This window comes from Phoenix dactylifera, chromosome 5 (genome assembly GCF_051530095.1).
Source record: "Phoenix dactylifera cultivar Ajwa chromosome 5, Ajwa_hap1_PhDact_Kaust_v1.1, whole genome shotgun sequence".
Lineage (NCBI taxonomy): Eukaryota > Viridiplantae > Streptophyta > Magnoliopsida > Arecales > Arecaceae > Phoenix > Phoenix dactylifera.
Window position 1 is genome coordinate 18,286,346 of NC_143194.1, and position 144,179 is coordinate 18,430,524.

The following is a 144,179-nucleotide window of genomic DNA, read 5'->3' on the forward strand; positions in this document are numbered from 1 at the left end:
CATCGCAGGTAAACCCCCCTATAAAAAGGGGGGGGGGGGGGGGAAGAGAGAAAGGAGAAAAAAAAGACGACTGCTTCCATTTTCTTTAAACACTATTTTGCCCCCTCTAACTTAAGCATCGGAGGGCCGGCGCCGGAAGCCCCGGCCACCGGCTTTTCTGCAGGCACCCCGACAGAGGACGCCGCCCGCCGACGCATCATCACTCCCTCGCGTCCGCCGACAGCTCCCCCTCCTCGACGGACGATCGTCCCCGGGTCTAATTTCCAGCAACAGTTGGCGCTAGAGGAAGGGCCCGAGTTGCGATCATGAAGTTGAGAAGTAAGGGAGCCTCCAACATCTCCCGGCGTCCCCCACAGAGTCCTGAACATTCCGTCCAGAATTCACCTGCACCGGCTGACCCGGTTCCTCAGGTCCAGCCGGAGCAATTCAATGCCCTGGTGCAGCAAGTCCAGGCCTTGGCGGCCGCCGTTCAAGGCCTGCGACGTGAGGAGGCCTTACCAACGCTCCCCCCGCAGGCCCAGCTCTTGCCGGAGTCCCCTCCCAACGGTCCGGTCCCCCAGGGCCAGAATCTTCATGGCTCTTCAAGGGCCAACAATGAAGGGCGGACCTCCCCCCGGAGAGAGCTGCCTGGGGAAGGTCCCAACGGAAGACCCCAACCCTCCGAAGCCGAATCTGCCCCAGACCACCGTGAGCCGGAGCAAACCACGACGACGGTTCCTCGGGTTGGGGAGCTCGATAGGAAAGTCGAGCACTTGGAGCGCCAGATTGAAGCGCTCCACGGCAAGAAGGCAAGACAAGATGGGGATTTTGAGTTCACCACCAAGTCCCCCTTTTCCCGCCAGATCGAGGATGAGCCGGTCCCCTTGAGGTTCAAAATGCCTCAAGTGGAGCCCTACAATGGAGTCACCGACCCCCTCGATCACTTGGAGAGCTACCGAGCTCTTATGGCCCTACAAGGATCCTCGGAGGCTGTGCTTTGTAAGGCCTTCCCGGCGACTCTTCGAGGGACAGCTCGACTCTGGTTTTCTGGGCTAAAGCCGAGCACAGTATCTTCCTTCGAGCAACTTGGCAGACAATTTGCCACCAATTTTGCCGCCAGCCGACGCCAACGGCGGACGTCAGATTCCCTCCTGGATGTCAAGCAGAAGGAGGGAGAGTCCCTGAAGGAGTATCTGGACCGCTTTACCGCCGCTACATGGGAAGTTCGCGAGCTGGACCAGTCCATAGCCATGTCGGCTTTAAAAACTGGGGCCCGCTCTTATCGATTCCTTTTCTCCATCGAGAAGAGCTTCCCGGCCGACTTCACCGAGATGCTGGCCCGAGCTCGGAAGTACGCTAAGGCCGAAGAGGCAATCGCCTCTAGGCGAGGCGCAATCGAGCCCGCCTCAAGAAAGCAGAAGAAACGCCGCGAGGAGCGCGGCCGCCAAAGAAGCCGATCCTCTCGCCGAGAGAAGAATCTCCCCCGACTGAGAAGCCCGCCTCAGCAGCAGGGACAACCTCAACGGAGGACCTCACTACGACCAAGGTCCCCACCACGGCCTCGGACACACCCAGGGAGGTACGAAAATTACACCCCTGTCAACGCTCCCCGGGCCAAAATTTTGATGGAGATCAAAGGCCGGGATTTCTTCCGACCTCCACCTCCCATGCGGGATACGGGATTCCCGCGCAACCCCAGGAAGTACTGTCGCTTCCACCGAGACCGCAGACACGACACGGAGGACTGTATTCAGCTCCGAGACGAGATCGAGGCGCTTATTCGCCGTGGGGTGCTCAATCGGTTCGTTCGGAACCGACGCGAAGAAAGGAGGCCAGTGGAAAACGCAGCACCGTCCGAGAATCCGGATGACAACAGGCCCATCGCCGGCACCATCAATGTAATCGGAGAAGCCTCGGCGGGAGGACCAGCCCAAGGAATTTCCCCGAAGCGCCATCGTACTGCCGAAGTCATTTCGTTCTCGGACGAGGATTTGGAAGGAGTTGAGACCCCTCACGATGACGCTGTGGTCATCTCCATGATTGTCAATAAATTCGATGTAAAACGTGTCCTAGTTGACAATGGAAGTTCAGCCAACGTTTTGTACTATCATGCCTACCAAAAAATGGGGTCACCAGAAGGACAACTCCAAAAAATTAATGCCCCACTTATCGGGTTTACCGGAGACTCGGTCCCGGTCGAGGGCAAGGTCAGCTCTCTTGTTACGGTCGGCCTCGCTCCTCGAGAAAGCACTGTGAGGACGGACTTCCTTGTGGTCCGTCTACCCTCGGCCTACAACGCCATCCTGGGGCGACCAGGGCTAAATGCCCTCCGAGCTGTGGTCTCGACCCGACATCTACTCATGCGATTCCCCACCAACCGAGGAGTAGGCGAAGCCCGCGGGGATCAGCTGGTCGCCAAGCAGTGCTACATGGCGGCTCACAGAGTAAAGCAGCCAAACGAGGCGCCGGCCCAGGCAACGGGTCCCTCGTTACCCATAGAAACCCTGGACGCAAGGGATAATCCCTGGAAGAAGCAAGTAGAGCCTGGTGAGCTGCTTGTTCAAGTTCCCCTACGAAAAAATCTTTCCGAGCTAACTGTGCAGGTCGGCTCCGGCCTTTGCGTCCGCGAGAGGGGTCACCTCATCAGCTTCCTGCGGGACAATGCTGATGTCTTCACCTGGTCGCCCGCTGACGTACCGGGAATTGACCCTGAGGTCATAGTCCATCGACTCCAGGTGAAGCCAACCAGCCGACCTGTGAAGCAGAAAAAGAGGGGCTCCGCCCCGGAACGACAGCGGGCCGCAGCCGAGGAGGTAGACAAACTCCTCAAAGCCGGCTTTATCCGGGAGGTCTCTTACCCAGATTGGCTCGCCAACATAGTCCTTGTAAAGAAGGCCAATGGGAAATGGCGCATGTGCGTGGACTACACTGACCTGAACAAGGCCTGCCCGAAGGATAGCTTCCCCCTCCCAAGTATCGACCAGCTCGTGGATTCTACCTCAGGACATCAACTACTGATATTCATGGACGCCTTCTCCGGATACAATCAAATCCGGATGGCGCCGGAAGACGAGGAGAAGACGGCCTTCATCACCGACAAGGGCACCTATTGCTACAAGGTAATGCCTTTCGGTTTGAAGAATGCTGGAGCCACGTATCAGAGGCTGGTCAGCCAAATATTTGAGGACCAGATCGGCCGAAATATGGAGGTCTACGTGGACGACATGCTGGTGAAAAGCCAAGTGGCGGAGCACCATGTGGCCGATCTCAACGAAACATTCTCCAAGCTCAGGAGGTACCGAATGAAACTCAACCCAGCAAAATGCGCCTTCGGGGTCACCTCTGGCAAATTCCTGGGCTTCATAGTGACCCAGCGTGGAGTTGAAGCCAACCCCGAGAAAATTCGGGCGCTGCAGGAGATGACGCTCCCAAAGACAGTCAAAGAAGTGCAGCGACTCACTGGACGGGTCGCCGCCTTGGGGAGGTTCGTCTCCCGATCGGCCGAGCGCTGTCTCCCCTTCTTCAAGATCCTTAAGCGGCCAAAGGACTTTCTGTGGTCAGAAGAATGCCAGCGAGCCTTTGAAGAGCTCAGACGCCTTCTGGCCTCCCCCCCGCTGCTCACCAAGCCTCAGCGGGGCGAGGTCCTCTACTTATACTTGGCCGTTTCCCCGACCGCGGTAAGCTCAGTCCTGGTCCGGGAAGAGGACAAGCTCCAAAAGCCAGTCTACTACATCAGCCGGGTCCTCAGGGATTCTGAGACCCGATATTCTAAACTTGAGAAGACAATTTTCGCCCTTATCATCTCGGCTCGGAGACTCCGCCCTTATTTTCAAGCACATACAATAGTCATACTGACCGACCAACCTATGAAGCAAATATTGCAGAGGTCGGACCGTGCAGGGAGGATCGCCAAGTGGGCGGTAGAGCTCGGAGAATTCGACCTCGAATATCGGCCCAGGCCGGCCATCAAAGCTCAAGTTCTCGCCGACTTCCTCGTGGAATGTACCTTGCCGGACGACCCTGAGCCACCATCTGCGCCTATGGATGGAACCCCGAAGCAACCGTGGGTTCTATATTCGGACGGGTCTTCAGCTTCGGGGGGTAGCGGGGCTGGATTAATCCTCACCAGCCCAGACGGAGTGGTGGCCGAGCAGGCCTTCCGCCTCGAGTTTCCGGCCTCAAACAACGAGGCGGAGTACGAGGCGCTTATTGCTGGGCTTAAATTGGCGAAAGAACTGAAAGTGGAAGATTTGAAGGCCTTCAGCGATTCCCAGCTGATAGTGAGCCAAGTCCAGGGGGACTTTAAAGCGAAAAAGCCATCGATGCAAAAGTATCTTCAAAAAGTGCGGGAACTTACGTCCGCCCTAGGCTCTTTCAACATCCAGCACATCCCCAGAGCGGAGAATCTCAGGGCGGACCTATTATCCAAGCTAGCGACCTCCCGCATGAGCGAGCTTTCTAAGGAGACGACGCTCGAATATCTTCGGACACCCAGCACGGAGGAACCCGAACCCACCATGTGCATCGACTTCGAGCCGAGCTGGATCGACGGGCTCGTCCGTTATCTCCGGGACGGAACCCTCCCTCAAGATGAGATTGAGGCTCGCCGGATCAGGCATCAAGCTCCACGGTACGTCCTATACGAAAATAGGCTTTATCGTCGGTCATTCACTTCTCCCCTCCTCAGATGTCTCCGCCCTTCTGAGGCGGACTATGCCCTCCGAGAGGTCCATGAAGGAATTTGCGGAAACCACCTGGGAGGTCGGTCGTTAGCCCATAAGATCCTGCGACAAGGGTATTACTGGCCCACCCTCCAGAAGGATGCGACGGACTTCGTTCGGAGGTGCGACCGGTGCCAGCGGAACGCCAACATCCAACGCCGACCTTCGGCCCTGCTGACCTCAATCACCGCCCCCTGGCCGTTTGCCCAGTGGGAAATCGACATTCTGGGACCCTTCCCTCTGGCAACCGGACAAAGGAAATTTCTGGTCGTCTCCATCGACTACTTCACCAAGTGGGTCGAAGCTGAACCAGTGGCTCGGATCACCGAGCATAAGATGCGGGACTTCGTGTGGAAGTCCATTATCTGTAGATTCGGACTCCCCCGTATCCTTATATCCGACAATGGCTGGCAGTTCGACAACGTCCACTTCAGAGAATTTTGCTCTGAGCTCGGCATCGACCACCGCTTCACCTCGGTCGCCCATCTCCAGACGAACGGGGAAACTGAGGTAACGAATCGTACTATTTTGCAGGGACTCAAGGCCAGGCTTGACCGATCTAAAGGACAATGGGTTGAGGACCTGTACAACGTCCTCTGGGCTTATCGGACTACGTTCCGATTGCCCACCGGCGAGACCCCTTTCAACCTGGCATACGGCACGGAGGCTGTCATCCCACTGGAAATCGGCCTCCCTTCCCCAAAGTGGAGCATTACGATCCTGACTCCAACTCTTCTCGGCTCAGGAACAACCTGGATCTCGTCGAAGAGACACGAGAGGTCGCCCAGGTCCGTATGGCAAGATACTAACAAAAAACGGCTCAATACTACAACTCTCGGGTCAAGCCCAAGCTCTTCAAAATAGGGGACCTCGTCCTCAGGAGGGCCGAGGCCTCTCAGCCAACTGAGCAGGAAAAGCTCGCCCCGAATTGGGAAGGGCCGTATCAAATCGCCCGAGTACAACGACCCGGAGCATACAAGCTGAAATCTCTCGAAGGGACCCCCATTCTGCGAAGCTGGAATTCCGAGAATCTACGAATGTACTACCAATAAGACCCCTAGGGGTTCAAGACAACCAAAAACACGGATTCGGTCTCCTTTTTACATATGATCCGACCATTCCAATAATTACAGTTATCTCTTCTAACCTTGGGTCGTTTGTGATCCCCAGATTCCTCGGCCAAGGTCGGGATGCCTCGAGGCTCGACCGTAGAGTCCCAAACTCCCTCGACCTTGGGAAGCGTCGCAGGTCGGTAGCGCGTTCCCAGACCCACCGACCTGGCGCACGATCCCTCGACTAAGGTCGAGATGCCCCGAGGGTCGACCGTAGAGTCCCAAACTCCCTCGACCTCGGGAAGCGTCGCAGGTCGGTAGCGCGTTCCCAGACCCACCGACCTGGCGCACGATCCCTCGACTAAGGTCGAGATGCCCCGAGGGTCGACCGTAGAGTCCCAAACTCCCTCGACCTCGGGAAGTGTCGCAGGTCGGTAGCGCGTTCCCAGATCCACCGACCTGGCGCACGATCCCTCGACTAAGGTCGAGATGCCCCGAGGTCGACCGTAGAGTCCCAAACTCCCTCTACCTCGGGAAGCGTCGCAGGTCGGTAGCGCATTCCCAGACCCACCGACCTGGCGCACGATCCCTCGACTAAGATCGGATGCCCCGAGGCTCGACCGTAGAGTCCCAAACTCCCTCGACCTCGGGAAGAGTCGCAGATTGATGGAGCATCCCCAAACCCCCTCAACCTCGGCGGGCGCCATAGGGCTCATAAAAAGCCCGAGCTCCTCAAAAATCGAAGAATGACTTCGGAAGTTGGCGAGGAGATAAGGCCACCTACTCTGATACGAGGGGCGCAATTTTGGAGACACAAAAGGTACATCCTATTTGACGCTCGCCTTGTTATATTTATCTACGTATTGACAATGAAACCCCGATTGAAATCGGGACCTTAATCTGGCCAAGGTCGGATTGCTTCTACAAGTCGGTGTAAGATTAATCTCCCGCTGACCTTGTGCATGCTTCGTCTACCGACGATCTCCACCACAACTCATATAAACCCTTATGGGCAAGGGCCAAATTCGGCCCCCATGTCCAGACTCCGATGTCAACCTGTGAAGATAACCTCAAAGGCCGAGGTGTTCCTTACAGGCCCCAATCTCGCTCGCCTGAATCTCGGCAGAGTCCGAGGGCAACGACTGCGAAAAACCTGGCGACGATGTGACTATTGGCCTAAGCTCCCCTTTGGGGGACAACTTTCTTACGGGCCTGCGCCCCAAGAGCCAGGCTCAAAAGCTTGGCCGAGCACCTCGGTAGCGACCTATGCAGGTCTAGCGCGGCCCCACTTGGGGGCCCGAAGCTCGAACCCGGAGCCATGAGAACCTAAAAGCCAAACTTGGCAACCTCTGCGACCTACGAATCCGAGCTACAAGACTTGGTGAAATTTCCTGAAGTCTAAGCTCGGAGCCCCCCCTAGTTAGCGTAATCAGAGTTCGGACACTTATACACACCAGAAGAAAGGTAAGACATAGCCAAAGGACATGTCTTTATTAATATTATCCGAAGGCTCGGATACGAAGTCGAGAGTCGGCAGAAGTACCGACCTCATTTCCGAGTGGAAAAGACAGAGAAGAAGAATAAATGTAGAAGTGAAAGAAAAAGCTTCCATTGATGAAACGCCAAAAGGCTAAGTACAAAACTAGAAGCCGGCCTTTTACAAAGTTGTAGGCCGACCTCGTTTACAATGAACAGAGAAAAAACCGAAGTCCTAAGAGGCGGCGGCTTCATTAGCATCACCCTCGTCGTCTACAGGAATGACCTGCGGGCCTTCAGTAGGCGCGGGCTCAGGGTCTGCAGCGGGCGCGGGCTCAGGGTCTACGGCGGGGGCCTCGGCTGGCGCCGCGGGAACAACCTCGCTGGTTTCACGAGGTATGGCCTCCGCCCTCGCCGGTTCAACTGCCTCGGCTTCGACCTCAGCGAGGTCCTCCTCGGACACGAGGGCAGCGGGGATATCGTCGTCGTCGTCGTCGGGGCCGTACCCGAACCTCATCCTCGGACGGACCGTCGAGAGGTCGAACTGAGGGCACATCCGGGCCATCTACTTCCGGAAGTTGTCAAAGCCCCGAAGGAACCCGTCCACTGTCTCCTCCTCTAACATATCGCGGAACTCTTCTGACTCCTTGAAGAGTTCCACGGCGTTCTCGGCCCGCTCGAGCGCCCTCCTCTCCCGGGCCTCGAGCTGCTCGATCTTGAGGCGGAAGACCCCAGCCTCGTACTTCAGACCCGCGACCTCGGACTGGGCCTCCCCCAGGCGCGCTTCCGAGGCACGCAGGGCCGATTTCGTCAACGAATGGGCGGCCCTCTCCTCTTCGAGCACCTCGACCACGGCGAGTCGCCCGGCCTCGGTGGCTTCCCTTCGCGCTTCGGCTTCGGCCAGCGCGGCCTCCAGCTCAGCGACCCTCTTCTTGGCCGGCTCCAACTGCCGGCTGAGTCGTCGAGTCTCCGCCTGGCAACTTTGGGCAATAAACACCAGGGAGTCGACTTCATGGATACGCTGCAAAAGAGGAAAAAAGAAGAAGAAAGCAGCTATAAGTAAAAAGCAGGCAGTGTATGCATAAGTTAGTAGCCAATGAGAGGTTAAGGCAATAGCTCACCCGAACAGTATTACAGTAGGTACTGTCGACGATCTCTTCCAGCGACGCCCTCCGGAACTCGGCCCGGTCCGCTGGAAGCATGGCGTGCCGACATACCGCGCGCGCGGTATCGGCATTGTGGAAGGCCGAGCTTCCCTCAAGGATTGGGGACCCCGGCTCGGCTGACCTCCCCGCCTGATCCCTCGGGGAGCTCGGCTCGCCCGAGCTGGGGACCTCGGGGCCCCTGCTCGGCCCGGGCTCTGAAGGCCGCAGTCGGATCACCATCGGTCCTCCCCGCTGGGCGACGGGGGTAGGACGGAGTGGGGTTGCCGAGCCCGCATCGCCGGTATCTGGCGCCCGCCTTCGGGCATCCGCAGAGACCCCCGCCTCCGGGCCTCCCGTCCCGGCCGAGGTGGAAGCAGCGGCCGACTTCGACTTCTTCCGGGGCTGAGGGATGGCCCCGCCGGCCTCGGCCTCCCGCCTCTTCAGCCGAGAAAAGAGGGATGTGCTGCTAGTCGGCATGTGGGGGATGTCTGAAACCAAAAATTTTTTCGAGTGTCAGACCAGTGTTAGCGAAAAGAAGAAATAGGTAAAAATAGGACGAGACAACTATTCTTACCCTCGGGGCGCGCCGAGCTCAAACCCACGCTCGCCAAGGCGCCCTCCCGTAGGAGCTCGGTTAGGTTGAATCCTTTCCCGAGGGCCCGTAGGGAGTCCAAGACCCTCAGCTCCCTCCCCGAGGGATCGGAGAGCCTGTTGAGAGTCTTCAACCGAGGATGCCCCCACCTCGGGTTGAACCCCCACGGCGCCTCGGATGCAAGAAAGAAACATTTCCCCTTCCACTCATGAATAGAGGAAGGGGCACCCTGGAAGAGCGACATACCGCCCCGAAAGGCGAAGTATAGCCACTCTGCATCCGCCGGGTTTTTCTTTAATAAAAAACACCGGCGGAAAATGCTTACCGAGATCGGAATCCCGTGCGCGAGGCACAAGGACAAGAACCCGATAATAGTTCTCCACGAGTTCGGAGCAAGCTGTGCTGGGACGAGTTGATACTCCACCAGCAAGTTGTTCACGAACTCGTGAACAGGAAACCGCAGGCCGGCCCAGAGCGTCTCGCGGTAAATCGCGATCCGACCTGGGGGCGGCCGCGTCACCCTGTCTTCCGGCCCTGCAGTTTCGAGACGAAACCCGGGCTGGAAGAAGAACCGGGAGCGGATTAACTCCAGCTCCTCCCCCGATAAGCTTGACCCTACCTCCTCCGGACCAAGACCCATTTTTTCAGAAAATTGAAGTAAACTAAAAGATGAGAGGAGTAGGTAGGAGAAGAAGGAGGTAAACCCTAAATAGCACGGGGCAAGAACCTACGGAAAGAGTTGCCGGAAACCGCTCCGGGGACCGTCGGCAAAGTATCGTTGGGAGAGAGAATGGAGGTAGGGACGACAAAAGCAAAGGGCGACCAAATAGGACTATTAGGGCAAACTCGAGGGGCTTATATAGACCCCCCTGACGGCCCGGATTGGCGGGCTTAGTTTCCATCCCCCGTCCAGATCGCGCCAGGTGTCAACCTCGGAACCCGAAGCACCGCATTTACTCCGGTTCAATATCCCGGGTACGCAACCGAGGCGCCGTCCCATCAGATCTCACGGCCTCATCATAGGCCCACTAAACCGGATCACCTTAAAAGACGAGCGGACATCACCTCCGCTCCCTTCATTTAATAAACCTCAGGGACACGTGGAGCGCCGAGATAACCCCAGCCTCCCAGATCGTTATTCCGCCAATGCGAAATCGGAAACGTCCGACCTCAGATCATGCCACGTGCTCATTTCGAAGGGCGAAACGGCATGCCTATTTAAGGAGGCGGCGTCGATTATAAGGTCGAGGCGCCACCTCATCGGGCCCGGGGAGCCTCGTTATGAGCTCGCCGTTCAAAGTGATCTCGGAGATCTAAAGGGCGTAATCATCATCATGGCTGCTTCGAGATACGTAAGGGTGCAGACCCCGTCATAAGTCCGCTGTATAAAGCGATCTCGACGGGCCAAAGGGCGCAGCCCACGCCATAACTACCTCGAAATGCCTAAGGGCGCGGACCTCATCATAAATCCACCACATGAAGCGACCTCGAAGGTTCAAAAGGCGCGGACTTCGTTACAGAAGCTTTAGGGGTGCGGGCGTGGTCCCCTTCGACCTCGATAACCACGATAACAACTTCTACTTCCCACGTCCGAGCCTACAGCTCGAACTCGGAAGTCGGAGGGTAGTGTTGGGGAAATACGGTTTTCCCCCAGTAATACAATAACCCTGCCACCGGAAGATTACGCAGTCGACGACCCCGGACGACTGAGGTCGGCGCCCGACCCCAGAGCATCCGATCCCGGATCATCCGACCTAGAGGACTTCTGACCTCAAAGGCGGGTCTTTGTCGACCACCTGCCGCGGCCGTACCTCTCCGATGTCTGGCCAAGGGCCATATCCTGCCACTGCCCCAGCATTTATTACACATGATCCCGGCAAATCCTCAGTTCACGCAACAATTAATGTGAATCTCCGGCCTACGCAACAATTAATGTGAATCTCCGGCCTACGCAACAATTAATGCGCGTGGCTCCTTTCATCTACGGATCCTCAGTTCTCCACGGCAAATCAGCTCGGCAGAGTCCTGTCCGCCATGATAAGTCTGACCCCAGCCTCACCGCCGACATCAATGCAATGATTCACCCGATCGCGTGACGGCTCAGGTCGTACGACGGCCTTACCTCCGACATCAGTGTAATTATTTACTTGTCCGTGCACCGGATCAAGCAACATGCCGAGCTGTACGACGGCCTTGTCCGGTCACATCGCAGGTAAACCCCCCCTATAAAAAGGGGGGGAAGAGAGAAAGGAGAAAAAAAAGACGACTGCTCCCATTTTCTTTAAACACTATTTTGCCTCCTCTAACTTAAGCATCGGAGGGCCGGCGCCGGAAGCCCCGGCCACCGGCTTTTCTGCAGGCACCCCGACAGAGGACGCCGCCCGCCGACGCATCATGACTCCCTCGCGTCCGCCGACAGCTTCCCCTCCTCGACGGACGATCGCCCCCGGGTCCAATTTCCAGCAACACTTCCAATTTCAGATCATAGATTCTAGGGTACATATGTGTAAATTTCTTAAAAGAAGGGTACAAGAGATTTCAAGACTGCCTTGTGGAACTATGCTAAAGCAAGTATGACTTTGAAAAAACCATGAAGGAGATGGAGAATTTGGATGAGAGAGCTTGCCAGTGGCTGAGAAAACAACATGTGGAGCAATGGTAAGGACATGCATTTATCCCCAAACCCAGGTTAGCCATGCTAAATAATATTTGTGAATCCTTCAACAAGAATATTATTGATACAAAAGATAAGCAGAGTATCATCATGTTGAAGATAATAAGAAGATTGCTGGTGGATAGATTTCAAGCAAACAGAGGGCGTTAGCAAATTTGAAAGCTGCATTTGTCTAAAAATTCTAAAGAAGTTAGAGAAAGTCGAGATAGGAGCAATGCACTGCCATTGTCCTTTAGGAGGGAGAGGTTTGAAATTGACTATGAAAATGAAAGTTTTATGGTGAAATTGGGAGAAAGGGTCTATGGATGCAGAAAATAGTATATTTCTAACATCCCATGCCATCATCTATGGCAGCCAAAATGTTCATGAGAAAGGATGCTGAGGGTTATGTTAGTGAATGGTATTTTAGGAAAACATACATAAGGGCATAAGAGACCATTATTCAACCAGCCCTCGATATGCAATCATAGCTCTAAACTCCGTATGAACCTATTGCTATCCCTTTCCTAAGGGCACATCCTTGTAGGCCAAAACAGGTAATTTCACTCTTATGTTGTAATTCCTAAGAGTGGGGGCACAACTCAACGACTTGTAAGGGTCCAGGAAGGAACAGATGCAAAAGAACCAAGTTACAGAAGGTTAGGGAAGCAACAACCAAGGGCAAGACAGCACTTAAGGTCAGGAAGGAAAACAAAAAGGTAAGGAAAAGATTGTATCAAAAAAAGGTGGAAAGGACACAAACCATATGATATCATGTTAACTATTTTTAAAATAATGCATAGATTAGAAATATGGGATCTATCCATGTAGATGACCAAATCATCCTTCTCTAAAACCCTTTGGTCTCTGCGCCTTGATGGTTTTTGGGTGCACCACAGTGATATACTTTCTTGATCTAGGATTTGAAGTGCAAAAACTGGATCCTGCTCATATGATCTCCCTATTTCTGACTCCCTGCTCGGTGGCAGCATCAGTTTTCTGCGTGACATTATGGGGTGGTGCAATCAAGCGGAAGTGGTCAAATCAAATCAAAATGTGCCTTGTGAGTGCTATAACATAACAAACTCACTCCGAGTGAGATTGAGGATCTTTTTACCGCTGTACGGTAATTCTTTGCATAATGCTCACAAGCTTTGTACTGATTGGCTATGATTTTAAGATCCTCTTTAGCCCAGTAAAATGATGAGTCTTGAAAGAACTATTTACTTAGGCATCACACATTTTACTATGACCAGCTACCGTCCAAGGAGTCGATATCATTGCACGCTCAACACCTATATCAGTTGCAGGGTGAATGAACTCAAATCCACTTCGTTTTTAGCTAATAGCAAGGCTTAGCAGCAAACGGGAACTTGTAAGATTTTATCAGGCTAGCATAGATGCATTGCACGTCATTTAGTTAGCTCGATGTATAACTTTCCAATTTGTACATGAAACTGTTCAAGGACATCATGAATGTGAATCATCCATTTTAAAGTCCAAACATGCATTTTTATTACCTGTTATAACTTAATTGTCAGTGTGAATGTAGTAAATGCACAAAGATGGTATAGAACGGTTGAAGGCAGAAACACAGGAAATGAAAAAAAGAAATAAGGGTACAATCACCAGAAATGGCATTGAGAATTTCCAGAAAGAGACCCTCTGCAGTTGCATTTTCCTTGAGCTTATATGTGTAACCAAGGAAACGAATAAACATCTAACAAGTGCACTACCAGAAAAAAAACATCTAACAAGTGTAAAAATACAAAAAGAACAAAAAACAAAAGAAAAACAAAAGGCAAGAATTATGGTACAACTACATATATATCAGCTCGTGAGGTCAATGACAAAAATGTACATAGATAAAAAATAAATCAGCTTCTCGGTTTTCTTTGCTGCGATCTCATACTGGCTCTACGGGCTACATCCCAAGCCTTTTGTGGTGCAAAAACACCTTGCTGTGATGCGAAAAATGACTCATAACCTGGTGAATCAAAAGCAAAACCAGTGTGCTTGGATTTTTCCCGGGGAAGCTGGGAAATCGCATAGCTCCTAGCTTCATCTGGTGTTAGATGATTGGCAACCTCCAGCAACTCAATCCTGCTGCTATCTTCAGGGTCATTCTTGTGAATCTCCTGAACAATTTCATAATCATAGGGGTAAAACCATCTCTGAAACCTGGAACCAGGAGGTGCTTAATTAGTTCAGTATGACTGCAATACTCCATTGAATTTAGCTTATGAAGCAGAGAATTTGGTGTATGCCACAAAGAAATGGTGCGATGGAAATAGTTATAATGTAGTAATATAGGACATAAAACTGTAACTCTGATTTCAACAGCAACAATATCAACTGGTCAGTACAGTAGATGATGCTGGGTCCCACAGAACAAGGTCGATGATAACCAATATTATAAAGGAATCCTTCTTGAAGAGAAAAAAGCTAAAGTCAAGAGAAACAAGCTGATGAAAAGGAAAGAGAGTAAGAAATTACTATGAAGAACCACATCCTCTCTCTTTTTTCTTGAACTTCACCATCTATCCTAATTTCTCTTATGCCACAAGCAAGCAAAGTACTAAAGAATAGTTTCAGACTTTCAGTTATACGATTTCTAAGTTGTACACGTATTTCTCCTTAGCCATGTTCAAATAAATTCCTAGACAATATCCTGCTTCTTGAGCCCAAATATTTGAACTTTTGGGGAAACCAACCCAAAGCTAACCAGTGAAACCCAGTTTCACTCAAGAATGATATGGAAACCTAGGTTCAACAAAAACTGGTGGATTTCAGTCTAGTTTCAGAGATTTAACCCAATTTCATCTAATCTTAATTGAAAGTAGACCAACATGTTAAAAAGTGGAAGTGGTATGTGTGTAGTTAAATCATTGTATAGAAAAGATATGCCGTCTCGATACAGAGCCCCATACTGGTGCCATGTTATCACTGTATTGGTATGGTATAGTACGAGGCCGGTACGGTAATGCATCCTATACCATTTGGTTTGGTACGATACTGCATACCATCGTATAGTACATATGCAGTATGTAGCATGCATATGTGGCCACATAAGCAGTTCATATCTTTTGAACATCTAACAGAAATGTTGGTATGAACAATTTAGTAAATGATTAGCAATTGTCGTTTTCAATTTTTTAATGAAATGATAATAATATAAGAAAGAGTTTTGTTATTACTGTCTTGTCTCTGTAAATTTACCTTTACTCCTTTCTCAACCGACACATAACAGTGTACTTCCGAATGATCAATCTACTATTAGCTTCCTAGAGGCCTAATACTCAATCCAATCTTGCCAAGCTTATGTATAGGTATGTCTCTTCTGTTTACACCTCTCTATCTCCCTCTCTTTACATCCCAAGCAAGCCAATAACATCTAGCTTCACGACTGCAATTCATGAACAACTTTAGTAAAGTCACCTCAATGGCAACCCCTGGTTCACCAAAACAAGACTAAAGCTCAAAACCTTTTTTCAGCTAAGTGCAGATTTCTGAGTGCAGTGGGTTTGTGCGCTTGCGCATCAATGAGGAAGAATGATTTGCACATAAGCACTTCACCTTATATGGTGCAAACCATATTGGTCCATCTTCAGGAACTCCCTCATCTTTTACAACTTCATTCCGACCATCCACTCTTCGTAAATTCATTCCTTCTAAGCATCATGGGTTGATCCTGAACTATGGTAGTTTTCTCTTTCATCTAAATCTCTTCTATCTTGATGGATGCTTGCCCTCCTTTGAGTGGGATTGTTTTCTTCCACACCAGCGGACAATTGCATTGGAACTTGGAAAGCATCTGTGTTTATTAATCCTAGTCCTATCTGGAGCCTTGTCAAAATTCCAATTACAAATAAGGAAATTTGCCTCAACTTTTAACACTTACTCCATCAATCCCTCTCTCTCTCCCTTCCCAACACAACGACTCCCCTCCCTCTTTTGCTCCCCTCCCAACACTACTAGCACCACTGCCAGCCACCCATGAGCAATGCCCCCTTCTTCCTCTGTCAATCTTCTCTCCCTTTCTCTCCATCCCTTGCAACACCACCAGCCCACCACTGTTGGACACCACCATGAACCGCTTCCTGTCCCTTCTTCCCTCCCTCTTTTCCTCTCTCCACCCCGTTCCCAAGAACACCAGGACTGCTGGTTCCCACGGGAGTCTGACATGAGTTAATTGAGCTCGATCTTGGCTTGAACCAATTTTTGATCTTCAATGAGCTGAGCTTAAGCTCTAGTTTCTCAGCTCGTCTCTTGCTTGAGCTGAACATTTTTTTTTTTAATTTCGAGACAAGCTAAAATGGAGCTTAGCTCACTCGGTTTAGGCTCATTTACACCCCTAGTAGCAGGGAGCTTAAGAGGCACACAAAAATGGCAATAGAAGGGATTATAATGTTAAAATCTCTATATGTATCCAAGGCAAAAACATCCAGCTAACCAAGTTAAGGAGTTCAGTATACCCAATAAGAGATAATTATAGAAAAAGTTTACACCTAACAATGTGAAAAATACTAGTTGGAAAAGAGGATTAACACACAATCTAGCAAAAAAAGCATTAAGAATGTACAGTACACAAGTAGACTTGTTCAGGGGCCGGATGGCCTGCCCAGTTTGCCCAAGCTCGAAACCTTTTTGGTGGGCTCAAGCAAAGATTTTAGGGCAGAAAGGCCAAGATGGGCCTAGAAAATGGGCCCATTTAATAAATGGGCTGGGCTTGGGCTTGGGGACAAAAGCCTAGCCCAATCCTGGCCTAGCCCAAACTTTGTTTTTCTTGATTGTTTGTTTATGTTAATGTCTTTGTATACTTAATTGACAACTAGTGTTGATATATGAACTTAATGTGACAATAGACATGTTGTATATTGTTGGTGATATTTAATATATTCATATTCATCATTTTTTAAATATTTTTAAATATTTTTTAGCATTTTTTAAAAAATAAAAAAAATTGGTTAGGAAGCTCAAGGCCCAACCTAAAACCCAAGGATCAGACTTGGGCTTGGAAAGTAGGCCCGAAGGCCAGGCCAAGCCAGGCCTAAGCCTATGTAAATTGTGTTGGGAAAAGCCCAGCCAGAGCACCAAGTCATGAACAGTTAAAGCACAATAAATGAGGAAACAGTGAGCACAGTAAAGGAGGAAACAGTTAGAAAAACACATTCAAGGAGAAAAATTAGAAGATTCTAAAAGAATAGTCATAAATCTTATGTAGTAATGTGCTTATGAGCGCCATCATAAGATAAGAGAAGGCCCAAGTGGAAAATCATAACAAGCACTTAGCAAAGCACTATATTCAGGTTTCATTGGATGCAGTGTTCAACCAGGAGGATTTGAGGTCAATTGCAACTACGAATTCCAGTTTTTCTTCAAGGTCTAGATCTTAAGTTTATCATTTTAGACATCATTGCACTATCTCAAACAGATCTCTCAGTTTGAGACTTACAGAAGTATATTACCTGAGCAAATATATCAAGAATTAGCCAGTAATTTGAAGTCTTACCCTTGATATAAGAAGTCGCCAAGAAGTGCAGCAACAGGAACGAGCAGAAGTGTGAAGTAGAAATAAAAAGTGCTCATCAACACATAGATAACAAAGAATACATTTTCCTGAAAGAACAACACAAAAATTAGATGCACATATATCTGAGTAAACAAACAGAACAAATTCAAGGAACTTACTTGTCTGTCATATGGGGTCATTATTCCTGAGTATATGAATATAAACACAAACCACGCTAATATGCTCCCCCAAATACTTAGATGGTGCCACCGTGTAACTGAATTACATGCCATAAGAAGGCGCAAGTTGACAGTCACCACAACACAAGTAAAGGCCATTGTGCTGACATCCCAAAGACCAAATACCTTCCCGGATGAATTGTGACCAGCCTGACTTGCAGCAGTCGTAAAGTAATACAAAATCAATGACTGATAGACAGCAAAGAAAGCCCATACTGCCACGACTCTCCATTTGAAAAACATATTTCTAATTCCTTCTCTGTAAAGCTCCGGATACTTTTTCGACAAAGAAGCACTGACATCCTGGAAAAACAACCAGACATTACCAGTAAAGCAACAACATTCCAATAGCATTCCACAAATTGATGTCGAGATCTTGCATGGCATTAATTTAAAGAAAAGGTAACAGAACTTATTGCTATCTCAAAGAATACCTTGTCAAACAATCCAACAATGATAACTGGTAGTGCTGTAAAAATGACATTATACAATGACTGGAACCAATCATCGTAGAATCTCTGACCAGAAAAACCAGTTTGGAAAGTAAACCAAAACTGAGTCAATGTAAAGGTAAGATTTTTGTAGAAAAAATAGGTGATAACCTGCAATGGAGAAACTGAAGGTTACTTTCTTGACAACAACAAAAGACTTTCGGGGACAAGAAATTCGCAAAAAATTCCCACCTTGCACAATCTGAGGTATGACCATCGACCATGCACAAGGAGAAGATCAGTAAGGAAGCGAAACTGAGCAATTGCAAAATCACTGGCCATTACAGCTTGCATTCCTTCAAGTCCACTTATGCCCACACCAACATGAGCAGCTTGAATCATACTCACATCATTTGCACCATCACCTATACTCAGAGTGATCTTCCGAGCACCTTTTTTAACCAGACTAGTGACCTTCAAAGAAATGTATACATTAATTAAGAAAATAATATATTAATCATGACTACAAAATTATACATGCCCAGAAAATAAAACACCATGACAATGATCAATATTGGTTTAACTAGACGAAAGAGAAGCGCATATAAAAAGAGCTACAAGAGCCATTGGAACTGGTGGCAAAGTCATACACAGGAAAACATCAAACAAGTAGAAAAGAGAAGGCAAATCCAATAAATCATTTAAAAGATTGAAAAAAAGTCTGCAACGAAAGTAGAGTATTGAAATATATGATCTTTTTTCAGATTCATGTAGCTTCAAACCTAAAAATGTAAAATTGGAAAACAAAAAAGGAGAGAGACAAACTGATGTTCAAAAATTAACCATATGAAATATCCAAAAAGTGACCACCAACTCTGTTTCATAGTAGTGGATTACATGTTATGTCTATGAAATAGATATTAGCATCCTGGAAATCTTAGTATTTGCTAGACGATGACATTCCTTGTTTGCGTATGAGATAAATCATACCAACTATCTTAAGAAATAAGTCATCTTCAAAGCACATGCAAGTTCTTTCAAACATGGCTCAATATTATGCATGTTATCATGCTGATTATGTAAAATATGTATCATTCCTCAAAAATCTCAAGTTCTCAACTATCAACACGAAACTACCAAAAAGAAAACCTCAATTTTGTAAACCATTTGTGCATGCATAAGTGCATGTATACAAGGACCATAATCTGTGAAATTAATTACAGTCACTCAAGCATAGCAAGGACAAACTTTACCTGTGCCTTTTGTAGCGGAGAAACACGACAACAAACTACAGAACTACAATTCAAGCTCAAGTTGAGCAGATTCACACGTAAATTTGGGTCCAGTGCATACATCAAACATTTGCCATCAATTATAAGGGCCAACTTTGTTCCTGATATAGCATGCAAGTATTCCTGAGCTTCCTCGAGGCATCGTTTCAGAGCCTGTTTTACTGAGTCTCTAATAACACGTGCAATTTCTACAGGGTCCCCCTGAAAGTATGTTATACAGAATTCAACAACTGAAAATTTTTAAATGTTATTACATTGAACTTAATTAAGCATACATAAAGTTGTGCTACATATGGTCCAAGGAAAAAGAAAAATGAACAGAATGGAAATGAAAGCAAATGGTTAGCAGAAGAGAGAGTGAGAGAGAGAAGAGGATATGCAAGAGGGATGAAAGTAATGATGAACTCCAACAAATTAAGAATAACAGATTCATACTAGCTGGTTCAGGAATAGTCTGACCATAGGTTTAGAACTGTCTCGTAAATGTTTTTCATAAAAATAATGCACAAACTTCAAAATAGCATGGATGCGAACTTTACGCATAATATAGCAGTATGGGTTAATCTTACCCTATCTTCAGCCTCTCTAATTGCATCAGTTTCTGAACTGATGGTGAATTGCTTCATGTCATTATTGATCAAGTTGCATGCTGCAAAGAAGGAAAGATCTAGTAAACTCAAAGTTTCTTTAGAAAAAAAAAGACCAAGTGATGGGACAGAATTTCATTCCTCTACTAACAATTACAAACCATACCATATTGTTGGCACTTTCCAAATACTTTTTCTACAGAAGATCATAATGCAAAGATCACAACCTGTAAGATCTAAAACGTTTATCTTACCATAAGCTATATTTATTGCAGTTTCAATTTTATCCCCTGTTAGCACCCAAATCTTTATCCCAGCTCTAGATAGAGTTTCTATACAAGATGGCACCCCTTCTTGAAGTTTATCTTCAATAGCAGTGCAACCTATTAGCACCAGATCCTTTTCAATTAGCTCTGCCACCTGCAAGAAATAATGTCAAGAGATCATCTAATTAGTCTTATGACCTACAAACTAGCCTCATAAGAACATTCATGTGCAGACATTAGTGCTGGTAACTAGATCCAAAAACATGGTAAAACATCCAAAATACTTGTCCCAAACGACAAGTACTTGCACACATGAATCACAACTGCTTCCTGTAAGCTGCCAAATGATATTTGTGACAGTAATCTAGACACAAAAGGCATGGTTTGATCCAAATCCTTTGCACTAGAATACCTTTCATATCTTGTTGAAAAGATCATCCATCAGATCCTTCAAATTTAACTTTTTCCTACTTAATAGAAAGCAAGGTCCGCCGTACCGGTACCGGTCGGCGTACCGGTGGCCGGCCGGACCGGTACGGTACCGGTCCGGTCCGGTCCGTACCGGCCGGTACCGGTCCCGTACCGGCCGGTACTCGGTGGTTTCAAAAACCACAGCGCGCGGCGCTGTGGTTCTAAAAAAAAAAAAAAAATCATACCGGTGCGAACCGGCTGGTTCGCACCGGTACGAGGCCGGTACCGGCCGGTACGGGCGCCGAACCGGCCGATACGGGCGCCGAACCGGCCGGTACGCACCCGTACCGGCCGGTTCGGATAAAAAACCGGAAAATACCGGTTTTTTATCCGTTCCGGTACCGGTCCACGGCCGGACCGGTACGTACCGGCCCGTACCGGCCGGTACGGACCGGTACGGCATTCCATGATAGAAAGGGTTTCCTCCAGTGAAAATTTTCCATCTCAAGAAGAAAGGAAATATATAGTTGTCTTGTCTATAATAATTTCTGGAAAGAGCGATCTCATGATTATTTGAGAAGTGAGCTTATTTTTTGACAGCTCCGAAACAACTTAGTCTGTATATTAGCATGAACAGATTTATCATTGCATAAGGAAATGCCAATCTTAAAATATACAAACTAGCATCCCAACTGGTTCGATCCCTTAAAACATCTAAGAGCTGTTTGGTCGAAGTTTTTTCTTTTAATAAAAAATTCAAAATGAATGAGTTTTACAAAACCAGAAAAAATAAGTTTCATGAAAAACCGGTTCGCCCTATTTTTATTAAACATGTTTATAGAGGACCATATTCTATGATTATCTGCTTTAGAAAACTTATAGACAACTAAAAGCCCCTTAGGTTCCTCTTATCTCCAAAATCATGTCCCAGTAAACACCAGTACTGGATTTTTTCTAGAACCAACCATTGAATGATTGATTTCCTTAACGAAGCTGGAAGATCTAAACCTATGGAGACAAATTTTCATTTTTGGGTCTCCATTCATTCCACAATTTCTATTTCGAGGTCAAATTCATGCAAGCAAACAATTTTATTCATTCTTTATGGTTTGAAAAACCTACAGGATTAGCTATTGTATTGTTGAGGAAGGTAAGCACCAAGATATGCCATACTGTACTGTATCAGGACAGTACGAAACGTACCGTACCGGTCCAATACTGGTGTGTAGTATAGGGGGCGTGCCAATACTCGGAACACCGAACTGGCTCCCGTATCGAGCGTACCAACACAATAATAGAGTGGCACTGATATGGAGCCCGATACCGAGATAGCATTCGTTGATAGGAACCAAGTCTATAGTCTTCTGATGCCACTACATAAGCCAGTGCAGTCATATGGAACAGGGAACTAGCACTGAATGGGACTCTCAGGTCAGTTTAAAAAAAAAAAAGTTTTGGTTCCAAATTTGCTCTTCAAAACTATACCACTTCTATAGCTTTACCATATTCTATCTTATGTTTCTCAAACTGCTCCCTTCTCCCTCCTCTCTACATCCTACCTGTATTTCTGATCTTCCTCCTCTTCTTTCCCCTCCTTATCCCCTTAGCCCTTGTCTTTGCCTCTATTTCAGACCCGCAGGTAACAGCTAAACATGCAAATTCATATCACCCATTAAAGAAAAACAAGACCGGAAACAGAAAAAAGCAAATTTTCAAAGCAGCCAAAAGAAACCTAGTAAAACAGAAATTCAAACACTCCAATAATCAAATCCAAAAGACAAAGAAACAAAAAATTCCTACCCATCTAACAGAAGTTGAAGAACCCAAAACAAATGACAGCAAAGGGTCCTAAGGAATTCTCAACATCAGCGATATAATTTGCTACTAGATCTCATATTTTCATTTGGTATTGAAAATGATCTGCTCCTCCAAAAACCACCTCAGGCTACATATTCATTTTCAATCTCGATGTCACGACTCACAACTGACCATGATTTGTAGGAAAAAAGACATTTCTACAGGATATCAAAGGCATAAGAGGCACTTTCGGTGAAGTGTTGGACATTTTTAACTTCTGAACAAACTCAAGTCGTGTGAACGTAACACCGCAGATGAATGAACCTCTCCAGTAAGAGGTCCAGATAGAAGGCACATTATTGAGGAGACTGATGAGGGCACTCGGTCCCCAAGCCCCACACCATTGCCTTCCGTTGCCTCTTGGCTTCTTGCCGGGTGGCAATGCTGCCGTGGACTGATAGGAAAGTAAGCTCCAAGGTTTTGCCCGTAGAAATTGGAAGTGGCAGCAAATTTTTACGCCTAAATTGGTTAGAACACACACTTGGATGGGTGGAAATTGATTGCACAGAAGCTATTCATTTGAACTAAAACGAGGAATACAAAGTACAAGTGCAGACGAATAAATCTAGTGGGGCATTACAAGGTTCCGCACTAGCCCAATCTATCAAGAATTCAGAAGGAATCCCTAATAGCCCAATCTAGCAAAGGTAGACGAACTTGTGGTTCTCCCTAACCCAAAAGCCCTAAGGCCGAATCTTACAAGTAGACTCTCCAGAGATTTCTTCACAATCTGGATGCCCCACACTTCTGCCTTTCAAAATTATTTATAGATTGCAATGTTGGATACGGTTGCTGGGATGCAGTTTTCCTTGGCTGTGGTTGGCTGCAGTTGGTGAGGTTAGCTGCAGTTGGCTCGCAGGATCCGGCTGACCGGGCCGCGCATCCTGGAAAACTGGGAGCGCACCCAGGCGAGGTTCTTGCAATGCTTCTCGATCTTTTGGAATCCCCGAGGTGGGATTTGGGTGGATGCCCTGTTGGTATAGTAGGGGGCCGCTGCTGCGGCGCATCTTCCGTGCCAGCGCACGCACGCACGGCCAAGGCTACGGCTCGGCCAGATCCATTTGCAATACTCCTCAGACTTTGGAACCCCCGGAGTGGGCTTTGGGTGGATGCCCTGCTGGGTTAGTAGGAAGCCGCTGCTGCGGCGCGCCCATGTACGGCCACAGGCGCCCGCGCATGGCCAAGGCCACAAAGCAATCTGGCTCGGGCCAGATCTATTTGCAATGCTCCTCAGTACTTTAGAACCCTTGTGGTGAACTTTGGTCGGATGCCCCGCTGGGGGAGTAAGAAAGGAATGCCCTATTGGGGTCGGACAAGAGCGGCTGGTTGAGCGCGTAGAAGCTTTGTGGGTTGCATGCTCGGCCATTGCCTTGTTTGACTGGCGCATGCAGCTGGGCGGGCGCGCAGAAGCTTGTGGGTTACGCGCTCAGACAAGAGCGCACGGCTGGACAGATGTGCAGAAGCTTGTAAATTGTGCGCTCGGTCATTGCCTTGTTTGGCTGGTGCGCGCAGCTAGACGGGCGCGTAAACACTTGTGTATAGCGCGCTCGGCCTCTGTCTTGCTCGGTTGGCACCTGTTGTGTTGATGGGGCGAATTCTGACGCGCGGGTTGGTCCTGCGCGCTGCGGCTGGTTTTGTTGACGTGCATAGGCGCGTCTTGGTATTGAGGACCCCCGCAAGCCATGCCGCAAGAGCAACAACCATGTGCCAACCGAAGGCCAAAGTAGTCATGCCAACCAAGGAAGGCCATCGGGCCATGAGAAGGCCAACGGAGGGTCAATCTAAGGCCAACTACTTTGCTTGGAAAGCCTTGGCCAAGCCTCTTCATTCGGCCGAGCACGCCCAACCTCGGCCGAGCCAACCACGCGCCCATGCGTGACAAGAGCGGCTGGGGGAGTAAGAAAGGAATACCCTGTTGGGGTCGGACAAGAGCGGTTGGTCGAGCGCGTAGAAGCTTTGTGGGTTGCATGCTCGACCATTGCCTTGTTTGGCTGGCGCACGCGGCTGGGCGGGCGCGCAGAAGCTTGTGGGTTACGCGCTTAGACAAGAGCGCATGGCTGGACATGCGTGCCCAAGCACCCAACCTTGGCCGAGCCCACCGCGCGCACAGCCCCGCCAAAGCCATGCCGCAGCCAAGTCCTGCCGCAGCCAACCTCACCTGCTACAGAGCGGCCATGCCGCAACCAAGTCCTGTCGCAGCCAACCTCACCTGCTACAGTGCGGCGAGGTTCTTGGGCAAGAACCTCGCCAGCTACAGTGTCCGCGCATAGCCAGGCCGCCAGCCAGCTCGCGCACACCAGGCCGCTATAGTGTCTGCGTGCCCAGGCCAGCGCACAGCAGCGCGCGTGCGCCCAAACCCGCGCACCCGCCCGCACCAACCAGTTTGTCGCGCGCCCAGTCCAAGTCCCACCCGGACTGGGATACGTCCAGCCAAGACGCGCGACCCAGTCAACCGGGACACGCACCCATGCAAATCCAGCCCTCCATCCTCTTCCATTCAACGGCCAAAAACAAAGCCAATGTCCAACCGTGGGAGGACCCTTCTTGGGTGATTTCAGCCACTAATCTCATGCCAATCGACGGTGGAAAAGCCTTAAATTCATAGGAAAACAATTTGCCATGTTTATCTAAGGGGTGTTACTTAGTTTTGTTTAGGGCTTAGCCTATAAATAGATATGTAGAGAGCCATTGAGGGGCATCTACAGTTATTCCAGAGTTGTGTTATTTTGTCGGCCGTAAGGCTTGGGCGGCGCTTGTGCCAATTTCGCTCCTTAGATCTTGTGTTCTAGGACTTGGGCTAGTGTAGATTCATCAATCTCCACTAGATTGGGCTAGAAAGAGATCTCTTTAATCTCTTGCTAGATTTCTTTTGCTTTCTTTGTTCTTGTTCTTCGTTCTTCCATTTAGTGGAATATAAATCAAGTTTGCTTTCATTGTTGATCTTTTTCTTGAGTTATTCCACAGGCGTTGCCTACAATCGGTCCATCATCATCGTTTTTGAAGGCACACGCAAGAAGCGCAAAAAAAAGGGGCTTGGTGAGGGGCTTTGGACCGTGAGCCCCCATCACTTGGCCTGCGTGTGCGCCTATTTGCTTTTGCCCCTTTTGGCCGCCTAAGGCTTGGTCAGCCCCTAGGCTCATCAGTTACCCGATCTGGTCCCCGAGTGTTGCCTGAACCTCGCCTGGCTGAGTGCCATGGCTATATGGTTTTCGGCGATTTCCATCAGAGACCTGAGGGATCATGTCTCCATTGATCCACTTGAGCACCACTTTCAGAATAGTACTATGTTTCAGGTTCCAAAGAAGAGAGAGAGAGAGAGAGAGAGAGAGAGGCAGGAAGTCGGAAGGGCACCAGCTAGGTGCAAGGAAAAAGGCAGAGAGAGGCAGAAGGGAATTGGATCACTGTACGAGGACTATACATGAAAATGAAAAAAAATCAACTAGAAACTGAATATGCCCGTCACCATGGTGTGGGAAGTGGGGATGGGAAACCTAGGCACGACTTCCTAGCTTCCCGCAGCTAATGCTAGACAGGAAGCTGTAAAATAACCAAAGAATGAGGGGGGGAAAAATGGCTCATAGAATCACACACTACTGCCCATTCTAAAATTAGAAGGGAAACTGATATTAGAGAAAATAATTGAGTATTTCGGATGCTAGGTTCCTATTCTTAGTAAAAGATTTATTAGCCAACTGCAACCACAGTGTCGCTTGTATGTAGAGATTCTCTACAAAATTTAAGCATACAACTAAAGAAGCAAATAAGTGTATTTGAGAGAGATATTAGTGGTATCAAGGTCCGCCGTACCGGTACCGGTCGGCGTACTGGTAGCATCCCGGACTGGTATGAAACTGATCCCATACCGGTGGCGTACCGGTCCGTACCCGTGGCGAACCGGTCCCGTACCGGTCCGAACCGGTTCCATACCGGTCCCGTACCGGTTCTTCAACAATAAATTACCGATACCGGATTTCACGCTGATCCGGTACCGGTCCCAGGCCGGACCGGTACATACCGGCCGGTACGGGCCGGTACATGAGTGGTATGTTTCCTTCATATTAACTTTGGCTTTTGATGATATTACTGAGATATGGTTGGGTGGTTCTCACCAAACAGTTAAAATGTCCAAGTGGAAAACAAGAATTGATGCCACCCAAATTCTATCTAATGTAGATGTATGATGCATTGATGCTAGATATCTTCAAAACTTTGCACAGTTTTGAGGCAAGTCAGCATGGCAACTTGTCTAGGAGAAGAATGTCAAGAACTGAAGTCATTTCAAACCCTGGAAAAAATTCCCATTAATTTGGTCCCCAATACCAATATGCGACCAGGTTGGAACATTTTTTTTTCTTTTACAGGAATAAGAGAGTTCCATGATAAGGAGATTGAGGACGTAAGCCAATATTAGAGGAATTCTGGTACTAATTTCCCATCTTAAGTTTATGTGCCAGATATCTATGATGACAGGAATTGCAGGGTCACTGAAGGATCAAAGAAGTACACACTTGAACATATTCTAGACTGACTTTTGATTAGGTTGATATAATTTATTTTAGAAAATTAATTATCTTAGGCTTGGGCTGACATGCGCAATGGTGCATGTTTGAGACCTGGGGCAGCCACTGTGCGAAGAAAAAAAAGGCCAAAGGTTAAGATTATCACCAGTTTGCTCCTCCAAAGACCCCGGATCATCGTTATGGGTAATTATCTTCTACTTCTAATAGCTTTTAGCTGTAGGGAGCTGATTATCGAGTCTAAGTCATCTATAAATTTAAGTATTTTAATACAAGGTTTTATTTTTACCTTGTAGTTTTCATGAAAGCATATTTTTTGGCTTTTTTATGTTTTATTTTTAGTAGATTTACTGACTAGTATAGGATGGCTTACAGAAGTTTCATGGTCATTAGAAGTGCATAAAATAATTTTGCTGACTTTCAGTATAGGCTTCCATGCTAATCAAGGTTTTCACTATTTCAGAAAATCTTTGGTTATCTTTTGTTGAGGAAGACTTAAAAATTTGTCTCAAATAAAAGATAGATATTTAGGTAGGCATTTAAGTTATAAATAAGGACCCGATGATTTATATTCTAATTATGAGTTGAATTACTGAAATCTCATGGTTATTTCTCTCATGGGAGCAATATATACATAAGTTTTAAATTACAAGGAAGGTGTACTCCTTTCGTCGCCTTACCATAAGAAAGAAGTCATGACATCAACTGGAATAAGACAGTGAATTCCTAGATATGCATTAGTACTTACTGTCTGTTCTGGTAAACAAATGGAAGTAATTAAGCAAACTATCAAATACTCTATTAGATGTATTAAAGTATGTATCAGAAGTATGTAGAAAGAAAATGCACACAAGTAGTACTAAACGTTAACATAGAACTGTTTCTTTAAACTCTTCTGAACTTCAGAAAGAAGATGATACAAATGAAGGCTTCTTCCACTACAATATCATAAACATAAACAACATTAAGATCATGGGAAATGCTAGGAGAATAGAACATGGAGAAAGATTCTTAAAAAGGTACCCCCCAACCTACCATGTTATTTACTATATCATTTTGAAATTTTTTTGCCTAGCATCATCAATGCAAATAAAAAAATAAGATGTCAAGCATGCACCTGTATGCTGTATTTAAACTAATCAGTTATTAAGCATATAACTTAAACTGGTAGCTTATTACGCATATAATTTAACTCCAAATAATAGGCAGAAAGATATATACTGTACAAAAAATAGTTACCCGACATTACCTCGTCAAGTTTTTTTTCACGATCTCGTAAAGAAGATTTGGCTTGAATAAATTTCTCATTCCATTTTTCATATGAATCAGTGCTTAGTTCGCGGTAGGCCAGACAGAGTGTACGCAAGCCAGCAGATCCAAACTCTTCTAAATGCTCCCTGGTTAATCTTTTGATATCATGATTTCCACCCCCCAATCTTTCATATATCACGGTATCAGCACCCTGGGATTTTTTTTTCTTTTGAGTTAAATTCAACTTAATAAGATATAAACAACAAATTTTCAAGTTTGAAATGTACCTTACAATAAAGAACAAGTCTTCCATTTGGGTATCGACACACCACAGATTGGCGCTTCCTTGTGCTATTAGCACATAAAGGGAACGTAAATGATAGTGGCCATGAAGCCAAAATTCATATGGAATGAAAATTATAACTAAAAGCACCCACCTATTAAATTCTAGAACATTTAAAATCTCATATGCAACCTCTTGAATTTTGCCCATCTTCTCGACATGTGATTCACGAATCACAACCGTAGTTGGTGTCCGCCTGACAGAAAATAGACAATTGAAATGGATCAAAATCAGATCTCCGTAACCATTTAACAATACTAAGTTGTGATACTTTGTTGAAATTCTCCAAGAAGCAGACCTTAGGGACAATATGATCTACGTAAATTCTTTGTCAGTTAATTTAAAACAGATAAAACCTTTCTAGATTAACAAGAATCTTCAGCCTGTTAGTTCTCTAGTTAGATGCACAACAATGTCTTGGGAAAAATTGCCTCTCTTTTAATTAATGTTCTTGGACACATGATATAGGTGTCCACCGTCCAAGTGTCCAGAAGAATCCATCACAGCGTTCTTCAAACACTTGAAGATGGGAACACATCTATATTATCTACATGTCTATAAATATGGATTGATGTATGCACATAATGAATTATGAGCTAGACCATTGCTTCTTAAGTTCATAAAACTTGATAAAATGGTTGCTCAGTGTCATGTTCAACTCGATAATGGTACATAAAACTTTCATAGAGAAGTGCCGAAGTAGGCACATAATGATACATCGATAATGGCAAAAGGAGTGTCATGAATTGACCCAAGTATCTAGAGTGTCCAAGTGTCTGAAACACCGAAACCCAAAATTTGGAGTGTCTAGGTAAAACTGCTTTTAATCTTTCCTACAATACAATGCTTCAAGCTTTTCTTTCACTTGTTTGTTAGAACATTCGGCAGAAGTTCTGTATGTTATTTGGCATACTACAAATGTTTGTTCTGGAGGCTGGTAATGAAATGTGGCGTCAAATTGCTTCTTCATACCAACTACGTTTTGTAGCCTAACATGCTTGACAACTCGAAGAGAGGAGCCATTGAGAAACACATGATCATGGATGGCTATGTCCACATTAAGGATTTTGGTACTGATGCATTCCTCAGTCTATACTCATTGTACCATACTATATCACTAAGGTACCACCTGTACACCCCTTAATATCATACCATACCATCCTCAATGGTACATTACCTTATTTTGCTATACCGGCGCCTAGAGACATAACTTTTGTTGGTATGGCAAGGTACCATACTAGTTAGGTACTGTCTGTTGGTATTGCACCTCATGTGATTTCCAAATTACAAAGCTTAGTTTGGAACAAAAAGGTAATGTTGACCATGCAAAGGACTATCAGTCAACCTCAATATTTTGGTTTATGGGATTGGGCTCATATATGTTAAATGGGAAAGTTCACCAAGTAAAACATCTAGAGAATTCCTTTTCACACTTTGCTTGAGTTCTAACAAGGCAAGGTTGCCTTAGCTATGACACTAGATTGGGTCAATACTAGATAGGCTATGTTGAGTAAGGTAATTGAGTCGGTAAACCACCCATGCATCTAAGCAATTGTCAAAGCAGTTACTTTAGTACAAAAGTAATTCAATCATCTTTTGATCCATCCACTTCATTTATTTATAAGACTAATTACAGTACACATGTAGATGCACGTGGCCATTAATGAAGAACTTAAGATTTAAGATTTATTTATGAAATTGTTTAACAGTTATTTGCTTTATTATATTTTAATCTAAATAAATTTTATTTGCACTAATATCATTTCATGAAATTATTTGTATATTAGAATTTAAATTATTGCTGCAACTAACCAACTATCTTGAGTTTGGACTATTGAGGACGTGGGACTCTATTATGCATAAATTAAAAAGTTTCAAAGTCCAATTATATTAGAATTCTTGTTTAGAAAAGATAGCTCAGGGTTATTTTTGGAATTGAAAAATGGGAAATCAAGCTGCTTCTATATAGTTTAAGAACGAGAATTTTCTATTACTAATTTCTAAGAAAGATTTTCTACTACTTTCAATAAACTAAATATTTTCAGAAAATCTCATACATATGATAAACTAAATATTTCCATGAGAAATCATCAACACTTAATAGCACTTTCAAATATACTGAAATTTGTAAAACTAGACTATACCCTTAAAAGAAAAAAAAATTAAGTGATAAAATATATTAATGTTTTTTTAATTAAATGAGTCAGTGGATCTTCCAGAACCCAAGTTGTGTGAATTTTCTACAGCTTGGTTACATGGAGGATCTTGATAGGTCAAAAAAAATTCTGGGCCAGATTCTTTTCCCGTCTAAAACCAACCAGCCTCTCCTTATTCGATGAGGGCCCCAGTACTAAAAATAAATCTGTCATATATCATGATTGTAGGATTTCCTACTGGTAGTGATGCTATGGTTTGAACTTTCTCGACTAGTAGAGATCATTTGGCTTTCTTGGTTATCCAACTCACTGGAGAACGGAACTAGGGTCTTAGCTCACTTTCTTAGCATTTCAATTACGTAATTTTTGCACTTTCTTCTTGCAATCTGGCTTTTCCTTTCTCCAACTTCATGGGTCTCACTAGCCATCAGCAGCGCAAGTTTTATTAATCAAAAGTAAACAAAATGTTACTTTATAATTTATAAATATATCTAAAACAGTTAGCAATTATCAGTTCCTTTTTTTCATATAAAAAAAAAATCTAGGCATTGCCCACCTACCTAGCTGCATAACAGAAAACCTGAGATGTCACCATCATCATGGTGAACTAAGCCTTAAAGGAAACAAGTTGTCTTTTCGAGGACAGCTAGGCAACAAGTTGTAATAATAACCATCTCTGGGTTATCTTCACCTTGAAAGAAATCATTGCATCTGCTATAAATCTGGTGAGAGACAAAGCTTCAAGTTGTAATGGTGCTTCTACCCTTACTAGCAAAACTACACATACACATGCACATGGAACTTTCTAATTAGATTAAACTAATGTCACTCTAATGACTATGCTAATGAACTTTTCAAGATAATTTAGATTGAGCTAATATATTTCTCAATCAATAATAAAGAGATGTTATAGCAGTTCAAACTTAATTGACTTACAATTTATTAGGAAAAGCATATGAACCATGGCTTCAAAAATATTATCATTGAATCACTATAGCTGCTATAACATAGAGCACACTCCTATATGTTAAAATTTGAAACAAATATTTTTACATTAAAACTTTGCTCTATTCCAGAAAACATAGATTAAGGGTGCAATTGGGTTAAAAGCAAAAAAAAGTAAAACAGAAAATCAGCATCATTGCCTACTTGTACCCATATCATGTCCAAAATCCAAACTCATAAAGTGACCATGGATTTTGAATGACAGCGAAACTCAAATCAAATAGCAAATGGACTTGCCAACAGGACTTGGTCCAGCTGGTTGACACCCTCTCCTCTAGGGAAAGGTCTTGGGTGGTTGTGTTCCCATTGTATTTCAAAAATGAAAAAAGAAAACAATAAAAGGATTTAGTAAAATCAGAATTGAACCAAATATACCTGATTGCATCAGGAAGGAAAAAATGTAAAAAGACCAGGATCAATTGTACGGCACAAATATAAGCGAAACTCAATCATATATCAGATTTGGGTTATTCATATGACAAGAAAATTTCAAATGTAAATAATCTTGGTATTGATTCCTCCCACATACTGCAGTTTCCTGCATATGGCACAGTTTTGGGTTATTATTCTTCTCACATGTGTCGTGCTATCATCTTTACCTTCCATGTTAGTCAATATGTATTACTTTTGAAGTTATCATACATCAGTTCCCTATGATTGCGAAGTGGATACTATACAGGACAAAAAGTTGACTAGAAGAATAGCAATTTCCATATGTACCAATTGAAGCAAAAAGTATACATTTCATGGTCTGCTATGACCGTACCAAGCACCTGACCAGTTGCCCGAAAGCACGGGTCGGCCGGGCTTGTACCAACACAATAGAGGAGGCAGGGGAGAGGGCAAATGGGAGAGAGGGAAAAAGAGAGAGAGAAGCGGGAGAGAGGGAGGGAGGCCAGCGAAGGCCAGCAGAGGGCAAGAGGCGGAGGCCACGGCTGAGTCCCCTATTTCGTTCGAAATAAGCCTCCTGCCCAGGCACTGGCCTCCGACGGCCCTCCGCCGGCCTCCCTCCCTCTTCCTCCCTCCGCCGCTCGCTCTCTTTTCCTCTCTTTCCTTCTCCTTCTCCCCTACGGCAACGGGTTTCATTTCCGATGCCGGCACCGTCCCGATCGGCCACCCTAACGACTCGGTACAACTGGAACCGCCCAGTTCAGGACAGTTCCGCCGACCCTGATATATTTTTTTGTGACTTGTATCAGCATGAAGACTGAATGAATGATAAATATCACTTGGAAATACATTTTGGAATAAGACATTAATATTTTCATTAGAACCATCTAGATGGCCAACTTAAATAAATTTGGGTCAAGATAACACCATTGATCAAAATAAAGAGGAGATGTCATTCAAAATATTAACTTAAGATATAAAATCCTTTCGTGCGAAGTTCTGAAATAAGATGTCATACAACAAAAACCTAAAGAATAATACTCTATTAGCATACCTATAAAAAAAGAACCCAAATTTTTTTGCTGCAGTTACTAGAGCAGCCTCATCCGGTGATGCAGCTTGATATGTAATCTTTTCTGGAGATTCGTCACCTTCTGGAAGAACAGTATGACATAGTGCAAGACATCTGAAGAATTCCTACACAGAAAATTGTATTTGAACTGAGAACAGCATGATTGTATGAATTGAATACCAAATGACCAGAATTATAATAAGAAAAGTAACAAAACATGAGAGAAAACTGGACTGGAAACATTAGATGATTTTGCAATTATGGAGAGCACACAAAATATTAGAGAACAGAGATCCACAAAGTAGTTTGCCAGTCTTCCAAATACAGTAAGCCCAATTATTTACTTTATTGTTTGATTGCCACTGAAATTATCTCTTAAAATTAATCCCCCTTTCTGGAGTGATTTTCATAGCATGAGATCTTGATTGGGGCAAAGGAGGGGCAGCAGCCTTGGCGGTAGCTCCCTGAATCAGGACTGAGCAAGGAAAAGCAACAACCCAGCGGGGTGCAGGTGTGCACAGACGCATGCGCGCACACATAGGAAGAGAGAGAGGGTTACAAGCGGTAGCCCTTCACTTGCACATGTAAGATGGGGCGCCACCAAGATAGGGTTCCTTGGCCCCCCCCCCCCCCTTCCTCATATTGAGAACTCGAGCACACACTGATCCAACACTAAACAGTGTGGATCAGGTGGCGTATTTGGGGCTTTAATCATCCAAGTGCCAGGACAAGACAATACATGGGGTGTATAGTAAGCTCCTGTACCATGAGATCCGAAACCTTGGATTTCAACATACATTTGGTCAGTCTAGTTCATTTTTCTTCTGGAGTTTTTATAAATAAAAACAGAAAACAAGAGCAAAAGCAAGTGGGCCCTCAGTTAACACTACACAATTAAAATTAATGGTAATAGTTATTTTTTATCCTTGCATATGAAATTTATGTAGATGGGAGCTTGATAAAATCAAAAGAGTAAGTAAAAAACAGTTAGTCCAAATGATTGTTGTAGAAAGTAAAATATTATTTTAGACAACTATGGATTATATTTAGTATGCATTTGTCTATTGAATTGTATTAAAATATAAAATGGTATTAATGAAAATTTAAGATAGGCACTCGTAGTCCTATTACAGAATTTTATACTACAGATTTTATATTTATGTAAGAAGCATGAGCAAAGTAAGCTTAGAAGAGCAGAAACAGAGACAACATTACTACATATCAAAGATAAGAGAAAAGAGAACAGGAAGGCAAAGGGAAAGATAAAGAGGGAGGAAAGAGGGAGAGGGAGGGGAAGATAAGGACTGAATAGGAATGAAGGAAATCCTTCTTTTTCTTTCAAAACAAACCACATACAATGAATTCATGCAGCCATAAGTAGGCCCTTTTTCTTCATGACTTCTCTACAAGCAAGCTAGGGCCTTAACTACTAGGTATCAAATCTTGGGCTCAAGACCTCCTTCGTCCTCAAAAACTGCCAATCTCTATGCTGGCATCTAAAAATCTTTCCTAAAAATGCAAAATTCTGAATCTTGCATCCGCTAGACAGACACCTAAAACAACAAGATATCAAATTACAATGTTCTTACTTAACCTAACAAATATATGTAAAGGGCATTTTTCCCACCAATCTTCTCAAAATAGGACTTCAAAGTCACTTTAGAAGTTAGCTAAATATAACTTCAGAAAATGAAATAGAATCAATGATCAACTAGTTTTTTTCTTTTTTGCCATTAGACACTCTAATCGCAAATAAAGAAAAATGGCGATACAGGTAAGGTCAAGGATATTCGGCAAAAAATGATAGATGGAATCTAGAAGGAAGATTCAAAAATCCAATACTCTCCTTTTTAATACAATATTAGATAAAAATGAATATTACCATACTACCAAAAAAGGCACAACTCTCTTTGGGATATGCCAGCAAAAATTCTTCAAAATTTAAAGAATAATTGATTTAACTGTTATAGCATTTATACATAACTAGTAATCTATGATAACTGATCAAGTTTGTTTTTGACATGCATGTCACGTGTCTATCTACTAATTTTGTTGAAAAAAAGGTTCAAATATCTAAAGATAAATCCCAAACACAGATTTCTAGAAAAATTGCTCCGAAGTACTTGATGATAAATCAAATTCTAATGATGCAGCTATATTAACACATGAATTACGCAAAAATAGAATCCAGAATTCTTCATCAAATTTCATATTCCAACTACTAGTGTTACGTTAGTTCATAGTAAGTGTATCATAAACATTAGCAAAGGGTAGCAAAGGCATGTATTACTAATTTGAATTTCATATGTGGTCCTAAATGGTCTACAGAATCAAATTCAAAATGGTTCCAGGCTATCCAAGTGAAATACACTTGTGACATGACACAAGAAACTTGACAAGATAACACCCCTTAAAGATATTTATTCCACTACAAACATTAGGTAGAGCATAACATTTCTACTACTTCTATTACAGAGATTTCGCTATCTACTTGCAATATTTGAGCAGATCAACTGGCAAATCCAAGGATTTTGTGAGAAGGATGAAGAGATTTTTGAACCAAATGTGGAATAATGACTCATGACGATGTGCCAGCATTCCACAATTGATTCATCTTCTATGTGATGGAATCATCAATATACTTGTCGCATATGATGGAGTAAAATGGAAGCTACAGAACGAGGCTGATAAGAACCAAGATCTAAAGGACTTATCATGTGAAGAATCCACAATGGTCTCTATTATAAAATATTGGAGTTCAAATATGGTGACTACGATGACAAACCTAAGCACAATCTAGCGTACACAAGGGAAGCGAAGTTGACTTGATCAGCTGTATTGGGGAAAATTTAAGAAACCAACCAGACCCTATTTTTTAGTTTTCTGCATTATGCTATACCTCATGACAGTTTTGCAGAATGAGAGAGATATATAGCATGTCCCAAGCCTTCATTTTCATCACTTTGTTTAATATCATAAGAAATGTCATGAACTCAGATTGGCAAACTGAGAGGCATATTTCAAGGGAGTGTTTGACTGGGGTAGCTAGCACAATTTAAAATGAGAACAAAATAGTTACTTTGAAAATATTTTTCTTCTCATCTTTATCTCCTCTTATTCTTAATTACTAGTGCACCTTATACCAGACAAGCAAAATTTTAAACAGCTTTTCAAGTTCTTATTCCAACCTAAGCTCAGTCACAAAAACTTCCTTAATCGTCCATCCTGTGACTCAAACAAGATACTTACCTAGCAGCACAAAACTTAACTCTAGCACCCTAATTTAAACCTCAAGACACCCCAGTTCCTTATTTAGAAAAGCATTGAGAGGAGCAAGGAAACTGCCCTATAATACTCCTTTTGCCTCCACAAAAATCCTTAACTATTGTCCAAAATCTATATCACATGGATTTAAGAGTAGTTTGTTGCCTAGAAAAACATCACTTTATCAGAAAATTTTCCACAACTCAGTCCTCCCGCTGCATAATATGTGAACCAAACTAATATGGAACTTATTAGCCTTACATCTCTATCAAGACAAGCGAAGGAATCGCTCCTATTTTGAACCTGATCTTAGATATAAATAAGAGTTCATTATAAGAAATAAAAAAAGTCCGCTTTGCATTAAGCATTCCAATATAATGCCCTAGAATGAGATATCCAGCTATTCCTCATGCCTCCTCCAGCGGGCACAAATACAAGCTAAATAACTACTACATAGTTTATCAGGTCCGCCGTACCGGTACCGGTAGGCGTACAGGCCGCCTACCGGACCAGTATGGTTCGGTTCGTACCGGAACCAAAACCGGTCCGATACGAACCGAACTACTGTTTTTATGTTTTTTTTGGTTCATGTCCGTGCACGGATGCGCGTAGAAAGCTTTTTTTTGGGGCGAGATAAATGCCACAGAGTGGCATTTAGTGGCATTAAATGCCACTGTGGCATTAATGAGCCCACGCGGTGGCATTTAGTGGCATTAAATGCCGCTCTGTGGCATTAATGAGACCACGGGGGCGCGTTGCCCCGCGTGGGCAGGGGAATCGCCCGCATGGCAGTTTGCAACACGGGGAACCACACGCGGGCGCAGTTCCCCAGCGCACGGAATTGCATGAAGCGGGGAATCGCGCGCCCGCGCATAGCCCCATGCATGGGGCGCTCTGCCCGAGAAGCACATGGCTGAAAGGGCCATGCGCTTTCCCACCACAACGCACGAAAATAATATTTACGTACCGATGTGAACCGGCCAGTTCGCACTAGTACCAGCCAGTACACGACCAATACGCATGCATACCGGTCGGTACCGGCCCAAGAATAGCTGGAACCGGTTTCCACACTGTCCGGGTACCGGTTCCAGGCCGGACCGGTCCGATACGGCCTGAACTTGCCGGTACGGACTGGCTCGGCAGACCATGGTTTATCCCATAAGCAAAAACGAACAAGCAAAGCCTACTAATCAGTTGGCTACCACTACACTCATGTGGATTAAGTTGTGACCACACAAAACATGGAACAAAATCACTGAAGAGAAAACATGATTAATAATTTGTATCATATGCTAAAGATATTTATATATTAACCCTTAAATCAATATATATTAATAAGACTGCCTCACAAGGAAAAGAAGAAGGAGAAGAAGAAGAGAGCAAATAGCACTAAATAGAGGCCCTTTTCCTGCTCATGCCCCAACTGAATACCTTCTTCGCATTTTAAATGAAGCATGATCCCAAGAAAATGGTTGTTATATATATATTAAAAAGATACTTTCCCTTATGATTAATAACTGTGTGTGTCTCATGAATGTATAATTGAAAAAAATGTTGCTTATCATAAAGTAAAAAAAATAAAAAATTCAACAGTAAATAAAGCCCTTAACATCCAACTATGTTGAAGTTTGAATATTCTGAATTTTAGGTATGTCGTTACCAAAAGTGGATCCAGGTGTAGGAGCAAATTCAGGTTTTGACGCAGGGAAACAGATCTCTTAAATATTTTTAATAAATAGTTGTGGAAACAAGTTTCCATGGAGACTCCAAAACAGGTGTTGGCACCCTAAGTAGAAGATTCTTGCCACAAATGGTATGTCACAAAAATATCTTAGAGGGAAAGCAAATATAATACCTAAAGGTACATGATTTAAAATATAACAAACAGAAAGCTTTAAAAGAACACTTTTTAGATTAAGATACATTAAGTTAGTCTACCTTGCAAATCTCCGGATCATGCTCATTTTTCCAAGCACCATGCATAATCCTAGGATCATCAAAGTTGAAACCTTTTTCATGCACTGCTGTGGTTGGACTTCTAACCTACAAGAAATAAGTTCAAAGAAATAATAGTTTTAACTTAAGCTAAAATTATAGATGCAAACATATTGGTTTTCTAAGTTAATTCTACCAGCACTTCTCATGGACATTGTATCAAGTATACCTCATCAATTTTTAGTCCACTCCGTTCTGCTCTTCCTCTTTCTATTTCAGTAATACCAGTGCCATATATCTCTCCACCAATTGAACATTTAAAAAACTCCATCAAGTTTCTTGTCAATGTTCCTGTTTTATCAGAAAATATATACTCTACCTGCAGAAAGAAAAATTTCCAACTTCAATGTTTTGCATGGTAAAAGCCAACTTTAATAATGACAAAAAGTAAAGCAAGTCAGATGATGTGGCAACTGTTGACGAATGCCACAGATAATTATTATATTTTTTATTTGGAATTCTATAAATATTTCGATAAGCTTTAGCCATATCATGGTTTTTCATCCTTATGTCAGTCTCTGAACCAAAAAATAACTTGTTCAAGAATAATGCTTTTCCCTTTTAAGAATTCAAATGAATTTTGTGGCTGAGGCAGAGACCCTATAGTGAGACTGTATAATAATATAAGCTCAGGTGAAAATGGCATGAAATGATGAATTTGGACTTGTCCCAATAGTCACACTCCTCTACTTAGCAACCAAAGGTTCTGGGTTCAAATATTGGTTAATGCATCCCCAACTATTCAGGCCCAAGTAATTAAAGTGCAGGTGGGTCTCCCTCCCTTTGTCTGCCTCAAATAAAAGAATATGAAATGCTAATTGCTATATAGAGTAGATTCTGCAATATATGTAGATACATAGCAAATTGCATAGCGTACCAATTTGATTCTTTCATTCAATAATTTGACATATGAGACAAACTAAGTGAAAAGTGAAATTAACAAGGCTAGTATTTAGAATATCCCATGTATGTCCCTTGTTTGTGGATGAACAAGGAAATGTGGGAAAAAACAGAGCAAGAACTTTTACAACTAAGGGATAAAGATAGGGAAAAAAGGGAAAAGTTCCTTCAATAAAGGAATGAAAAAAACTGACAAACTTGTTTATTGAAACAGGTATATACACAGAGAGAGAGAGAGAGAGAGAGAGAGAGAGAGGAGAATAATTCTTGGCTGGAGTACCTTTTACATGGGTAATTTGTAAATATATCAAAAGTGGAGTCAAATGGATTCGGAGTCCTACACCCACGAGTTTCAATCATAATAGTAGAGATCAAGGTTCGCCGTCTCAATACCAAATCCAAATATCGGTACCATCCTATTACAGTATTGGTATGCATGAAACAGCGGCCGATTTAATGTACCGAGTGTCAATACAACCCTGAACCGCATACTGGTACGGTACGTTATGGTCAATACAGTACGTTATGGTCGATAAGCACTAGTACCAACCGGTACGACAAACCTTGGTAGAGAGATAATTCACATCCAAGGTAATTAGAATGCAAGTATTTCTTGAAGAATCAATGCTTGATAAGTGCTTGATACATGTGCTTGATATATGTGCTTGATATATGCCAAAAGATTTCATCTCAATCTAAGTATAATGTCAAAGCTTCAATCCCAAAATGGAAAGTCCATATAAATCTGTATATATGATCATATTCTATCCTAATATGTTACAGGGAATGTAAAAGAATGACAGCAGCCATCAATCACTTTAACCATTGTTAAGCACCAATCTTTAAGCATTGTCCAGGTTCACCTAAATCGTAAAACCTTGCAGAAACTGCAGTAATGAACAATATGAAAATCATCCTATGCAACATGGAAGATAACACAATAAAGTACCTGTCCAAGCTCCTCGTTCAAATTCGACGTCCGTGCCAATGCAGGGGTATTGCTTTCAGCATGGTACATATTCAAATCCTTGTTGATAAATTGAGTCGACTGAATAAATTTGATCATCTGAATACAAGGTGATAATATAAGAAACTTCGCTTATATGTGAAATATTTCATAGCAGCATCTAGGCTAGAAAATTTCTGGGCTTTACCTCAATGGATACATATAAAGAAATGGGGATGATAGTTGAATACAATGTTATTAGGGTAAACATTGTCAAAATAGTGACCTGAAAAGCACATTAGGCATCTCAGCAGAAAAAAAAAAAGCATAGTAGGCATGTAAGTGATGGTATACAACTAAATTTTACATCACAATTCTTTCAGCAAAAAAGTACCACAAATCTGTTGTCAGGGTTGAACTGAGGCTCCACATCTCCAAAAAAACCTAGGTAATAGTACTTGCGATTGATGAACACCCCACTAAAGAAAATCAAGAAAACAAAATGAGTGATAATAATCATAATAGTCAAATAAGATGGATACATTGCTATTGTGTGTGCGCACATTGGTTCTAGAAGCATATGATACATTGGCATGCATAGTATAAGTTTTTCTTTTTTCTGGGTTGGGGGTGGGGGTGGGGGTGGGGGTGGGTGGGGTTAGCTGCACTCATTCACAAGAATATTAGGACAAAGTAATTGTTACTACAAGCTTCCTCAACAGTGTGCTAATTGTTATTAGTGATTTAGGACCACACTGACAAACAAATATCGAAATTCTAGATATTTGAGCTGTTCAAATTATGATCTGCCATACCACCCAGTACAAAGCGTACCATACCATACTGTAACGGATGGGAACTAGTACAAAACTTAAATTCAGGTCGGTACAGCCCCTGTACCATCCTATGCTGAAGTGTGCTACCCCATATCACGGTGTACCATAGCGTACCGAGGTATGTACCAATCCATACCGAAATGTACCGATCCATAACGAGGTATACTGAGATAAAAAGTGAGAAAAATGGCTAAAAAACTATTTCGCTATGAGGTATTTACCATATCATACCGAACTAGTACAGTACTAGTAAGATACCCGATACCAAGATTGTAGACCTACAAGTAAACTTTGACTATACCACGAGCATGACCATAACCAACAAGGAGGTTTTTAGCATTGCACAAAAGATATTTATCATGTATATTATTCAAGAGCAAATAATGACATAGCAGCTTAAATGTAAAACTAACTTGACCTTCCAATGGCTCCAATGAGACACATGTTGAAGAGACAACCAAAAAGAGCAAGTATGAGTTTATCGAGTTTCCTCTCCAATGTACTTCTTTTAGAAGGAACATTCATAGAATTCATCATAACCTGCAGTATAATGAAGAAAAGAGCCATTAATGAAAAGATGAAAACACAAGAATATGCATCAAGGAAGAGAAAAATGGATGCCCATGAAGTTAAATGGAATCCGTCAATTAATATAGGGCTTGTAAGAAAACGCACTTTTGTCTCATGCCCTGTAAATATAACAGCCCCAACAATATATTCTGTGTTCCTCAAGCTGCATCCCTACATCATTATATCAATTTGAGGTAAATGAAACACATGCATGAATGGAAGATGGAGATACTAATATGAAAGTGAGCAATGATTAAAAGTACAAAGGAGGATCTTTTTCTATCAAAAGCCAAAGGGATGATTGAGGAAGAAAATAAGTTTAGATATTTGCTATATTGTAACCAAAACCTGGAACACCATATAATTTTACCATACATATACATAAGTTGTCCTGCATGCTTTTCACAAATCTTTTTATAGTTCCTGCACTTGATCCACCATTGAAGTTAGTTTTGTGTTAGTATCACGGTATCACCACTTATAGTGCATCAAGCTTGGTGACCAACATCACTATTCTAGTTTGATGCCAATAATTTAATGACCCAGACCACATTATGCTACAAGTTTACCATCTCATAGGCATCATCTGATGCACATTATAGTTGTTAACTTCACCATCAAGTATTTAGTCTTGTTGTCAATCTATCTGTAAAACGTAACTATTCATGTATGTGTATGTGTTTTTGTGCATATGATTTAGATTATTTGGACCATCCTTGTCTCAAGAGGTCAAGAAGTATGTCTTACACAGAGTATGTCTTACACAAAAAAATTTAACCTAGAGTTTCAAGAGAATATTCCTTACAAATGCATTAGATGTAACTCAAAATGAATATTCTTGTAAAGTTTCTAAGCAAATATTCATGTTAATATCGTACATAAGTTGGGTTAGGGTCACGTCACCATCAGATCAAAGCAACCCTCATCAAAATCTATTTTCTTTAACCAGGTAACCAAATTTGGATCTTCATCTGGACACCAGATCAGAAACTCTTGACAGCTCTAGGTAATTAGATTGGATTAGATCCAATTCATTAAGAGGCAATTACTTGTGCCATTAACTACTTGTGCCATTACAGCATCTGATGCATGTACCATCTCGATCATGGACTCTGAAATTTATCTTGAAGAGATATTGTTTCTTGCATGGTCAAATTGTCTCAATTTTCTTTTTTCTGAGCTACATTAGAGGTTAGCATTCTCATAGATGGCATGTTAATATGCTCAAGAATAGATTCAGAAAATGAGGTAAACACAATATTATAATAAACTTCAACCATATCAGTTTAGTCAGAGTCTCAGTTTAAGGGTCTACAAGCAAATAAGCTGTGTGGTGCGCAGGTCACGAGATGGTAATACAATGATATGCTACTCCCAAAAATTAGAAATAATATCAATCAAGTTTATCTCATAATATAGGAGATAATTGTAATGATCAAAATATGTAGGTTAAGTAGTGGAATTTTTTTTTCAATCCACAAAATTCCCAGCCCCTGAGTTTCATTAATTGCAACAAGACAACTTGGTCTATCTGAATTTCAGACTTTTCAACACCTCTGATTGACCCCAACTATATTGATTCCATCTGCTTCGCATATTCATGACAAAGATAAGCCAAATCTATGAAAAATAAATTACCATGAAAAGTGTTATAAACTTATAATTAAGGTATGAAGTCAAGCTAGAGTCTGACAATTAGATAAACAAAATATTCAATAAAAAACAACTAAAAAGAATAAGAAAGGGACTATATAAAGGTCACCCAATAAATGTTACACAAATATGAAGGGTGAAATTTAAATTACTTTAGAAAAAGAAATCCACCAAATGACATTAAATGTAGTAGAATTATAGACATCTCTGAACCATGGTATCAAAACTCAATGTGGGAAGAAGTTAAATTTTGGCCCCAGTCTGAATTATTCGTATTAAATAAAAAAACAATCTTAGATTTTTTAATATCTTCTTACAAAAGTAATATTTGATATAATCTAGTTCTATTTTTATTATTTTAAACGGTATCAAAGCAACCTAATAATACCCTCAATCTAAACAGAACTGATGAGGAAACCTGATATGAATGGAAGATGGAAAGAGAATCCTTCATGCCATCATTTGTGCTTCATGCCATCATTTGTGCTTACTCTTTCCAACAATCATGTTCAATTGATCGTGCACAAAGATTCTCCAATCTCTCTTATTTCACATCGTTTACTCATTACTCAGCAAAAATGCAAGGAATAGGCTGACATGGGAGAGTTCTAGAGCCAAGAGGAGTCAATTTGCGTTCAGCAACTTTCACATCACAAGTGATGAAGATACTAAGGGGCATGGATTAATATAGATAGAGATCAAATTCCATGAGCTACTGAGACTAGTTTAGAGATTTTGGTAATGGATTATTTTTTTAATTAGGTCCAACATATGGGACTAAACAAAGAATTATTAAGTCACATACGCTAAAGTCTGAGGTGGCTTCACAATTGATTTTCTTCAATTCTTCATGAATTCTGGTGATTTCTTCGTCTTGGATTTCCCTAGCTACAATATATATAATTTGGTTTCAGAAATTGCATGGAGAACTTATGTTCCTCGAAAAATCTAGTTTCCTTTTTGTTTGTTCCAACAGAAATTAGGCGACTTTGGAAAACTTATTTTTAAATCTCTCAAAAACATTTTCCTTTCATGAAAAAAATCTACCAAGGTTTGCCGTCTCTAAACCGGACCTCGTATCGGTGCCACACTAGTATAGTATTAGTACGGTATGGTGCAAAATTTTTTCGGCGACCGAATATCAATACGCCACCCGTACCGCATGCCAGTAACAAACCGATATAGTATGATGTGCGCCGTAATGCCAGGTTCAGGCCGGAACGGCAAATCATGAATCCTACTTTTCTTTTTTTAGCTTCCATGAATTTTTTTACAACCAAAAAGGCGCCAATGCATTTAATTAACAAGAAAGAGTGGAGTCAATACCCCATTGCTATAGACAACTTATAAATTTACCATGTAAGAGAGTTCAGTTGGTCTTGTTATAGTGGAGAATGAATTTCCTCAATAGTATGGCAAAATTCAGCTGATGAGATGAGACCAAGTAGTGGGATTAAACTAGAAATCATGCAAAAAGAATACACAAGTTGTAGCAATCAAGATTCAGGAACAATCTTTCTGACTAATATGCAGTTCCTTTAGGCACATAAAAGAACTTCAATGTCTTTATCAACAAAAAATAATAGAACAAAAGAAAGGCTATATATTATTTAGGAAATTTTACAGTATCCATCTAGAGCATCTATTTGAAACATGGGATTGGAATCAACAAGGTTCAATCTCGCAAAACCCTAGTATCTTGCAATAGAAAGTATGATACAGATTAACCAAATATTACAAATGCAACTAATGATTCTTGACTTTAAGACAAGCATGCCCACATTTTGCACCATATCATGGAACCTGCCTTGCCCCAGAATAGCATGAGACAAACAATGAAAACAACAAGAAGGTAATGAAACTCACTCTTAATAAAAGTTGATTTGGAGAAAGAGGCAATGTTTGCTTTTCAATGATAAGATTTCCAGTAAAGGTGTACAGTGAATTGTTTGGCTGTTCACATTGCATTTCCCCTGCACATGTATTAAGGATATTAAGATAGATAATAGATGAAAACCAATAATGCAAAACACCATAAGCAAAAGAGAAATATACGCTAATTTGAGTAAACATTTTGCAAGAAGATTGTATATCATGATAGCAGATTCACATATAGGTTAGCATAGATAGAAGGATTTCCTTTGCTCAAAAAACTCAAAACTATATCTTCGGATGTGATGAAAGGATTGACAAAATAAAAATGTAACAGGCAGGAAAGTTTTAACACATTGTGTACATTGTGTACAAGCATGGATCCCGTACCAATGCCACACTAGCACTATCGATACGATATGGTATGAGGTCTTTACACCATACCCGTACCGGTCGGCGTATTGGTGACGGCCCAGATCGGTCCGTACCGATACGGCAGTCATACCGGCCGGTTTTCCAATGAAAAGCTCCCGGTACCAGATCCCATAGTGATCCGATACCGGTCCCAGCCCGAACCGGTTCGAACTGGCCGGTACGGGCCGGTACGACATACCATGTTCTGTACCATCTAGTTTGGGCCAGTACGGCGAACCATGCTTGTACTATCATCACCATTCAAGCCTTTTTCCAACATAAAAAGGTTTGTGGATCATAACCTGAGTTGACAAGATTCCACACGAAGGCAAACTTTTATGAATTGCCATCAAATTGACAACAAACACATAGAATTAGCACAAGATTTTTGGTGAAGCCAGATTTTGGCAGTGAAGGAAAAGTTGTGCAACCTTAAATGTCATTAAGCATATCAAGTGAGCAATATACCTTATTGGTCATAGTTATAGCTCATGCAACAAAGAACTGACTTGAATTAGATGAGTCTTCAGTTTAAGATCTTATTTAATTTTTCCCAAGTTTGGATCTACTTAAGCCATATCTTTTGTAGGTCATAAGATGATATCCCTATTTTCCAATTTCTTTTGTTTTGTTACAAATTCATTCTACGGATTAGGGTTAAATAATCAGATTAATGGTTCTGAGTAGGCATAATTTCTGAGGATTCAAATTATTACAGCTTATAGATGTAGGGGAAATGCCATCTCCAGATGTTGAAGAAGATCAATAAAGTTTTGATTGTCTTTAACATTTGCTCCTTCCTTTCTTGTGCATGTTGCATTCCACGCACGTCAGTTTTTGAGCTTGACAAGCTACAATCAATCATGTACTCAATCAGAACTCCCAAGCCACCATTTTCCCTATATCTAATTAGTCTTAGATTGAAAGCATTCTAAAATTCAATAGTCATCAGCAATCCTTCATTTTTCAACTAGTCTTCAAAAAATGAAACAAAAACAAAGATGACAAGGTCTGACATGGAGAACTATCATCCAACCATACAGACATCTAGATAGTCAAAAGAGAGTTATTTCTGTTTGGTTTTCAATGTCACTTGTGATGGTTTGGACTCCTAATAAAGATTAAAGTAAAGACTAATCTTCTAAGAAAGCTTGAACATGTTTGATGAAAAAAAAGACGGGAAACCGAAGAATGACCTTGAGTAAAATCCTCAAGTCCTAGCAGCTCCAAAGAAAGGAAAACCTTTCATTTTTTATATAGCACTTACGGACAAATCCTTAGGTGCTTTGCTTTCACAAAAGAATGATGAAGGACAGGAAAGGGTCTTACACTATTTAAGCCGGAAGATGGTGGACGCAAAGAACAAATACTTGGCTATCGAGAAGATGCGCCTCGTGCTTATATTCCCAGTCAAAAAGCTCAAGCATTATCTCTTGGCACATCAAACCATGTTCATATCCAAGGTGGACCCCATTAAATACATCATGACAAGATCAACACTATCCGAGAATCTAGCCAAATGGGCAGTATTACTAATTGAACTTTATATCCTATACAGCCCACAAAGGCGACCGAATGACAAGCCTGTTTGGACTTTCCTGACAACATATCCAATTCCAAACGATTCCCCCCGAACATGAACCAATTCCCTATCCAAAAATTTGGACTATCCCTAATTTGCCCCTCCTAGAACCCTAGATCATGAGGACCATAACTAGGTAATGTCCCCTTTTTTTTGTCAGATCAGGTACATACCATCACTACCAGTCCCATTAGGTACTATATTGTGCCACTGGAAAAAAAGTATTGGGTTCGGTACTGGCATCTATAATCTTGCCCTATATGGTACATGAAGTATAGGATGCAATATCAAGACTAACTCTACCAAAAAGACAATGTGAACCTAAGACCAAACAACTTGGGCTAGAAGTGGGCCCAAGCTGGCTTGAGGCCTATTGGGCCAAGCTAACTTTAGGTCGGTGCATGGGCTAGATAGAGGCAATTGGGCTTGCGTTTGGGCCTAAACATAGAGCTCAAAGATTGAACCAAGCTTAGGTCAATGCTTGGCCTAACCCGGGCCAAAGTCGAAGCCTGGGATCCCAAGATTAGGCCCAAAGTTCGCTCGGAACCAAGCCCGAAGCCAGCTTGGAACCAAGCCTTAACCTGGCCCAAGGCACGATCGAACCCTATATGCAATCAAGCCCTAAGCTAGACCCTTGTCACTCTTTGATGAGTTCGATTCATTGGGTTTAGTGAGTCCGGGGGGGGGCAAGGGCTAAAACCCTTGATCTCTAATTTCTATCCCTTATTTCCCTTCGAGATTTAGATCCATTGCCTCTTTCCACCTCCCCACCCACTCCCACATGACATAATAGCCCCTCACATCACCCTCCCATCATTACCGGACACTGATCCAAGCAGCTCCAATCCCTTAACAACACCTTCAAGCAAGCCCTCATCACCATGCACAAGATGCCCTACATCTGGCTCATGTACCTCTCCTCCCTTACCCAACAACGCCTCCCACCATCGCTTGTCGCACCTTCAACCATGCTATCCATGCACTCCTTATCACCCAACACAACCGCCTCTAGCCCCCTACCTCACCCTTGTCATCCTCCCTAGCATCCCCATTAAGACCTTTCTCCACCGCTACCTTCTCTTCGACCCCTCCTACACTGAGGAGTTCATCAACTACCTCATCACCTACTAATGCTAGCAAGAGGCCACCAAGCTGTTGGCATCCTTCCTCAACGACAACTCCTGCCACTCCAAGGGCCCCAAGACAACCAATCTTTTGGCCCAAACGGGCTACTTTTGGTGGCCCAATTGGGTTTCAACCCGAGGCCAAGCCCAAGTTGTGGCTGAGATTTTAAAAGATCTTTAGGCCTAATCGTAGTCCAGAAAACAAATTGCTTCAAGCTGAGCTCAGGCAGGAGAATGGCCAAATCCGACCTGGCCCGATTCCATCCACATAGACAACATTTAGATGCCCTCCATGTAATCCATACAGCAATTAACTGAGGGAATATATTTCTAATTTTCCATGTCAAACAAATTATAGTTGTTGTTCAATAATACAAAAGATATGCTTTTTCTTGTTCATTTTCATACTATTTCGAGCAATATACTATTTCATCCTGACAGATGATAAACATTGGCATGATTCATTAACTCAATGATTTCTAGTAACCTAATTGCATTGCAAATATTAATTTTAGCGCATATATCATTTTAGTAAACTTAAATTGCAACTTATGTTATGTAATAAAATTAACCACCATGACTAGGGAACTTAAAGCGATACTCCTACATAATATCTACAATAGCATAGCATTAGGACAATAAAACAAAAGAAAATGACAAAAAAACTCAAGGCAAAAATAGGCCCTACCAAGGGCAGGTAAAATTGTTTCAAACTATATTTAATACACTCTATCAATATGGCACAAGATACAATGCATATTGTACCCACCCATGGTAGACATCAATTTGATGCTCGCTATTTTGAACCATTGCCTTTGTATAGATGAGCAAACAAAAAAATTGGAAAAAAAAAGAAGCTTGGCAAGACTTCAAATTATCCATCTATACCAGTAAAAACCAATTAACTATGCTAGAAATCAGATCTCTTTTGTATATCATATAGCATTCGTGATGAGTGGTGACCTTTTTTTTGAGTTCCTGTTTCAACTTTCAGCAAGACCCTAAAGACACTTCCAAAAAATGGCCACATTCCCCTTCTTAATCAACCTCATCCCCAAGATCCTCAAACATTTCTCTACATGCTTACCTCAACAAACTACGCAAAAGAGTCTCAAAACCTATCCTCTACAAGAACAAAATTAACTTGATTAAAAGTGAAATTTTTCGATAGATCAATGTCAACTATAAGTAGCTATGGAGATAGAAAGAATAAAAACAATTATATGCAAGCAGAAAGAAAAAGGCAATTTTGAGAGTAGGTGTGGCACCTAAACTAGCTCTTTGTCTAACTGGATGCAACAATTGTACATAAACATATAGAGACATGGAGGGCTTTGAGAATCCAGTGTACTACTGTAGGAAGTGGGTTTTAAAATTTACTATATCAAATCTAACCGCCATCACTATGACTATTATCAAAGGTATCAAAACAACATCTCTAAGCAATGGAAAAGACTTATCATCTGCTAAAATATTTATTTTCATGAATGCATATCACTAAATGAAGATTGATGATCAACTTGGCCAATGAACACTTCTCTACTAATTCAAAAGCTGGAACGTATGTTCAAAAGTATTCTTGTGTAGAACATAGTATAAGTCAAAAATAACTTTAGAAAACATCTGAACTAGAATGAAGGAACCTTTAAATTCAGCAGCTTTCTCAGGAGCCAAATAATCCCATGTTCTCTCCAATGCTTTTCTAATCTTCAAATTAGTCTCCCCATCAAGATTTGCAGTCTAAAACCCACAAAGTAGTAATTAGTTAGGGCATCCGATAGACATCTATATTTGATTTTTTTTCATTGCTACCATCATATATAAAAAGCAACAAACAAATTTTCAAGGATTTAGGTCTTGAAAGAAACCTCAATGTAGCAAACACCATCAGGATTTGTGCTAGCAAGGAATAGCAAATCAGCAGGGAAAAACCCATCTTGCTTAACCTGCTCCAAATATAAATAACCATTGTAAGCCCTTCATTGTTCATTAATTCATTAATCATGTATCTTTATTTTTTTTAAGCAAAAGCATTCATCCAAAACTTACAACTACAATTGTTATCTGAAATAATAGCAGCATGTGAATTGCTTCAGCTAAAGTTATTGCAATAGAGGTACTAAGAAACATTTTATATTGCACTATTGCACAAATAAGCACTTCAACATAGGTATGAGAGGGTGGCAAAAAGGATAACCTACCAAACTAACGTAAGATGTTGATCCAACAGATAAAGCAAGTGAACATAAACCAATACCCAGAGTCTCGCATACCTTAAATTTATATGGTTCTTTAAGATACATAAACGAAGCTGCTACATGTACCACTCATGTCTTACGTATGACCGATGTAAATTATAATTGCATATAATCTCCCAAATCCCTTAAATATGGATTCCAGTGCATTAGCACGACCTACTTATCACATGCGTCTCAAGTTTCATCATAAAGCTCTAAGTTCATCTTCTCGGACTTATCACAAATGCTTTGGGAGTTGGTGTATAACTTTGGCAATTTCTTCTCAATCTCAACCATTTAATATGTCTACCTCAACTTTCTTGTCCATGTGACATTTCCCTATGAATTCAAGCCTATACTTAGAAATAGATTATAATTAGAAACTACCGAGCAAAGCTCCAAAGTTTACTAGAAACCCAGGTTCGCCATACTAGTGCGTACCATCCCGCACCAGGCATATCGTACGATACCAATACCGAGCCAAGACTCGATATAGGAGGTGTACCAAGTCTTAGTACGCCAAACTGACCAACGTACTGAGTGTACCAAGTACCAACACTCTAACAATATGGTATCATTATGTGGTTCAATACCAATACAGCAAACCTTGCTAGAAATCCTTGGTTTCAAATATTTAAGGATCTCTTCTTCAGTGTTTTGAGAGAATTCCTATAAAGTTAGAACATCAAAGCATTGTTGCTAAAGAAAGATACGATGTTGCTTTTCTACCACCTAGAAGTACTCATTAGTGTCACTTTCTAAAATTTATCTCGTCCATGGAATGTCATATTGTACGAATCGGGCGGTACGGGACATACCGCACCAATACACGGTACAGAGGGCATACAGAGTGTCGGTACGCCGACCGGCCTCTATACCAAGCTTTCTGATATGCCACAGCGTGGCACCAGTATGGAGCCCGATATCGAGATGGCGTACCTTGCTTTTGTCCAACCATTATCTTAAGTCAAACAACTTTAAAGTGGTGCAAGCTTCCCTTAAACTCATCCTTTACTGGCCTTATCATCAATCAACACCCCATAGGACTACAAGTCGGCCAGGTAGAGCAATCTAGACTTGGGTCCAGCTAGGGCCACCTTTAGGTCTAAGATTTAGACCAAGATCAAACCCATCACTTGGGGGTTTGAGTTGAGTCAAATCTCCTAGGTTGAGTCTAGCTCAAGGCGTGCTTCTTGAGCTAGATCCAGAATTTTCAAATAATATTTTTCAGTGTCAAAGTTCAGTCAAGTTAGGTCCAATTATCTCAAATTCATATCCAACGAATTAGATGTCCAATGTCCAATATTAATTTAAGAGAGACCCATGCCCAACAAGGTGGTCTTTAAGTATGAATCAGATATAAGTCGAGGCTATCCATCCTACTAGCACCCCCTAAGAGATATTCTATTTAATGACCTAAGAACAAGATAGAAGCTTGTGTTGCAAATAACACAAAATGAAGCACCTGTTCAAGCAATAAAATTTTGCAAAAGGTTGGAGGAAATGTAAGAAAAATTGTTACAACACAAGAAAAAATGGTAAAATGAGCTAGGTTTCCTTTACATTCTAGTGCAAGTTACAACATGTGATAAAAAGCTCCTTTGGTGTGATGAACTCTAATGATGCAAGAATTTGAACATTTCCTAAAGCAATGTAGTTTAGCAAATGTTAGATAGAAGGTGGCAAGAAATGTTAATAAACAAAAAATAAGCATCACGAACAGCCCTAACTATTGTAAGGACTAAGGATCATTTCCTTCCTACCAACACAAGATCCATAATAATGAGAAAGGTACACCGCCTCGATACCAAGCCCCACACCGGTGCCACCCTGTTACCGTATCGAAATGCCCGGTGCAAGGCCGATTCGGCACTCTCCGTACCACGTACCAGTTTCGAACAAGTATGGTACGGTACGCCCTGTACCGTCCGATTTGGCATAATATGGTGTGCCATGATAATGAGGCTACAAATAGATATGCCAAATAAAAAAACAAACATAAAGATTACAATAATTGCTACCCACTACTTCTTTGAGGATTTGCAAGGGTATTTCCTATCGACTATGATTAGGTGCATTCTAAGCTCGTACGATGTTGCTTGTGAGTTTAGATGATATAATAGAGAAAGTGAAATTAAAGGTCACACCATAGAAAAGACGGCTATTGTAAGAGATTTTTGATGGAGCGATATTACTTTCCATGTTAAACATCTTGATATCAAACCAAGATAAATAAGAGAACTTTTATGATAGGTTGGCAATGGCTAGAGGATGCAAAATAGGAAATGAATCTTAAGACTGTCAATCAAGGTTTTAAATCCCGTGGGATGGGAGTGCTCCAATTTCTCCATGGAACGGGACAACCCGCTATCCCGCCTAATCCCAGCAACAATTTTGATCATCCATCCCATTAGATATCCTCCGTCTCTCTCCCGTTCTTTCCTTTCTTTCATTCTTTCTTTCTTTTTCTTCTTTCTTTTCTTCCTTTTTTGTACCTTCCTTTCTTTCCTTTTCTTTTTCTTTCTTTTTCTTATCCCTTCATTTTTTTCTTTTTTCTTGTATTTTCTCTTCCCCTTCTTCCTTCTTTCCTCTCTTTTTCTTCTCCCTTCCTTACTTGCCTTCTTCTTCTTTTTTTCTTTCACTTTTTCCTTTTCTTCATCTTTTCTTCCTTTCTTTCTTTCCTCTTTCTTCTTCTCTCCCCACATGGATGGGTTTCGGAGTCTCGACCTATCCAGATCCCGTTTTCCCACAAGAACAGAACGGGATAAGACAGTTGGGATGCCCCCCATCCAATTGGGACTTAAAACCTTGCAGCCAATATTGATACATAAAAATAGCTCTTTAAGTGAGGACTCTACTATAGTAGCAAGACCTCATTACCTACAAATAAAAGAAGTCCAATATTACATATTCAACTGGATATCTTTTTTGGAGATTCTTTACCAAGTTCACTCTTGAACTTTTAATTTTGTACCACAAAAGCAATTGCAATTCCCTCATCAAACTCTTGTCCATTTAATTAAACTACTTCAGATTAAGTAATTTTGGAGGCTTTCTCCAAGTGCACATGAGCATAGGCAACATAATCAGCAAGGCAGATTCACCTTTCTTCAAATTGATCTAGGTTCACAAGCTCCACTCTAACCAGATTGCCGAAGTTAGGAATGTGAGACATGTAAAGGACTATTAATGTCAAGGAATGAGAATATGCAAATACATACCTAGATGTATCATGCTATGAAGCATGAATTTAACCCCATAAATGGACAAGGGGTGTTAAGGATAAGATAAGCTACATGGTTTTTCAATTTCGGTCCTACGAGGGCATAAATTATGGTTCAAATTTTCTAGGAATCCTCAATAGAAACAGAAGTGAAAAGAGACTAAATTGAAACCACCATTTCCAGTTGTTAAAATCCATATGAATAATTTAATAAAACTTAAGGTTTTCTTATTTGTATGATGTATGCCAAGGAAGATGGTTATGATTCCTTTTACCTAGTTTTAACAATGCTTCGAAGGGTTTCCAATGGTGAAGACTAGTCCATGTAATCCCGTTTTGAAGAAAGTTATTCAATTACAGTTTTGAGGCTAGAAAACAAAATGTGTTTCCTACTCAAGGTAATGATTCCACAATGTCTAATACCTCATAACTTTCTAGTTTATCATTTACTAAGTTGTGATCCATTTTTAATGACATTTTGGCACTATTTATGCTATTCTCTACTTGTTCTTTAAGCTTGTTCAAATCCTGAGTCTCATTTCTAATTGTTTTGTTGGAATTTATGCACTAGAATGCCAAATTTACAAACAACATTCATCCCAAATAAATATATGTTATTTATGCAGTTTGTGTAATAATCTATAAGGCCACGTCTAGAGGCAAAACTGCAGAACATTAAATGTTATGCTTCAGGTAGGTATAAGAGAACACAACAATGCACTCCTAGTTGCTATAAGTAGCACTACTAAGCTATGTTAAGACAACTTAGCAGCCGTTTATCTTGTGATTACACGTGGAAGAATTATAATTCACACATCCATAATAGAACGACGTGTTGACTCACCTGTGTACATTGCAAACTAGAGTAACCTTTCCTAGCCAAAAGATGATGTTCACAAGAGTAGTTATTGTTGGTCAACAAACCTAAGGGGCCATATCTGTCAAATAATTGCTTAATAAATCCACTAGTTAAAGTGGAAACATGTAAACTCAGGTGAAAGGTAGTGGCAATATGTCAACTCAAGTGAAAGGTTCATGAATCATGCATGTCAGAAAGTTGCAGGTTGTTTCCGTGATGTTGGTTGCAAAGGATACTTTGCTTAATTAATATTAAGGACATTGGTTAGGATATGATTTTGAATGAGTTAATTACTTTCTCAACACACTGAGTCAACGTTCGCCATGTCGGTAATGGACCCCACATACCGGTACCATCCTATTACTATATTGGTACACTCGGTATGGGAGCCAGTTCGGCATACCAAGACTCAATGCGCCCTCCATACCATGTAGTAGTTCGGTACCGCGTGGTATGGTCGGTACACACCAATGCCAACCGGTACGACAATCCTTATGAGTGTTTGCAAGAATTATAATTCCAGCTTAAATCATTTCATGTTTGCAATACATGTGAAGGCATAGATCAATATAGGATGCATCATGTGTACCACTGCCAATTCATATCACCAATGTCAACCTATATTGATGTGTATCGAAACCATGGTACGCTGTACCGGCCCGAATCGGGCAGTACAAAGCGTACAGTACCATACCAATTCGGTACCGGTACCCAGTACAGATGGCGTACCAAGTATCGGTACGTCCATAAAATTTCATACCGTACCGACACTATACTAGTGTGGCACCAATACGGAGTCCGATACCGAGACGGTGAATCTTAATCAAAACAATGCAACCACTAGAAGTCAATACAACATGGTACTAGATCATACCTTACTTTTCCATTTTAAGCATATAAGCAACCATCCTAAGTATATGGATAGGCTGGAGCTAATCACCACACTTTTCAGCTTTTCTTATATCAAATCCCACTATGTATGTTGAGCACAATATAAATTATCATTCAGTAATGGTTTAAAGGTTAAAAATCAAGATAATACATAATAAGATACATAATGGCACAAATACAAGTAGTACAGCTTCTGCACGTTTCTTGATTATAATCTAACCCCAACAATCCCAAAGCAACATTGTTCCATGCTTAGTAATCAAAATCTTCTAGCTAGGTTAATGCACTCATTTCCAAGACTTCTTGGAACTTGAATGTGGACCTGTTTTTAAGCATTTACTCAATAAAAATGTTACTAAAATGTCTGCTTCCCCACATCAACACCTGCTCCCAGATCTAGCAACTAAAGTTCTATGCAAGACAACTAGGATCTTTTCCCCGTTAATTTGTTTATCTTTTTGCATTTAGTATTTTGAGCCTTAATTTATGAATTTGACATGATATAAATTATTTTTGTTCATCATCATATCACATTTTAAATCAACTAATCATAATATATAAACAGTTAATGGAACAACCAGTGTAAGAGATATATATTGATTTTGCGTACAACACGTGCATCCATGTAAACATGGTTATTAGCTCCCTGCAATTTTTATCATGAACTGTAAGCTTATTGGAGTTGTTAATGTACAAACACATTTGCATGTTGTTTTCAAATTATATGCTGTGAAAACTTATACAGACTTCTCTATCTTTTCCATGGTGATGTGTGCCAGCTGCCAAGACTTTGACAGAGAATGGTAAAGCATGCATATGATGCTGACCCCTAGTTGGCAAGAACAAGAAACACCAGATTTTTATTCCTAGTTTGTATTAGATATAATATTTAATGCTTTATATTCTTTATTAATAAGAGTTCCTCATTATCATATCATGTGAACCACCATTAAATAGTGACTGAAGGGGTCACCCAGAGAACAACTAAAGAACAGAAGGTAAATTTAGAAAGCCTTTCATGTGAAGGGACGTTTATAGCAATATCTTTTGTTTAGGTTCACGCATGTGATGCATGAACATCATTGCATTTTACTCATTGCATAGACTATAAGGTAATTGACCTACTATACTAATAATGTGCCGCAAATTGAAATTCATTTTAACCAGCAAATAGATTCCGGCAAGAAATCCGAACATAAAATTTGAAAAGTAGTGGAGCAGAAGTAACTAAGGAGCAAAAAGCAGATCTTGCTGAATTAGTGACTTATAGAAAAGCAAAGCAAAGCAACGAACTTTTCTTGTTAGATTCCCAGATTTGTTCTTTATATAGAAGGTAGTAACCATGAATGTAATCAAAGGATAACAGTTTTTCTATTCCATTGTGCTCCTGTTACATTAACTTCCAATGTTATATCTCTATTACATATAAAAAAAAAAAAGAAATAAAAGAAAACATGACATAAGATATTTTACTTAACGAAACATAGATAACCAGTGTCTGCTACAAGTCAAAAGCTGAACAAGGAAGCATTGCTTGATAAACAAGCAAAAACATGATTGATTCAAGAAAACTATGAATTTTTAGAAATTCTAGGAATATTATCAGGATGATACAGCATTCTAAATTTGTGCAGGAAATAGTCACAAAATGTACTCAACGGCCAAGCCCCCATTGATTTGGCGAAAAAGTTTTGCACGCAGTAAGTTTAGCTATTACGTTCTGGAGCACATAAAATAAACTAGATGGACTCTCAGCACCTTACACAAGAGCAACCCAAATCTTATATGTTATTAGGCAGAACCATTCTCCAATTCTTCAAACGGCAGCCAACAGACAGTAGTTATCTACCCTGATATCACAATTATTGATGGCATGCATCAAAGAGAAGTCCGTAAATCTTACCCTCACCAAGTCACCGACCTGCAGCTTCTTCCAGGGAATACTTTCCCATCTTTGACCTTGCAATACATCAATAGGGGTACTATTAATTGATGTATCATTCTGGAAACGCTTCTGTTTTAACAATTGCCAAAAAAATCAGATTAAAATTGAAAAATGAACTGCAATATGAAACTTTTGATGAAAAGATAAATAGAATGCTAAAATTTGAATAACCGCTAGTGTTACTAACCCAGTCCTCAAAAGCCTCCTTAACAAGAGAGACCAAAAGCACTAGACTGAGTGGAAGAACATTTGTTATGGGAGAAACCGGACTGCAAGAAAATGAGTATCTTAAGTAAAATGCCAAGAATATCCAAAATAAAGGTTGCCATCACTTAATTTTGTGATCCACTAACACTATAGTCATTAACTCTTTTCTAACAAGTTATGATTCAGACCTCAAAAAACTTTAGATTTAGAATAAAACTATATTTTCCACACCTTAACCTGAAACTAAAGCATACCTGATTGGTGTAGTAGATAAGACTGAAATCATAAGGAAGTACAGGTTAGCCACCCGCCTGAACTGTCAGTGCAAATACAGTATTTTTCAGAGACAAAAACTTAACAATTTGAATACGACGGGAAAAATTTTATATTCACAAGAAAGTATTAAAAGGAATTGTTATCAAAAGGTTGATATCTGAATTACCTGTTCAAACAACCCTTTTGGTATAAAGGTCAGAATGTTGTATTTTGTAGTCGATATGGAATTCCCCTGGAAAAAAATAATGTAAGGGGCATGTAAGGAGCTTGCTATCTTATCGACGCAGAAAACAGATAGCTAATTGGAGTCTGGTGCTATGATACAATATAGTTTTGAGGATGATTGGATGGGTACTATGTACACTAAGTTGTGAGGATTGTAACTTGTCATGTACTTGAAAGTTCATTTGCCATTTGAGAGAGAGTGAGAGAGAATGAGAAAGGCTTGCTGCCTTCTAGCAGTGTTAAACTAAGTGATGGTCAACTTCAACCAACAGATTCAGCTTCTACATTTAATAATGTGCCATAAATGATATTACATGTACATAACAATGATGTTTGCTGTAAAAAGATAACAGAGTAGCTACAGTCACATAGTCACTCCAAAATAAGAAAGAAGGATATGATCACAGGAACAACTAATCGTATCAACATAAATAATGCTGTGAAGGACGCTAATACCCCAAGGAGGAGATACAACAGCACAGGCATCCATTAACACAGTGGCATAGGCATCCATAAGCATAAATATATATTGGAAGCATGGAGCTTTATTAAGTTTATTATATCAATGCATGTCCTTTGTTGCTAGAATAGGAAGCATGTGCAAGTGCAAGGAAGCAGATTACCTTAGAAACACTTGTAGTAAAGAAACGCTTAGGAAGAAAAGTGAAGGTTTGAAATTTTGGGAAGATTCCAAAATGGATGCATTACTCTAGTCTAAAAGATTCTCACTATTAAGTGCATGTGTTTGTTCTTTAGATAAGCAAGACTACCTTAAACTATACGCAGCTTACAAGCATGACCGCTCGCATTGCTATATATTGTTTGGTGCCAACATAATTTTCCTTTAGTTTGATTCCTATTATCTAGCAATATTATCTAAGTAGAGTTTCTTGCTTGATTTATTATTTTATTAATAGATTGATATTAATTAGATATTTGATTAGCTATTTTTTTGATGATTAAGCAACAATGTGATAGTATTGTTTGACTGAAAATTTAGAATTTACCATTTGTAGATAGCTGGCAGCACAGTTTTGGCCACACGACATAATCAAGATGCACTTGAGATCATCAAATACTTCTTTGGAATTCTTTTGGAATTAAAGGCTACTTTTGGATCCACCTAAAAACCTTGGTCAAATAGACCATGGTAAAAGCAGCATTCCAAGGAATTAGAGACCATGTAATCAATGATTCCTGACTGTTGTTTGGGAATCATCTTTCAGGTCAAATAGACCATGGTAAAAGCAGCATTCCATGGAAGGGAAAGAATCTACTCAGAGCCATTTATTTTTTCCTATGTTTCTCATGCATTAACGCACACCCCATCCCCCTACCTTAGAAGCATCTAAAAACTATAATCTGCCCCTCACCCTTCCCTTCTTCAGGAGATAACCTTCATGTTCTCGCTCCCTCTCTCTCCCTCTCAGGCACACAGGTTCAGGTTGGAGCAAGAGCTGAAGACGAAAGAAGGTTAGAGGCAGAAGGCAGCATGAGATGAATCCCAGAATCATTCCTCTCTATAAATTGTTTTAGATACAACCATTTCTTTCTTAATCTTGGAGTTAACAACCAACATAGCCATGGAAGGAGGCACTAAAATGGGCAACCACTCCAAGACGGTCCATAACAAGAATTATTGAAACCACTTGGAGAATGTGGAGAATGTGTTGTTCATCAAAAAGACTCATAGTTCCTAATAGATGATTTCAACTAGAATCTAGTAATTGATAACGCTTCAGCTAAATAAGTATTGGTAAATAACCAAGGATAGATTTGTATTTTTGAATAAGTTCTAAGAAAGCAGCCATTAGTGGTCATACTACGGCTGTCAATCTGACATTTATGTAATACATATACACGTGACAAATATTTAACATTTAAATGACTGTTCTTTAACTATTTATCCAACATTTTTTTGAAAAATCTATTATCCACTTAAATGATCACTCCACTCTGAAAATATTTGTATTAATATACTCTGTCAATATTCATTTCATCAAATAAGAGCCTTAAAAATATAAATCACCATGTCAGTAAGAAATATTTTGTTTCATGGTAATTTACATACTGAATATTTTATTTCCACAGAATAATTTAAACCAACTAATTTACAACAGCTAGTTGATAACGCCTAGTTTTCCTGGACTTAATCCATAACAACAAACTTCAAATAATGACCTTTAGATGCAATGAATTTTTCCATATAATGTCCTAGAATCAGCCCAAAAGCAGTTACTAGAGAATCCGTGATAGTTTTTGACATGGGATCCTCTTGCAGCATCACTCGATTTCCATAGTTTTTGAAATTCTAGAGAAATTTTTGCCTATTCATCCAAACAGGCCCTAATGAATTTTAGTGGGTTCCCTTTTCAATGTGCAAATCACATGACTGGTCCACACCAGTCTCACATAACACCTTGTCACATTTTAAAATTCATTCATAATTTTTTTGTCCAAACTGGTCAATATTGTATCTTGTTTTAAGCATCAAATAAGAGTCCAAAGCATTTTGGAGAAATCAATATTGAATTTGAAATAGAAAGTTATGGTCAATCAAATGAATGACATGCAGAATGCAAACAAGGTATTTTGGTCAAAAGTCTCTATTTTGAAATAGGAATAACTTAGGATGATGTGGATGGGCTCAAGAGGTTTTCTAACCCTAACCTTTTTCCAAACTCAGGAAAACAACCTAGCATGTCTTGTACCCGGCTTTTAGTCCGACATTGGAAAGGGATGAAATCTAACAGCCCTTGAGCACCTATAGACATACCCCCACTCCCCATGGCTTACAACATCAAAAGAAAACTAAGGATTCTCACCGGAGCAAGGCTAGCATGTTTCTCAAATAAGCCTAAATAATAAAATATTTTTTCTATGTCTGTGATAAAACAAAGGTTTGTGTGCTCTAGCAGAAAGAAAAAAAAACAAACATTCGTGTGAGGAGCACCGGACGATACAAGCTTATCAATTCAAGGAAGTCTTTTTTCCCTTTCCCTTGTCTTTCTTTCTTCTTAGGTTTTTATAATATTTTTGCTTTTTTCGCATCTACCCCTAGTTTATTTCATCTTACTTGATCATATTTTTGGTTTCCAAAGTCTTTATTTTCTCCTTTCTGCATGGATTTTAACTTGGGAAAGGAGGGGTGGGATCCTTTGCCTTCTTCCTCACCAACCCAATCAGGTTGGTTATTTTTTTTATGAGTATCAGTAATAGATAATACATTAGGTTCTTACTTTAATTCCTCTTTGTTATCTTTTAACTTTAATAGTTACTAATGGCAATAGGCAAGGTACATCCCTGCCCTACGGAGGAAAGACCCGCGCAAATCACATCTTCCAAAGCAAGTAGAAAGCATCTCAACAACTGTAACTGTCAATTGGTGATCATGGAACTCCAACATTGTGGAAGGATTAAAAGCAGGAGTTCAACCATCATATTATGGTGACCACCACCAACAAAAGGTGGCAGGCAAAGGTCTAAATCTCAAAATGCATCGTAAGACTATAGAAGAAGAGAGACAAATGATAAGAGTTCCCTATTCTAGTGTTATTGGAAGCCTAATATATGTATATGTATATATATATATATATATGATGGGTAATAGGCACGATCTTTGATTCACTGTGGGATAAGCTAATATTAATCAAATCCAGGACTAGCATATTGGAAAGTGCTCAAGAGGATAATGAGATATCTCAGAGGCACTACAGAATATTCCCTACATTATCAAGCAGGTGATTTGTGCTTAGTAGGTTACACAAATGCTGATTGGGGTGGATAACTGGATGAGTGTAAATTGATTTTAGGGTATGTTTTCTTGCTTAATCATGGCACCATCTCTTGGATTAGCAGAAAGAAAGCAGGTACAGCATTTTCTATGAGGGAGGCTGAGTTTGTAGCATCTTCAGCTATAATGCAGAAGGCTATTTGACTTAGAAGATACCTGCAATATTTAGGAGTTGTTATTGATGCTACAAAACCAGTAACAGTATATTGTGATAGTCAGGCAGTTGTTGCCTACACGAAGGATCCAAAGTATTATTGCAAGACCAAACAAATTAAATACCAAGTATAGCTCCATAAGAGATATTGTAGCACAGAAAGAAGTGATCCTACAACATATTTCTATGTATTGGATTGTTGCAGATCTCCTCACTGTACCTATCCCTATAGATGTGCACCAGTCACATGTAAGATCAGTAGGCTTTGTAGACTATGATGTATGTCTATTTCAATTTTGGACCATTGTAATAATTATACATTGTATTCATGTCATTATCAATTAACTAATGATGTTTATTTTATATATTTTTAAAAATGTTTCAACATTAATTTATTGATAATATATGTGAATGAAAAAATGCATGAGAGAACCAATACACATATATATACAAAAAATAGAAGCTACGTCAAACAAGTTAAGATTGGCCCTCTCACATGGGCGATCACCTCTGGCACCCAAGGAGCACACATAGATGAGACAATTTAAGCAAATGCATTCTGGGAGGTTGCATATCTTAAATAAAAAGTTGCCTTGATAGTTTGATCAAGATGAGGCCCTGATGATGATGATACAAAGGCCGATATAGATGCCCTACAATCCATATAACCTGTATAAACCTGGACGCAAGAACTTAGTTGGTCTTAAAGATGGTGAAAACATTGAGGACTTGGGTTAGGTGCTAGGTAGCAATTGAATCAAGATCTATATGGGACACTATAGCATGAAATGCGCTTGTTGTAGGAGAGATAATACTGGAGCATGTGATTCATGCCACATGTGCTCGGGTGACCAACAAAGGGAAGTGAGTGAATGGATCCTTGCTTCCTCACTATATGAGACCCTTGAGGTAGATCTAGCCTCATTCTATGCCATATGTGACCTTTGAATGTATTGTGAAAAGGCAGATTAGTGGTCGCAAGTTTAGCATGTTACTACAATGGCAGGTCATTTGGTTCTATGGGACATGTTTAGGAAAGAAGATGATCTAAATCTAAGTGGCACAAGGGCCAAAAAAACATCATTTTGTTTTACATCCATTGTGTGCATTCACTGGTCAACCAGTTATGTTACGTTTGTTGTGGCTTGGACATAATGCTGGATACATATGGGGCAAAAGAAGTCAAAATATAGCTCTTTTTAGAGGGATCAGAGATACTTAGAAGGATGTAACAAAATGGATCTAGGGAATAGTAAGATACTTTTCTTTTGGATGGTAGTTGCTATCTCATCCCTAATAGGTGCATATATAGAGCTCCCAAATATTAAACTTCCAACTATAGGTGTGCTCGCAGGTAGCACGACCCATTTGTCGGTATGAACGTATTCTAGAGATACAAATATTGAGGATTCTTATAATTTGATTGAGCAATGTCACGTCTATCATGTTGATTTGGAGATGTTGAAATTGGGTCATGGTTAGGCGCCCATAATTGGCTGACCCGACTCAACCCTATCTGATTTTAAACAATGAAGAGAGGGGAACAATTCCATTCAACGTATTTAAAGCATTCCTTTTTCTATCCTGATCTCTCAGCGGGAAACAGCGAAGAGCCATTCATTGCACTAGGAATACACGACTCTTGCATTGGGATTAAAAAGTGTTTTCTGTTCCTGGGATTGTTCACTGACCTAAGCAACTCTTGAGAGCCAAAACAGACCAAAGATTCAACCCAAGGTTTCCTTCACACTTTCATGAAATGTGAGCTTTCTTTGTTGTTATTATCTTTCCAAAAGAGATACCATCATGATATAGTTTACAATAGTTATCAATGAAATATTACTCAGGTAGCCCTCTTTTTAAGTAAGCTAGCATGAAATGTCATACTCTCCCACAAGGAACTTGACTTAGAAGCCTCCACGCTGAAGTCGAATTTGGCATCACTAAGTTAAGAAATAAATTTGAGCATTTTTGAGTCATTTACCTTGAAACAAGAACTCAAAACTACATAATTTCAAATGATGTGTAGTTCATGCCCTCCCTACAAAAAACACCCTCATTACCACTTCAAATCAGCACCCAGGCGCTCCAGGTATTCAAAAAAGTCATTACTAACAGCATTCTTAGTAGCCACTGACTAGAACTCGGTGGGCTGCCCAACCGGCCCAATATGATAGTTGGGTAGGCATAAGCAGTTCCAGCCCCTTAAGCTAGTCTAAATCCAGATTTTAGGGCACAGTTATATTCTGGGCCAAGTCCAAGCTTACTCCAGAATTTCTAAGCTTGATACTTAATAAAATATAGAAAATTATATGTATATTAAGTGATACACTCCAATTCTAATTCCTCTAGAGACTCACCAACTCTAATTCTATGCATCTTTCTACTTCGTTGTCTATTCATTAGTTCTTTGATTTTTATTACCTGTGTTATTTTCTTCCCCTTTCTTTGCTCATCTTTCTCCTATTTTGCATGTCATAAGGCAAAGGGTGCACCTTTTGTTACACGGTCACGAATTTACATGAACATTATTTTTCTTTAATCCCAACATGGATTGATTTTTCGGTTCTATGCATTTAAGTATTTAGTAACAAGGTAGCAACTGTGGTTCATTAAATACCAAAAAAGGGTACATTTCGACCAATGCAAGTTGAGTTGGGCTATAAACCATAAGAGCACTTCATAGCCATAAGAGTGTCAAAGATACCAGGGGATCTAAATTAAGAAATTACTTAGTCACCACTGCTTATTTTAAACAATTTTTTTTATTGCTAAGTAGTTGAGCTTACCAATAAATGAGAACTCACAATGGTAATGAGAAAGACATTTACTTGCTCATAGTCTAGCTGAATTTTTTCTTTTCCATGTAGTTATATAAATATGTTTTATCCACAGCCCTATCCACTATGACTTGTATAAATGCTGCATTTCGTTGGTTTTTTCTTCTTTTTGAGAAGGATCATTAGCATATTTTCGAAGGGTATTAAATTAGATTTCTACAGTAAATATTGATTCTTTTACCCAAAAACATTACATTTTATACTTCTACCATTTTTGGAGCATATAAAAACTGGAGTTTGACTTAATGTCAGTTATCAATTTTATCATTTTTCATGGAATTTGACTTTTATATATTATTAAATTTTTAGTTTTCTAAAGTTTCTAATTATTGCATTTTTGTTATGTTTTTAGCTAGTATTGCTTTTCAGATACAATGTCAAAGACATCATTATTTTTTTTCTATTGCAAGCACATGCAAATGCGCGATAATAGTGAAAAACATCCATTAAGAAAAACTAATCATCTCAATATAGTATCAACATTCACAAACTTCACCATTTGGTCATCATTCAGATCCATAAACTACACAACAATATCAAAATGACAAGGTAAAATTAATCATACTAATTAATATATCAACATTAGAAAAAAAGAGGGGAGAGAACGCCTCACTCTCACTTTTATATATATTTCGGCAATATAAAAAGCATACTCAATAAGTATCCAAAGATTTATATAATTTAAAAAATAGAATACTTAAATTACATGTTTGATAATGTACTTTCTCCGTATCATCAAGATTCCAGGGTATCATGTAGGCTATTAGAATGCAAGAGCAAAACACTTGTAAAACTAATCCTTGCCATCAGAAAAGGATGTTTCCAGCAATTAAGTATTTTTCTCAAAAGACAAGTTACTTAAAAGAGTGTAACCACACTAATCAAGTTGCTTCCAGAGTCTAAGAAGGCTCTCATCTTTGTAATTGTAGACCTACTGTTTTTTCACAATTATATGTACAAAACCTTCTAAATGGCTTTTGGCTGTAAGGCTCTAGACTATTCTACATAAGTTATTTTATCCTAATTATGCTAAGTTTATGAGGATAAATCCATCATAGACTATATTTCATATGCTTATTAGCTAGTTAGGACATTGAATTATGAGTAGGGTCGGAGGAACCATCCCAAATCAGGCGGTTTCGATCGTACCGAGCCGTCCCGGCGGCGGACTGGGACGGTTCCGGCAACGAAAATGACCCTATTATCGGAGGGCGAAATGGAGAAGTAAAAAAGCGCGAGCGGGGGGGGAGGGGGGGAGGCAGAGGGAGGAAGGCCGGCGAAAGGCCGGCGGAAGGCAGCAGGCGGAGGCCATAGTTGTTTCTCTATTTTGTTCGAAACAAAGGTCCGGCTGTTATAACTCAAACTTCGCTTCAAAATCGTGAAGATTTTAGCGGTCGGAACTCTATTTTGAACAAAATAGGAGAATGGTTGCAGCCTCTACCTAATACCTAGGAGCCAGCCTCCACCGGCCTCCCTCCCTCTCTCCCCCTTCTCTCTCTTTTCCTCACTCTTGTTCACCCTCTCCCCCGCCTCCTCTACTGTGTCGATACAGGCCCGGCATGGCACGGCGCGGGCCTATACCGACCTGTGCCGCCAGACAACCAGTACTAGCACAACAGACCATAATTATGAATATGTTTTGTTAAAGAATATTTGATCTTTGTAAAGCCTGAGTCTATGAAAAAAAAAGATTGCCTTGGCATGTATTGAGATTCATGGGTTTTCGTGAAGTGTTGTTCAACTATATGAATAAATATCTTGGCTCTCATTTGTCTCCACTCATCTATGGTTTCCCAGCATGTTCCTGTATGAGTGGTGAAGGCCTATACCTAGGTAACTCATAAGTCCATATCTTTTGCCGGTTCTTATTGAAAATTTCACTTTTTCTTTGGTAATCTCTACAGTGGTCTCATTAGTTCTTTTCTACCAATAAGACTCCTCCAGCTAGTCATCTTATTTTGCCAACAGTCTCCTTGTATTTTCAGAAAATTCTTCACACACTCCATCTGTCTGGAACTTTTGTTTCATAATTTAGCTCCTTTCCGATGACTAGTCTCCAAAATAATTAAGAGAAGAGCAAAAATTTTCTTAGGACCTAGTACAAGAATCTAAATCACTTGTTTGGATTTTTGGATATTCAATAATCTTGCCTTCTGTTTTAGTATTGGGCCATCCATTGTCGTCTCACTAGATCAAGGATCAAGACCGTGTTCCTCTTGTCAATCCAATATGACATGTAACAGAAAGCAAGGTCTAAAGAACTGACTACAAGAACATACCATGGCATACTAATATGTGCATCAGTACCTACTGTGACATGATGCCTATCAACAAACCTTGAGTCAATACAGAGCTATACTGCAGCAAGTACCATGCTGGTATATGACCAGCACGCCCCCGCACCATGTACTTCAGACTTTGATCAAAGTCACCAAGAAGTTGCTTTCCATTGCAAGTAGATTCGAGCTTCTCAGGGATACTCATGCACAATAGACTAAGGCTTTTGCGCTCTCAGTATCAATATATATGGCTAAAGGTGTAAAACTAACTTTTCTAGCCTATGCACACTATTTAATAGTCTAATCAAAATATTCAGTAGTGGTTTGAGACTCAACAGTCTGGTATGGAAGCGTTATTTTTTATTCAAACTATTGCATTTTCCTGGTGATTCAAGGCATCGTCAACTTACACTTGATCACTTGACAATTGAATTGTCCAAACTGTTAAATTCCGAAAAGTGATGCCAAATCTACTAACCATATCTTACTCAAGTGTTGAAGGTTTATTGACTAAAACTAGGTTTGCTTCTTGAAGGAAAGTGTTCCTACTTCCTAACATCTAAGATTGCTAGATATTACTTCTGAGTTCTAAAGACTCGAACGCTCATTCTACTAATCTCATTTAGCTGCAGATTTCGGTAGCATATCTGCAAGGAGTGAAAGAACAGCTTTTCGGTATTTTTCTTCCCTTACTCTTCCTGAACAGAAATATCTTTTATCATAATAAAGAGTCAGTGTATGGTCAATTCTCTAAACTGTTGACTTCATTAGATGCCAACAAAAATACCGATAGTGGAGGATACTCTTTGAACTCGGTCTCTGCTGCTGTTGATTCTATAAGTTGGAAACATTCATCTAAACCAATAATTAACATTAAAACCAAGGGGTCTACCCACTATTCCTTTGTTTCAATGTTAGAAAGCATAAGTGACACAGATTTCTGCTGAAATTAATGCTTTTGGAAGCAAATTAATATTATTGAGCTGATTTTTCTTCTTTTTCTATTACCAAATAAATTGTCTATTATGAGATACGGTCGATTAAAATCTAGTAACACATGGATTCAAAGATAACCGCAAGTCTGATTAACACAAACTGGAAACATTTTGAGGTGAAAATCATCCAATTCTTTTTCCTTTTCTATTTTTTTTCTTGTGAAAGATAACCACAAGTTTGAATCGGTTCATAATATCAAATATCCAACTAAATTGGAGTGACAACCAATCATTCATAAACAGAAATAAGGCTCATCCACCTCATGACTTCTTAAAAATAACAGATAAGAAATTAGATCTGACGGGCGTGGCTGACCTTGAACCGGACGGGGAGGTTGGCCTCGCGATCGTTGCAGTAGATCGTGCGGTGGGTGGGTGCCTGGGGCTGGACTCGGCCAAGACGGACGGTCTGCGACGACGCCTGCCGGAGCTCCGCTCCCACCGACGGCGAGCCCCTCTCCCCGCCAAGCCGCGCCTTCGATACCCTAACCCTATCTACCCTCCCTTTCATCTCTCCTCCCCCCTCCCTCCCTCCCTTCTTCTCTCTCCCTTCTTCTCCTCCTCCTTTCTTGTGTTTATTAACAGCAACAAAGATCCAACAACAGAAAGAATCCTCCAATCCGCGTCTCTTCGGAACGAAGAAAAGGAATCGAAGTCTAAGAGGAAATAATCGAATCGATCGATCTGATCTTTCCTCGGTCTCTTTCCATCCTTCGCTCGCTAGCAATTACTTGCCTTTTAAAATCTCGATAAGAAGACCGAGCGATTTCCTCCGGATCGTCGCCCCTTTGTTTAATTAATGGTAGCCTTCGTTCAATTTAACAAAAGAAAAATAGGAGTGGCTAACATGCGCGTCAGGGGCACCGGGCGCAGTGGGAGCAGTTAAAATTAAAAGAGATCGTGTAACGCGGAATACGAAAAGTGAGATCCTGGGAGCCGTCCGATGAGGGTTTGGTGGGTTTTGATGTGGATGGTGTGCTGGAAATTTGGGTGGACATCTCGCCGTTGAAGGGACGAGAAGGCGATAGCTGTGATGATGATCCGAAAAGTAGTGGTGGATAGGTGCTGACGGGAATATTCGGACGGAACCGCCACCGAGCATATTTCTCACCTAAAAAATAAAACTACATATTTACTCACTCAATGTGACAATACGTTATACATCATTTTGCAAAAAAAAGTTGCACTTGATGAATGACTATAATTTCATAATTATTGTGTGTTTTTAGAGCAGGTTTTACATGTGTGCTTTATTTTTATTTCTATACTTCTCATTCTTTAGGGAGAAGTATGTCCACCAATTTTAAAATTTGCTAATTTGAGTCAAAATTCATCTGAGTTGGATAAAGGTGGCCATGAAACTATTCTAAAATATGGACAAGTAGTAAATGTTGAAAGAAATAGCAATCCCGATGAGGCAACATTTAGAATTTAAAGAAATGGAAAGAAAAGATAGTGAGTCATGAATTGAGTTTCAGGGTGCACTTGGTTATGGGAAATTCAAAAGAAAAAAGGAAAAATAAAATGAAACTTCTCTATCAGAGAAAAAAAATGTAAAGTTTTCAAATTTATTAATTATTTATTAAAATAGATAAAAGACAACTACATTTTTTAAAAAATAGTTTTTTTTATACGATTTTCTTACAAATAAATATGTTCCTAGTTTGGAAGATTAGTTAATTTTTCAATTCAATTTTATGCTACATAAGTTGTAACTATGGGGGAATTGGAATAATATATAATTTTTTAGTGGATAAATGAGCACGATGCTCCAAAGAAAGGAAAAATAATAATCTAAGGAAAATTTTAATCCATATTGTTTGTTGGCATAACTTTTTGTTTTTGCTAAAAATGTATAATAATTGTTATTCCTAATAAATACATTGCACCAATAAAGGCAAAAATAATGATGCAACATTTAAAATTATACGATAGATTGAGAATTATACAATAACTATAAGAATGTTAGAAATGCTTAAAAAGTAAATTTTTTTTATGATTGGCACGTAAAGATTGATTCATGATAGTTCTCCATATCAAAGTATATTTTTATGAATCTCAAATGATGGCATATTAATTTATTTGGAGAAAGTCTTGTATTATCTCAATAGAACCCTCTTAGATTACGAGAAAAACTATTCATGGATGGAGAAGACTTGGTTGGCTGCATTTAGGGCTTTTAGAAACTTAGGCATTACTTTTGGGCAAGTCTGGTTAAGTTTCAGCAAAAATTGGAGCCAATCAAGTATATCTTTGATAGGTCGTTTCTATCGAGTAGGGTCACTAGATGGGAAGTGCTGCTTACAAAACTTATTATTTTTTTTATCACATAGAAAACAATCAACTGATCAAGGAGTTGTCTTACAGGTTTTCCACTTCAAGAAGCAAAAGAAATCAATGACAAATTTCCATTTGGGAAGACTTGTTCTTGAAAAAAGGTGGTCATCCCTATACGTGGGTCTTGTATTTTGGCGGGGCCGTAAATAAAGCCGAGAAGGGCATTGGTATTGACCTCGTGTCATCGGAAGGAGCCCATCCCATGGGCCTTCCAACTGGGCGTCTCCAATACGAATAACCAAACAAAGTACATGGCTCTTAGCATTCAATTCAAGATTGCATCCTTTAGTAAGTCCTTGGCATGTTGACCTCCACGTTCACCAATTCAAAAAGGTTACTTACATTCACACTCCTAGAAGAGTGAATGTGCTCGCTGACACCTTGGCTATACTCTGCACTCAAATTTCCTCTTGATATCAGGTTTGAAATATTATCCATCAGAAGTACATAAGTGGTAAGCCTATCATTATTTTGCGGGATCCAAAGCTTTAGAAAGATGATGATAAGCTCTTAAAGGAATTAATCTCTCAAATTCCGGAGGTAATAATTATTGAACTTGTAGAAGATTTTGATGATGGGAAACCCTAGTTCTATGACATCAAGAATTTCCTTGAAGATGAAAGCTTTTCCATGACTACGTTAAGACGATCGGACTCGTTTGCACCAACTCACTACAAAATATGTGCTCCTTGAAGGTGGGTTGTACCAATGATTTTATGTTGGTGTCCTTCTTACATGCCTTAGTGATGATAAGTCATGGTAGAAAGTTGAAGAACACCACTCCTTGCTAGAATGGGCTACTATTAACCCACTATGGAAGTTAATTGCTGCTAGTACATGCAATGATGTATCAAATGCCAAATCCAAGCCAACAAGATCCATGCACCGAATTTGTCGCTCCACTCACTTCCATGCCAAGCAAGAGTCCCAACTGAGTTATATTCGATTTAGGTGGGTGCCGATTATCTTTTATTTTCTTTTTCTTTTTCTTTTTTGTTTTTTTTTTATTCGATGTCTCTGCAATATAGAATTTTTTGAAAAATCCAGTTTTACATAGTTTCGAAAAGAGCTGCTACAATTTATATCCCATGTTGCCTCCCTTCTGATCACTTTGTGAGGAACTTGTTTCCGTATCTATCTCTCTCAAGAGATGCAACACCTTCCCCTCTTCTTCTCTCATGAGAACCCTTCAAGTTCTTTTCAATGACATCGTCTATCTTCTCTTTCTTTTTCCATACATGCACCAATCCTAACTTCTTGTAAGCCTCCACATTAAATTTCGTCTTTTCTTCGTGTAACAACCCAGGACCTCACTTAGAAAGGCTAGCCAGAAGATATTTTTTGGGTTTTTTAGTCCTGTATAAGTACCCAAAATCTTTCGGTGAATAACCGATATGGAACTAAACACACGCTCACATGGGTCCTCACATGCTCTCCCCCTTAAAACCCTAACATACTCGTCAAGCTAAGGGTTCAAATCCATTAAAATCTAATCACAAGCACTACGATTGGCCAGTGGTTAGCCTCAATGAGCCCATGCTGTAGTGTCTCCTAGTCCACATGAGCCATGGGCCAGATCCGCTCTGATACTATCTATAACAACCCAAGACCTTACCCAAAAGGACCAGTCGAAAAATAATTTTTGGATTCCTTAGTTCTGTATATGTAAAGACTCATACGGCGTGTGTTTAGTTCTACATCAATTATTCTCTAGGTAGATCTTGGATACTTATACAGAACTAAGGAATCCAAAAATACCTTCTGGCTAGCCATTTTGGGTAAACTCCTAGATTGTTACAAATGGTATCAGAGCAGATCCGGCCTATAATCTATGTGGCCTAGAGGATACTACAACACGGATACATTGGAGCTAACCATAGGTTGATCATGGTGCTTGTGATTAGATTTGAACCTTTTAGCCTAATGAGTACGTTGGGGCTTAAATAGAAAAAGTATATGAGGACTCATATGGGCGTGTGTTTAGTCCTACATCGGTTATTCGCTAGGTAAATCTTGGATATTTTATATAAGATCAAAGAACCCAAATAATACTTTCCAACTAGCCATTTTGGGTAAGGTCCTAGATTATTACAGATGATATCATAGCAGACTCGACCCATATCCTATGTGAACTAGGAGATACTATAGCACGGATCCATTAGGGCTGACCACGGGCCGATCGTGGTGCTTGTGATTAGATTTGAATGCATTTGAACTTTTAGCTTGACGAGGACGTCAGGACTTAAATAGGGAGAGTATGTGATAGGCTTATCCAAGATCTCCATGATGAATAACCGATGTCACACTTCATTATCTCCATCTTTGATCCAATCGAAGAGAAAGAAGTATTCTCTTAACCCACTCAACTCAAATCTCTCAGAAAGATTTAAAAAAAGTTAAAATTTAGCAAAAGTAGGTGACGGAGGAGTGTCTTATAAGAAATCTAAGCGCAGTTCTGTTAGATACAAATATAAAAATTAGAAGATCTTACTTTATTTGAAAATTAGAAATTTTTATTTTTATTTAGACTTTAGGACTAAAATTTTATGAGGACTCCAGTATTTTATTTCCATGCGGACTCTTATTAGGATTTTAGATTTATATAAATCTTTGCTATTTAATTGAAAACACAGGTTTGTATTATTGAGATTTAGGAATATTAAGTTGTCTTCTCCATGTAACTTCTTCTCCCTCTCTTCTTCTTCCTCTTCTTTTTTACTTCTATCCTATGTCAGTTTGGTATCGGAGCATCATATTCTCCTTACCTCCCAAGCTTGTCCTGCATTTGTTTGGTATCAAAGATTCTATTCTCTTTGTCTCTCGAGCTTATCCTGCATCAATAAGATTTAGGTCCCATTTTTTTTTCATTGATACATCTCAAAATGAGATACATAGCCTCAATTTACGCTAGTGAGGTCTACATTTGCACAATCCAGATCATTCTCTTTTAATTCAATTAGAACTTAATTTTTCCAAAATAGACAAAAATAGTGAAAATAAACATAAAAAAATAAAAAATTAACATAAGGTAGATCTTGACGTCTACATGGACTTTGTCTTCAACCGCTCTATCTAATTTTTTTGAAATTGAAAGATATATGTTGCCCAAGAAGACAACCCAAGAGGGGGGGTGAATTGGGTTTTAGGTAATAATTGTAAATTAAAACTTAATGAGTAACTAATTAATATTATTGCAAGCTGATTAATTAGATTACTAGTTGTAGTGAGTGGAGAGGATGGAAGAGACAATGAACCAATTACAAACACAAGAGGTTTTATAGTGGTTCGGAGCTAACCCTTGCTCCTACGTCCACTCCCCAAGCTTCACTTGGGAGTTCACTATAGTTCCTAGGATTACAGCCGGTTGTTTTACAAGTTCACAACCCAACTTGTTGTTTTTACGAGATCACAACGAACTCGGTCGGTTTTCACAGGCTCACCGACTAGAACCATCGATTGTTTTTCCGGGATCACAATCGAACCCTTACACCGTTGGTTTTAACTTCGGCTCACCAACAGTTTGTAAAGAGTACAGAAAAAGCTTCTTAAAAAACAAATATGAACAATATAAATAATGTAGAGTTAGAAGCCCTCAAACAGATTTTGGAAGAGGAAGAAGGGGCTTCTCGAACTCTGAGTCTCCTCTTTGAATGCACTGATGATCTGATGTCAGAGGAGAGCTTTGAATGCGAAGGAAACGTTTGTTGGATGGAGTTCAATGCGTTTTTTCCTTCTTTCTCTTGTATTTACTCTTGAGAGCCTTTGGTAGGTGGAAATTCCTTTTTGTTTGAATGGAATAGCTCCCTTGATGTCTACTACTGTTCACTCTGGCTATTTAAGCAGTCCACTTTAAAAACTAGCCGTTAGACACCATTTTGTGGCCGTTCTACACAATCTGCAACTCCTGACAGTATATCCGTTGGGGTCGGAGTCGACTTGCTCGATCTGGAGTCGACTCGGCTGTTGCTGGAGTTGACTCACACTTTACTGGAGACGACTCGCCCACTGTTCAGGATTTGAATTAAAGTGTTGTCCCGTTCTGCAGTCGACTCGGCCAACCCTGGAGTCGACTCGCCAATGTCTGGAGATGACTCGGCCCTCCGGAGACGACTCGTTCTCAGGGTTCCAGAGATCTGTTTTTCTGTATTTCTTTCTCGAGTCGACTCGGATCATCTTGGAGTCGACTCGGCTCTCAGAGCCCAAAAACTGATCCTCTGTGTTTGGAGTTGAACTGCCTCGGAGTCGACTCGGATTTTGTTGGGGTCGACTCGGCTGACTTGGGAGTCGACTCGGGAGCACTTGGAGTCGGCTCGACTCTCAGGATCCGAAAACTGTTTCTCTGTGTTTTGAGTTGAACTGCCTCGGAGTCGACTCGCACTTTGTTGGAGTCGACTCGGCTCTTAGGATCCGAAAACTGTTTCTCTGTGTTTTGAGTTGAACTGCCTCGGAGTCGACTCGCACTTTGTTGGAGTTGACTCGGCTCTCAGAATCCGAAAACTGATCCTCTGTGTTTTGGCTTGAACTACCTTCTAGTCTTGCTTTCCTCTGAGAGTCGACTCGTACTTAACTAGGAGTCGACTCGCCAAACTTCGGAGTCGACTCGTAACCTTCTGGAGTCGACTCGGTTGCAGGGTCTGAAATACATTGTTCTGTCTTTCTTCTGTTACCTTTTGGAGTCGACTCGGAAACGTCGGGAGTCGACTCGAACCCTTCTGGAGTCGACTCGCTGACAGGGTCTGAAAATCAACTTTCTGTCTTTCTGTCAGTTCTCAGTCGGAGTCGACTCGTAGTGTACCGGAGTCGACTCGAGCATGTGCCAGAGCTTCTGAAACACTTGGAGTCGACTCGTAATCTTCCGGAGTCGACTCGAGCTTCAGACTTTGGTTCAAACTGAGTTCCATACTTAGCCAAAATGTATTGAACCAAAGCTAGAGACACTTAAACATAAATTCACAAATATTTGGCTGAAACACTAGATTGAATTCATTAGTATAAGATATACTCAAATGCTTTGAGCTCATCAAAATCAAATAGGGTTATAATCAATCACTCCACAATCTCCCCCTTTTTGATGATGACAAAACATTGAGTATTTGTAAAGTGAATTGCTCAACCAAAAGGAGATTTATAATAAAGTTTTGAAATGAATTCAAGTGTCTAGTCATTTAATTTATCCAAAATTGAAAGGTGTGAAACAGTAAATTCTGAAGTTAAAGCTCCCCCTTTCATTTGGAATTATATAAGCCTTCATGTCATGCAATCAATTGTTTGGCTTATATGTGTTTAATGAATTTGCTTTCTTAAGATTTCAGATTCTCCCCCTCAACATATGCATTCAATTTTGTTTAGATTCTCTGAATTCTTTTAATGTCTTGAAGCTTTTGAGCTTAAATTTTTGGTTTTAGAGGAAAAATCTGCCAATTTGTTCTTGAGTATGATTCAACTAATCTCCGAATATCCCTTGAATAGATTCTGGAGATTACTCCTTTAGGAGCCCCAACAGAGAGATAATGAGCCTCGAGGTATCGAATCCACTTAGAACAAATTACTTTGTGCTTTAAGAATTTTCTTTTTATTGATTCCCTTTACATTTCAATTCAATATATTTTCTCCCCCTTTTTGTCATCATAGCAAAAAGACAGAAAGCACAGAAAAGTACAAGAACTCAAGAATGCACAATTTTGAAAGAAAATTTCTACTCATTGTATTAAATTCAAATTTGAGTACAAGTGTAATTACATATCAAAAGAGTCCTCAAGGGACTGTACATCATAAAAACAAATAAAAATACACTAATTTTTCTTTGTAGTGGAGGATGTAGCTCCCGTTTTCAGTCTACTCATTTGCATGACTAAGTTTATCCTCTCAGAGATGTTTCCTAGCTGCTCGATGATCTCCGAGGTGGCACTAGACTGTATCGTGGTGAGCTGGGTCACACTTTCTTGGAGGGTGTCAAGCTTGGAGATCAAGGCATTTGCTAGTCTCTCTGCTCCCTGAGTCTGGCTACCTAGCTCAATTCTGATGATGTCTCGCATCTCCCTTGTGTCATCCTTTACATCGCTAATGTTCCAGAATTGAGCTTGAACTAGGCTCCTTATGTTGTAGATTTTCTCCTTCAGGTGTGCAATCATCTCGGTCACGGCTGCTAAGGAGGGGACTATCTCGGTGGAAGGAGCAGTCTGAGAACCTCGTAGCTCTCTCAGAAAATCATCCCTCAGCTCCCTCACTCTCTCCTGCCTCAACTCTCGGAGCTGCTCAAAAGATATCCTAACCTCCAAGGGTTGCTGCTGAGAAGGTGGGGCAGTGGAGGTGGAGGGCTCAGTATGAGTAGGACCAGAGGTAGAAGGATAGGTGGGAAGATCTGTATAGAGTTCCTGGTCATGGTCAGGGCTAGGGGAGTGGTGAGTGGTAGGGTCAGATGGTATGGAAGTGGATGGTCTCCGTACCCAGACTCCCTCAACTCTATGAAAGCCCATACGATGGAGAGTCCCCTCACCCATGCAATCTGTATGACGCAGTGAGCGAGAGGGTTCCCCCTCAGGAATAGGAACCTCTAACTCCCTAAAGATGAGAGTGAATAGCATACCGTAAGGGAGACTCAACCTAGGCTTATCTAGGGGTTCACATATATATTTGTAGATGAGTTTAGGAAAGTTAATAGGAGTGTCCTGGAGTATGTGGAACATCAAGGCTAGGTCCCTCTCAGAGATAAAATCGAATCGGCCAGTTTTTGGAAAGAGAGTCCTAGAAATGATACTGAGGAGGAGCCGCATTTCAGCTGAAAGCTGATTTGCAAAACTTCCTCTATAGGGGACTGAGGGGGTCTCTCTAATACTGTCGTAAGGGCCTCAGTCCTATCATGGGGGTGAGTGGAAAAGATTCCTTCTCGGGAGAGATGGAGGACTCGAGCAATGAAGTCCTCCGAGATGAATACAGGGACACCCGCTACGGTTCCCTGGATACCACCACTACCTCGGGCTACAGTCCCATAGAATTTTCTAACTAACCCCGGGTAAGTAGGGAGGTCTAATGAACAGAATAACTCTAACCCTTGAGCCCTGAGACGATGCCCTAGGGTGAACCCTTCCCGGGAGAGGAAGTCAAAGTCGACTTTCCTCCCAGTGGAGACTGCCCTTCCGGCGCACGGACGCGAGGGAACCGGCCTAGACGGGGAAGGAACCGGAGGTGGTGGCCTCGCGGGTTCGTTCCGAGCCTTTGACCGCCGCTCGGCGCCGCTCGCGGCGAGGGGTCTCTTCCGGCTTGGGACAACGACTTTTCTAGGCATTTTTGACCTAAACACGGGGGAAGGACAAGAAAAAATGGAAGAAAACTCGACGGAGATGACCTAAAATGGGTCGGAGACGAGGTCGAAGACGGCTCTAGGGCTTTTGAACAGTGGCGGCTGAAAATAGAAGTGAAGAGAAAAACATTCCGCTTAGGGTTAAAAGTCGGATTTCCGACCTCGAGTCGACTCCGGTATATCGCGAGTCGACTCGAACTCGAGTCGACTCCCAAATATGCGCGAGTCAACTCCTCCATGAGCCGACTCTAAAATATATCCGAGTCGACTCGAACTCTGGCACACAACCAAGAATCTTGTTATTTTCGTGCCAAAAGAGAGAGTTATGGACTTATCTAGGATTTAAGAACTGATTTGATGATCATAGATAAGAAATCCTATGTCCAACATAAACTAATCCTCAAAATCAATGAACTAGAGGAGAGTATCACTAGAATGGATCAATCACTCCTAACCCTCTTCTTAGTATGCAAAATCGATCTTCACTCAAAGGTTTTGTGAAGATATCAGCAAGTTGATCATCAGTACAAACAAATTGAAGTGTCACATCACCATTCAGTACATGATCTCTTATGAAGTGATGTCTTATCTCAATGTGTTTAGTTCTTGAATGCTGAATTGGATTTTTAGTTAGATTAATGGCACTTGTATTATCACAGTTTATGGGAATTTTATCTTGTTTAATGCCATAATCTTCAAGTTGTTGTTTAATCCACAAGATTTGAGCACAACAACTCCCGGCAGCCACATATTCGGCTTCCGCCGTAGATAGTGCAACCGAATTTTGTTTCTTGCTAAATCAAGAGATTAAATTTTCTTCTAAGAATTGACATGACCCGCTGGTGCTTTTTCTATCAAGTTTACAACCAGCAAAGTCTGAATCTGTGTACCCTATTAAGTTTATGCTAGATTCTTTAGAGTACCATAAACCTATATTTTTTGTTCCTATTAGGTATTTAAAAATTCTCTTAACTGCAATTAAATGTGATTCCTTAGAATTAGATTGATATCTAGCACACATGCATACACTAAACATGATATCAGGTCTACTTACTGTAAGATATAGTAAAGAGCCTATCATACCTCTATACAGCTTTTGATCTATTGATTTACCTGATTCATCCTTATCTAGTTTGCATGATGAGCTCATGGGTGTGCTAATTGGCTTGTTTCCATCCATATCAAACTTCTTAAGCATCTCCTTGATGTATTTAGCTTGATTGATGAAGATCCCCTCTTTAGATTGTTTGATTTGGAGTCCGAGAAAATAGTTCAGCTCTCCCATCATGCTCATTTCAAATTCACTCTGCATTAAATCAGCAAATTCTTCGCAGAGGTGATTGTTAGTAGCACCGAAAATAATATCATCTACATAAATCTGCACTACTAACATTTCTTTGTTTTTCTTCTTTAAAAACAGTGTTGTATCAACATTTCCTCTAGAGAATTCATGGTCTAATAGAAATTTACTAAGTCTTTCATACCATGCTCTAGGGGCTTGTTTTAGACCATAAAGTGCTTTGTTTAGTTTATATACATGATTGGGGTATTGATAATTTTCAAAACCATGAGGTTGTTCTACATAAACCTCCTCATTAATATATCTATTCAAAAAGGCACTTTTTACATCCATTTGAAATAGTTTGAAGTCTTTAGAGCATGCAAATGCTAGTAATAATCTAATTGCTTCAAGTCTAGCCACAGGAGCAAAGGTTTCATCAAAATCTATACCTTCTTCTTGATTATAGCCCTTTGCTACTAGTCTAGCCTTGTTTCTAACCACAATTCCATTTTCATCAAGTTTGTTTTTATATATCCATTTAGTTCCTATTATTGAGTATTCAGCGGGTCTTTCTACTAAATTCCATACCTTGTTTCTAGTAAATTGGTTTAGTTCCTCTTGCATAGTATTTATCCAATTTACATCATTTTCAGCTTCTCCAATGTTTTTAGGTTCTAAGTGTGAAACAAAAGCTAGGTGATTATTTAAGTTCCTAAGAGAAGCTCTAGTTCTAATAGGTTGTGATGGATCATCTAATATTAATTCTTTAGGGTGACCGTATGCATACCTCCAAGCCTTTGTAAGCCCATGATCATCAATTACCTCTTGGCTTGTTGAGATTTCTCTACTTTGCTTCGGTTCATCCTCTTGTAATGTCATATCATCTATCTTTTTCTCAAGTATTCCTGCATCATCATCAAGAGCTACTCTCTTGCTAGAAGAGACATCATTAGTATCATCAAAAACATGTATAGACTCTTCAATAACAAGGGTTCTTTTGTTGAAGACTCTATAAGCTTTACTTGATGTAGAATAGCCCAAAAAGATACCTTCATCAGATTTAGAATCAAATTTACCTAAGTTATCTTTGACATTATTATGAATGAAACATCTACACCCAAAAACATGAAAATAGTTTACTTTGGGCTTTCTATCTCTCCAAAGTTCATAAGGTGTTTTCTTTATAATTGGTCTCAATAAAACTCTATTTAATATATGACATGATGTGTTAATGGCTTCTCCCCAAAAATACTTAGGGACCTACTTTCACACAACATGGTTCTAGCCATTTCCTCTAGGGTTCTATTCTTTCTTTCCACAACTCCATTTTGTTGTGGTGTCCTAGGTGCAGAGAAATTATGAGTTATTTTCTTTTTACTACAGAATTCATCAAATAGATGATTTTCAAATTCCGTTCCATGATCACTTCTAATAGCTATGACTGAAGCATTTCTTGCATTAGTTACTTATGAAATTTCTTAAATACAGAAAATGCTTCATCTTTATGAGCTAAAAACATGACCCAAGTATATCTAGAAAAATCATCTACAATAACAAGACCATATTTGTTTCCACCAAGACTTGTGGTTCTAGTTGGTCTAAATAGATCCATGTGTAGTAGTTCAAGAGGTCTAGAGGTAGAGACACAATTTATGGATTTAAAAGAGCTCCTGGATTGTTTTCCATGTTGACATGCTTCACAAATTTTATTTTTCTCAAATTTTAGTTTTGGCAAACCTATTACAGAATCTCTTTTAACTAACTTAGATATTGTATCCATACTTGCATGACCTAATTTACGGTGCCATAACCAACTTGCATCATCAACCTTAGTATCACTAGCTACTAAGCAAGGACTGTTTTTAGCAAGGTCTTCAAGATCTACTACATAGACGTTACCACGTCTAATTCCTTTAAATACTAATCCATTGTCAATTGAGTTGGTTATGATGCATAAAGATGGCTTAAACAAAACATCAAAACCTCTGTCACATAATTGACTAACGCTAAGTAGGTTATGCTTAAGACCATCTACAAATCGTACATTATCAACGAAGGTTGAAGAGGTGATTTGTACTTTACCTTTACCAACGATGTGATCTTGGTTATTGTCTCCAAATGTCACAGCACCTCCCTTCTTAGGCTCTAAGGTGAAGAATTGCTCCTTGTCACCCGTCATGTGTCTTGAGCAGCCACTATCCAAATACCAACAGTTTTTATCGACTTTGTCTGCAAGACACTCCTACACAAGGAAATCATACAATTTTAGGTACCCAAGTTTTCTTGGGTCCTTCAAGGTTAGTAATGTTGGTTCCTTTTGGAACCCAAACCTTTTTAATTTTTCTTTTAGCTTCTGCTTTCCTATGGTCACACACATTAGCTTTATGTTCTACTTTTCCACAGCAAAAACAGGTTATATTCTTAGTTTTACTTTCCCCTACTTTCACAAAGAAATTTTTAAGGAGCTTTTGCTTATTTTTAGGTTTATACCCTAAACCAGCTCTATTAAACACAGCTCGTTGATTGTTAAGTATCATTTCCAATTTTTCAGAACTATATGTAAACTTTTCAACAATAGGTTTGTATTTTTCAAGCTCTTGTGTTAGCTTTTGTTTTTCTGTTTTTAGTATGTTTAAGTCTTTTGTGAGATTATCTTTTAAAGTTTGTTTACCGTTTTTAAGTTTTGAAATTTCCTTGGTTAGTTTTTCGTTATCTTTAATTAAGGTATTAGTTTTTTGAATTAACATTTGGTTGCTTGTTTTAAGTTCTAAATTTTCTTTAATGATAAAATCCTTGTCCTTAATTAATTTATCATACTTATGGAAGTGAGATTGATTAGTTAGTTTTAGTTCTTTATTCTTAAGATTTATTGTCTTATTTTCATCCATTAGTTCATTAAAAGCATCATACAATTCATCAAAGGTAAAATTTAAATGCGTTTCAGATGTTACCTCATTTTCATTTGCCATAAAACAGAAGTTGGCATTTTCCTCTTGTTCCTCATCCGATGATGATGATGATGAATCGGAGTCTGTCAGGGTGGTGACAAGAGCTTTCTTCTTCTTGTGCTTGATGCTCTTCTTCAGTAATGGACAGTCGACTCTGAAATGTTCCGATTTCTTGCACTCATAGCAACCGATTCCCTCACTTTCCTTTTCCTTACCTTTGTCCTTGTTGTAGAAATTTGAGGGACCTCTCCTCTGATGAAAGGACTTCTTCCGGTTGATGAACTTTCTGAACTTTCGCACGAGAAGAGCCTCATCATCATCTCCCTCATTGTCTTCTTCTTCGCTGCTGCTACTGCAAGATGGATCTTTGTTAGAAGAGGTAGATTTGAGGGCTATTACCTTTTTCTTATGAGAGGATTTTTCTTCGCTGTGTTGTTTCATTGTGAGCTCATGCGTCATCAAGGATCCAAGAAGCTCCTCGAGTGGCAGCTTGTTTAAGTCCTTGGCTTTTTGGATTGCCGTTACCTTGGCTTTCCATTACCTTGGCAAAGATCGAAGAATTTTCCTGACAAGGTCACTGTTAGCATAACTTTTGCCAAGGCTTTTTAGACCATTGACAATATCAGTAAATCTAGTAAACATGCAAGTGATAGTTTCATTAGAATCCATTTTAAATAGTTCATACTTATGAACTAGCATGTTTATTTTGGATTCCTTTACTTGATTCGTGCCCTCGTGGGTCACTTCAAGTCTGTCCCATATCTCTTTTGCAGAACTGCAAGTAGAGACTCTATTGAATTCATTACGGTCTAAGGTACAATAAAGCACATTCATTGCTTTGGCATTTAGTTGTGCCTTCCTTCTATCATTGTCATCCCAATCTTTTTCAAGCTTGGAAATAGTAATGTTATCTACAAAAATAGAAGGAATGTATAGTCCATTAACTATGATACTCCAAATCTCATAGTCTTGGGCTTAGATAAATATTTTTATCCTAGCCTTCCAATAGGCGTAGTCGGTTCCATTGAAGAATGGAGGCCTATTGGTGGATTGTCCCTCAATAAGTAAAGATCCAAAAGGGGTTGTCATTTTGATCTTTTACTCTTTTGATAGAAGAGCTCCTGCTCTGATATCACTTGTTGCCCAAGAAGACAACTCAAGAGGGGGGGTGAATTGGGTTTTAAGTAATAATTGCAAATTAAAACTTAATGAGTAACTAATTAATATTATTGCAGGCTGATTAATTAGATTACTAGTTGTAGTGAGTGGAGAGGATGGAAGAGACAATGAACCAATTATAAACACAAGAGGTTTTATAGTGGTTCGGAGCTAACCCTTGCTCCTACGTCCACTCCCCAAGCTTCACTTGGGAGTTCACTATAATCCCTATGATTACAGCCAGTTGTTTTACAAGTTCACAACCCAACTTGTTGTTTTCACGAGATCACAACGAACTCGGTCGGTTTTCACAGGCTCACCGACTAGAACCACCCGATTGTTTTTCCGGGATCACAATCGAACCCTTACACCGTTGGTTTTAACTTCGGCTCACCAACAAACCTCAACAACCTTAATTCAATTCTCTGATTGAATCAAGTAACAAGAAAACAGTTTGTAAAGAGTACAGGAAACGCTTCTTAAAAAACAAATATGAACAATATAAATAATGTAGAGTTAGAAGCCCTCAAACAGATTTTGGAAGAGGAAGAAGGGGCTTCTCGAACTCTGAGTCTCCTCTTTGAATGCACTGATGATCTGATGTCAGAGGAGAGCTTTGAATGCGAAGGAAACGTTTGTTGGATGGAGTTCAATGCGCTTTTTCCTTCTTTCTCTTGTATTTACTCTTGAGAGCCTTTGGTAGGTGGAAATCCCTTTTTGTTTGAATGGAATAGCTCCCTTGATGTCTACTACTGTTCACTCTGGCTATTTAAGCAGTCCACTTTAAAAACTAGCCGTTAGACACCATTTTGTGGCCGTTCTACACAATCTGCAACTCCTGACAGTGTATCCGTTGGGGTCGGAGTCGACTCGCTCGATCTGGAGTCGACTCGGCTGTTGCTGGAGTCGACTCACACTTTACTGGAGACGACTCGCCCACTGTTCAGGATTTGAATTAAAGTGCTGTCCCGTTCTGGAGTCGACTCGGCCAACCCTAGAGTCGACTCGCCAATGTCTGGAGATGACTCGGCCCTCCGGAGACGACTCGTTCTCAGGGTTCCAGAGATCTGTTTTTCTGTATTTCTTTCTCGAGTCGACTCGGATCATCTTGGAGTCGACTCGGCTCTCAGAGCCCAAAAACTGATCCTCTGTGTTTGGAGTTGAACTGCCTCGGAGTCGACTCGGATTTTGTTGGGGTCGACTCGGCTGACTTGGGAGTCGACTCGGGAGCACTTGGAGTCGGCTCGACTCTCAGGATCCGAAAACTGTTTCTCTGTGTTTTGAGTTGAACTGCCTCGGAGTCGACTCGCACTTTGTTGGAGTCGACTCGGCTCTCAGGATCCGAAAACTGTTTCTCTGTGTTTTGAGTTGAACTGCCTCGGAGTTGACTCGCACTTTGTTGGAGTCGACTCAGCTCTCAGAATCCGAAAACTGATCCTCTGTGTTTTGGCTTGAACTGCCTTCTAGTCTTGCTTTCCTTTGAGAGTCGACTCGTACTTAACTAGGAGTCGACTCGCCAAACTTCGGAGTCGACTCGTAACCTTCTGGAGTCAACTCGGTTGCAGGGTCTGAAATACATTGTTCTGTCTTTCTTCTGTTACCCTTTGGAGTCGACTCGGAAACGTCGGGAGTCGACTCGGCAACCATCGGAGTCGACTCGAACCCTTCTGGAGTCGACTCGCTGACAGGGTCTGAAAATCAACTTTCTGTCTTTCTGTAGTTCTCAGTCGGAGTCGACTCGTAGTGTACCGGAGTCGACTCGAGCATGTGCCAGAGCTTCTGAAACACTTGGAGTCGACTCGTAATCTTCCGAAGTCGACTCGAGCTTCAGACTTTGGTTCAAACTGAGTTCCATACTTAGCCAAAATGTATTGAACCAAAGCTAGAGACACTTAAACATAAATTCACAAATATTTGGCTGAAACACTAGATTGAATTCATTAGTATAAGATATACTCAAATGCTTTGAGCTCATCAAAATCAAATAGGGTTATAATCAATCACTCCACAATATACCTAATCAAAATCTTTGCTAAAAAGAAAATTTTCGATTTGATCATCCTATTTTGAGCACAAATGAAAAAATTTGGGCCTGATTCATTGATGTGCCATACCTTTTATGGAGTAATGCCATATTGTAGAAATTAAAAAATTATCTGACTTGATAAACAAAAAGATCGTCTCTATCAGATATTGTACGATTAAATTATAGTTTATAGAAATTTGGTATGTGATTTAGCTTTCTTATCTGGTGAATCTCGCTTGTGGACCCTGTCCAATCCTATCCGTAGTGACAAAAATAGTTTATATCGAGTTTGGTAATCCTCCTAAATCAATATTATTTTAATATTAAATAGATTTATACATGTATTATCTTATTTTAAGAAGAAGAAGAATCTATATAAAAAATATTTTTTGCAATAATTGAATTTGGAAAAGCAAATCAATTTTTGTCAATTAATTTTCTAAATATTATTTTCTGGTTTTAAACTTTTGAATATTAAATAAGAATAAAAATAAAACCTATATATATTATTTGAAGAAAAACCTAATTTCAAGAACATAATTTCTATGAAATAAGTTGTGTAATATTTATTTTCAACAAAATAGAATACATTTTGAATTTCTGTAATTAAATTTTTTGAGTAACATATTTTTCTATATATTAAATTTATGTATATCATAAATTCTGTAATTTAATTTTATGAAATTAATAATTATTTCAATTAATTTTTGGTTAATAAACAATGTTATAATTTTTTGATAATTAATATCTCTATTTTATATTCTAGAAACTTAATTTAGCCAAAATAAAATTCTATTCTAAATTTCTATAAAATAGTTTTTTGGATATCCATATATCAATTTTTAGATTCTTGAATATTATGATAATCTGTAAATGATTTTAAACTAAAAATTATGTAATTTAAATTTTGTGCAATTAATTACAATAGAACTTCAAATTATTAATTTTTTTATATAATTATATTTGTATTTTAAATCCTATTAATCTATTTCAGGGATTTATTCTATAAAATATGAATATGAAACTTCAAAAAATATTAAAGAAATTAGAATTTAACTTGGTATATATTATGATATATTATTTTGAATAAATGGTATTATAAAATTGATTTTAGGTTGGTCAATTTCTATGCAGGTTTAGGATCATGCCAATATCAGCTAACTATGAGGTTTTGTCTAGATTGTATCTTAGTAGAATATTAGTTTAAAATTTATCATGACCATGTTTTGATAAAAATATATTTATTAGAATATTATAGTTTGAAAACATTCAAGATTATTTGGATATGTTTATTTAGTATGCTTGCAAAGTAAGTAATTGTTAACTTTCCTATAGATTTATTTAGTTGTCTCTGAAGAAATATTTGATATCAAAACAATCATAAATCGACTAAATGCAAGTTATGAATTTTATGAAATTATGTTTTGAATGAAAATTAAATTTATAAATTGAAAGTATTACTTTTATTAACATATTATATATATTTTGTTTAAAAATCTTTTATTTAATGTGCATACTTTGTTTAGAATTTGACACATTCATAATTTATGAATGGCTTTGATATGCTTTACAGCTTTGACTCTTAACCCAAATATTCTTTACTGCCCTTTTCGTCCCATTCCAAGCAAGTTAGAAAACTTGGTTAGTTAGGGTGGAGGGTGCTCCACTCAGCCTATTTGGGCAACATTGTGGAGATGTGCTATTAGTGTTGGGCTAGTTGAAAAGATGTTGATCGAAGGAAGAATAAAGAGTAGCATAGTTTCAGATGCCTTGACATTCAAGAAGTTTCGCCACCATCATACCACTATTGAAAGGAGAGAACTAGATAGAGGTGTAGCGTCGGATTACGTCTACTTTCAGGATAAAAGACTAAGGTGAAGATAAAGATAATTTAATTGGATTGATTGTTGAAGGATCCTTTTATATAATACAATTCTATTATATATATTAATACATAATAATTGCCCATAAACACTATAACGGTTCACTTCGACGGTTACGTCCCATGTTTGACTTGCACTTTTGGTGATTCTTGTAACTATTGCTAACAGTCCTTCCACAATGTATGTACACAAACACGATCACTATGCAACCACCAAACCAGTAGCCAGTCATGCTCTATTTGCCTTTGATTTATCCTAGCAGCCTATGTTGGCCGACTCTTCACTCATTTGGCCTACAATATAGTTCCTATTCTTAGAAATCTAAGACTAATATGATTGCCTCGATCTTGTGCCGGCCAACTGCCATGACTTGCTCTTTTAGCCCGCTTATCCATATCATAGTCGAATTCTATTTGTTCTGCTTGAGTTTTCACCCTTAGTATGATTTCACAACCATACTCTATCCAATCTTAGCAAGAGATGCATGATTCTCACATGCTTTGATTATTCTATTAAACTTATTCCACATAGTGCTTGCTCTTGGTCGATTAGATTGTTGAGATGTGGTATAAATAATACTCCCAACATCTTGTTTGTCGAGGATCATGAGGCTAATAGGATGTCCATTGTTGCCTCAATACTTGGAAAATAAAAATCCTGCAATTATAGCTTTGATCCACTAATTGAGTGTTGCTCTTTTATTGAAGTATCTGCCTCTGGTAATCTGCTCGTATATCTTCTAATTCCACTCAGCCTTCTTCTCACACTGCTCGAAAGATCCTCCAAATCTATAGGAATTCAGCATTATCTTCCACATTAATAGGCATATTGATTTATCTTCTAGTCGGACACACTTCCCTACTATAAATAAGCCTTGTGTCCCCTTCTTCGTTACTCATTCTTCTTGACTATCCTCATGCCTCCTCTCATTCTTTTTTTTTTTTATCATGGTGAATGAACTTGAGTATTGGTTGATGCAATCTGTTCGCTTTGACCAACCAACTCTTATCAGAAATTGAAATATCATCACAAATGGATGATATTGCTGAATTGGAATATCGTCACCAGCAGCTTGTTGCATGGTTCAAGGCTCCCAAATTGGTAGGCCGATACCTTAGCAACCAACCTTCAGCTAACCCTGTCTCTCACCTTTTTTGAGCTAATTCATGCAGATGCTCTCATGTTTCTGTTGCCATCGATTGTATTTACATCTGAGTTCGAAGACCACCACATTTGATTTACCTCCACTAAAATTGATGAGTAAATGCGTAGGCAGATCATCATATTTTCTTGAAGCTTCGGCAGGCCAACAAAAGTGAAAGATTTATTAGCATAAGTCAAGAGAGAAGTGAGCAATTGTACTCATATTTATATAACTGCATTAGCCGAAAGTAATAAAATAACATGGTCTTTTATCTTTGCCTTTTCTTGCATGCTTGTCTAAATATAATCTTCTCATTAATGGCTCGAGTATCAATATTCTACAGTGTCCGACCTCCTCCTTGGCAAATTGGGCCGACGATCTTCAATGCTAGTCAGAAGAACTGGATCCCTTGATGTAGAGATAACCAACATCCGCTGAAAAGTACAATTTTTGGAGAAGCCTACGAATTACCATCCGAAGTTCTACAAAAAACGTGGAAGGAGCTGAGAATGTATGAAAAATGTGAAGAACAGTATCCATCATAGCTGAGCATTATGAGCTATATTAGCCTATTGGCCAAAACCTTTTGTGTACTCTTAACTAAATAATATATATAATACTATTATTTATTTCTATTTTAGTTTGAATTTATCACTTTTTCGATCTTTTAGCCATTTTTTGCATAGCATCAAGACTTACACTTTTCATAATCCACATAAGGGTCTTTTATTATTCGTAATGCCGAGTACCAAGTCGATCAGCCCTTACATTATCATGTTGCCTCCCAACTTATCGAATATACATCACATAGAAAACTTCTTGAAGCTCCTTTCAATAAGTTGCTCCCAAATCCTAATGATGCTTGTGGCCGGTATTACAATGTCGTTATATTTTTGCCCTTCACTTCCAATGCAAAATTTGTGTTGTAATGAGATTGGTTTGAACTCGCAGCGCTTTCATATGACAATAACTTTGTATAACTTGGAATGGTGCAGATACGATGAAATTTATGGTTTGTACTCCTTAAAAGTTTGAATTGAGCCTCTATAGGTCAACTTTTAGGATTTACGTTCTTCTTTTCTATCTGATTAAGAACTTCCAGTAAGGCGTATTCCATATCACCAAAGGTGGCCGTCAAGCATTTATTCAACCTCTAGCTGCTAGCTAACAGTGGGATCACCAACCTAGTTAACAGTTTATTGATGTCAAAAGTATGTTTTTAAATTTAGGGTCTTGAAGATTGAGCCCATATTTTTTGGAAACTTGAGTAGATAATTATCGATGTACAACTTTTTTGTACCCAAAATGATCTCACATGTTTTGGGTAAAATCTGGAAATTTTTTTAGATAAAAATCTCTATAGTTGAATGTGGACCATCACCTAATTACCTTCTATTGAAAGAATGTTTTTGAAAATTTTATTTACGTCCTATAATTATTGTCTAGTTTATGATGTTCTTCTTCGTCGTCTCATGTGCTTGGCAAGGTATCCTAGTTCTCCATTGGACTTGACTAAGCTAGTATCGGCAATTGATTTAACTAGTAGTCATCATAAAATGCGTAAAAGAATCTCAAACAGTTCGAAAGTTGGACTTGTTCAAATGCATGCTGCATAGAATCGCATTCGTTGGTCATGTAATATTGAATTTTACTGATTTTGATCTGATTATTTTTTTTTCAGTGATAACTGTGATGGTCATCACCTTGTCCCCACCTGTGTAGTTTATAGCACTATAATTATTTGAAATTTAGAAGCATCTCTTTTTTAAAAGTTATTTATTTATATCCACTTAAAATTGTAATTTCTTTTTTAGCTTATGTGCAAAATATGCTCAATAGTTGTAGGTTCTATGCTTGGGATTTGTTTACTTTTTATTATTATTTTCTAAAACTTCTCTCTTCGCACAAATCCACCATTCCATCGTGCAATGGTCGCTTCGGGGACTGCACAAGCAGATGATGAAAAAGTTCGGAGTGCTGTGAGATCTTTGCAGGGCTTGATTTAATATCATGAAAGAAGATCAATCATTTTTTCGTGCGAAAGATACAACCTGAACCCTATAGCAACAGTATAACTAGTGAATATGGACTATGAACGAATACCAGTCAATTGGCATCCAATCTCTTCTACTTAAACAACCGGCTTTTTTATCCAAATTGGCTGCTCTAATGGTGCTGCATCCTGACTCGCAATGGGCTAAATTAGTATGTGCCAAATGCAAATATCATAAATGCTGGTATTCTTATATGAGGGCCCACCAGTGCTCTATAATCTAGAAAAACGATTTGTACGTATGCCCCTGTTGTCCAAGTTCAGTTCATCCGGACTGTTGGTAATGGCAGCAAAATAAATGTGCTCCGTGAACCATAGATTTCTTCTATTCCACTTTCTTTATGGCCTACTTACATAAATATTAATATCGATGTTTTCGAATGTGCTGGTTGCATCATTTATTTCTCCCTTGGGTTCATGGAATCTGTACCCGTTAACTGCTGTGTTCCCTGCTAATATGACGCCCAAATTTCTGAATATCCTCGACCAAGGTACTGAAGTAGTGATTTGAATAACCTTGTTAACTCAGCAGATACTACATTTGTTTCTTGGCTACACCCACTCCTTGGAGTACTAAAACTTAGTTTTGATGGCTCAGTTAATTTGTGATTTTCAGGGGAAGTTAGTTATAGCTAGTGGGAAGCATTTGGGATGTTGTTCAGTGACTTTTGCTGAACTTGTCGCTGTCTAGCATCGTACACAAATTGCTGTACATAAGCTCGGAGCTCAGCAGTTATGAATAGAGGGAGACTCCACAGCAGTAATAAGTTGGATTACTAATCCTTCTTCCTCTAAATATGAAAACTTTCCTTTGCTGCAGGATATTAACAGGTGGATGTCATCTATTTGGGCGACCAAAGTTACTCATATATGCAGAGAAGGAATCATGCAGCAGATTGGTTAGCTGCTCAGGCCTGTCAGGGTGACTTAGCATCTAAGAAACAGATGGGATTCATCCTGGGTTGAATTATATATTGACTGCAGATGGACTAGGAACTGCAGATATATAAGCTTAGGCTCAGTTTTGCTTTGTAACTTCTAATTTTGCTGTTTAAGAAACTTTGTATCATCCTTCTTATATCAAAAAAGAAAAACATTAATTTTATTGTGGGAACACCTTGGTTCCAACAAGAAATCCCAGCCTCAGTTCCACACATAAACGTACTCTCAATATGACATTTAATAATGGTTTCTGAATGGATTAGCAGAAGATATTGAATAACAACAATGGAAAAATATTTAGCAATATGATGGTGATGAAAGAAAAGCAGCACTTCTTTGTGTGAGGGTGCTTTCATTCCCTCCACGCGGTCAAGTCAGCAGTAAAAGTGCTGGCACCACAGAAAGAAAGCATTCAACCACCTTCTCCACTCCCACCCACCCCGTCCCTCCCAAATGATAACTGCCCCCACCGCTGCTTGCTTGCGAGCTCACCCCCGTGCTCCCACTGCTCGTCGAGTTGCCATTATCTGGAACCAAACCAAACAGTTCATTACACATCAAGAACAAGCATGGAATGTAAAAAAGGATAGGAGGAAAGAGAATTTTGTAGCTAGTAAGGACAGTATAGTATGAAATATGAATCCTTGGTGATCCTAATATGCTTACATGATAAAATTTTGTAGCTAGTAAGGACAGTAGTACCATCTTGCCTAGTTTCCTTGTTGGGCTATTAAAATCTTTTTTTTTCTTTTCTGTAAAGCAGCAAAGTTACACAGCCTAAGAGCAAGATACAACAAGAAGAACTAGAGAATAAAATATCACAAAGAGGAATGGGGGGAGATGCGGCAGAGCACCAATTCATAGAGCTCGAATGATTGCCCATAAAAGATGGCACACAATTTATTACCCGATTTCCTTCTTAATAGATATGCTTAACTTTAAAGATCAAGCAGTACAGTTCTTGATCCAATTAACGATAGTCTTGTTGGGTTATTAAAATCTTCGATGTATTTAGGCTATTGGGATTTTCTATAAAGTACCCATAGATTGCGTGGTATATATAGTACTAAAGGACTAATCAAATGATTCTTATTTCCAAAAAAAAAGTAGAGCTTTTGGCGTTTTGATATCATCTCTATCTAATATAAAAAAATCGATTGAAAAGAACAACACTCTAAAAGGCTGGAACTCTAACTCTTTTAGGGTATTTGATTAACCTCATGAGGAGATGATCAACAGGATGGGATATTTGACCCAGCAAGAGATCTGGCATGGGTTCAACCAGAGAAGCATGTTGCTATCCTCTTATCTAACAATGCTTGAAACATGCACATTAATTGTTTACCAGAAACATGTACATTTACTGCATGACAAACGCCGATATCATGGTTACTGCTGGCCGAACAGTAGGCATGCATCTGGGACGTATTCTTTCCTAGTTGAGGGCACTGGCATCATGAGCTTCTCCAATGGTGATTCACAGCAACGTATTCTTTCCTAGTATTGCTCTTTATATTTTTTTCTAAATTCTTTTTTTATAATGAAAAATCTCTCAATATTTTAAGTCATTTGTCTAACACAATCAAAATTTTCTCTTATTTTCATTTTTCCATCTATAATACATAATAACCACCTTTTCCATTACAAACATGTTATTGGAATAAAATCAAGGTACAACGTTACCAATCTCTAATAAAATTGCGATATTATGACCAAAAAAAAAAATAAATTATGATGTATATGTCCAACCTGCTAAGTTTTTGTCACAGTTTTGACATATAAAGCCATTGTAAGAATTCAATATGACCTTGGTTTGATATTGTCGTATAAAATCAGAAAAAAAAAAAATCAAACTCCTTACAAATCACAGGGGTTTGATTTGTTGTTATGAATTAAATAATCAAATTCATTACCATAACTTATACCAACCGATGAGTACCAAATTCTTCACACACAGATCAAAATAGCACAAAGAAGTTGAAGAACAACAATTGCCAACTGCAATATTACCTTGAGTGGCGTTCGCTGCTTGCTTAAAGATCGCAGCATCCTTGGAATTTGGAGGCAGGTTCAGAAGTTCTGCAACATATCCCCACCCCATTACCAAGCGGAATTCAATATCAAACAAAATCAGGCAAAACTCCCTGCTTATACTTAATTGCTGCTACTGTACCACAACCACAGATTCACATAAATTACACCCATCAAATCAAATCCAACTAAACCTATGACATCTCTGATCATGGCGCCGCTCCAGTTTCATCCAGTTATAGTCTTTTTTATTTTTCTTTTGAGACTTACTTGGGCATTCAGAGATGTTGGCAGGGGCGCTGCAGAGCGAAGGCAGTCTAAGAGCGAGGGTGACATTGAACTTGATGCTCAGCTGGGGATCATCGCTATCCTTGATGAGGATGCACAGACACTTGGGGCTCTTGACCAGGACTTGCTCGAGGCCGGTGCAGCAGTCAGGGGTCGGAGCCTTGGCATTCCCTTGGACGTAGGACAAGCAGGTGGCCAGCCCCACCAACTGATCCGAGCACTCCTTCTGGTCGCTCGACACATCGGAGCTCGCCGCCGAGAGCAAGCAGAGCACCAGCAGCAGAACCCAATAATGGCAGGAAGAGTGGAAGGCTGCCATGAGAAGTAGCGTGGAGCAGTAGCAGTATGAGATGCCAAGGGGAAGAAGTTGGGGTGATAATTAACTGTGGCTCTGTTGCTGGGCTGTGGGCGTGAATATATATGTACAGTGATTGTTGAAAACTGGAGTAAAAGACGGGTGGCATGTGAAGTGTGGGATTGCGGTGGGATTGTTTAATTGGGTGCTTTTGATCTGTGAACTGTCGGCTAGTGTTTGGTGGCCGCCAGCACGAGGGAATCAATTGGGGATGGTGCCGGATGGAGGAGGGATAAGATGGCAGGAGAATTTTAGTAGAATCCTTTTGGAGGGTGCATTAGAGGACAAAGAGAGGTGACAGCATCTGAGAACGACCGAAGCGTCTGCTGGTGGGCCCCACTCGAGGGTCATACGTCAGGCCCAGCTGAGGCCGTGGTCATCCGTGGCGGCATTTCTCTATTGTTGATTTAGATCGCAGCTGAAATCAATGAGTTATTAGAGGGTCAATCGCTGGGTGGTAGCAGAGAAGGTGTTTAAAGTATTTTATTGTTTTCTGAGGGGGTTCTTGGTCACGGATGAAGATGCTATAAGGGCGTAGGCCCCCATCCTATGACTACCTGCCAAGGAACAGAGCCGACCTTCTATTGTCTCATTTCGGAAGGAACTATTTTGCCTTCGCGTGCTTCTGCTGGCAACGCAAGGTTTATCCTCTTCGGCTCTTCGCCACTTCTTCCTATTCACGCCTAAACCCTCCATTTTGAGTCTGGGAATGTTTATCCACTTATTCTGAATAAACTTAAAAAAAAAAAGAGAATTCTTATCCAAATTATAAGCATCCCAGTAAACGAGATAAGGTGGAAGTGTGAAAGGCTATGCTGGATAATCATTGGGTTGTGCCTTATAATCCATAACTTCTTTCTGTTGGAAATTGTATTCTAAATATCAATCATCAGCATGTTGATGATTGAATTTTGTAAATGAATTGACAAATCAATAAAGTATTTTTTGACATTATTCATCATTTTACATCTTTAAATGAACTCATATATGATGAAGTCCTTAGGACTTATTAATGATAAAGAAGGATTTATCTTCGAGTCCTTAAACTAGTTTGCGACAAAATGATATGTTGTTACAAGGACGACAGCATTATCGAGATTAGATCGTTGTGTGATATATACATTGATTGTCCTCTTAACCAAAGAGTGTGGAGATACTGGTATGCCACACAGGTGAAGTGTAGGAGTACATTTCACTGAATGTGACCAATTCCGGAATGCTCTACTGTCAAGAGATATTCCGAGTGGATATGGGTATAAGTTTGGCCCTCTGACTTGAGACCGCAACCTGTGACTAGCAAGCAACTCATTGTACTTTGGTACCGGACTATCTGGATTTCTAATTCAGTGACGGAAGGTCACTGGGTGCAGTCAAGTACTTGCGTAGTCAGTTGTGAGTCGAGATGGAATTGACCCCTTCTAAAAACGGGAGATAATGTCTTGTGATTAATTTAGCAAAATCTTGGCCAGGGTAATCCCAGTGAGGAGTCACGGGATATCTAAAGTTAATCACATAATGGATGTATTAATTATAGGGTTGACAATGAGCTCTAAGTCATCCTGGCATTAGGAGTCAAAAGGATTGAATTATACAGTAACCAAAGTCCAGGGTTCCAGAATATTTGCTTCGCATATATTCGGTCTTTCCGGACGTCGGGTACCATTGCTAGATAGTCACATCGGTTAGTATAGGAAGACGTTCCTATACTACCGGCTTAAGTTCGAACCTATGAGGTCACTCGCATAGAAGTTTCTAAGTTGATCAGATGGTTGATTGATGATTAAGAATCATTCAGGGGTAATTTGGTCAATTCGATTGACAAATTATCCTAAACAAAAGTTGCATTAAAATAATTATTGAATTATTGGAGGATTAATTAGCAATCAGATTGCTAATGAACTCAATTTGATTGAGTAAAAGGACTTAAGTTGAGCTAAATTGAATAGGATTCAATTTGGGCTGCATCAGGGTTTGACCTAATTGGATTGGATTCAACCCAAGTAGATTGAGCTTGACCCAATTGATAGAACTTGACCTAATTGGATTGGGCTTGATCCAAATCAATTAGAAGACCTTATTTGATGAGGATTATGAGTCCAAATAATCAGAATTGGATAAGGAGAAGAATTCCTAAATTTTAGGAATCCATTCTTATCTTCTTGGAGAAGAATGACACCTTGATTTATCCCCAATATTTTTTACGTCTATCCTCTTTATTTTTAGACAAAAATTGGCGTGAGAAGAGAGAGACGTGGGGCTATATTTTCTATAAAAATGGTGCCTCAAATCTTCCTAAAAAGATTTTGATGAATTTCCTAATTTGCATGGTGCATGAAATAGGGTGGTCTGCGGCTGAACTTTGGACGCATGAATTCCTATCTTTTAGGGATCCAAAATGTACTAAATTTGGATATGTTTATTTCCTCTTAGCTGCCAAACCACCAGAATTTTTTAGGAATTTTATCAGCCAAATTAATTGGCTAAATTAGGTGTGATACGTGGTGGGGTCTTTTGGCTATAAATGACCCCCATGCCTTAGGTTCAAGATATACAATATTTAGAGGTTTCAAAAAATTCTGAAAATTTTTTTTGAGGGCCTCCATCCCTTCTTCTCCTTCTTCCTCACGTTCATCCTCCATATCCTTGAAGAACAATCAAATATTGAGTGTTTAGAAGGAGAAAACTTCAGCCATTGCAACGTTCCTGCGCGAGCTAGCACTCCCGCGGAAGACGATCTACCTAGGGCTTCGCATGTACTTATCATAGAGGCCATTCGTGTGCGTGGATGCGAAGTCAAGGATCAGATCCATAAGTTTCTTCCATCATAAAAGGTATTAATCCCACATCAATATTTTATTTTGGAGTCAGGGTCTAGGTCCGATTCCCCGAGGTTTTACCCTTCTTTGGGGCTCCTCACGGAGTTATCTTCAGAATCCATTCGATGGATATTCGGAGATTAATCGGAATAGAGTGTTTATCTTTCAGATCTGATAGTTAATTATCCATAAATTTTTTGCATAATTGTTTAAAAGATTCCGGCATAATCCTATGTGTTCTTACAATGCTGATTTCTAGATTTGATCTTGTAAGCATGCACGAATTAAATTTTTTGATTCGATTTTTCCGCTGCATTTTTGAAACTTAAAAGAACTACGTATGGCTTGATCCCTCTTGTGAAGGGGTACGTAGGCAACCCGATCAGGTTCGGTCATGGTTTTCAAAAAAAAAAAAATTTCAGTATGCCTAACACCGAAGAACCTAGGATTCACTTTCACTTCCTAGATTCACTGGCAACGTAAATGTTGAAATCTACTCGACAACTGAAGCAGTGAAATGCTTGACAAATATATTTATAAAGAACAATTCATGATCAGAACGGCAGAAGGAAAAATTTTCTCAATCCATTCAACTCAAATCTCTTCAAATAAAATTAGAAAAAGATAGAAAAATTATAAAAGTAGGGTTTATGTCATCTTTTCTTTCATTGGTGGTCCACACGATATATACTAAGGTACAAAGTCTTTATTTATAATAGTAGTGAGGTTCACCTTTGTACGATTCATATCAGAGTCCTCTCCTAATTCTAATAGGACTGAATTTTCAAAAATAAATATGACTACTACAAATAATCATAGCAAAAAACTAAAATTCTACAAAAGGTAGATCTTTAATCCTATATCAACTTTGTCTTCCGTCGCTTTGCCTAACTCTTTATGGATTAGGAGATACTCGGTCAAAGTTTTTATCGAAAATGATACTTTCAATTTGGCCGGTCTGTTTTGGAGTGCAAACGATGAAATTTTGGCTCATTTTAACCCCTTAGGGGTTTAGCTCTAAGTTGTATATCTTGAAAAATTTTATGATTTTACAAAAAAAAACATCTTAATTGGGCATCATATGACCAAGTTGTGGCCTTCTTAAGTTTGACTCGTGACTTGACTTCTCGATATGATGGATCTTGCTCCTGGTCCATATCTAGCCCTATTCATAGTGCCCAAAATGAGCTGCATCGAGTATGATGATCCTCCTGGATCAAAGCTCCTCCCTATTTAGAAGATTGAGCTCTTATTATATCAGATTTGAAGGTGGAAAAATGTCTGCTTCCCCATCTCGTGGCTGCATTACTTGTTTTTGCTAGGAAGCTAACCCTTTTGATCAATTTGAAAAGACTTAATCTTTTCATGCCTAGTTTCTATGATCTTCTTTTTGATGAAACAGTCCAATGGCTTTTTCTGATCTTAGTCTTCTTTGCCTCTAGATCTCAGCAAACAACTTGCCTTGCTTCGATATATGGACTTCATGCTAGGGACGTTCTTTGCCACCCTTCCTCATTGATGACAATGATTGGACTCTCTCTTGATCTCGATCTCAGTTGATTGACAGATGGAACCGAGGGATGAAAGTTTGGCCTCTCATGGGTGATATTAGCTTCTCATACCATCATTGCAAACTTGTTAGAAACATTAACAAGTTGCTTCACCTAGGCTAAAGTTGCAAGATCTATGTTACCTTATGTTTTGGAGGCATTGATTATGAACTCCTTCCTATCCTTTACGAGATAATACTTTCTCTATTATTTGTACAAAACTGCATTTCAATCCTAAAGGTACGGGCTCCCAAGGATGACTTGGCTAACATCCAAAAAAACTGCTTCGCAAATTACCCCATTAATATATCTCTCAATAATTGTGAATTTAAAGGTAAACTGCTTGGTATTCTTTAACTCGACATCCTTCTGAATCCAATTGAGAGGTTAGGGATGTGGATGAGGGTTGGTTTGCAATCCTAGCTTATGAACTAGATTTTTGCAATCCTGCCTCACTTGGATCTTCAAGTGGAAGAGCTTCTCTCATGCCTTCAGATCTGCCTTAGTTGTGATCTTGGATTTTCTCATCATCAAGCTTAATTTTGAGTCTTTTTGCTCGAGCCTAGACAATTCCTCAACCTCTAGAGCATTGAGGACTGACTTTTCTTTTTTCTTGGAATCCTCATCCTTCGGCTTCTTCCACTTTCGCTGCAACTCGAGATGAAGTTTCTAACACTTCTGCTAGGTCATGTTGGGTTGCTTTTTACCTTGCTCCCCTTTTTGATTTGATTTACCACTACCTTTCTTAAACTTGTTATCCTTCTTGCCTTTCTTAGGTCGACTCTTCTCCTTGATTCCCATAGCTTTCATGCTGGCTTTGCTGATGTCTTCCACTTTGAAGAGCTTTAGCTACTTTCAGATATTCTCATAGAGGCCTTTGATGTACTTCATAAAGACCGCATGATTATTTATAGAGATTTTGAGTGAGATGGATTGCTTGTGGAACTTAGTAGTATAATCCTAGATAGATTGGTCATACTTCTATCATAAATATTACCACTTGATGTACCAATCCTTCTCATAGTCAATTGGATAAAATCGCTTCTTGATTAGGCTTTTGAATTTGCTCTATGTCAGACTAGAGATATTATAGTTCCTCATGCACGAATTCTACTAGTTAAGAGCATGTCTGGAAAGCTTGAGGTGAGCAAAAGTTATATTCTGGATGCTAGTATATCCATTAATAGCGAAGTAGATCTCTAATTGATCTAGCTAGTTATCTAATTTTTCTGTATCAACAATCCCATCATAAATAGAGATCTCGATTCAAGCCTTGAATTTAAAGGATTAAAGAGAGAGATTTTGAGTACCTGTAGGTTGCTCATTCTTCTCCAAACGTGGGAGATAACATTGTAACAGGATTTGCTGGGGCTTGTACTGAAAGTATCATCAATTGAGAGATGATCTCAATGAGTTGGGCAGTCTTCACCTCTAATTGTGTAAGACATTCTTTTATCTAATCAACCAATAAAGTAGAACCAGTAATCATTCTTGTCTTTATCCTTCAATATACATAAGGCATGGATAGCTCTTCTTTTATTTGCTTGTATTGTTCAAATGTCTGAACCATAAACTAAGACCCCCATAGATGTAGAGGACTGAAACTTTGATACCAATTTTATCCGATCGGGGAGAAGGAAGAATTTTCTGAAATCGCTAAACTTTAATCTCTCAAGAGAAAATTAGAAAAAGATGAAAAACTTGCAAAAGTAGGGTTTATGTTCTCTTTTTTTTATTAATGATCCACACACCATAAATTGAGATACATTGCCCCTATCTATAATAGTAGTGAGTGTCCTCCCTTGGACAATTTGGATTAGATTCCTCATCTAGTTTTAATAGAATTAAATTTCCAAAGATAAATATGACTATTAGAAATAATCACAAAAAAAACTAAAATTTTATAGATCTCAATTTTTACATCAACTTTATCTTCTCATTCTGCCTAATTCTTTCGAGATTGGAAGATATTTTTGATCAAATCCTTTTTTGAAAAGAAAACTTTGGTTTGACCGACCTATTTCAAGGCTCAAATAGTAAAATTTTGGCATGTTTTAATTTCTTGGATTAACCCAACTTGTAGATCTCGAAAAGTTATATAATGTTTTTTAAAAAAATCATCTTAAGATCATTTTAATCGGATGTCGTATGACTAAATTATGGCCTTCAAACTTTACTTCATGACTCAGCTTTCGATGTGATGGATCTTGCTCTTGATTTCTATACAACCTTATTCATAGTGGCTAAAGTAATCCATATCAAGTATGGTGATTCTCTTGGATCAGTTCAAGAAGCTCTCCCCAATTCTTCATCAGATCATGCTCCAATCCGTCTCTCCTTCTTTAAGACGTTTCAGATTTGAAAGACATTGGTATAATAATTAGTCCATCAATAAGGTGGTTTCCCACACTTGGAATTCCATTTCTTCTTTTGAAAATGTTGTTGTGGATATTGTCCAGAAGCTCGAAAATACTAGATCAACCTTAAAATCTTGGAGTTTCAATTTTAGAGCCTCTACTAATTCACGTAAAGCCTTTTTGCTGCAAAAGATTCAAGAATTTGATCGCAAAGAAGAAATTTCTCCTCTATCTCCTACAAAGAGGGAGTGCCGCTTATAGTATAGAAGTGAGCTCCATCAAATTTGTAAAGAGGAGGAAATTTATTGGAGGTGATGGTCAAAAATTAAGTAGTCAAAAGAGGGGGATAATAACACCTCATTTTTCCACAAGACTACCAACTTCAATAAGAGGAGAAATTGGATCACATCTATGTCTTGGAAGGGGCAATTTTAAGAGGATGCTCTGGCAAAATCTGCTTTTTTGTCCTTCTTCAATGATATCTTTGCCAAGACTAAGGACTTCCCGATTGATCTTGATTGGGACCAACTCTATAGCTGTTTATACCTTGACCTCAGCCCTCTCGATGCCCCCTTCTCCATTGATGAGATCAAAGCTACTGTTTTTAGCTTTACGGGTAATAAAAGTCCAGGTCCGGACAGATTTCCTATATACTTCTTTTTGCACTTTTGGAAAACTGTTAGTGGTGATCTTTTGTCTCTTTTTCAGCGCCTTCATAACCATAATCTTGATCTCTTATGCCTGAACTATGCCATCCTTACCCTAGTCCTCAAGAAGGAAGCGGTGTCTACTCCATCAGATTTTCGGCCACTTAGTGTCATACATAATTGTATTAAAATAATTTCCAAGGTCCTTGCAAATCGGCTTAAACTTTATGTGAATTCTTTGGTGGATGAAGCCCAAACCGCATAAATAAAGGAGCGCTCTATTTTTGACATACTTTTTGTGCGAATGAGATCATCTACCATTCAAGAAAAAACAAGGAGGATGGAATTCTTTGTAAGCTTGATTCTCTAAAGCTTTTGACATGCTAAATCCTGATTATTTTATTAGACTTCTTAAAAATAGAGTTTTCCCAAGAAATGGACTGATTGGCTCTCTAATATTCCCTTCTTATCCAAGGTAGCGGTTTCCATTAATGGAGACCTACGCGATTGAATTTTTTGTAGGTATAGTTTTTGGTAGGAAAATACTTTTGTCTTCATATCTTTTTATTATTGTAGTGGATGCAATCTAAAAATGCTCAATGGACCTGCTATTTGAAATCTCTTTAAGAGCCTTGGCAACTCTCGACATCAATTTGCTGTTGATACTTTAATCTTTGTCGAGGCCAACAAAAGAAACTTTTTAATTCTCAAGATTATTTTTTATTATTTTGAAATGATATTTAATCTTGCCATCAACTTTTATAAAAGTTCCGTTGCTCATGTAGGCCAAAACTCAAATCAGCTGGTTGCTTGCTCTTCTTTGTTTAATTGCAAGGCCACTGCTATTCCTTTCTCCTATCTTAGTCTCCCTTAAATGCTAGAAATTTATCCAGATCTAATTGGATGCCCCTTATTCATAAAATGGAGGCTAAACTTGCTGCTTGGAAAGATAATCTGCTCTCTTTTGGAGGAAGGCTGATTTTGATCAACACTTTCCCATCAACAATTTCTCTCTCTCTTTTCAAGCTCCTATCTTGGGTTATTAAGTTGATTGATAAGCTTCGGACAGTGTTCCTTTGGAATGGCTCTAATTCAACCTATGATATTTCTCGCGAAATAAATTGGAGCAGAGCTTGTCTTGCTAAAGAGTAAGGTAGCCTAGGCATTAAAGACTAGGCATTTTTAAACCTTGCTTTGCAAGCCAAATGGGGGATACCGGTTCCTTGATAATGAACCTGCCCTATAGAAGAGGCAAGTCACTTAGGCATATTTTAGAAAAATTAAACTCTCTCCAAGCTGGGCGCCAAGAAAGAGATGCTTCTTTATTTGGAAAGCTATATGCTCCTTTTTTTCTCCTTTTTGGAACAAATCTTCTTATGATGTTGGTAATGGTCTTAGGACCCTTTTTTTGGAAAGATTGCTGGATCACTGATGTTCCCCTTTGCACCTTGTTTTCTAATTTATTTTGGCTATCCATAAAAAAATCTAGAGTAGTAGCAGATTATTTCAAACCTAGTTCTTCTTGTTGGAATTTAAAATGCCCTTCTGATCTTCTGCCTAATGCAAGGTTGGAGAAACCTCAACTTCTCCCTATGCTTAGCACTTTTAGGTTACTTTTCCATTGCATCTATATATCGGTTCCTCATTTATAGAGGAGTTAAATGGAAGCCAACAAAAGTGATTTAGAATGCTTCCATTCCTTTAAAAATCAAGTTTTTTTATATGGCTAACCTTGTCTTACAAACTTAATATAAGAAATTTGGGTAGGAACTTGATAAGTATTTGGGAGGATGCATACTTTGTGGGCATTCTATTGAATTAGTTGATCATTTGTTTTGTTCTTGCCCCTTAATCTTACAAATTTAGAAAGTTGTTTCATTGAGGCTTGGCAATCAGCCAACCCCTGACCGAATGTTCGCTTTTTGTTCTTTGTGCTTAAAGGGAAGACTTCCCCTTGACCAGTAGCCTGCTGCTCTGATGCTTATTGCCTCTACCTTGTAGTGTTGCTAGAAAGAAAGGAACTCCAGAATTTTCTTTAAAAAAAATTTGTACATTTTCTGTCAAGTGTTACTTCTTTTTTAGATGTAGTGGGGAAGAATATTAAGGACTATGATATGCTAGAAATTCTAGAAGGATCAACATCTAATAAAACAACTCAATAAAGAATTTTCAATTCTTATACAAGAAGAAGCTTTCGGAAGCATATCAAAACTAAATAGTGATCAAGGAAATGTACATAATGTATTATTACAAAAGTAAAGAATCATAATTTGATGCTTTCTTTTTTGGGGGTCTAGGAGGAACATGTAAGACATTTTTGCATAAAGCTCTCCTTGAAAGTATTAGACATGATGCTGTTATAGAAACAAATATTTCTTCATCAGGAGTCGCCACATTAGTCTTACTAGAAGGTTGCAATACATATTCAAGATTTAAAATTTTACTTAAAAACTCAATCAACCATATAGTTGTTATCACAACATTGAGACCGATGATTGTAATTTGAAGGCTGGTACACCAAAGATGCAGATCAAGTAACTAGGGTATAGACCCAAGAGTCATAGAGCTATCAATAAGGTAGGGGCCTTAGTGTAGTGGAGTTCAAGGATAGTGGTTGATCAGTAGTTACAACTGCTCATGCATAGAAAGGGGTGGTTGAACTACCCATCATACATGGCAACAATGGCCCATGTGGCACATTAGCAAAGCCAAGTGTCTAAAGACAGTGCTACAAGAATGAGTGTTGCTCTGAGAATGAGTACATGCCAAACATTAGTTTAGACCAGCACCTTAACATTCCCCTAGCCAAGCTACTTCTAAACTAGGAATACTGGTACAACATTCACACTGATGTTGCCGCTGCCCGATACCTCCACCACTGTGTACAATCAAATGGTCATCCACTATGACATTGAGGCCTTTAATGTCATGCTCAACTTTGTGGTATTCTCAACAAATAACTAACTCTATCCTTCTTAGCAAATTCCATGGCTAGGTTTGATAGGTTATTATTGACTGAAGCCTTGACCTTAGAAGTATGGGGGCCATTCCATCTCACTCACTATCTTGTAAATGATAATTCATGGACATGACATCTATATCCTTGGCACCGTATACTCATCATCCCCTGCAGATGCAGCTCCATTCTTGGCAACCCTAAGCCAATCATCAAGTGGGTCTGGAAGCTCTATGGTGAGGGGTGAATTCTTGATGCCGTCAAACCTCAACCTTGCTAGTGATTACATGTTGGAGGCAAAGCATCTATTTCTTTTTGGCCTAGCTTGTTGGCACCTGATCTTGGGAAGCGGTCAAATTGGCCGGTGGTTATGCGCAAAGGAGGCAGAGCTATTGCTTCTCCATAGTTTGGCCTATTGCTATCCGATCCTAGGGGAGCGGCTAAATTGGTTGGTGATTATGTGCTGAAGGATGTTGGGTAGCTACCAAAGATGTAGGTAGGTAGGCCAATTACTTCAAGGTTGGAGTTGCTGTAAAATGTGCCACCATCTGGCATTGCTAGTGTGCGTGCCGTAGGAGAAACTATTCAGCAATGAAGATAAGCTAAGTGAGCTGACCAACATGGCCGTGTCATCGTCATTCTCCATCAAGTCGGCCATGAAAAGCTTTAGCATGGAAGTATAGCTGAGAGGGCATCATCTCCGGGCTTTTGTGGTGAAAGACTTGATCATTAGGAGAGCAAAGGAGAGGGAAACTTATTGACACATGGCAGCATGGGAGTCTTTCAAGGTTTCAAAGGCCATGATGCCAATGATCAAGAAGTGTTGTGGTATATAATTCCTTATAAGCTGAATTACATTGGGGTGCTTATCAGTCTGATAGTTGGCACATGATTGGATAGTTATCTAGACGGGAACATAAAAGGTGGTTATTAACGGGTTTTAGAATTATTTAGAGAGTAGAGTCCAAATGTGAATGACAAGTCTTTGAGAGAGAGGTTCAGATACGGTTTTGGGTATCATCATGTATAAATAGATGAATGTATTGAGGAAAGAAGGACATTTAGCCCATCAATGAAATCGGTTGACCTTTATCTTTAAATTGTCTTTACTTTTTCTTGAAATTTCTTGCTCTTAATTTACCAGTAGGACTTATTTACCTATAAGAGTAGCGGTAGAATAATTTGATTGTAGCTCCAGCTACACCCTATCCTATCATATCCTTCTTCTTTCAAACGGAAGGTGTGATGATAATAAAAGCCCTTGAAGATCAAGGCATTTGGACCCATGCTGCATTTATCATCATTTTTTATCATTCTATTTCCAGCTAATCCAATACTGGTGGCATGCTCACATATCTACTATAGCCTAGCCACCAATTTTTCATCCCTCTCCATTAGACAATGAGCTGATCTCTAGATGGTCGAAGTGAGACCGATGTCAACACCAATATAACTAAACAAAATAAAGTACTACTAAGATACTAAAAAGAGTTAGTTTGATTATATGAGATGAAACATTATTGGCAAAGAGGCAAGCATTGAAGCTTTTAACTGAATCATGCAACATATTACAGCATGTCACCTACTCTTTGGAGGAAAAGAAGATTCAATAGATACAAGCATGATTATGCTATATTAATCGGAGGGAAGCCATCCATCCGCCTCCTTGCTTTAGATTTTTAGGCCTGTGAACTAAGTCATCGGATGCAAAAGGTGCGTAGCCGACATCAACATGAAGGGCAGCCTTTATCTTTTCCGATCTAGTGCTACACCCTAATCCACTATTTTTAGAACTTCTAAGAATTCGTAATGGTACTAAACCTACAACATATCAACATTTAATACATATTCCAGATGACATGCTCATACCCTGTGTAAGCTATATGATTTCAGTGAAAATGTTGATCAACAAGGTCTTCCCAATTATTGAAAATAGTTTTGATTCCACCAAGTATACAATAAAGTGTGGATTACTTCGAACAATGAGAATGTTGATGAGACAAATCATAGTATTATTCTGCATTTCCTGGATAAGCAATGACATATCTTAGTTTTGACGGCTTCAAAAGAAACTTTTGAAGAAGACTTTCTATATTGACTAAATCCAGCTGGTATGTCACTACATGAGCTCATATTGAAGCGAAATTGTCCAGTAATGCTTGCTATTTAGATCCTCCCTCTGAGTTATCTAATAGAACATATCTAATTTATAAAGATTTCCAAAAGAATGTAATTGATACTGAAGGAACAGCTGGACATCCCAAAGGAGAAAGGAGTATTTCTTCCATGCATACCGTTGCAGCCAACAAAGAATGAAATTTCCAATTCACTTTAAAGGAGAGCAGTTTCCTATTCGGTTATGTTTTTATATGACAACTATCAAAGCACAAGACCAGATGCTTGAAAATATTGGATTATACTCTCCCGAACTAGTATCTCTCATGGGCAACTATATGTTGCATTATCAAGAGGAACCAAGACAGTATCAACCAAAGTTCTCCGTTAACAAAGAATGTGCTGATAAGTCTACAACAAGATTTGTTGTGTTTAAAGAGTTATTAAATCTGGTTATTTTTGAAGCATTTGGTATTTTATGTATTCCATATTCTCATTTTATTATGTGCTTAAGTTTTATTTGTCATAGTATATTCACATTGTCCTTATTCTATTCTTTTACGTTTCTATGTTTCAAGGAAAATGACAACAAGAAAACACCAAGATCTTTTTGAAATCAAACCAGTAAGGAATTTATCTTGAATCTGAAACTTCTAAATAAAGATCGGCCAAGCTATCTAAGGATGGTTAGACACTATTAGCAAGATTAATTTTTGCCTATGACCATGTAAGTTATCAAACATGAAATCTGTTATATACTAATCTGACAAATCAAAAATTGATAATTATTTTGTATGTAGAGGAACCAAATCCAAGAAACAATTTTGGCGAAGATATAGATGTAATGAATCCCTTACTTGCACAAGGCTGTTTACAATATATCAAGTCTGACCATTAGTCCAATCCCATCAGCATGTCAAATAATTGAAAATGGATATCAAATTACAATCAACATGAAAATGAAGGTCAAAGAAATTTTAGATCAAGTTGTTGTCGCTATTGGAGTGTTGACATGGTCAAAATTCAGTGGTTCATGTATGAGTTCATTAACCTGAGCTCATGCAAGTATGTCGGGACATGTCGGTGAAGGGATAACATGCATGTACCATAACAACTCAAATAAGCTATGATTGACATTACCAGACATCTGGAGCCACATAGGAGAGCAGATTAATAACAAATGAAACAATCTTCATTGGCATTGGATTCTTTGGTAATCCTAGTGTCATCTCGTCGCCAATTGCCTGGTTATGGGGTCTACGAGCAAGTCTTCTTGAAGCTCAGAAACCAGTAAAATCTCCATCCACCTCTCTTTGCAGAATTTGAAGTGGATCATCATAGCAATCAGCATTCCTAGCAAGGCAATTCGCAACAGCTCATTACAACCAAAGCCAAAGAATCAGCCAAGGTTTGTTCATTTAACAATCAGAGAAGATTCACATCCCATAATCAGAAGAGATTATGCTACGTAGTTATTGTTTGAAATATTTAAATTATTTAATGATTTTAAAATTATTAAATATTTATTTTATGTATCTTTAGAAATTTTGAACTTTTGGAATTTGCTACTTATGTGCATATGGCATGGCATAACTTGGCGCGGCTAGACACATGTAGCTATTATGACTACACAATGGTATGGCACATGTAGCCACGTATTTTCACCATGTATGGCATATTCATGTGCTTTATTTATTTATTTTTCCTCATATGATGTTAGCTATAACATTTTGAACTCTCTCTTCTTCCTACCACCAAGTTTTGGGTGATTGTTGCAATACTATTCAGGTTCGAGTATCATTTACCGAGTACGCAGTTCATGGAAGGATCGTTGTATCATGGGACAAAGTTGACAAGCAATATGGGCACCCTGTGGGGGAGTGACAAAGCAGTGCACCTTATCCGACAAAGATGACAATATCCTAATCACCTGTTCTTTGGTTGTTCCAAGGCATTCAAAATCCATCAACAAGTTTACGCTGTGTTGGGTGGGATATCTCTATAGCTTGATGCTGCCATTGATGGTGGATGACTCCAAATGAGTTTTTGGCACGCATGAAAATAGCCAATGAGAGGCATGGCTTTGATAGCCACCACCTTATGGGTCAAACTGAAAGCAAGCAATAAATTTGTGTTTGAGAGTACGCCCATGGATGCTGAATTGGCCTGCTGGGTATCTGCCATGACCCAGGAATACTGTGGTGACAACCAATCTTCTCCTCAGTGTCAAACACATCGGCAAGGAAATTCAATAGCCAAAAGAAGTAAAACTTTAGTAGGGCCTACACCTAGAATTCTTTATCACACAGTCCGCACATCGTACAATCACAATATATGGCGACCTAAATCATTATTAGTATACTGTAAACTAACAAATTTAATTAGGCTATTGTGGGAAACATACTATGATGCAATGGCTACAGATTTCAGGATGGTAGACAATAAAGACTCCAAAAAAATATTTGGTCATGTCCTCCTAAGTTTCGATTCTTTTTTAGATGCAATGGGGAAGAATATTAAGGACTATATGGCATAAATTCCATAAGGATCAACATCTATTGAAAGGACTCAATAAAGAAAGAGCAAATTTGGCTAGCATATCAAAACAAAATAGTGGTCAGGGAAATATATAATACTATTATTACAAGAGTAAAGATTCATAAATCTGGTGCTTTCTTTATTGATGGTCCAGGAGGAACATGCAAGATATTCCTGCATTATATGTTGTAATATTACATTGCACATTGTACAGGAGGAAAAGAACCATCTTCTTGTATTTAATAAAGATGAATAGTACATTGTGCAAGGCATTCATATCAAACAATAAGAGTCCGCTCTATATTATCTACATGCCTATTTTAAGTCTTTTGATACTATGATCCTTTCTTTCAGCAAAGAAAACAACAATCTCTGTCATTGAAAATGGTCTTGCCATGTTGAAAAATGCTATTACCAAAGAAATGAAATACACTCTTTTATAAATTGACAATTTGTCCTTCAGTGTAATACAAAAATTCCTTTTTTTTGTGTGCTTAAAAATCATAAAATCCCTTCTCTTCAATCTTCGATTCAACACTTTCACTTGGCCATTAAGATAAAAATGCCTCCTCTATACTTTTTTCTGTTGAAAAGTAAGGCACTTCGTGGGTCTAAGGAATATTCTGGAGTAACATTTTCTATTATTGTAGTATCTAGAATATCTATGTAAGTGCCAAATTTCTAGATATCTCTTAGTCAAAAGTCATTTAATGATGTAATTCTGTTCAGTTCTCCATCTGGATCAAAGATATTTCTTTCTCCTAGAGTTGTCTAGCTAATAGTATAAATGAGTATTGACAGTGTATAATAATATAAAAAAAATTTACAGACTTTGTCTCCAAACTTCAAGATCTCATATATTTCTTATTGAGAGCTTTGCAGTAACAACTCATTGAAAAAAATACTATGCATTCTCTAAATCAATTGTCATCTCCTTAGATATGACCCAACAAAAGTGGTACCAGAGCAGTATTTTGACATCATCTAGAAATTTTTTAATCACAAATATAAGGCCAGCCAATCCAGCAAGAAGAAGATGGTTTTGTTGGTTGGACAAAGTGCCAGCATTTCACACTCCATTCTTCCAATTTTTGGAGGAAAAATTTACCATATCTGGAAAGTGAAGATGAGACTCTGCTTCTCTCAAAGGAACTTTGGAGCATCATTGAAAAAGGTTATCATGAACCAGCAGATGAAAGCCAACTTACAAATGCGGAGAAAGAAAAGCTTGAAGCAACTAGAATGAATGATGCCATTACTCTCTCAAGAATTCAAAAATGGAATTTCATCAACCATTTTTCCAAGAATTGTTGGTGCAGCCACGACAAAGGAGGTATGGGATATTTTGTTGCAAGAATTTCAAGGTGATAGCAAGGTAATAACCTACAAACTTCAATCCCTTCGAAGAGAATTCAAAAATTTGAAAAATGAAGGGCTTAGAATCCAAGAAGGATTATTTTTCAAGAGTCATCGATATAGTTAAACAAATGAAATCTTTTGGTGAAAAATTTCTGATCAGAAGATATTTGAAAAAATATTCATTAGCCTACCTAAAAAATATGATGATATTGTTGCTATTATCAAAGAGACAAAAGACCTTAACACTTTATCTGTACAACAATTAATGGGCTCTTTCAATCTCATGAACAAAGAAATTTGAGACACTCTAATCAATTTATCGAGATTGCTTTTCAGTCAAAGCTGACCATTAAATCGCAAAATATTCAAAAGAAAGATGAATCAAGCAATGGGCCAAGAAAGAAAGATCTAGGAAGATGGAGAATGCATGACTCAAGCAGAGAGGGAGAGGGGGAAAATGACAAAGGTATGGATTCTAATGACTCTAAGCCTCCTTGCAAGATTTGCAAGAAAAAAAGTAAGCCTCCTTACAAGATTTGCAAGAAAACAAATCATACTGTTCCAAATTGTTGGAACTATGGAAAGCCCCAATTTCATCACTATAAGAAGTTTGGTCATATTGAAAAAAATTGCAGATTTAAGGCAAATGCTCAAGTAAATTACTCCGAAGAGAAAGATGATGAGGAGAACTTATTTTTGTTTGTCAATTAGCTTATGAAGAAAAAGTAACATTTGGTACCTAGATAGTGGTTGCAGTAATCATATGTCAAGAAATGAGAAATATTTCATGATATGGATATTACAGTTATACCCAAGGTTCGATTAGGAGATGGGTCAGTTGTGCAAGCGAAAGAAAAAGGAACAATTGCAGTTGAAACCAAGAAAGGGAACAAATATATTCATGATGTTTTACTTGTACCTCACCTAGAACAAAATTTATTGAGTGTTGGGAAACTAATTGAAAATGGCTATGATCTACATTTTGGAAATTATGGTTGCAGAATTTATGATTGAAAGAACAAGAATCAAGTGGTTGCAATTGTTAAGATGGAACAAAATAGAAATTTTCTCTTAAAGTTTCAACATGCAACATTTTCTGCCTTGAAAAGTGAAGTACTACAAGATAGCTAGCTCTGGCATAAAAGATTTTGCCATCTAAATTTTAATGGGCTGAAGCTGCTTAAAAGAAAAATATGGTTTATGGTCTTCCTGAAATAGAAAGTAGAATGGATCCTTGTAAGGGGTGGATAATGGGAAAGCAGCACTGCAAGATATTTTTGAGACAAGCATCATGGAGAGCAAAGCCACCTTTAAAGCTTATTCACACCAACATATGTGGGCAAATGTGAACTCCCTCCTTAAGTGGATGTAGGTATTTCCTCATCTTTGTGGATGATTATTCTCAGATTGCCTAGGCATATTTTTTGAAGGAGAAATCAAAAACTTTTCTGGTCTTCAAGCAATTCAAGGATCTTGTGGAGAAGAAAAGTAGTTGTGACATTAAAATTATTTGAAGCGATAGAGGAGGTAAATATACCGAGAGCTTGAAGAATATTGTAAAAATGAAGGCATTTGGAAGCAATTAACAACAGGATACAACTCTCAACAAAATGGAGTCGCAGAGCACAACAATCGGACCATTGTGAAGATGGCAATATCAATGCTCAATGAGAAGGGCTTGTCCAAAATTTTTTGGGCAGAAGCTGTTAACATAGTTGTTTATATTCTTAATAAATGTCCAACAAAAGTAGTGAAGCGTAAGACTCTATTTGAGGCTTGGAGTGGAACTAAGCATTCGGTAAGGCATTTCAAAATTTTTTGCTACATCTGCTATACTCATATTCCTTCTAAAAAATTGACAAAATTTAATGAAAAGAGGGACAAATGTATTTTTCTGGGAGATAGTTCCAATACAAAAGGATATCATCTCTATAATGTTGAAACTAACAAGTTAATTATTTGTAGAGATGTCATTTTTAATGAAAAAGCCTCTTGGGATTGGAAGAAAAAGAAAGTACAGAAGATACCATACGTAATTTTGGAAGTGCAGGACAAAGTTCTAGAGATGCATGAAGTGGATGCATCTTCACAATCATTGTCAGCTCCATCAAGTCCAAATTTAGGTGATGGATCATTTTCATCTAATCTCTCCTCTCCTGAATCTCCTCCAAGAACGATGAGAAGATTAAGTGAGATATATGAGTTGTGCAATTTCTCAGCCATAGAACTGGAAAGTTTTGAAGAAGAAAATATGAAAGAGGTTTGGGTGAAGGCCAGGGAGGAAGAGATGAACATGATAGAGAAAAACAACATCCGGAAACTTATTGATAGGCCGAAATGAAGGAAAGTTACCAGAGTCAAGTGGATATACAAGACTAAGATTAATCAAAATGGGAGCATTTAGAAGCATAAGGCAAGGCTTATGGCCAAAGATTTTGTTTAAAAGCTAGGTATAGACTTCTCTGAAACCTTTGCTCCAGTTACAAGGCTTGAAACAATAAGAACCTTAATCACTCTTGCTGCTCAAAAGAAATGGAGGATTTATTAGTTAGATGTTAAATCAGCTTTCTTAAATGGAGTGTTGGAAGATGAAGTATATGTAGAGCAACCTCAAGGGTTCTTGGTGGAAGGGGGAGAAAATAAAGTTTATAAATTGAAAAAGGCCCTATATGGGTTGAAACAAGCTCCCCGTGCTTGGTATAGTAAAATTGATAAATATTTTATCTTGAAAGGCTTTCAGAAAAGCAAGAGTGAGCTTGCATTATAGATTATGAATGAAGAAAATTATATTCTCATTACTTCAGTTTATGTTGATGACTTAATCATCATGGGCAATGATGAGAAGGAGATTCAAGACTTCAAGAAAGATATAATGCAAGCCTATGAAATGAGTGATTTGGGATTACTACATTACTTTTTGGGAATTGAAGTATTGCCAAAGGAAAGATGGAATTTTCATTTTCCAAAAGACATATGTAGAAAGTACTTTCAATAAGCTCGACATGGCTAGTTACAAATCTATAACTGCTCCTTTAGTTGCAAATGAGAAGTTAAGAAAAGAAGATGGTGCCAAGAAGGTTGATGCTTATGCATATAGAAGTTTGGTTGGTAGACTCTTGTATCTTACCGCTACTAAACCCGACATTCTGTTTGCTGGAAGCTTGCTTTCAAGATATATGTAAAGTCTAAGTCAAAACCACTTTGAAGCAGCCAAAAGAGTCTTGAGATACTTGCAGGGCCTTGACTATGGAATTTTGTACAAGACAGTAGAAAAATCAAAGCTGTTTGGGTATACATAGTGATTGGGCGGGGTGCGTTGATGATATGAAGAGTACCTCTAGATATGTGTTCAGTCTTGGTTCAGGTGTATGCTCATGGGCTTCAAAGAAATAAAATTGTAGCTTAATCTTCAATAGAAGCAGAGTATGTAGCTGCAGCTAAAGCAGCAGCACAAGCAGTATGGTTGCGAACGATTCTTGAAGATATTGGAGAAAAACAAGAAGAAGGAACAATGTTGTACTGTGACATTAAGTCAGCCATTGCCATTGCAAACAATCTACTCAGCCATGATTGCACAAAGTATATTGCCATAAAGTATCACTTTATTAGAGAAGCAATAGAAAAATGAGGGATTCAACTGGAATATTGAAGAACTAGATATCAACTAGCATACATATTTACCAAGCAACTCACCAAAGAGAAGCTAGTTCTTATATCTTAGAGAGTTGATTGGAGTTGTAAATAAAGTGCATTCATGATGAGTATTGAAACGCAATACACTTCCTAGGTCTAAAGAATATTCTGGAGTAACATTTTCTGTTTTTGTATAACCTAAAATAGCTATGTAATTGTCAAGTTTCTAGATTTCTCTTAGTCAAAAGTCATTTAATGATGTGAGTCTGTTCAGTTCTCCATCTCCATCGAAGATATTTTTTGTTCCTAGAGTTGTATAGCTAATAAAATAAATGAGTATTGTCAGCTTATAATAATAAAGAAAAAATAGACTTTCTTCTCCAAACTTCAGCCCCCCACATATTTCTTATTGTGAGCTTTGCAGAGCAACTCGTTGAAAAAAATACTCCGTATTCTCTAAATCAGTCGTCATCTCCTTAGATATCACCCAACATTTTTGGCTCAACAATCACTCCATTGCTTAACGTGGTTGTCTATCTTGATGGCTGAGTTGGTACTCGAGAGTAAGCTGAGAGAGTTCACCTTGGGGGACTAGTTAGAATGAGGAAGCAGGTCACAGCTCATAGGAGATTGTTACCATCATAGGAGATTGTCTTTTATATATATTTATACATATCTTGCTTCAAGCAGCATGATCATATATCTTGCTTCATACTTTGGTTATGTTCAAGCAGTGGACAGAAGTTGTGAACTCCACCTCAAAGCTTGCTGAATCGTCAAGTGGCATGGTCTCAAAGTAGTTTTTTATGTTACAATCTATGACCCAAATGTAATAATAGGGCGATAGGAACAGTGAGGAGAGCATTGCTGAGGGAATAGGGATGCTATACATGCGGTGCATCTAGTCCAAAATCCAATGGAGAAGCTCTGACTGGCCGGACTGATGTTGTAGAATGGTTTTAATATATGGAAAGGATCATAAGTGTAATTTTTTGACAACAATTTAAGCATATTTTGGGCGTTGGCTTTGGCTCATTGGAGGATGCCAACCCTGGAGGTGCACTTTGCAACACTTCAACAATCCAAAAGCATGTTGTATTACTTATCACAATTTGAGAGGTCAGATAATCCTTTTGTGATTAGCCATTTTATCTGTAAGCGTTTGCTCAGGCTCGCCTTTAGAAGGGTTCCTTTGCCTATCAAGAAATTAACATATGCAGAATTGCTTGAGAGGAGGAAGAAGGAATCATGTTTTAATTATGATGAGTTCGCTCCCAGTCATCATTGTGGGGCCAACTTAATTTTTTGGAGGGCATTGACAGTGAAGATCAAGATGATCAAGCAATGGAAGATGAGCAAGAAGCTGAGAATAGACCGACTATTCAAGTGTCCATTCAAGTGCAAGCAAGAGCATCAGGAGCAAGAACATCGCAGTTGAGTTGCTGGAGTGATCAAAAAGATAGTGACGAGTATCCTACTGCAATCAGGGAATGCATGTAATTGCATTAGCCCAGGGTTTACCAAGAAGCTGGGGAGTGGTAAAATTGCTAGCGCATGTGGAGAGGTTATTGTAGCTGAGGTATGGAAAATAACTTGCCCCTAAAAATACAAGGCGTTTAAGTGTCATGTCCTAGAGGAATTTGGATGCAATTTCTCTTTTAAATTTTTTAAACTTCGAACTAGAAGGAAAAAGTACACACTTCATGCAACTACAAGGGCCCAAGCTGAGGTTGTTAGCAATAAAATAATAAGGCACAATATTGGAAATAGTCAGCATGGGAGATGTATGCAACAATGAGAAATATAAGACATTTCATGACTTGAAGGCTTGCCAAAGGAGATGGAAGAAACGTTTTAAAAAAAAAAAATCTGTTCTAAGAGCCAAAGGACTGTGTCCGTTGATGCTACGATCATATTGAATTGATTCTAGGGAGTAATCCTACTAGTATTTGGCCTTTTTGTCGATACACTTGTTTTTCGAGAAAAGAAATTGAAGGACAACTAAGGAATTGCCCCAGATAGGAATTATCTGCCATGATATAAGCCCCTATTCTTCTCCCATGTTGCTTGGAGGACAAAAGATGGTACTTGCAAGGATAAATTTTGTATTTCTATAGCAGATGAATTGTTTGACATGGAGCCTAGTATTTCACCAGATTGGATTTAAGGTCTTATTATCACCAAATCAGAATCCAAGAGCAAAAGATTTCAAAAATTGCATTTAGGATCTAGGAAGGTCATTGTGAATTCCTTATCATGCCCTTTGGGCCCCTATCAATCTCTCAAGAGTTGATGAATGATATCTTGTGCCCATTTTTGCACAAACTTGTGGTAGTATTTTTTGCTATTACTTCAATTCATAGCAAGAAAAGAGTCCACTAGTAGTAATAAACTTTTAGAACTCATTCATACAGATATCAGTGGACCCCTAGATCTTGCTATTTGTGGTAGTAGGTATTTCATTACTTCTATTGATAATTTTTCTTGCTATGGGTATATGCACTTTCTTAAGCACTTGATAAGTTTAAAATATTAAAAATTGAAGTTGAAAAGCAACGTTAGAATATAATTAAGGTGGTGAGATTTGATCATGCTGGTGAATATTATAGGCAACAAATAAAACGATTTGCCAAGTACTTGCAGGATTGTGGGATAGTTGCTCAATACACCATGCCTGAAACTCTTGAGCAAAATAGTGTAACTCAAAGGCATAATCGCACTCTTAAGGATATGGTAAGAAGCATGATAAGTGGGTGCATTTTACTAGGATATCTCTAGGTTGAGGCCTTAAGAATCGCCATCTATATCTTAAATAGAGTTCCTAATAAGGTGGTTCCTAAGACACCTTTTGAGTTGTGGGTTGGAAGAGAAGCCCAGTATTAATCACTTTCATATTTGAGGCTGCCTTGTAGAGGTCAAAATTTATAATCCATTAGAAAATAAGTCTGGATCTAGAACTACTTGTTGTTATTTTATTGGTTATCTAGGTAATCCTAAAGGATATAGATTCCACTGCCCTGACAGAGGCATAAAGATTGTTGAGTCTATCCATGCTAGGTTTTTAGAGTCTGATATGGATGATTATAGATGTTCTCGTATTGAAGATGTGACATTAGAGGAAAGACGGATTATTGTTCCTATTCTATTGTCCATGAAAAGGTCATATTTCATTCTATTGAAAGGGTAGTGGGAGAGCAGTAGCAAGCAACTGAGCCGATTATAGCACCTTCATAGCCCATTAATGAAATACTAGGATGGAGACCACTTAGAGAAAGGAGACTTGCCATTTCTAATGACTATATGGTCTATTTAGGTGAGAATGACTATGATATTGGTCATGTGGTTGATCCAATTTCAGATGATCATGCTACTGCATATTCCCGATCAAATAAGTGGCTTGAAGCTATGTTTGATGAGATGCAGTTCCCGGCTAAAAATGAAACATGGGATCTAGTAAAATTACCTAAGGAGTTTAAGCCTATCAGGTGTAAATGGTTTTTTCAAATCAAGAAAGACTGTAACAGTAACATTAAATGCTTCAATGCCAGACTAGTTGCAAAAGAGTTCACACAGAAAAAGGAAATCGATGTTAATGAGACTTTTTCTTCAGTCTCTTGTAAGAATTCTTTCAAAGTAATTATAGCACCGGTAGCCTATTTTGATCTAGAGCTTTTATTGATAGTGTAAGATGTACCTATGGTCAAGGAAGATAAATTAAATAGAAGCTAATATCCTAAGAATTGTGTAAAAAAAGAATCCATGATGAGTGTGCCTTATTTTAGTATTGTGGGTAGTTGTGATATACGTACAAGTTTGCACCAGATTGGATATAGCATATTCTATTAGTATACTTGACAGATATATGACAAATTCGTGTATTTTGCATTGGGAGATAGCTAAAAAGGTTATGAGGTATTTATAGAAAACCAAAAATTTTATGCATGCATATAGAAGGTTTGATAATCTTGAGGTAACTGAATATTATGATTTTGATTTGTTAGCTGCATGGATGATATGAAATCCACTTTTGGTTATATATTTTTATGATGGTTGGAGGAGCTATTTCTTAGAAAAGTTCAAACATATTCTTGTGGCATTTTGTACCATGCAGGTAGAGTTTATGGCATGTTACGGAGCCACAACTCATGCTAGTTGGTTAAGAAATTTTATCTCAGGGCTTGTGATTGTTGATTGCTTTTTGAAACCATGTAAGATTTATTATGATAATAGTGCAGCCATATTCTTTTCAAAGAATAATAAGAGTTCCAGCACCTCTAAGCATATAGAGATAAAGTATGTTTAGAGATTTGGTTATAAAGGGAGACATTGTTATTGAGCACATAGGAACTGAGGCAATGCTGACGGATCCATTGACCAAAAGACTTTGATTCAATATATCTATTAAACATGTGTACAACATGGGCCTATTGGAACTTTTTGATGTACTTGGTTAGTGGGAGCATTATGTAGATGCTATAAAGTATTTCTTAAATATTTTTATTTTGGAATATCATATTTACAATTGTGCACATATGGTTGTTTGTAAATGTTATTTAAATGAAAGACTTAAGCATAGAGTTGTTGCTAAAGAATAAAGGTGTTGCTTATGTTACAATTGATATCATGGTTCATCTTGATACATAAAGGTGAAATTGTGATATAAACTCAAAATTATTGTAATTATAGCAGCTTTTATTTGAAAGTATAGAGGGGTTTCATTTGAGACCATAAAGTAGACTGATAATGAATTTTGTACATTTTGATCATATAAGGATACAAAGTTCACACTATATGTACTACATCACTGAGATCTATGTCGATGAGATTACTAACATTTGTACCTATATAAGGATCTTGTATTGGGACATGATATAAAGAATGCTATGATTCAATATTAGTGGTTTTGTCGGACCAGATTTTTTAACTTAAGATGTTGTTCATTCAGGATATTTGTATATATGGCCACATGAGGTGAACTTAGGCTGGGAGTCATTTTTGAATTACACACATATATATACAATAAATATACTTTCTTTAAAAATTAAAATCTTAATCAATGTGGCCCAAGTGGGAGAATGTTGGAATTTTTCATAAAGCTGGGCTTCCATTGATTATGGACTAATTTTAATTTGATTTTTTACGTAATATAGGCTAAGTTATTATGTGAATGAATATTAAGAAGCCCATAATTAATTTATGATCATATGGTTATTTTGGGCTCTGTTGTCTTAGTTATGTGATATAGCGAGAATTGGTGTAGGCCTTATTTGGTTAATGGGCTCTGTAATGGGTGGACCCATTAGCATTACTAACTGGGTTAGGTCTCTACTCCACTCTTATATATATCTGCCTATAGAGAAATCTTAGGGCATTAAGTTCTCTGTGTTTCTAGGAGGCATCTATTCTATTGAGAAGACAGGCATAAGGAGGAGGAGAGGAAGATCTATCCCATCTCTATGCTTTTATCTTATGCAGGATATTGTTGTAATAATCAACAATGGCTGCTCAGGGCTATCAAGGTACGCTTAAATCTTCTTTGAGTATATTTATGGTTAGTTTAGTTTATGTTCTAACCTTCTGCATGTAGTCCATGAAACTGCAACCCCAAATGCTCCTCCTCCTTGCCCGAAGGGTTGCGTTCCATGTAGCTAATGTTCTCCTTGGAGCCAATGACCTGGCCCTCATTATTGAGCACTCGCTTTATAGATTGATTAGATTTCCACTGACCTTGGCCTACAACCTAAGATGCCCTGCTACGGTCTTATGCATTTGGTTGCTTTCAAATGGTCCAGGTGACGAAAAAACCACTCTTGAGTTACTATTTTCCATGGCAAACTGAGTTGAAGAAAGAAACCCAAGAAAAGGATAACGAGTTATAAACCTTAATCACAACCAATATAGATAGAGACGAAGAAAAAGAAGGGATCATGGGTTTATATATGTGGAGTGATTGATTAAAACCCTATTTGATTTTGATGAGCTCAAAGCATTTGAGTATATTTCTTGTTTACTAATGAATTCAATTAAGTGTTTTCAGTGAAAATCTTCTCTAAGTGTCTCTAGACTTGGTTCATAGTATTTTGGATAAGTTAAGAAGTCAGCTTGAACCAAAGTCTGAGACTCGAGTCGACTCCAGAGTATCACGAGTCGACTCCAAGCGTATCAAGTTCACTGGCACGGGCTCGAGTCGACTCCGGATCGGTACGAGTCGACTCCGACTGAGAACAGACAGACGAACAGAAAGCTTCAATTCAAAACCTGTCAGCGAGTCGACTCCCGAAGTGCGCGAGTCGACTCCAATGTCGACTCCGGAGAAGTATGAGTCGACTCCAAGGAGTCACAGGCAGAAAAGTCAGAGAGCAGTTTTCGGGTCTGAGATTCGAGTCGACTCCAGTGGAACGCGAGTCGACTCCGATGGTTGGCAAGTCGACTCCAAAGAAAGTGAGAGTCGACTCTCAGAGGAACACAAGAAAAAAGACAGAAAGCATTTTTCGGACTCTGAGATTCGAGTCGACTCCCGCAATACGCGAGTCGACTCCGAGACTCCGCGACCACAAAGAAGACAGAAGACCAAGTTACTGCCTCTGAGATTCGAGTCGACTCCCAGACAGCTAGAGTCGACTCCAAGGCAGCTTCACATCAAAAAGGCAGAAGACCAAGTTTCGGAAACTGAGAGCCGAGTCGACTCCGAGGAAGTTCGAGTCGACTCCAAGACTGGACGAGCCAAAAAGACAGAAGATAGGGAGTTCGGGCTCTGAGCGCCGAGTCGACTCCCAGGATTGACGAGTCGACTCGAGTGGACCAAATTCAAAAATAAATCCACGGACTCCATGGGATGAGCCGACTCCGAGAAAGCCAAGTCAGCTCCAGAAGTTGGCGAGTCGACTCTGGGTCAAGACGAGTCGACTCCCAGTCGCGAAGGCAACTTTAATTCAAATCTGGAACAGTTGCCGAGTCGACTCCGGAAAAGTATGAGTCGACTCCCGCTACAGACGAGTCGACTCCTGATCGCGCGAGTCGACTCCAACCCACCAACGGACACATTGTCAGGCTGTGCAGAGTGTGCAGAACGGGCAGAAAAAGGTGTCTAACGGCTAGTTTCCGTGGGGGTTGGTTTAAATAGCCGCAGAAGACTGTAGCAAAGTAGAGAACAACCATTCCACTCCAAGTATTCAAGCATTCAATCTCTGCAACCTGTTCTTCAACGAAAAAAGAGGGAAGAGCTGCATTAACTGCATCCACCTACATCTTCCCAGCAATTAAAGAATCCTCCTCCTGCATTCAAGTCGACTACACATTCAAGAGGAGACCCGAAGTTTAAGAAGCCATTCCTCTTCTCCAACTTAAAAGCGTTTGAGGGCTTCTAAACTCTTTTCAGATTATATTATTTTCCATCTGCTTTTGAGAAGCTTAGTTTTCTGTTTGTCTATTTTATTTACAACTTGTATCTGCTTGGTTCAATCGGGGGATTGAATCAAGGGTATTGAGGTTGGTTGGTGAGCCGAGTGTAAAACCAACGTGTGTAAGGGTTCGATTGTGATCCCGGAAAAACAATCGGGGTGGTTCTAGTCGGTGAGCCTGGGAAAACCGACCGAGTTCGTTGTGAGCTCGTAAAACAACAAGTTTGATTGTGAGCTTGGAAAACAACCGGCTGTAATCCAAGGGGGTTATAGTGAATTCCCAAGTGAGACTTGGGGAGTGGACGTAGGAGCAAGGGTTAGCTCCGAACCACTATAAAACTTGGTGTTTGTGATTGATTGTCTCTCTTCTTCTTCCTCTCATATCACTCACAGCACATAGCAATTAATTAAACAACTTGCAATAGTTTTAATTAGTCCTTCACAACGTTTTAAATAGCTAAATTATTTTAAAACCCAATTCACCCCCCCTCTTGGGTTGTCTATCTGGGCAACAAGTGGTATCAGAGCCTAAACTCTTCCAGCCAAGAGTAAAAGATCGAAATGACAACTCTATTTGGATCTTCTCACATTGAGGGTCAGTCCACCCAAAGACCCCCATTCTTTAATGGATCCGACTACTCATATTGGAAGGCTAGGATGAGAATATTCATCCAAGCCCAAGACTATGAGATGTGGACCATTATAGTAAATGGCCCATACATCCCATCCATATATGTAGAAGGTGTCACGGTACCCAAACTAGAAAAGGATTGGGATGAACATGACATGAGAAAGGCACAACTAAATTCTAAAGCTATGAATGTGCTTTATTGTGCCTTAGATAGAAATAAATTCAATAGGGTCTCAACTTGTAATTCTGCAAAAGAGATTTGGGACAGACTTGAAGTGACCCATGAGGGCACGAATCAAGTCAAAGAATCCAAAATAAATATTTTGGTTCATAAATATGAACTATTTAAAATGGATTCTAATGAAACAATCACATGCATGTTCACTAGGTTTACTGATATTGTCAATGGCCTAAAAAGCCTTGGCAAGAACTATACTAATAGTGAGCTTGTCAGGAAAATCCTTCGGTGTCTACCAAGGTCATGGGAAGCTAAAGTGACGGCAATCCAAGAAGCCAAGGACTTGAACAAGTTACCACTTGAGGAGCTTCTTGGATCCCTAATGACGCACGAGCTAACCATGAAACAACACAACGAGGAAGAGTCCTCCCATAAGAAAAAGGTAATAGCTCTAAAATCTACTTCATCTAACAAGGACTTATCTTGCAGTAGCAGCAGTGAAGAAGAAGAACATGAGGAAGATGATGGTGAGGCACTTCTTGTGCGCAAATTCAGAAAATTCATCAACCACAAGAAGTCCTATCATCAAAGGAGAGGCCCCTCAAATTTCTACCGCAAGGACAAAGGTAAGGAAAGGGAAAATGAGGGGATTGGGTGTTACGAATGCAAGAAGTCAGGTCACATAAGAGCTGAGTGCCCTTTACTGAAGAAGAGGAGCAAGTACAAGAAGAAGAAGGCTCTTGTCACGACACTATCCGACTCGGACTCATCATCCTCTTCATCGGATGAGGAACAAGAGGAAAAGGCCAATTTCTGCTTCATGGCCAATGGAAATGAGGTAACGCTCGAATCGCCTTTAGATTTTACTTTTGATGAGCTTTATGATGCTTTTAATGAACTAATGATTGAATATAAGGCTATAAATGTTAAAAACAGAGAATTAAAAGTAACTAACCAAACTTATATCCGTAAGTATGATTCATTAGTTAAGGATAAGGATTTAATCACCAAAGAAAATATAGACCTTAAGACAAGCAACCAACTTTTAACTCAAAAGACTAATACCTTAACTAAGGATAATGAAAAACTAACTAAGGAACTTTCAGAACTTAAAAACCATAAACAAATCTTAAACAGGGATCTCACAAAAGAACTAAATGATCTAAAGGCAAAGAAAATCAAACACTAACCAAAGAACTTAACAAATACAAACCTTTGGTTGAAAAATTTACATGTAGTTCTGAAAAGTTAAATATGATACTCAATAGTCAACGAGCAGTATTTAATAAAGCGGGTTTAGGGTATAAACCAAGAAATAAACAAAAACTTCTTAGTAACTTCTGTGTTAAAGCTGGGGAAAGTAAAACTAAGAAAATAACCTGCTTTTGTTGTGGAACTATAGGTCATAAAGCAAATGTGTGTAATTTTAGGAAAGGTAAAACAAAAAGGAAAATTAAAAGGGTATGGGTTCCAAAAGGAACCAACATGACTAACCATGAAGGACCCAAGAAAACTTGGGTACCTAAAATTATATAATCTGCTTGTGTAGGAGTGTCTTGCAGCCAAGGTCAACAAAAACTGCTGGTATTTGGATAGTGGCTGCTCAAGGCACATGACGGGTGACAAGGATCAATTTTTCACCCTTGAAGCTAAGAAGGGAGGTGCTGTGACTTTTGGAGACAACAACCAAGGTCACATCATTGGTATTGGTAAAGTTCAAATCACCCCTTCTACTTTTATTGATAATGTTAGATATGTTGATGGTCTAAAGCATAACTTATTAAGCATTAGTCAACTATGTTATAAAGGGTATGATGTTATGTTTAAACCATCACTATGCATTATAACAAACCCTAATGACAATAATTTAGTTTTTAAAGGAATTGGACGTGGAAATGTATATGTTGTAGACCTTGAAGATCTTGCAAAACATAACCAATGTTTAGTTGTTAATGAAACTAAAGATAATGATGCTAGTTGGTTATGGCACCGCAAGTTAGGTCATGCAAGCATGGACACAATAACTAAACTAGTTAAAAGAGATTCCGTGATAGGTTTGCCAAAATTAAAATTTGAAAAGAACAAAATATGTGAAGCATGTCAATTTGGCAAACAATCTAGGAACTCATTTAAATCCATAAAATGTGTCTCTACCTCTAGGCCTCTAGAATTATTACACATGGACCTATTCGGACCAACTAGAACAACAAGCCTAGGTGGAAATAAATATGGTCTAGTTATTGTAGATGATTATTCTAGGTACACATGGGTCATGTTCCTAGCACATAAGGATCAAGCATTTTCTGTTTTTAAGAAATTCCATAAAGAAGTAACCAATGCTAGAGACACCTCTGTAATAGCTATTAGAAGTGACCATGGTACCGAATTCGAAAATCTGTCATTTGATGAGTTTTGTAGTAAAAAGGGGATAACCCATAATTTTTCTGCACCTAGGACACCACAACAAAATGGAGTTGTGGAGAGGAAAAATAGAACTCTAGAGGAAATGGCTAGAACTATGTTATGTGAAAGTAACCTCCCTAAGTACTTTTGGGGAGAAGCCATTAATACCTCTTGTCATATATTAAATAGAGTTCTATTGAGACCCATCATAAAGAAAACACCTTATGAACTTTGGAAAAACAGAAAACCAAAAGTCAATTACTTTCATGTTTTTGGATGTAGGTGTTTTGTTCATAATAATGGAAAAGATAATCTAGGTAAATTTGACTCTAAATCTGATGAGGGAATATTCTTAGGTTACTCTACAACTAGTAAAGCCTATAGAGTCTTTAATAAAAGAACGTTAGTTATAGAAGAATCTATACATGTTGTATTTGATGACTCTAGTGATTTTTCCTCTAGTAAGAAAGTTAATTTTGATGATGATGTTGAAATTCTTGAAGAAAAGATAGATGAAATGGCATTACAAGATGATAATCAAAAGTTGAGTGAAGGAGCATCATCAAGCCAAGAGGCTATTGTGGATCATGGGCTAACTAAAGCTTGGAGGTATGCTCACGGGCATCCTAAGGAACTAATTCTAGATGATCCATCTCAACCGGTTAGGACTAGAGCATCCCTTAGAAATTTAAATAACCATCTAGCTTTTGTCTCACACTTTGAGCCCAAACATAGAGAAGAAGCCGAAAATGATGTAAATTGGATAAATGCAATGCAAGAAGAATTAAACCAATTTACTAGAAATAAGGTATGGAATCTAGTAGAGAGACCTTCTGAATATCCAATTATAGGTACTAAATGGATTTATAAAAATAAACTTGATGAAAATGGAATTGTTATAAGGAATAAGGCTAGACTAGTAGCAAAGGGTTATAATCAAGAAGAAGGGATAGATTTTGATGAAACCTTTGCTCCAGTAGCTAGACTTGAGGCCATTAGATTATTATTAGCGTATGCATGCTCTAAAGACTTCAAACTATTTCAAATGGATGTAAAAAGTGCATTTTTAAATGGGTATATTAATGAGGAGGTATATGTAGAACAACCTCCTGGTTTTGAAAATCATCAATACCCTAATCATGTATATAAACTGAACAAAGCACTTTATGGTTTAAAACAAGCACCTAGAGCATGGTATGAGAGGCTTAGCAAATTCCTATTAGAACATAAATTCTCTAGGGGAAATGTAGATACAACACTGTTTCTGAAAAAGCAAAACAAAGATATGTTATTAGTACAGATTTATGTTGATGATATCATTTTCGGTGCTACTAACAATCGCCTCTGCGAAGAATTTGCTGATTTAATGCAGAGTGAATTTGAGATGAGCATGATGGGAGAGCTGAACTACTTCCTCGGGCTTCAAATCAAACAGTCTGAAGGAGGCATCTTCATCAATCAAGCCAAATATACCAAGGAGATGCTCAAGAAGTTTGATATGGAGGGAAACAAGTCAATCAGCACCCCCATGAGCTCATCATGCAAATTAGACCAAGATGAATCAGGTAAATCTGTAGATCAGAAACTGTATAGAGGTATGATAGGATCCTTATTGTATCTTACTGCAAGTAGACCTGATATTATGTTTAGCGTTTGCATGTGTGCTAGATATCAGGCTAATCCTAAAGAATCACATCTAGTTGCAGTTAAGAGAATTTTTAAATACTTAATAGGAACTAAGAATATAGGATTATGGTACTCTAAAGAATCTAGCCTAAACTTAATAGGATACACAGATTCAGATTTCGCTGGATGTAAGCTTGATAGAAAAAGTACCAGCGGGTCTTGTCAATTTCTAGGAGAAAACCTTATCTCATGGTTTAGCAAGAAACAAAACTCGGTTGCATTGTCTACTGCTGAAGCTGAATATGTTGCAGCCGGGAGTTGTTGTGCTCAAATCTTGTGGATTAAACAACAACTAGAAGATTATGGCATTAAACAAGATAAAATTCCCATTAATTGTGATAATACAAGTGCCATTAATCTAACTAAAAATCCAATTCAGCATTCAAGAACTAAACACATTGAGATAAGACATCACTTCATAAGAGATCATGTATTGAATGGTGATGTGACACTCCAATGTGTTTGTACTGATGATCAATTAGCAGATATTTTTACAAAACCCCTAAGTGAAGAGAGGTTTAGTGTGCTTAGGAGGGGATTAGGAGTGATTGATCCATCCTAGTGGTAGTTTTCACAAGATTCATGGATTTTGATGATTAGATTGTGGTTAAAATAGAGTTTCTTTTCACTGATCATCAAATCAGATCATACTTTAGTGTTTTTCCCTCATTTGGCACGAATGTAGCATGATTTTTAGGTGCGTGCCAAAGTTAGAGACGACTCGAGTAAGTTTCAGAGTCGGCTCCTGAGGGAGAGTCGACTCGCGCATTTGCGGGAGTCGACTCGCAGAGATGGCAGCTGAGGGGGAGTCGACTCACATATAGTCGGGAGTCGACTCGAGGTCTACAGGCGCATAAGGAGAGTCGACTCGCGCATATTCTGGAGTCGACTCGAGGTCAAGTCGACTCGCGACTCAGTGGAGTCGACTCGCAGTCAGGATCCGACTTTTTAACCCTAACTTTGTCGTTTCGAAAACACTTCTTTCTCAAGCCGCCACTGTTCACAAGCCCTAGAGCCGACTCCTAGGTCGTCCCCAAGGCTTTTTCCGTCGACCCTTCACCGTCCCCTAGGGTTTTCCTCCCTTTCTAGGTCGTCCCCGGTCGTCTCCAAGACTTTTCCGTCGGTTCTTCACCGTTCATTAGGTTTTCCTCCCATTTTAGGTCATTATGCCGCGTAAGACCGTAGTCCGGAAGAGGTCCCGACCCGAGGCCGGTCCCGAGCGGCGCTCCAAGGCTCGGCACGATCCCGTGAGGCCACAACCTCCGGCTCGTTCCCCGCCTAGGGCGGTTCCCGCGAGGCCATTAGCCGGGAAGGCCGTCACCACCGGGAGATATGTCGACTTCGACTATCTCTCCCGGAAAGGGTTCACTATAGGTGATAGACTCAGGGCCCAGGGCTTAGAGTACTTCCTCACCTTAGATCTCCCCACATATCCAGGGCTCATTAGAGAGTTCTACGGTACCGTCCATCGGGGAGATGGGGGTATCGAGGGCACAGTAGCCGGTGTCCCTCTGTTCGTTACGGAGGATCTTATTGCCCACATCCTCCACCTTCCACTAGTAGGGGTGGCTCCCACACACCCTGAGGACAGGGTTGAGGCCCTTACGGCCGTTCTAGGGCATCCACCCCAGTCACCCATAGACGAGGTATCCGCTAGCTCACTACCGATTGAGATGCGGATCCTCTTGAGTATATTGTCTAGGTCCATCTTCCCTAAGACCGGGAGATTTGACTTTGTATCTGAGAGAGACCTAGCTCTCATGTTCTATATGCTTCATGACACCCCAATCAACTTCCCCAAACTCATATATCGATACATGTGTGAGCCACTAGACAGACCTAGGCTCACCCTACCCTACGGCATGGTCTTCACATTATTATTTAGGGAGTACGAGATTCCTATCCCTGAGGGGGAACCCTTTCGCGCATTGCGATGGACTGATCGCACGCGTGCAGGGACCCTACACAGGATGGGTTTCGGAAGAGAGAGGGGATTTGGGTTAGGAAGTCATCCATCACCACACAGACCACCAGACCTTCCCCCAGTCCTGAGCCCGATTCTGACTTTCCTGACGTACCAGACTTTCCACCCACTTCTGCTCCTACCACTTCCGCCGGACCCTCCTCCTCGGCTCCACCACCCATGGAGGTCCGCATTGATCCTGAGCAGCTCCGGGAGCTACGGCAGGAGATAGTCCGAGATCTGAGGGATGAGTTGCTTCGGGAGCTCCGAGGTTCGATGCCTACTCCCTCTCCTGTGCCCACATCTTCCGCGTTGGTTCCTTCCCTGACAGCCGTGACTGACATGACGGCTGAGGTGCGGCAAGAGATATACAACATGAGGACCTTGATGCAGGCCCAGTTCCACAACATGGGTGAGGTCACGAGCACCACTCGACAGATGCGGGATGACATCGGCCGTGACATGTCCACCACTACTGCGGGGGCCGAGCGCTTGTCGAATGTGCTCATCGACAAGCTGGACGGACTGCAGAAGTCGGTGCTCGAGCTGGATACGACACAGAGCAGGGCCATCCAGGCCATCATTCGCCAGCTCGAGAACGTCACCAATGCGGTCCAATCACTCGTGGAGCGCATGCCTCGAGGAGACACATCCTCGAGAGGAGGAGCCACATCCTCGAGAGGAGGAGATACATCCTCGAGAGGAGGAGCTACATCCTCGAGGAGACCATAGCTACTTTTTGTGTTTTGTTTTGACATGTATTGTTTTGCTTTACTTATTGTATTCTGAAATGTACTTACATACAAATTAATACAATGAGTAGCCGCATTTTTCTTCAATACTGTGCCTTTTGATCTATATTTGATTGTGTGTTCTGATTACCTCCTTTTTGATATGATGACAAAAAGGGGGAGAAATATGTATAAAATATGTAAAAGGGGGAGAAATATGCATAAAATATGTAAAAGAAATCAATGGAAATCAATAAAAAGATAAACTCTTAAAACACACAAATTTGTTCTAAGTGGATTCGGTACCTCGAGGCTCATTATCTCTCTTTTGGGGCTCCTAATGGAGTAATCTCCAGAATCTATTCAAGGGATATTCGGAGATTAGCTGAATCCTACTCAAGAACAAATTGACAGATTTTTCCTCTAAAAACCAAAATTTCAGTTCAAAAACTTCAAAGCATTAAAAAAAAATTCAAAGAATCAAAACAAAGTAGAATGCATATGTTGAGGGGGAGAATCTGAAATTTTAACAAAGCGAAATCATTAAAGATATATAAGCCAAACAATTGATTGCATAATATGAAGGCTTATATAATTCCAAATGAAAGGGGGAGCTTTAACTCCGAAATTTACTGTTTCACTCCTTTCAAGCTTGGATAAATTGAATTACCAGACATTTGAATTCATTTATGGATTTTATTTCATTGTTTATTGTGCAATTCACTTTACATATACTCAATGTTTTGTCATCATCAAAAAGGGGGAGATTGTGGAGTGATTGATTAAAACCCTATTTGATTTTGATGAGCTCAAAGCATTTGAGTATATTTCTTGTTTACTAATGAATTCAATTAAGTGTTTTCAGTGAAAATCTTCTCTAAGTGTCTCTAGACTTGGTTCATAGTATTTTGGATAAGTTAAGAAGTCAGCTTGAACCAAAGTCTGAGACTCGAGTCGACTCCAGAGTATCACGAGTCGACTCCAAGCGTATCAAGTTCACTGGCACGGGCTCGAGTCGACTCCGGATCGGTACGAGTCGACTCCGACTGAGAACAGACAGACGAACAGAAAGCTTCAATTCAAAACCTGTCAGCGAGTCGACTCCCGAAGTGCGCGAGTCGACTCCAATGTCGACTCCGGAGAAGTATGAGTCGACTCCAAGGAGTCACAGGCAGAAAAGTCAGAGAGCAGTTTTCGGGTCTGAGATTCGAGTCGACTCCAGTGGAACGCGAGTCGACTCCGATGGTTGGCAAGTCGACTCCAAAGAAAGTGAGAGTCGACTCTCAGAGGAACACAAGGAAAAAGACAGAAAGCATTTTTCGGACTCTGAGATTCGAGTCGACTCCCGCAATACGCGAGTCGACTCCGAGACTCCGCGACCACAAAGAAGACAGAAGACCAAGTTACTGCCTCTGAGATTCGAGTCGACTCCCAGACAGCTAGAGTCGACTCCAAGGCAGCTTCACATCAAAAAGGCAGAAGACCAAGTTTCGGAAACTGAGAGCCGAGTCGACTCCGAGGAAGTTCGAGTCGACTCCAAGACTGGACGAGCCAAAAAGACAGAAGATAGGGAGTTCGGGCTCTGAGCGCCGAGTCGACTCCCAGGATTGACGAGTCGACTCGAGTGGACCAAATTCAAAAATAAATCCACGGACTCCATGGGATGAGCCGACTCCGAGAAAGCCAAGTTAGCTCCAGAAGTTGGCGAGTCGACTCTGGGTCAAGACGAGTCGACTCCCAGTCGCGAAGGCAACTTTAATTCAAATCTGGAACAGTTGCCGAGTCGACTCCGAAAAAGTATGAGTCGACTCCCGCTACAGACGAGTCGACTCCTGATCGCGCGAGTCGACTCCAACCCACCAACGGACACATTGTCAGGCTGTGCAGAGTGTGCAGAACGGGCAGAAAAAGGTGTCTAACGGCTAGTTTCCGTGGGGGTTGGTTTAAATAGCCACAGAAGACTGTAGCAAAGTAGAGAACAACCATTCCACTCCAAGTATTCAAGCATTCAATCTCTGCAACCTGTTCTTCAACGAAAAAAGAGGAAAGAGCTGCATTAACTGCATCCACCTACATCTTCCCACCTGCATTCAAGTCGACTACACATTCAAGAGGAGACCCGAAGTTTAAGAAGCCATTCCTCTTCTCCAACTTAAAAGCGTTTGAGGGCTTCTAAACTCTTTTCAGATTATATTGTTTTCCATCTGCTTTTGAGAAGCTTAGTTTTCTGTTTGTCTATTTTATTTACAACTTGTATCTGCTTGGTTCAATCGGGGGATTGAATCAAGGGTATTGAGGTTGGTTGGTGAGCCGAGTGTAAAACCAACGTGTGTAAAGGTTCGATTGTGATCCCGAGAAAACAATCGGGGTGGTTCTAGTCGGTGAGCCTGGGAAAACCGACCGAGTTCGTTGTGAGCTCGTAAAACAACAAGTTTGGTTGTGAGCTTGGAAAACAACCGGCTGTAATCCAAGGGGGTTATAGTGAATTCCCAAGTGAGACTTGGGGAGTGGACGTAGGAGCAAGGGTTAGCTCCGAACCACTATAAAACTTGGTGTTTGTGATTGATTGTCTCTCTTCTTCTTCCTCTCATATCACTCACAGCACATAGCAATTAATTAAACAACTTGCAATAGTTTTAATTAGTCCTTCACAACGTTTTAAATAGCTAAATTATTTTAAAACCCAATTCACCCCCCTTCTTGGGTTGTCTATCTGGGCAACAATATATCTCTACTTACCAGTAATGTTGTTATGGTGGCTTCCATAGACATCAACTTCTCTAATTATGTCCCATGGAGGTGGCTGCTGGAGGGGCTTTTTCATGAGGAAGGAATCCAAGGACTCCTCATCCTTTGGTTGTCAAATACATCTAGTTGGCACCATCTTGTGTGCTGGCTGGTATCAAATGAGAGGAGGTTAGCAATATGCTGGCTGGTATCAGATGAAATGGAGTTAGCAAAGGAGACAAAGCAAAGTCTAAAGGAGAAGAAGAGTGAAGCACCTCCATTTTTTTTTTTCGCTATAGGCTCCAATGTAGCACTATCAGTTGGTTCTATTTCAGCGTAAATCTTGCAAGCTTTTGGTATCAAGTAGATCTTATAGATGACCCAATCATCCAGCTATAGTAAAGGACTAGGGGTGCAAGGTTAGAACATCAATTTCTATAGTCAAGAAAAAAAATACAGCAACAAGAACATTGACATTTGTTTAGGGTGATATGAAGTTTATTTGTATCCCTCATCATGACAGCACCACCTCTCCTTCTAAGGAGAAGTATAGAGAACTCCTCCATCAGCCACACACTCTTCTCCTCTCCACCCTTTTGATTATGTTCTGTGTAACATAAACTCTGCTTCGAGCCAATGATATTATTCTTGGAATCTAGCACCATCTTGACACCTTTTAGTATCCTTCCAATGATATTATGTAGGCAATGCTTGCACTTGAATGCTTCCGAGCAGCAGAAGTGAAAAAAAAAACCACTCACAGTCTTTATTTTCCATGCTATATTTATTGGAATTTGTTATAAAGGTGGGCTTTCATTGATTATAAATTGATTTTAATTTGATTAATTAAGTAATATAGGCTAAGTTGTCATCTAAATAATCATTAAGAAGCTTATAATTAATTTGTGATCATATAGTTATTTTGGGCTCTTTTGTCTTAATTATATAGTGTAGCAAGTATTAGTGTAGGCCTGATTTGGTTAATTGGCTCCGTAGTGGGTGGACCCATAAATATTACTAATTGGGCTGGGTTTCTATCCTACTCCTATATATATTTGTCCTTAGAGAAATTCTAGAGCATTAAGATCTTTGCGTTCCTAGACCTGGAGGGACCTATTCTATTGAAGAGACAAGCATGAAAGAGAAGAAGAGGAAGATCTATCCCATTTCTGTGCTTACATCTTCCGCAGAATATTGCTGTAGTGATCAACAATGACTACTTAGGGCTATCATGGTACTTTTCAATCTTCTTTGAGTAGATTTATGGTTTGTTCATCTTGTGCTTTAATCTTCTGTATGTAGTCCACGAAATTGCAATATTTGGTATTAGATCCTGGATTTTGTAGGAGGTTAAATCAAAATAATAGATCAAATAAAGAAGAAATCAGATTATTAAAAAAAAAGGAAGAAGAAGGGATGACGGCGCTCAGGTTCTCAGCCGTCATTCCTCCTAGTCGCGACTATTTCCCCCACTCATCCTCGTCCATGGGCGTATCAGCTTCGACAGCGGCTTCGCCTCCTTCCCCCCCCCCCCACTAGTCTACGATTCATGTCGTCACGCCAGCCTTCCCTTGCTCTCTTCCCCATTCATCCTCGTCCTTCGGCGGATCCACCTTCGAGGGCGGCTTGGCCTTCTCCCCCTACTCATCGGAGATTCCCATTAACTCGGGGGAGCAGTCTTCATCATTCACAAGTTAGAGATGGGGATACTTCTCGGACGGCGGTCGCGACCTTCACTGGGGATGACAGAGGGGGAGGATGAGGAGGCAATGCGAGGGTTCTGTGAGGCAAAGAAGAAGGTGGTGGGTTGTTGATCAAAGAATTTCGGCAGTTGCCAACAGTCTTTTGGCGAGGATGGGCCTCTGAATCTGAGGCCATTCTCCACCCAATCGCTATGGAACAATAAGGAGTCTAATCGAGTTTTGGGTTTTGGGTTTCGATCTGAAATCTGAATCTAGTTAAATAAATAAATAAATAAATAAATAAAATATTTGCAGTAAGCCCCTGAGAAGTATATTATTTTACAAAAAACCTTCATTAATTACATTTTAATCCTTGTGATAGAACCTTTTTCATAAAAGGAACCTAAATATTTATTTTGTCCTTGTACTAAAGTTTTGTTACGAAATGATACTCTGAAAATTATGCTGCGAGAGATGTTTTTTAGATTTTTCTATACCAAGGCACGCCCTCTCAAATAGTCATATTTTTGCTAGATTTATTGGAAAGGGTTGCTATGACTAGCTCCAGCGGAAATAGTCTTGGAGACTAGCTCATGCATCTTCAAAAAAACACAATCTCCAGCTGAGCATATCTAGCAAATTAGAAGACAAGGCATTAAATTACCTAAACCACATCTTTGAGATATTTCAGGGTTCCAAAGTCACAACTTGGGTGTGGCTGGCCTTGAGCTAACATAAAGTAACACGTTAGGTCCGCTGGATTAAATACGGCCTTGAAAGACCAAATTTCATGTTGGATTACTTAATGAAGAAAATTAAATGACAAATGCCTTTTTTAAAATCAAAATATTTAACAATTAATTGGTCTTCTAAATATTCTTTCGATGAATTTGGCTGAAGATTTAGGAAAAAACAAAAAATATTTTAAGATTTAAGGGAAATAAATTTTGAACCTTGTTCAAGATCAAGATATTGTCTTCTTTTATCTAAGGTGTGCCCATTTCCTAAAGATTTTCAAGAGATGTCGTTATCCTTGCGGACACACATTCATGTACATACCTGCCTATCTATACATGTATCTGTGTGTCTCCCTATGTCCAATGTGTATATATTCATGTGTGTGCATGTCCGTGCATGCGAGTGTATATGTAATAAAATGTCACTATTGTCAACAATCAAGCAACTTGAGCTAAATTTTGTGAAAATCTGGTGCTATATCTACTTGGGCACACAGTTCAGGCAATATTGTGTGACACAAAGCATACTAATGTTTATTTCCCTCGCATGCATCAATCCAGCATTTCTCCTTGTGACTCATTTCTTGAAAAGAAGAGGAGGCAGATCATAATGGTTTTGTTAAAGCCAATAGTTACTTTGGTATGGTCTTAAAGTTTACTAAAGTTCTCCATTTTTGTAGTTATGAAGAAACTTGTTGCATATAATTTCTTTTATCCTTACAAAGGTAGCTAAACAGTGTATACTGTCCCGGTAGTATGATTTTCAATTACATAGACAGGTGAGTTTTCCATTTGGAGGGGCAGAAGGTGATTACATAATCTTTGGAGTAGCAATTCACAAGTGGAGATGGAGTGTCATAAGCATAGCTAAAATAGGAAGGGCAAGCGTCCTTGAACATCTTAGAGTACATGCTGGCCTTGCACTTTTCTGGCTTCCCATAGGAATTTCGACAACAAAACACATCCAAATTGAATGCCAGACATGCACTCTTGCATGCAATGATACCTCCACTTTGATCTAAAACCTGGAGCTCTGGTGGGCATACGCTGTTAATGCTCTTTGTGCACCCACCAATCCAACACTTTCGATCGGCTGGCTTGGTTGAGACAGAAATGGGTAGATTGTACCCATCAACCACACTAACATCATAGAAGCTAGGTTTGCTCTTATCTTCCTGCAATGCAACCTGCACAAGCCAATGCACAAGTAGGCAGGTAGCATCCATTTTCTTAACAAGGCATAGTCAGATGCATTCTCTTCTCTATAAAATTTTGATATCTACATATCATAAAGGTACTAATCAACTGTAGGTTTATTGCGAAAGCAGTCATATTCCTCGTATTTTGACATGAATATTGCTGGTTATGAAGTTTTTTTTTTTTGTTTTTTGTTCTGATTCCAGAGAAGTTGCTTTTGCTACAGATTTACTTTCAAATCATAATCTTATGGTATTGTTAACATATCACAATCATCCAAACAGGCTTAACAGAGGATGTAGAATGAATATTACAAGGAAAAGAGTAGAGTTTTGGATTCCAGAAAAGTTATTTTTGCTATAGATTTACTTTCAAATCATAATTTTACAGTATTGTTGACATATCACAATCAACCAAACAGGCTTGACAAAGGATGTAGAAAAGACTAAACTTCTGGATTCCAGAAAGTTACTTTTGCTATAGATTTACTTTCAAATCATAAGGTTATGGCATTGTTAACATACCACAATCATCCAAACAGGCTTAACAGAGGATGTAGAATGAATATTACAAGGAAAAGAGGAAAGTTTTGGATTCCAGAAAAGTTATTTTTGCTATAGATTTACTTTCAAATCATAATGTCATGGTATTGTTCACATATCACAATCATCCAGCCAGGCTTAACAGAGATGTAGAATGGATATAACAAGGAAAAGAGTTTTTTTTAAAAAAATAAAAATAACACTCTACCTCCACAAGTGTGGCAGGAGGCATGCCTATAGTTCCATTGCATGAGAGCAGGCTTTCGCAGTCGCCGGTTTGGCAAACAGGTTTAGAGGTGGAGTTGAAGTTGCAACCGGTTCTGGCCCAGAAACGCCCATTCCATGTTGGTGGGGCATAGACTCGCTTGGTTTGTCCAGGTGGGAGGAAGAAGCCACCATCAGCAATCACAGGATGGCCGGCATTAGGAGCAGCTGCTGGCCATATTGGGAAGGGGCACTTGTTAGAGATGTGGAATGTCACCAGCTGCCCATTCACAAGGCCACCTGCAAAAAATATGGTATAAGTATTAAATAACAATGAAATTAAATGTTTATATTCTCATTGATTACTCTGTTTTCGCATCGGCTTTCTTCTTTTCATTGATTTATGCATCTAGTAGTATATGTCAGGGTAAGTACTAGTGAATGTTTTGTCATTGTGCATAAATTAGTGGGAAGATATTAGTAGGATTCATGCTTAATGTAATCAGTTTTAACTCAAAGATACCAACTGCAGATTGGTGCAAGATGAAGGATTTTCTACTTGAACGCACGCATATGGATATAAGTATGTAGGTTGGTGTGCGCGGAATATAGGGGATCATATTAACTAAATATATTGTTAAATCTCAATCACGTCTTATTTATTTCTCTCTCTTTTTTCGTCCCCTCCTTTTTTCACAAGGGACCCAAGGGCAATTCCATTCAAGTAGAGATAAACCCCACTCAGTTCATTTGGGTTGAGTAAGGATGATAGCTAGAACTCATCAAATATTAGCTGCTAGATACCAACTGGTTTGCCAAGATTGACTAGCTCCCTGCATTGAGTTGGTCATGTGTTTAATCTTGATTTTGTTCTTCCTCTCGAGTCTCTTCTCTGATTTTCATCACAAACTATATCATTATAATCCGTATTAAAACAGCACAAGAGGGTGTAAAGTTGATGCTAAACGATACAAAAATAATTAGGTCATGCACCAGCTGCCAAAAGAACTGATAGTAACATTTCATTATAATAAGTAGGGTAAACGAAAATTAGCAAATAATTAGAAGAGCATGAGGTAAAGCAAAATAGAACTATTAGTATTACCAAACAAGATGAACTGCCATATCAAAGGAAAGAGTACAGATGTTGGGAGCTTCAACATGAGCTGCTTCATTGGGTTTGAGGCATGAGGAAACTGAGCGAATGTGTAGGGTTTATATCTTTGCCTATATCCTATGGTTATTGTAGTTTAATAGGGTTTTATAAATCATTCTTGCAGTGCAATTCAAGCGTCTTTGGGATCAGAAATCTTTGCAGGCACGTTTGGTGTATGGTTGGTAGAATTAAAAAGGATCAGGCTGTTTCACGTTCAACGGTTAGGACCTTAGCACTTCAGCTATTAACCATTTGCCCATATTTGTTCTTTCGGTCCCATATCTGGGTGGTGCACACTGCTTTGAATCGGAGACCAGAACCAATATACATGTCTGTTCTCAGTCATAAGCATAAGGATTCAGATCTCATTCTTCATGACAACACTTGGTGTCACGCCCCGAACCCAGCACCCGGATCCGGTACGTGACCGGCCGCATGAGCCCTAGAGCAGTGCCCAAAAGATCATGCAAGGCCTATGATTAACAAAAATTCCAATAAATTCACAAGAAATTGATAATTCAAATAGACAAATCCGACATATCCAAATAAACAAATTAGTTCAATTACAAGATCTTCAAATGTTCATTAACATCAAAGAAGGATAAACAAACAAACTAACTAATGACTCTGGTACTTGCACTCTGCGCCCATCCCATCCAAATCTATGCATCCTGCAACTCTGGTAAAGAAAAAGAGGGAGTGAGCTTTACAGCCCAGTAAGAATCCCTACACATCCATACCAACACAATAATAATATTAATTTGGAAACCACGACAAACCAATGCACATATCATAAAATCATATACCGGCTATCGAAAGCTCGAATAATCAGTATGAATATGCAAGTCAAATGTCAATAAAAGTCCAGCCACTCAAGTGTGATACGTCATACGATATCTCAAAATCTTCAATTAATGTTTTCAATGCCTTTTCTTTCCATTCTCTACTAACTTGATCCGGATCAATTATCTTTCCGACTTTGGGCTACATCCCGGTCACGTTTCCGGCCCGTAACGGGGCAATCGATAGTATCACATTTCCAGCCTGTGACGGGGCAATCGATAGTATCACATTTCCAGCCTGTGACGGGGCAATCGATAGTATCACATTTCCAGCCTGTGACGGGGCAATCGATAGTATCCCATTTCCAGCCTGTGATGGGGCAATCAATAATAACTAGATAAGCCCAAAGTCCCTGTTCATTTAATCAATTCACACACACATCAATTCCCTTTTCGATCTTATATCCGGTCTAGACTAACCAAGGTCACGTTTCCGGCCCGTGACAGGGCAATCAATATAACATGGTTAGTCTATCCACCATATCTATTAGTCTAATTATATAAATGTAAATTATGCTCAGGATTGTATCCATCATACTATCAATTACAAACAAATATAACCAAAATACGATTTAATACCATCATATCATAGGAACCATATTTATAAATCCAATTATGCAGGTATAGGTTATGCGCATACATGCATCCACCATAAAACCAATCATAAGCCAACACGATCAAAATATAATGTAATATAAAACTATTTTTGTTTTGTCTGGATCATAGCATATCATACATATATGGTGTAAAAATATTTATAACATACAGGATTGGCGTACAAGGATTCTTACAGAAATTGTAGACTGACACAAATACAGATCCGGATCACAACCTACGAGCTGGGGTGTTGAGTCCCCTGATCAAAACCTCCTAGCACCGCTGACTCTTCCCCTACAACATCAATTATAAATCACAAACTAAATTATCTAATATTTAAATATTCTAAACCATAATTCATATCTACTATGGGGTCCATCACCAGGTCCCCAAATATCTCAATCCCTCAAATCTAGGGCAGTTGGGGTGGCCCGACTCCCACCTTGTACCACCGGTCTATGTCGTCGCCAGCTGTGGCCGCTACCACGCCGGCGATGATGGCCGATCCCGATGAAGAGACCAAAAGAAAGGGATGATCCCTCTCTCTTCATGGTTGGGAATACATCTCCCTCCCTCAAATCCTTTTTGATCCAAGGGCAACAACCATGGTGGTTGTGCCCTCTCCTTCCCCAACCCGACAACACCACTGGCCGAACCATCGCCGGCCGCCACTGTTGCAGTCGCTGGCGATGGTGGTCGGCCAAGGGAAAGAGAGAAGAAGAGATCTCCTCTTCTATTTTTTCTTCTTCTTCCTTCCAAGAACAGGCATGATTTCCTCCCCCTCCTCCAACATCAACAGAAGGACTTCTTTCCTCCCTTCCCCCTCCCCCCTTCATCCACGGAAGAACTAATGGTGGCTCGGCCTTCACCCGACGGCAGCCACCTCACTATGGCCACCCGTCGAGGGGAAGAGGAGGAGAGGACGGGATCACGAGGAAGAAGGCCTTGGATCCACCATCCCCCATCCACAACAAAGCCCTAAAAATTTCTCACAAATCAACACAGTCCCGTCCAACCCCCCCATACGCCATGGATCTCGGCCAACCGGCGGCCGGCGGCGGCAAATTCGGAGGAGAAAAGCCGAAACAGGGGTTCCCTGTTTCGAACTCTTCTCCGGCAATCTCATCGGCCAAACGCCAACCGGCATAACCCAAAATCTAGCAAAGGATGTGCAAGGAGAGGCACCACACTTACCTCGGTCCGACGGAGTACTCCGGCGACCCTTCCGGCGAGGACTCGGTGGAGAAAATCCGTGAGCAACCTGGATCAACATGCACGACCCAAGATCTCTTCACCCGTGGAGATCTTCACCGAAGGAAAGTGGCCTTCCTCCGCGGCCGGCCGGCTCTTGGTCGCCTCTCCCCGGCGCTCAAATCCCTCCGGCGAACCCTCTCCAACGCCGCCGCCCTCTCTCCTATGCCCCTCTCTACCACGATCGTGCCTAGGGCACGATCGTAATAAGGGAATGAGCCCGGTCTTTTCGGGCCGGCCCGTCACCCTTTCCTTTTTTTTTTTTTCTGGGTATTACACTTGGAATGCTGAATTAACTAATTTTGTTTTTCCTCGGGAGATTGCTGAGCTAGATTAGTCACCTTGACTGAAGATTAATGGTTGAACTTTTCTAACCAAAAAATATGAAAATTCAAAAAATAATTCTAAAAAAAGTTGTTTTAAATTTTAAAATCATCCAACATAATCACAGCACTGCCCCGGCCTTCCCCTTCTCTCCTCCCATACTCTCTCGTCTATTTTATTTTTTTTGAATTTTTGGAGTCATTTTTTAGCTATTTTTTAGAACAAGAAAATGAAGTAGATTAGGAATTTAAATTTGTTCTTAAGGACTTTCTCTTAGAGGATGGTTTGAGGGTTCACACCCTTTGTCTCCCCTCAATTCTAACCTAGGTCAAGCCATATCCATCCTTAGGTCTATCTCCTAAGTACCTAGCAACTCAAATCTTAGATGGCGACTCCAAACTGTTACCACTTCAATGATTTTTTTCTGAGTGGTTCTCTATGTAAAATATCCTTGTACTCTTGTTCTTTTTGCTACTTTATGGTATTTATTTTCCTACACCTTTCACATTCCTACTATACCTAGATAGAACAAAAAAATGTAAGTTCTACTATTATAACGTTGTCTTTTATGCACCAGCTAGTTTTAGGCTTATGTGCTCTTGTATCACCTTGGCGCTTCCAGGATTTTGCTTTTGTACACTACTGTAAACTTGAAGCAAACAGTAGGCGTTGCCCATGATTGGCAAGCTGGCTTATATACCAAGAAGAGAATAAGGCAGGAAGCAACTGAAGGCATTCGAGTTTCTTCAATTCTTCAATGTAGTTGAAGACACATGACCAGGCCTTCTACTTTTATGCAATAGAATCAAATTACTACTGCTACCATGGCATCCTCGTAACCGCATAATTCTTATAATATGAACTTGATGTGTTATTGGTGTAAAAGATTGAGCGAGGGAGTTGGCAATTGTGCACAAGAATCAGCATTCCACATGGTCTCTATCTTGAGGCATGTTCCAATACACAGTTATGCACATCATGAGTAGGCAACCTATCGAGGTAAGCATTCTAAAACATGACTTAGAATGAAAAGAACTCCATAGGATCTTTATAATGGAAAAAATTGACGAGAATTAAATCTTATGATAAAAGATTCTTCGTTGCTGCAAATCATTGAATACATGCTGTTCCAGCCCCTTTCATTGATCCAAACCCGAGATTTATTAAATTGAAAGGAGAAAGGGATGGTGAAAAACCTGAGTTTAAATAGACTCTTTATTGGGCTTGCTGGTACAGAGTACACCTTGCATTTTTCTGTAGAAAGAGTGGATGACAGTAAATACTAAAGAAAGGGAGGTTTCTATAAATTAAATTTATTGTTTTTCTGTTAAATCGCCTCCAATGGGAATCCGAGGAAATTAGTTGCTCAGTAATTTCTCGTGTACATTTTCACATGAATATTTTTAGAGCTTTGGTTAGTGTTAGTGGTGCCGAACCAGATCCGGGAAGGAATACTACGGTGATGATGTTGTACTTATGGTGAGATGAAAGAGGAAACGAAGGAGGAGAAGAGAAGGAGAAAGAAGAAGAAACGAAGGAGAAGGGAGGAGGAGGAAAGGAGGGGAAACGTGGGGAAAGAAAAGTCTTAATTCTTCATTGAAATTTCATGATCAAAATAATTTCCTATATATAGGGCCCAAATACACAATTGGCCTAAACCCCCTTACACAGAAATAAATCCTAATAAACCCACAAATAAGCTCTAAAATGCAAATAAGCCCAGAAATAAAATACTAATATAAATATGCAAATAAAATGGTGGCCTAGCTGATGTCCCCATCAACTCCTTCCGGGTGGGAAAAACTCGACCCGGTCGAGTGCAGATCTGTCCAGCTGTCGTACTGCTCCAGAAAATCAGGGTCAAGACGCTGTAACTCGGCTCGCGAAATCCACGTCACATCTGATTCGGGTTGACCTTTCCACCGAACAAGGTAACGTTGGTAGCTTCCTCTCCTGGTAGAAATAACCTGCTCATCTAATATATGCTCTATGTGTTCTCTGCGTGTATGAAACTTTGGAGGTGGAGGCTCAATAGCAGGTGTGGGGTCATGGTGATCAACAACAATGGGTGTATCAACAAAAGGATCAGAAGGAATGAATGTGGACTTCTTGTAAGGGACTAAATCTTCAATTTTAAATGTCGCACTAATCCCATAGTCTTCAGGAAGATCTACAACATAAGTATTCGAACTGATTTTCTTTAGAACTTTGAACGGTCCCGCACTACGAGATTGCAACTTCTTGAACGTTCCCGAAGGAAGTCGTTCAGGTCTAATTCTTACCATGACATAATCGCTTACATTCAATTCTTTATAACGTCTGTGCAAATCAGCAAGAAATTTATATTTTAAGTTATTAGAGTGAATATGTTTGCTGATCTCCTGATGCAATGAATGCAGGTGTGAAGCAAATGATTGTGCAGACTCAGAGACTCTATGATGATGAGACATGGGAACCAAGTCTATAGGTTGCCTATGTTTATAACCATTCACCACTTCGAAAGGACTCATGCCTAAGGTCCTATTGACCAAACTATTATATACAAACTCGGCGGTTGGTAATACAAGATCCCAAGTCCTAGCATGCTCACCTACCAGACATCTTAAAAGATTTCCTAGACTTCGGTTGACAACTTCTATCTGGCCATCAGTTTGGGGATGATAAGCAGAAGAAAATTTTAATTTGGTGCCCATCATGTGCCAAAGGGTTTTCCAAAAGTAGCTCATAAATTTAACATCTCGATCGGACACAATAGATTTTGGGAGGCCATGGAGTCTAATGACTTCGTCAAAATAGATTTTCGCAATCCTAGAAGCATCGGAAGTCTTAGAACATGGAAGAAAATGAGCCATTTTAGAGAATCGGTCCACCACTACAAAAATGGAATCGTGTTTGGTCGAGGTACATGGAAGCCCTAACACATAATCCATGCTAACATCTTGCCACGGACAATCAGGAACAGGTAGTGGAGTATAAAGACCAGTGTTCTATTTACGTTGTTTAGCTAGTTGACATGTGCGACACTGACTGACAATTTTGGCCACGTCTCTTTTAAGACTCGGCTAGAAGAAACGTCTTTCCACCATTTTAATGGTTTTATCTCTCCTGAAATGCCCAGACAGTCCTCCAGCATGTATTTCCCATACTAGAAAATCTCTTAATGAGGTTCGAGGAATACATAATCGGTCGGAGCGAAAGAGATAATCATCTTGTAAAAAGAAATCATCTTGTTCTCTCTCTACTCCATCTCGTAGGGTCAGGTATACATCACTAAAATCGGGACAGGTGGTATATTGTTCTTTGATCCTTTCAAAATCAATTACTTCAGTGCTCATCACGGATAGGAGGAAGATTCGTCGACTGAGCGCATCAGTAGCCTTATTCTCAACTCCAGCTTTATGTTTCAGTACAAAAGTATAGGCTTGCAGAAACTCAATCCATCGGCCGTGTCGAAGGTTTAGTTTCTTTTGGAAATTGAGATACTTTAAAGCCTCATGGTCTGAATACAGGACGAGTTCTTGCGGTAGCAAATAGTGTCGCTAATGTCGCAAAGTTTGCACTACCGCATAGAATTTCTTATCATAGGTAGAATAACGCAACCTGTCGTCGCTTAACTTCTCGCTAAAGAACACGACAGGGTGACCTTCTTGGCTTAACACGCCACCTATGCCAACGCCAGAGGCATCACATGCGACCTCGAATACCTTAGTGAAATCGGGGAGGCGCAAGACAGGTGCTTCGATCATCCTTTGCTTAATTTCTTTAAATGCTTGGGATGCCGACTTAGTCCAGGTAAAATCTCCTTTCTTCATGCAATCTGTAATGGGAGACATTATCGAACTAAAATTTCTAATGAAGCGACGATAGAAAGTAGCCAGACCATGAAAACTACGTACTTCTGCTAGGGTCTTGGACTCAGGCCAATCGACTATCGCGCTTACCTTGTCCGGATCAGTAGAGACACCCTTGGAAGATACTATGAACCCTAAGAAAGTGACGTGATCAGTCAAGAAGGCACACTTTTTAGGGTTTGCAAAGAAGCTTTCTCTCCGCAGGATATCACAAACCTGCCTTAAATGTGAGAGATGGAGCTCTCGAGTTTGACTATAGATGAGGATGTCATCAAAATATACAACGATAAATTTATTCAAGAAAGGTCGAAAGATCTGTGTCATCACCCTCA

The 144,179-nt window shown here is 39.8% G+C and overlaps 3 protein-coding genes and 1 long non-coding RNA gene across 6 annotated transcripts; 1 reads left to right on the top strand and 3 right to left on the bottom strand.

Moving 5' to 3' along the window:
• Positions 1-13,232: 13,232 nt before the first annotated feature.
• ALA3 (aminophospholipid ATPase 3) lies at positions 13,233-68,850 on the bottom strand. Of its 3 annotated transcripts, none has more exons than XM_008805204.5 (27): positions 68,344-68,850; positions 57,908-57,973; positions 57,720-57,781; positions 57,446-57,527; positions 57,217-57,327; positions 49,972-50,049; positions 49,747-49,843; positions 44,978-45,084; positions 41,564-41,629; positions 41,307-41,428; positions 40,447-40,531; positions 40,261-40,338; positions 40,056-40,172; positions 38,376-38,525; positions 38,150-38,254; positions 32,930-33,072; positions 28,419-28,520; positions 28,269-28,332; positions 27,980-28,192; positions 19,934-20,099; positions 19,662-19,741; positions 19,054-19,293; positions 18,053-18,274; positions 17,804-17,971; positions 17,310-17,672; positions 17,131-17,237; positions 13,233-13,799 (listed from the first exon to the last, which is right to left on the bottom strand). In XM_008805204.5, exons 1-27 carry the CDS (start codon positions 68,536-68,538, stop codon positions 13,496-13,498), a joined length of 3,693 nt encoding a protein of 1,230 aa, XP_008803426.3. In that variant the 5' UTR covers positions 68,539-68,850; the 3' UTR covers positions 13,233-13,495. The 3 variants fall into 3 exon arrangements, with proteins under 3 accessions (XP_008803426.3, XP_088577860.1, XP_088577859.1); XM_088721734.2 differs by having other exon boundaries at positions 57,720-57,776; positions 68,344-68,360; XM_088721733.1 differs by lacking the exons at positions 19,662-19,741; positions 19,934-20,099 and having other exon boundaries at positions 68,344-68,842.
• Positions 68,851-91,331: 22,481 nt separating this feature from the next.
• LOC103716980 (non-specific lipid transfer protein GPI-anchored 14-like) lies at positions 91,332-93,827 on the bottom strand. Its single transcript, XM_008805202.6, has 3 exons — positions 93,402-93,827; positions 93,111-93,179; positions 91,332-91,627 (listed from the first exon to the last, which is right to left on the bottom strand). The coding sequence occupies exons 1-3, from the start codon at positions 93,736-93,738 to the stop codon at positions 91,470-91,472; spliced, it is 564 nt and encodes a 187-aa protein (XP_008803424.3). The 5' UTR covers positions 93,739-93,827; the 3' UTR covers positions 91,332-91,469.
• A 38,448-nt stretch (positions 93,828-132,275) lies between these two features.
• LOC148703429 (uncharacterized) lies at positions 132,276-136,127 on the top strand. Its single transcript, XR_015987034.1, has 2 exons — positions 132,276-132,698; positions 135,848-136,127. It is a non-coding gene; the product is annotated as an uncharacterized LOC148703429 (long non-coding RNA).
• LOC103716979 (Pathogenesis-related thaumatin superfamily protein) lies at positions 134,538-137,114 on the bottom strand. The gene is made up of 3 exons (XM_008805201.6): positions 136,932-137,114; positions 135,831-136,126; positions 134,538-135,070 (listed from the first exon to the last, which is right to left on the bottom strand). The coding sequence occupies exons 1-3, from the start codon at positions 136,999-137,001 to the stop codon at positions 134,651-134,653; spliced, it is 786 nt and encodes a 261-aa protein (XP_008803423.4). The 5' UTR covers positions 137,002-137,114; the 3' UTR covers positions 134,538-134,650.
• Positions 137,115-144,179: the final 7,065 nt, after the last annotated feature.

Excerpts from the sequence above, each read along its gene's own strand:
- ALA3 (XM_008805204.5), bottom strand. The coding sequence starts at position 68,538 with ATGAAAGGGAGGGTAGATAGGGTTAGGGTATCGAAGGCGCGGCTTGGC. Across the intron at positions 45,085-49,746 it reads GAAAGCTGCTGAATTTAAAG|GGGAAATGCAATGTGAACAG; the intron begins GTTCCTTCATTC and ends ATACATGTGCAG. Across the intron at positions 19,294-19,661 it reads TTAGAGAGGCTGAAGATAGG|GGGGACCCTGTAGAAATTGC; the intron begins GTAAGATTAACC and ends ACATACTTTCAG.
- LOC103716980 (XM_008805202.6), bottom strand. The coding sequence starts at position 93,738 with ATGGCAGCCTTCCACTCTTCCTGCCATTATTGGGTTCTGCTGCTGGTG. Across the intron at positions 93,180-93,401 it reads CAACATCTCTGAATGCCCAA|AACTTCTGAACCTGCCTCCA; the intron begins GTAAGTCTCAAA and ends GATATGTTGCAG. Across the intron at positions 91,628-93,110 it reads AGCAGCGAACGCCACTCAAG|ATAATGGCAACTCGACGAGC; the intron begins GTAATATTGCAG and ends GTTTGGTTCCAG.
- LOC103716979 (XM_008805201.6), bottom strand. The coding sequence starts at position 137,001 with ATGAAGCAGCTCATGTTGAAGCTCCCAACATCTGTACTCTTTCCTTTG. Across the intron at positions 136,127-136,931 it reads ATGGCAGTTCATCTTGTTTG|GTGGCCTTGTGAATGGGCAG; the intron begins GTAATACTAATA and ends TATTTTTTGCAG. Across the intron at positions 135,071-135,830 it reads CTCCTGCCACACTTGTGGAG|GTTGCATTGCAGGAAGATAA; the intron begins GTAGAGTGTTAT and ends TGGCTTGTGCAG.